A 130,826-nucleotide genomic window follows, 5' to 3' on the forward strand; every position below is an offset into this window, starting at 1 on the left:
TGTGCACCTATTACATGTTTTATCTGAAAAAAAGATCAAAGGTGAGATTAGATCCACATTTATTTTAGACTGATGGTCAACTGTCATTTCTACATTTTAAACTAATATGTTGCCATTCTAGATTTTAAAGGAGCCAAGATCTGTGTTGTTGTCTTTTGGGGGGGTAAATTGTATCATGTCATTTTTTGAAGTGGGAGGAAAAGTAAAGAATTTATTGCAGTGAACCACAATCCGGACATTAGAGGACATTGGTAGATACCAATAGTAGTTAACACTGCTGCAAGCCTCTTTTTCATGAGTGATGCAGTTCTTGCAAGAGTGGCGAAATCTTCAACAGCATAAATTCGGTGTGAAACCAGAGGGTAACAGGCAGGTGATCTTACAGTAAACTTGTTGCAAACCACCTTCAATTGGGGAAATTCTGTGTAAGCCCTGTTCAGCAAACATTTCATGTTCTATGGATGGAGATGGATCTTTGTATTGGATGATGCTGAGGTAACTGAGCAGTAGTAGAGGGCATTATCTGCCTGCCACCAGAGAACACTCTCATGAGGGCAGCTCTGATATGTTAATATGTTGTTGGACACAAGTGCCTATATCCTCTCACTAATCTGGCTGGACCTGATGGAAAACATTGGATGTCCGGATTGTGTTTCTTGATTGATTCAATATTAATAGATCCGTGTGTGATATTACTATACATCATAGGGCAGAGCAGATGCCTTTTTCATCCTGGCCCTGAGCCCAATATAGGATGGGCCTATAAATGTCACATACATCACTTGGCTGCTCAGAGGATAACTGAATTAGGAGTGTAATCCGAGCATGTGAGAGTATAGATATCCTGAGCTCCAACAATCTGTGCCAGCAGCAACATTTGGTCAAATAGCCTATGCTGTGGCCCATTGGTATTTCTCTAAAAGGTTATGACATGAGACTTCAGAAATTCTATCTCAAGAAGAAAATTGTGTGAGCAGGAAGCCACAATGTGAAAGCACAGAGAAATGTGTTTGAATTGACTAGGCCATCTCTCAAATCATAGGCCTACACTCCCTGTAGTTGAGGGTCAATTTAAAAAGGCAATACATTGCCATATATTTCTAATAGCAAATAATGGTGTAACAACTGCCAGAACAGACCTGTTTATAATTGACCATGTGTATGGTAACAAAATATGTGCATGTCAAGCAAAAGCTATAGATTGTGTAGGCTACAATGCAACAAATACATTAAATCTCTATTGTTGCACGTGAACCATCCAGTTAGATAGCTAAAACGTTGAAAGGACGATGGGGACAATGAAAGGATTTTGATGCTACCATCGGGTACATAAAGGCAAACTGCAAACATTGCACACGCAACAAGCCGAATATAATGTAAAAGCTGACGGGGAGAGTGCCACGTGAAGGTTTGAACAAATGAAAAGGTGCATTCAAGCATTCAACTCAATTGAAGTACTGGAGATAATCGCAAACGTAACATAACCATGTGACAGACCTACCATTGAGCCAGAGTAGCTTGGAGAGAAGAGAAGGGAAGGGGTGCGCGCAATATGGGAGGGTGATTCTCGAACATCTTCAGCTAACAGTTCTCATGATGATGGTCGGAAAAGTAGGGGCGATACGGTTGCGACCTTTTCGTTTTTTAAATTAGCGCTAGCTACGTCTAGCCTTTTCTACAAGAGGCAGTTCTGAAAAGGGGACGATAAGGTAAACTACCATAAACATTAAAACGAATCTGTTTTTTTTTTGTAGCCTGCTCTACGTTTTGGGAACGTCCTGTTTTTATACGACGTTGTGGTGAATGTTGTTTGGCTAGCTACGTTGTAACGTCTGCTAGCTAGTTAACGTTATCCAGTTTGTTTTAGACAACCGCTATCTTGCATTGTTTCCAATCCATTCATTGTCGTCTAGCTAGCCAGCTATCTAAAGTAGCTAATCTAGGTAGCTAGCTATGTTTTTGTAAATTACTCAATGGTGTATCGTTTGCAGTCGTCGTTCCTAACCCTTGGTTGTGGTGATTGCGATAGCTAGCTAACGTTAAATCTTTAAGGCATAGAAACCCCCAAAACCCAACGGCAATTTCCAGGTTAACAAGAGTGCCAATTTAACCTGTTACTGTTAGCTACAGTAACTAGTTATATGAAGTTAGCTATCCACCGTCTTATCTTTGCTGTGGGTTTTGGTGGATACAAACGTTTTTTTAATTGTCTTGACATCTCGGGAAATATAATTTGTCTAACTAGCTAGCTAAATTTACAATCTGCATTGATGTTTGTATTGCAACACGGGTATAATCTGTATAGCGAAATGGGATTATGGGACCAGCAATACCGTTATTTTCCCTGCGCGCTAGCAAGGCGAACCAGCCAACAAACCAGGCAGCTATCGAGTTACATATGGCTCTGACGTTAGACTGGCAGTTACGAACGATAGTAACGATAATCATCTGGTACTTTATCTAGGGTTGGGTGAATATATTCCCTCGTCACCATTTACATTGACATTACCCAGTAGCTACTCCCTGTACTAAAACTGTAATATGTAACTTTTTGGGCGACCCGAACAAATAGATTTGTCATTCTCATACAGTGTGACCATTTTACTCGCATATGCGCCTACATATTCTGATGTGCGACCTGGATTTGTAAAAACATTTTGGAGCACCAGTGGCCTAGAAAACTGTAGTATTCTAGCTTTAATACGCCAAATATTTTTCTCCTAAATTTTGATGCCTACATTCACATGTGCTCCTTGTAAAAAGGGTCAGTTTAGAGCCCTGTACGCAACAGTATAGATAATAGACTGAGTTGTAGCAGAAGTGTGTGTGTGTGTGTGCCAACTCGATGTAGGAGTTGTGCACAGCCACGCACTCATGGAGTAAATGTGTTGTTGCCTACCCTCACTGCTTTGGGGTGGCTAATAAAGAAGTCCAGGGTCCAGTTGCAGAGGGAGGTGTTCAGTCCCAGGGTCCTGAGCTTAGCGATGAGCTTGGAGGGGTCTATGGTACTCAAGTGCTGAGCTGTAGTCAATGAACAGCATTCTTATGTGACTCACCACCTGGATTCAGTTTTATGTAGCAACATTTGAATTTCAGTTTTTTATTTTTTATATTGGATAAAAGTAGAGACTCAGCTACAAAATGGTATATCATTCACTACATTTTAGGAAACAATGGGAAAGTAATTTGTTGTTGAAAGTTGATCAATTTACAAACTCACTTTTGAGAACTGTAATTTTCAATGTTTTGGTATTACTGTTGGAGAGCCCTTCTTTGTCTACACCCATTCAGCATTGTTCACACCCTCTTAAGCCTTGGCCCCACCAACCTCTTTAAGGGTTGATCCAACCGTTCTGCACTAACTTGCCAGCTACTTCCAGACATCTAAGAGAGAGAGCACAGCTCACTGAACATTACTCGCCCTATCGCTCTGTGGTTTCGCGTTCAGAGAGCACACTGGACACGGGCCAATAAGTAGGGTTGTTCCGAATGCTCTGACCCCACAACTACGGGGTCGGCAGGGTAGCCTAGTGGTTAGAGCGTTGGACTAGTAACCGGAAGGTTGCAAGTTCAAACCCCCGACCTGACAAGTTACAAATCTGTCGTTCTGCCCCTGAACAGGCAGTTAACCGACTGTTCCTAGGCCGTCATTGAAAATAAGAATTTGTTCTTAACTAACTTGCCTAGTTAAATAAAGGTTTAAAAAAATATAAAATATCGGCTAGCTACTTCCAGACACATAATGAGAGAACACCCCATTCTGACCATTTTACTTGGCTGGTTAGGCTTTTTTTCATGTTATCCAGAGCGTTGGTGACTAACTGCTGTTGGCAACAATTGAATTATGCTTTTTTGCCGACGTTTACTGACACCGGACATATTCAACGGGTGTTGAGCGTTAAAAAATGCATCTGTTATTCTGCGCTCTGGCACACTAAGACAAGTATTTTGTTAAGAAATGTAGCTAGATAGCTAGCTATGTAAACAATGACTCACAATGTGTGACGTAACGTGAGTTAGTGAGCCAGCCAGCTAACGTTAGCTAGCTAGCTAACAGTACACTAACTTGAAATGAAAATACTTTGTCAAAATTAGAGTGGTGTCTTTTGTTAAGACATTGAGCTAGCTAGCTAAACAATAGACCATAATCACAATTTATGACGTTACTACCCTGCATGAATCTGCAGGTAGCTTATCAGCCAGGTTCTATGGCTGTAACTAGTCAAGCTTTTTTGCCCTTACATGTCACTTTATACGCAAGATATCTGCTTAACATAGAATCACAGGGTTTGTCTCACTGTGACCACCGATAACTTCAGAACGAAGTTGACTACAAGTACAAAGTACAATTAATTCAAACAAGCAATGTATACAAATGTAATGGTTGATCAGTTGTCAGTATTGTGAAATATTTCTAATGTTAAGGTAAGATTTTGCAACTCAAATCTATAGCCATGAAATGCTTTGAAAGGCTGGTCATGGCTCACAACAGTAGCTAAGACATCGTTGGAGCATGTGTCGATACTGAGGGGATTGAAAGAAAGGCAGCTGCTCTCTGATCAGGTGTGTCCAAACGTGTGACTGGTACTGTACATGCGAGTTACCATACCCTGTCTCAGGGATGGCTAACTGGAAATTCCTTAGGTAAATCAGCTTTTAGATTTGTTGACCTTGGTGCCTCTAGGGCAATTCAGACGGCTGATTAATTAAGTACCCTTTTTTCTGAAAAATATTTTTTTATGATTTAGCTTTTTTAATATGTTTTGCTTTTTGTATTGTGTATATTTTTATTACAGGGCTCATCTGTAAAAGAGACCGTGGTCTCCGCATGACTCTCTGTCAAAAGTGTTTGTGTTGAGTAACCTTGATTAGAGAACGCTGATGTGCACACTGGCTGGAATGTTTTGACTTGACTGTTTCTGTGAGAAACAACCCAAAGCAGTGTCTGTCAGTTTACACCGTTTATTGAACATATGCTATGAGCAAGACCGAGAGACAGTTGTGTTATTCGTTTTTTTTTTTTTTTATGATTAGGTGCTGCTATCAATAGTCCTCTCCTATAGAATCTTCTAGTCATACCTATAGAATCATGATACAGTATGCCTTTTATTTTAACCCCTGGAGAATATCTGTTGCTCTTTACATTTTATGCTGCTCCGTCTCTGTTCTAGTGGTTGCTGTGAAGAGTTATTATAATCTTATTTCTACATACGTTCTACACTAGCCTCGCCCATAAGAGAATGCTGCCACCACAATACTTGAAAATACAGTTTATTTTTTTTATTTTTTACTTTGTATTGGATTTGACCCAAACCTGTAGTTTTTAATTTAGGCCAAAAAGTTAATTTCTTTGGTGTCTTGCAAGATTACTTAACGGCCTTGTTGCAAACAGAAGAGATGATTTGGAGGGGATTCTTTTAGCACAGGCTTCCTTCTTTTTCTCATACTGGCCATTAATGTGGAGTAAGTTTAATGTTCCTGATTCCAGATGTATTTTAAAGTATTGTGGTGGCAGCATCATGATATGGGTATGTTTGTCACCGGCAGGGACTGGAGTTTGTCATGATCAAAAGCCCAGGTAAAAAGTTAGAAGAAAATCATTAATGAGCTGAAGATGATGAGAGGAGTTGATCCTGATTTGATAACCCTCACAGATATCCTCCAATCACAATGATTTATCCAAGTACTGGGACTCTGTCACTTTTTTTCTCTCCACAGAACACCTTGGTATCCGATTGCTAAGCAACCATTTTTTGATTGTCCAGATGAAACCAGTCTGTCAAAAGTTGCTAGGTCACATCTAGATTTTCAAACTAAATACATACTGCAATTCCAACCACAAAACCTATTTGCTTAGATTTTAAGCATCAGAATACAACTAGCCTAGCAAACAGCTAAATGTTTTTTATTTTGTTATTCAAATTATGGGGCTCCACGGAGCCAATGAGCCAATGAGCAACTCATTGTCTCTGGCAAAACACCCCCACAACATGATGCTGCCACCCCTGTGCTTCACGGATGGGATGGTGTTCTCAAGCCTCCCCTGTTTTTCTCCAAACATAACAATGGTCATTATGGCCAAACAGTTTCATTTTTGTTTTATCAGACCAGAGGACATTTCTCCAAATATGATATTTGTCCCCATGTGCAGTTGCAAACCGTAGTCTGGCTTTTTTATGGTGGTTTTGGAGCAGTGGCTTCTTTTTTGCTGAGCAGCCTTTCAGGTTATGTCGATATAGGACTGGTTTTACTGTGGATATAGATACTTTTGTACCTGTTTCCTCCAGCATCTTCAAGGTCCTTTGCTGTTCTGGGATTGATTTGTACTTTTTGCACCAAAGTGCGTTCATCTCTAGGAGACAGAACGCATCTCCTTTCTGAGCGGTATGACGACTGCGTGGTCCCATGGTGTTTATACTTGCATACTATTGTTTGTACAGACGAATGTGGTACCTTCAGGCGTTTGGAAATTGCTCCCAAGGATGAACTAGACTAGTGGAGGTCTATAATTCTTTTCTGAGGTCTTGGCTGATTTCTTTTGATTTTCCCATGATATCAAGCAAAGAGGCACTGAGTTTGAAGGTAGGCCTTGAAATGCATCCACAGGTACACCTCCAATTGACTCAAATTATGTCAATTAGCCTATCGGAAGCTTTTAAAGCCTTGATATCATTTTCTTGGAATTTTCCAAGCTGTTTAAAGGCACAGTGAACTTAGTGCATGTAAACTTCTTACCCACTGGAATTGATACAGTGAATTATAAGTGAAACAATCTGTCTGTAAACAATTTTGGGAAAATGACTTGTGTCATGTACAAAGTAGATGTCCTAACCGATTTGCCAAAACTGTAGTTTGTTGACAAGAAATTTGTGGAGTGGTTGAAAAATGAGTTTTAATGACTCCAACCTAAGTGTGTAAACTTCCGACTTCAAATGTGTGTTTGTGTGACCATTTTGTGGTGCTGAAACGTAATGCTTCAACCGCAGCGCAATCAATAGGTGAACAGTGTCTTGTACTGAAAATATAGCTAAGTTATAGTTAATATAGCAACAGATGGGGAAAAAACCTATACCAGTCGAGTAATTAATTTCAACAATCTTCATTTTAATTTGACTTTACTAAACACGGGGGCTTAATTGGAGTCTATTTCTTCCGAGCCTAGGTCTATATAAAATAGCCTACTTCAGCCAGTTAAGTTGTGAGGCTCAACAGCATCTTTCACAATAAATTTAAAAAACATTTTTTAGGCCTATTTACAATTGCAACTCAACAAAAATGTAGCATCCTACATAAAACAATCATTAAAAGAAAAAAGCGATGTGTTGATCGGGATAGCCTGCTAAATAACGACAGAACAAACAGAAATTACTGTCAGCTTGAGACCTAAATATCCCTGGATAACCATTCACATTAATGTTAGTATTTACTAAATTTAGGCCACTAAGTGACTTACTCAATGGGAAAAGTTGTCGTGTGATATGGGTGTGATTTTGATGCGCAGGCAGTCCTCGATTGACTTATGTGAAAGCCGGTTCCTGTCGTGAGTCTATATTGGGTTCATAGAGGAAAATGGGTACTTGCAGGTGTAAGTCAAAGTTTCTTTATTGTGCTGTATTCCTCTGAGCATGCCACCCACAACGCACACAAGGATTCGGCACTCCTGAGCACATCCCGGATGTGCTGAAGTGCAAGTAGCTTTCCAGATAAAGTCCAAATGGAACAACTCAAGCTTCCTAGTGAAGGCCTCACGTTTTTTCACCATGTCCACGGCTGTTTTCCCTCTTCCATGTAACTGCAGATGTAACCCATTTTAAGTGACAGAATATGTCAGGCCAAAAAGCTGTTTGTGTAGCTTGCAGTTAATGCTTCAATGTTTCTGTGTCAGGCCTCTGTCTGGGGCAGGAAGGCCACTTTGAATCAAATCAAAGTTTATTTGTCACGTGCGCCGAATACAACAGGTGTAGTAGACCTTACGGTGAAATGCTTACTTACAGGCTCTAACCAATGGTACGGTGAAATGCTTACTTACAGGCTCTAACCAATGGTACGGTGAAATGCTTACTTACAGGCTCTAACCAATGGTACGGTGAAATGCTTACTTACAGGCTCTAACCAATGGTACGGGGAAATGCTTACTTACAGGCTCTAACCAATGGTACGGGGAAATGCTTACTTACAGGCTCTAACCAATGGTACGGTGAAATGCTTACTTACAGGCTCTAACCAATGGTATGGTGAAATGTTTACTTACAGGCTCTAACCAATGGTACGGTGAAATGCTTACTTACAGGCTCTAACCAATGGTACGGTGAAATGCTTACTTACAGGCTCTAACCAATGGTACGGGGAAATGCTTACTTACAGGCTCTAACCAATGGTACGGTGAAATGCTTACTTACAGGCTCTAACCAATGGTACGGTGAAATGCTTACTTACAGGCTCTAACCAATGGTACGGGGAAATGCTTACTTACAGGCTCTAACCAATGGTACGGGGAAATGCTTACTTACAGGCTCTAACCAATGGTACGAGGAAATGCTTACTTACAGGCTCTAACCAATGGTGCGGTAAAAAAAGGTGTGTGTGTGTCGGAAAGTAAAGAAACAAAGTAAAGAAATAAAACAACAGTAAAAAGACATTTGAAAAAGAGTAGCAAGGCTATATACAGACACCTGTTAGTCAGGCTTATTGAGGTAGTATGTACATGTAGGTATCGTTAAAGTGACTATGCATATATATATATGTATGTGTGTGTGTGTGTGTGTGTGTGTGTGTATATATGTGTGTATGTATGTGTGTATGTATGTATATGATGAACAGAGAGTAGCAGTAGCGTAAAAAGAGGGGTTGGCGGGTGGTGCGACACAATGCAGATAGTCCGGGTAACCATTCGGTTACCTGTTCAGGAGTCTTATGGCTTTGGGGTAAAAACTGTTGAGAAGCCTTTTTGTCCTAGACTTGGCACTCTGGTACCGCTTGCCATGCAGTAGTAGAGAACAGTCTATGGCTGGGGTCTTGGACAATTTTCAGGGCCTTCCTCTGACACCGCCTGGTGTAGAGGTCCTGGATGGCAGGCAGCTTTGCCCCAGTGTTGTACTGGGCCGTACGCACTACCTTCTGAAGTGCCTTGCGGTCGGAGTCTGAGCAATTGCCGTACCAGGCAGTGATGCAACCGGTCAGGATGCTCTCGATGTTGCAGCTGTAGAACCTTTTGAGGATCTCAGGACACATGCCAAATTGTAAGTTCCATGCTTAGAGTCAAAAAGACTTTGTAAACAGCAACATTTTCATTGAAAATAAGACACACTGGCTTGGTATTGGGAAAAGATGGTTAGATTGACACATATCTCTGTACGTTGTTCCTTGGAACTGCGATTTTCACTATCCACCTTTTTTCTTTTGATACTTTTTGAGAGCGACATTTTCTCTCGCTATCAAGCAAATTATTCTGATCAAATGTTGACGTAAAAAAAAGGTGTAGGCTACGTAGACATGTTTTCCCCAACCAATCAACCCACAGAGGAATAGACTAAATAATATTTGAATATGAGCGTAAATCAGATCGAAATTATGTTATTGTCACTGAAATGTATTATGTAGCCTACTAATCGAATGTGTTAAACACGTTCAATTTGTAGTTTCGGCCAATTAATTGTCCTAATATTATATACTAATTTATGTTCTGGCCCGTCGACTATTAGCTCAATAAAAATTTGTCCCAAGACCAAACCTAGTTGACAAACCCTGCATTAAGCAATCATTGTTTTTTCTCCAATAGGCCTGACATATCACCTCTTTCAAGAAACTTTCTGTTTTGATAATTATTTTGACTAAAACCTTTAGGCCTACCTATAGAAAAATGTAAGAACATTTACTTCCCCATGATCTAGCCCTGTTTATTATTAAGATTTAAAAGACCATAATTAATGCTTTGTGGAGCTTTTTATTCTAATATATTATCACACCTGTGTGTGTGTGTGTGTGTGTGTGTGTGTGTGTGTGTGTGTGTGTGTGTGTGTGTGTTGTGTGCACTTCCAGTAATACTGTGTATGGTACATAAGCAGTATGACGTATAAAAATCTGGATACCACCTAACCCTGCCATAGTCTTCTGAAAAATAAAACTAGGCTTCGGTTTTCAGCAGGACATTTACTCGCATGCCAAAGACACACCAGAATGACTTTCCAAGAGGTGGTAAGTTTCCAAGGGGGGTTGTGTAGACTTTCACTAGCGACCTGTATATTTAGCTCTAAATGACGTGCACATGTTTTATGCTTAATTTCTAGCCTAGGCAAGACCTCAGTCTTTCCTTTACAGACTTGTTCACAGTCCTCATTTCAGGACTAAAGTCTAGGCCAAGACTACAGACTGTGGGATGACCAGCTTCTTCATAGGTGTCAGTCAGTTGTGCGTGGCAGCAATCATATCTGATGGTTTTCTGGAGTTTGGGTGTGATTGTGTTGAGTAACCTTGATTAGAGAACGCTGATGTGCACACTGGCTGGAATGTTTTGACTCGACTGTTTCTGTGAGAATCAACCCAAAGCAGTGTCTGTCAGTTTACACCGTTTATTGAACATATGCTATGAGCAAGACCGAGAGACCAAGTTGTGTTATTGCTTGTTTTTTTTATGAAATGGCGTGCTATATGAGAAGCATAATCCTGCTATGAATAGTCCTCTCTGATAGAATCTTCTAGTCATACCTATAGAATCAGGATACAGTATGCCTTTTCTTTTAACCCCTGGAGAATATCTGTTGCTCTTTACATTTTATGCTGCACCGTCTCTGTTCTAGTGGTTGCTGTGAAGAGGTAATGTAATTCAGCTCTGTGCACAGTTGTCTCGCTCCACCGGGCTTTTAAAACCATCGTTAGCACATGCCCCCAGCTGTTCGGAAAGAGAAAAAAGACACTGAAATGGAATTTGATTTGAGTTTTACATGTCACATCCCACAAATCCAAGGCATAATGTGTCTCCACAGGGTCTGATAGTATTGCACGGTATATCGAAACTTAAGTACATAAAATAACTTTTCGGCATTAGAATTTGTTACGCTCAGTACTACTGTCAAGTGTGTCTCACGTGACTGAGAGGATCAAGACTATCAATCAGTGCAGCCCCTTTATAGAGTGAAGAGCAGAGTGCATGTGCCACCTATTCATTCATTGCTAGAGCTGTCTGGGCTGCATTGTTAGCGCCCCCAATCATGCTGCACATAAGTTAATCCACTTGAATAATGCAACACGGCATGTAGAAATGTTGAAACTGTTCATTACAGTTTGCAAAACTGTGTCCATACAGGCTAGAACACTTTACAAAATAAGTCCTAAAACAAGCTCAACTCAATGCATGCACTGTGAATAGACCTAGACTACATGTTGATTTACCCAGTTTACCAATCAAATAAATTATTACCTTTTATGAAATGTTTTGCAAAATATATTCAATTAAGTTGAAAGTAATATTTTGTTTTTAACCAAAGTCAAATTGATCGTATAATTGATTAATTAATGTGGCTGTCACTAAATAATAGACAAAGTCTGTTAAAAGTAATGGTATTGAGCTCAAAAGATTGCCAATGATTGAACAGGGCCTGGTTTCCCAAAAGCATCTTAAGGCTAATTTCGTTAGAACCGTTGAGCCCGGACTCCCGAGATTAATCGTTAGAACCGGTCCCAGAGCAATGAAAGATGTTCAATTTGGTTTAAATAATGCAAAAACATAGTGTTGGAGAAGAAAGTGAAAGTGCAATATGTGCCATGTAAAAAAGCTAACGTTTAAGTTCCTTGCTCAGAACATGAGAACATATGAAAGCTGGGGGTTCCTTTTAACATGAGACTTCAATATTCCAAGGTAAGAGCTTTTAGGTTGTAGTTATAAATACATTTGATTTGATGATTATAGCTGATATCTCAAAGTGCTGTACAGAAACCCAGCCTAAAACCCCAAACAGCAAGCAATGCAGGTGTTGAAGCATGTTGGCTAGGAAAAACTCCCTAGAAAGGCCAAAACCTAGGAAGAAACCTAGAGAGGACCCAGGCTATGAGCGGTGGCCAGTCCTCTTCTGGCTGTGCCGGGTGAAGATTATAACAGAACATGGCCAAGATGTTCAAATGTTCATAAATGACCAGCATGGTCAAATAATAGGTGAACAGGTCAGGATTCCATAGCCGCAGGCAGAACAGTTGAAACTGGAGCAGCAGCACGGCCAGGTGGACTGGGGACAGCAAGGAGTCATCATGCCAGGTAGTCCTGAGGCATGGTCCTAGGGCTCAGGTCCTCCGAGAGAGGGAAAGAAAGAGAATTAGAGAGAGCATACCTAAATTCACACAGGACACCGGATAAGACAGGATAAGTACTCCAGATATAACAAACTGACCCTAGCCCCCCGACACAACCTACTGCAGCATAAATACTGGAGGCTGAGACAGGAGGGGTCAGGAGACACTGTGGCCCCATCCGATGATACCCTCGGACAGGGCCAAACAGGAAGGATATAACCCCACCCACTTTGCCAAAGCACAGCCCCCACACCACTAGAGGGATATCTTCAGAGCTTCCTGAGACAAGGCCGAGTATAGCCCCTAAAGATCTCCGCCACGGCACAACCCAAGGGGGTGCGCCAACCCAGACAGGAAGATCACATCAGTGACTCAACCCACTCAAGTGACGCACCCCTCCTAGGGACGGCATGAAAGAGCACCAGTATGCCAGTGACTCAGCCCCTGTAATAGGGTTAGAGCCAGAGAATCCCAGTGGAAAGAGGGGAACCGGCCAGAAAGAGACAGCAAGGGCGGTTCGTTGCTCCAGTGCCTTTCCGTTCACCTTCACACTCCTGGGCCAGACTACACTCAATCATATGACCCACTGAAGAGATGAGTCTTCAGTAGAGACTTAAAGGTTGAGACCGAGTTTGCGTCTCTCACATGGGTAGGCAGACCATTCCATAAAAATGGAGCTCTATAGGAGAAAGCCCTGCCTCCAGCTGTTTGCTTAGAAATTCTAGGGACAATTAGGAGGCCTGCGTCTTGTGACCGTAGCGTACGTGTAGGTATGTACGGCAGGACCAAATCAGAGAGATAGGTAGGAGCAAGCCCATGTAATGCTTTGTAGGTTAGCAGTAAAACCTTGAAATCAGCCCTTGCCTTGACAGGAAGCCAGTGTAGGGAGGCTAGCACTAGAGTAATATGATCAAATTTTTGGGTTCTAGTCAGAATTCTAGGAGCCATATTTAGCACCAACTGAAGTTTATTTAGTGCTTTATCCGGGTAGCCGGAAAGTAGAACATTGCAATAGTCTAACCTAGAAGTAACGAGAGCATGGATACATTTTTCTGCATCATTTTTGGACAAAGTTTCTGATTTTTGCAATGTTAAGTAAATGGGGAAAAAAAGCTGTCCTTGAAATGGTCTTGATATGTTCGTCAAAAGAGAGATCAGGGTCCAGAGTAAGGCCGAGGTCCTTCACAGTTTTATTTGAGACGACTGTACAACCATTAAGATTAATTGTCAGATTCAGCAGAAGATCTCCTTTTCTTGGGACCTAGAACAAGCATCTCTGTTTTGTCCGAGTTTAAAAGTAGAAAGTTTACAGCCATCCACTTCCTTATGTCTGAAACACAGGCTTCTAGAGAGGGCAATTTTGGGGCTTCACCATGTTTCATTGAAATCTACAGCTGTGTGTCATCCGCATAGCAGTGAAAGTTAACATTATGTTTTCGAATGACATCCCCTAGAGGTAAAATATATAGTGAAAACAATAGTGGTCCTAAAACGGAACCTTGAGGAACACTGAAATTTACAGTTGATTTGTCAGAGGACAAGCCATTCAGAGACAAACTGATATCTTTCCGACAGATAAGATCTTAACCAGGCCAGATCCTGTCCGTGTAGACCAATTTGGGTTTCCAATCTCTCCAAAAGAATGTGGTGATCGACGGTATCAAAAGCAGCACCAAGGTCTAGGAGCACGAGGACAGATGCAGAGCCTCGGTCTGATGCCATTAAAAGGTAATTCACCACCTTCACAAGTGCAGTCTCAGTGCTATGATGGGGTCTAAAACCAGACTGAAGCATTTTGTTGAAGACAGACTGAAGACATTGTTTGTCTTCAGGAACAGCCTTTTCTAAAATTTGAGAGGAATGGAAGATTCGGTATAGGCCGATTTTTTTTGTTTTTTATATTTTCTTCATCAAGGTTTGGCTTTTTCAAGAGAGGCTTTATTACTGCCACTTTTAGTGAGTTTGGTACACATCCAGTGGATAGAGCCGTTTATTATGTTCAACATAGGAGGGCCAAGCACAGGAAGCAGCTCTTTCAGTAGTTTAGTTGGAATAGGGTCCAGTATGCAGCTTGGAGGTTTAGAGGCCATGATTATTTTCATCATTGTGTCAAGAGTGAGAGTACTAAAACACTTGAGTGTCTCTCTTGATCCTAGGTCCGGGCAGAGTTGTACAGACTCAGGACAACTGAGCTTTGAAGGAATACGCAGATTTAAAGAGGAGTCCATAATTTGATTTCTAATAATCATGATCTTTTCCTCAAATAAGTTCATGAATTTATTACTGCTGAAGTGAAAGCCATCCTCACTTGCGGAATGCTGCTTTTTAGTTAGCTTTGCGACAGTATCAAAAATACATTTAGGATTGTTCTTATTTTCCTTAATTAAGTTGGAAAAATAGGATGATCGAGCAGCAGTAAGGGCTCTTCGAAACTGCATGGTACTGTCTTTCCAAGCTAGTCGGAAGACTTCCAGTTTGGTGTGGCGCCATTTCCGTTCCAATTTTCTGGAAGCTTGCTTCAGAGCTCGGGTATTTTCTGTATACCAGGGAGCTAGTTTCTTATGAGAAATGTTTTTAGGGGTGCAACTGCATCTAGGGTATTGCGCAAGGTTAAGTTGAGTTTCCTTAGTTAGGTGGTTAACAGATTTTTGTCCTCTGACGTCCTTGGGTAGGCAGAGGGAGTCTGGAAGGGCATTCGGGAATCTTTGTCTGTGAATTTATAGCACGACTTTTGATGCTCATTGGTTGGGGTCTGAGCAGATTATTTGTTGCAATTGCAAACGTAATAAAATGGTGGTTCGATAGTCCAGGATCATGAGGAAAAACATTAAGATCCACAACATTTATTCCATGGGACAAAACTAGGTCCAGCGTATGACTGTGACAGTGAGTGGGTCCAGAGACATGTTGGACAAAACCCAGTGAGTCGATGATGGCTCCGAAAGCCTTTTGGAGTGAGTCTATGGACTTTTCCATGTGAATATTAAAGTCACCAAAAATTAGAATATTATCTGCTATGACTACACGGTCCAATAGGAATTCAGGGAACTCAATGAGGAACGCTGTATATGGCCCAGGAGGCCTGTAAACAGTAGCTATAAAAGGTGATTGAGTAGGCTGCATAGATTTCATGACTAGAAGCTCAAAAGACAAAGTTCTTTTTTTTTTTTTTTTTTTGTAAATTGAAATTTGCTATCGTCAATGTTAGCAACACCTTGCGGGATGCATGGTGGATATGGTCACTAGTGTATCCAGGAGGTGAGGCCTCATTTAACACAGTAGATTCATCAGGCTTAAGCCATGTTTCAGTCAGGCCAATCACATCAATATTATGATCAGTGATTAGTTAATTGACTTTCACTGCCTTTGAAGTAAGGGGATTTAACATTAAGTAGCCCTATTTTGAGATGTGAGGTATCACAATCTCTTTCAATAATGACAGGAATGGAGGAGGTCTTTATCCTAGTGAGATTGCTTAGGCGAACACTGCCATGTTTAGTTTTGCCCAACCCAGGTCAAGGCACAGACACGGTCTCAATATAGTATTTATAGGACTATTTCTCTCTCTACCATTTGTATTTCATATACCTTTGACTATTGCATGTTCTTATAGGCACTTTAGTATTGCCAGCCTAATCTCGGGAGTTGATGGGCTTGAAGTCATAAACAGCGCTGTGCTTCAAGCATTTGCTAAGAGCTGCTCGCAAACGCAGTAAAGTGCTGTTTGAATGAATGCTTATGAGCCTGCTGCTGCCTACCACCGCTCAGTCAGACTGCTCTATCAAATCGTAGACTTAATTATAATAAACGCACAGATTCGAGCCTTTGGTCATTTAATATGGTCAAGTCTGGAAAACTATAATTTCGAAAGAAAATTACTTTTCTTTCAGTGAAATACGGAACCAACCCTAAGTCTAAATATTGCTGTTACATTGCACAACCTATGTTATGTCATAATTATGTTAAATTCTGGCAAATTAATTACGGTCTTTTTTAGGAAGAAACACAGTTCGCAGCGAGCCTGGCGCCCCAAACTGTTGCATATACCCTGACTCTGCTTGCACTGAATGGAAGAGAAGTAACATCATTTCCCTAGTTAATATTGCCTGCACCCAGTGTAACAGGTGGTCAGTTTGCCACGCAGTTTCCTCATGGATTGCAATGTAATCGGCGTCCAAAAAGGTATTTTACTGATTATGAAAACTTGAAATCGACCATGCCGATTTAATCGGTCGACCTCTAGTGGGTTGGGGAGGCCAGTTGGATCATATTACCTCAGTTATGGAGAGTTTTTGAAATATAACAACGTCTGTGGCTCAGCCTAGTTGGATGTTTGCTCAGCAGGAAACGTTTTGTTAACTAATTTCAACAATTGCAGTTAAGCAGCTGACAGGCAGTGTGTGCCACCTTCTGCAACACACTGGCTTCTCATCTTCTCCCTCCCTTCATGAGCACTGAGTAATGGAAAGCTGGAACTAATAACTTGGTTTGGTGAGCCACCTTATTGTGTAATCACCTCATTGGGTAATCTAGTCTTCGATCAGTTGTCATTTAAAGAGAGTAGATTGGGAAACGTTTAACAGCCTAAGCCATTTCTTATAGCCAGACAGCCTATTTGCACACATTACTGACTCTTCATTTCTCTTGTACTTTCACTTCTCTGCATCTCCTGTATCCTTGTAGGTGATGTGCTGCATGGTGCCATGTGAATGACAGAACCACAATGAAGTCGTCACACAAGCTGCTGTTCGTCCTGTGTCCCATGCTGGTCCTGGGCTTCATCTACTACTCCTCTGGGAAGCTACACCTACACGTATGGGGCCAGAAACCACGTGAGTTACACTAGACAGCCTACGCCTCTCTCATCCATCCATCCATTTGTCTATCGTACTGTCTGTTAGAGAGGAGACCGACCAGCAATCTATCTATATACTTTTCAGCCTGTTGATTTACTCCTGTCTTTCTGTGTTTGTCTCTGCTTGTCAGTCAAGATCTGTGTCACTGGCCTACAGACAATACCCCCATAATGTCAGTGGATTTATTTTTAATACAAAATGAAAAGCTGAAATGTCTTGAGTCAATAACTATTCAATGCCTTTGTTATGGCAAGCCTAAATAAGTTCAGGAGAAAAGCAAATGTTAACAAGTCACATTGGGGAAGGCTGAGGTTTCATAGTTGCTACCCATTGGTCAGAAACTGGTTGAATCAATGTTGTTTCCACGTCATTTCAACCAAAGTATTCAATGTGATGATGTTGAATCAATGTGGAAAACTGATTGGATGTTTTAAAGTCTTCAACCTCAGGGAATTTTGTCTCTTTCACCAATGACATGGTGACATTTCTTGTTGATTTCACATAGCATTCAACTCAGCCAAATGTAAATCAAAGCTAGACATCGAACTGATGTCTGTGCCCAGTGGGTAGTGTACTACAAGGACTGTGATTGGCTATGTTACTATGGCATATCAGCACACAAACTGTAAGGAAGATTTTCAAACAAAGAATTAAGGAAATTAAACAGAATAATGTTTTTCTTCCCTGTAACTGAAGATGAGTTCTTAGATTCTTATCTTTGCTGGAAATTAAGATGACGAAGTCTTACACTTCCTGTTCAGAGACCACAATGTTGCAATGTTTCTCATGATGTTCAATGATCAGTACACAAGGTGCCTTCTGAAAGTATTCACACCCCTTGACTTTTTCCATATTTTGTTGTTACAACCTGATATAATTAAGATTTTGTCACTGACCTAAACACAATACCACATCATGTGAGGGTGGAATTATATATTTTTTTACAAATTTATAAAAAATGAAAATCTGAAATGTCTTGAGTCAAGTATTCAACTCCTTTGGTATGGCACACCTAAATAAGTTCAGGGGACAAAATGTGCTTAACAAGTTTCATGGACTCAATCTTTGTGCAATATTATATAACATAATGTCTGAATGGCTACCTCATTTTTGTACCCCCCCCCACACATGATCTGTAATGTCCCTCAGTCGAGCAGTGAATTTCAAACAGATTCAACCACAAAGACCAGGGAGGTTTTCCAATGCCTCACAAAAAAGAGCACCTATTGGGAGATGGTTAAAAACAGACATTGAATATCTTATTGAGCGTGGTGAAGTTATTAATTACACTTTGGATGGTGTAGCAATACACCCAGTCACTACAAAGATACAGGTGTCCTTCAAAGTTCAGTTGCTGTAGAGGACTGAAACCGCTCAGGGATTTCACCATGAGGCCAATGGGGACTTTAAAAAAGAGTTTAATGACTGTGACAGGAGAAAACTACAACATTGTAGTTACTCTGCCATACTAACCTAATTGACAGAGGGAAAATAAGGCACTAAAGTAAAACTCCAAAACATTTAGCAGAAAAATTAACTTTATATCCAGAGTGCAAGGCGTTATGTTTGGGGCCAACGCAACAATGCTGAGTACCACCCTTCGTATTTTCAAGCCTAGTGGTGGTTGCATCATGTTATGGGTATGCGTGTCATCGGCAAGGACTAGGGAGTTTTTTTTTTTTAAGATAAAGAGAAACGGAACAAAGCTGAGCACAGGCGAAAACTTACTTAATTCTGCATTATACCAGAGACTAGGAGAGGAATTCACCTTTCAGCAGGACAATAACCAAATATACACTGGAGTGTCTTTCCAAGACCGCATCGAATGTTCCTGAATGGCCTAGTTACACTTTTGACTTCAATCAGCGTAAACATATATGGTAATAGTTGATAATGGTTATCTAGCAGTAGTCAACAACCAACTTGACAGAGCTTGAATGGTTCTAAAAATAATTATGTGAAAATATTGTACAATCCAAGCATGCAAGGCTTAGTCTTACCTAGAAAGACTCATAGCTGTAATCACTGCCAGAGGGGATTCTAACATTCACACTCAGGAGTGTGCATGAGATATTGCTGTATTTCATTTTCAATAAATGTGCATATTTTCACTTCATTTTTGAGGTATTGTGTGTGTAGATGGGTGAGTTTACATTTTGATCTACATTTCTGAAGGGTCTGCGTACATACAGTGGGGCAAAAAAGTATTTAGTCAGCCACCAATTGTGCAAGTTCTCCCACTTAAAAAGATGAGAGGCCTGTAATTGTCATCATAGGTACACTTCAATTATGACAGACAAAATTAGAAAATAAATCCAGAAAATCACATTGTAGGATTTTTTAATGAATTTATTTGCAAATTATGGTGGAAAATAAGTATTTGGTCACCTACAAACAAGCAAGATTTCTGGCTCTCACAGAACTGTAACTTCTTCTGTAAGAGGCTCCTCTGTCCTCCACTTGTTACCTGTATTAATGGCACCTGTTTGAACTTGTTATCTGTATAAAAGACACCTGTCCACAACCTCAAACAGTCACACTCCAAACTCCACTATGGCCAAGGCCAAAGAGCTGTCAAAGGACACCAGAAACAAAATTGTAGACCTGCACCAGGCTGGGAAGACTGAATCTGCAATAGGTAAGCAGCTTGGTTTGAATAAATCAACTGTGGGAGCAATTATTAGGAAATGGAAGACATACAAGACCACTGAAAATCTCCCTCGATCTGGGGCTCCACGCAAGATCTCACCCCGTGGGGTCAAAATAATCACAAGAACGGTGAGAAAAAATCCCAGAACCACACGGGGGGACCTAGTGAATGACCTGCAGAGAGCTGGGACCAAAGTAACAAAGCCTACCATCAGTAACACACTACGCCGCCAGGGACTCAAATCTTAAGCCAGTACATGTCCAGGCCCGTCTGAAGTTTGCTAGAGAGCATTTGGATGATCCAGAAGAAGATTGGGAGAATGCCATATGGTCAGATGAAACCAAAATATAACTTTTTTTGGTAAAAACTCAACTCGTCGTGTTTTGAGGACAAAGAATGCTGAGTTCCATCCAAAGACCACCATACCTACTGTGAAGCATGGGGGTGGAAACATCATGCTTTGGGGCTGTTTCTGCAAAGGGACCAGGATAACTTATCCTTGTAAAGGAAAGAATGAATGGGGCCATGTATCGTGTTATTTTGAGTGAAAACCTCCTTCCTTCAGCAAGGGCATTGAAGATGAAACGTGGCTGGGTCTTTCAGCATGACAATGATCCCAAACACACCGCCCGGGCAACGAAGGAGTGGCTTCGTAAGAAGCATTTCAAGGTCCTGGAGTGGCCTAGCCAGTCTCCAGATCTCAACGCCATAGAAAATCTCTGGAGGGAGTTGAAAGTCTGTGTTGCCCAGCAACAGCCCCAAAACATCACTGCTCTAGAGGAGATCTGCATGGAGGAATGGGCCAAAATACCAGCAACAGTGTGTGAACCTTGTGAAGACTTACAGAAAACGTTTGACCTCTGTCATTGCCAACAAAGGGTATATAACAAAGTATTGAGAAACTTTTGTTATTGACCAAATACTTATTTTCCACCATAATTTGCAAATAAATTCATAAAAAATCCTACAATTGATTTTCTCATTTTGTCCGTCTTAGTTGAATTGTACCTATGATGAAAATTACAGGCCTCTCTCATATTTTTAAGTGGGAGCCACAATTGGTGGCTGACTAAATACTTTTTTGCCCCACTGTATATAGATTCATGCTACACACACACACATCACAACTGCTGCTACCAGACTTATTATACTGCTCAATTTGTACACTGCCCCCATCCCCTCAATACACGTGTACATCTTGGACTATAAATTGTTCCTTCCTTCCTGTTCCTAAAATATTTATTCTATTCTGAGACATTTACTTTATGTTCATATTATTTTATTTCTTATTGTGTCATTGTCGAAGGAACCTGCAAGTAAGGTTTCATGGATGATGTATACCATGCGTATCACATGCATACTGCTAATAAAACTTGAATCTATATATGTGTATATTGCCATTCCCTAGGTAGCCGAAGCCAATTTCTCTCATCTATTTCCTGTAGTTGATGAGGACTAAAGTTCCAGCTGCAGGGTACCACTAAAGGCTGAAGGCTGTGAGAGCCCTGTGGTCAGCTCTGTACCCGCCTGGCATGTTTTGGGTGTCTGTTGGTTATGAATCAGGGATGGTAATGAAGAGGGCTACGTAATGGTGGAAAACCTGACTCTCCCAGGGCGTGGGTGGTTGGTTGATGTTTCACTGTTGAGTGGTCACTGAAATGTATCTTTGTAACCAGCAGAGGGGGCTAAAATATTTCCCATAAACATTCCCTGGAACTTTTAGAACTGGCTGCCAGTAGGAAACACTGTAGATGCACTTTTCACAGGAAGTGTTTGAATTGAAGTTGAAGTTTGTGCTTTAGACTGTGGTTGCCTCTGATGAGTAACTTGTAGCCTGAGACATTGAAGGAAGCTTGAGAAGCTAAGAGGGACATTTTGGAACACCGGAGGGCGTTGAAATCCCACAGTGAGACTGGCATCCGAGAGGGGAGGCCAAGCTTCTTCTGCAGTAATAACTTGAAAGAAGTTCATTACTTTATCAGAAGCTCCAGTTAAGGTGTCTTACTCCATTACATTCCCAGTAAGCATTGTAATTTGCATTACTCATGCCCCTTCAAAATAACCCATTTGAGTATTTTTCATTTGGATCGAAGTTTGTCTTTTTTTTTTATTATTCCAAAATTATTAATATGTCCTTTTGATTTATTCATAGATGATTCTGAAGTGACTGTTTCCAATCATATTTTTCAACACGAAGACCATAAACATTTAGTCCAGAAAAACCCTGGATTTGGGAGTTGTGGCTTTTTACACACTGCTGCCAGATGTTAAGGCTGGTCTGTTTGTCCAAGAGGACAGGGAGCATGTTGACGTCCCTTTTGTGTACTCTCCCCGACTTTATCTGTTATATCACTACAGAGGATCGAACCGAATAATCCCTGTTCTATACTTTTGAGGTATTCTACTCTGGGAGTCTTTTTAAATCACCGTTCAGCACATTGTGTTGTGTATGAGTTATGGTGAAAATATACCCTTTTTCTATCTACTCTTATGTAAATATTTATCCCTACAGTGAACATGCTGTTAACTTGCTGACCACCAGTGAATTGACTTCATGTTCTACAATGTAAAGCACTAAACTGGTGTGTCACTAATGATCAACAGAGCAGCTAGGCCACAGGGCTGAGTCATGTTGGAACCCTGATAGGCTATTTCTTAGCATGTGGACATGGTCGACCTGGCAACTTGAACTTCAAACAAGTAGATATTGATGTTTTTATTCCCACTGCAGCAACTCCAGAGGATGTTTTGACACTTCTGAAGTTTCTGTGGCAAGACCCCTTTGTGCATTGCCTTTACACTGTCAATATTTAGGGTCTCTGGTTTCCCCCTCTAATTTCAGGACTAGAGTAGTGAGGTTGGCCCATATAGTCTGGTTGTAGTGTCAAGAGACTGAACCCCTTCTCACAAATCTAAATGACCACTGACTATGGGAACTCATTCATCAAGATGGATTTGAGTGAGTGCTTCAGTCAGCCTGTCAGTTTGATATCAGAGCCTCTCGAGGCCTATACAGGGCCTTGCAAAAGTATTCAGAACCCATGGATTTCTTCCCATTTTGTCTTACAAAGTGGGATTCAAATTGACTTGTAATTAGTTACCTAGGTGGTGGGCTGAAGACTGAAAATGTGAAGTTGATGTATCCCCTTCATGGGAGGAGCTGATGATCATAATGTTTGTGTATATGACAGTAAAACATTCTTACTATGACTATATACATTTGTTGGCACCTTTCAATTCTTGCACTTTTTTCTCATAAAAAGGATCATTCTTGGCCGCCCAGGCAAATTTGCTGAACTTCTAAACTTTGGGCTCCCGAGTGGGGCAGCAGTCTAAGGCACTGCATCTCAGTGCTGGAGGCATCACTACAGACCCTGGGTCGATTCCAGGCTGTATCACAACCAGCCGTGATTAGGAGTCCCATAGGGCGGCACACAATTGGCCCAGCGTTGTTGGGGTTTGGCTGGGGTAAGCTGTCATTGTAAATAAGAATTTGTTCTTAACTGACTTGCCTATTTTTAAATAAAGGTGTAAAAAAATCATAATAATTGGAACCAATCAGCAGCGTGCAATACGAATTGTCTTGATCATATGAATAGGTAACTCTGTAGACTATTTTTTGAAAGCTAGCCAATGCTAGATTAGATTTACAATCCTTATCCTTTTAGATTTGTGGTCTTAAATTATTACTTGGTATAAACTGGTAGCTAAATGCTCCTTGACCTGGAATGACATCATCTCCTGCTATATAGCAACAGATCTACGTGTTGTCATTTACATTGCTAGCTACATTACTACGGTTCTTTTTGTGTTCTAAGTTGGTAGTCATTTTACAGCTTGCATTGATGGTATCATGTTTCTATAACTAAGTAGACTACACATTTTTAAAAAAGTCTTACCTGGTAGCAGTTTGTCGGACTGAGTTCTCTCTTTCGAGCTGTAATCACCAGCTGTCTACTACCTTAGATACAAATAATGTGATTGGCAGACATGATCAGCAGGGAGTGCCATGGATAGTACACAAGTTTAGCTTGGTTTACAGTTCAGTACTCTGCGACATTCGCCTGTCCCAGCTAGCAAACATAAGTATTGCAATTTTATTTAAAAAAAAAATGTTAAATTGTTGCAAGAATTGTCATTGCCAACAAACAGAAATGTGTTCAGAATAAATAAATCTACACCTGCTCCTCCATCGACAGAGATGGATCATCTTGATAACTAAAGCAGATGGCTTGCTACGGCCCACCACCTAACTGTAAGTAGTCCTCCACCACAGACAAAATAATGTAGTGACAGGAAACAGATTGAGGGTGTGATATGAAGTGAGAGAACATTTTCACATTAATTTTTGTATGATGTTGGTGTAGTTAGCATTGTAGAGGAGCTGTTGCTAGAGAGAAATGTAGAGGACCGCTCGACGTGTTCTTTTCCCAGGCCTCAGCGCTGCTGCCTGCTACCTTGCTGCTTGCTGCCTGCTACCTTGCTGCCTGCTACCCTCAGCACTGTCATGCAGGTGTGACCGAAAGTGGACACCCACTGTTTCTGTCTGCTGGTACATCACCTGAGGATGTCAACTATGAAAGGCCACACCTGTGCAGGGTTCTCTGGATCAATAAGGGGTTTAGGTGGTGGACAGGCTTGGGATTTTAGGGGGAAGGCCATTTGCCCTTCAATAGGTGTCCAACCTGCCAGGGCACCAAGGCCATCTGCTAGGTCACCAAGGCCTTTAACCAAAATAGTCAATTAAATTGATTTGAAAACTGAAAAAAATGTTGCCGGAGAGGAAGAAAACCGCTCAGGGATTTCACCATGAAGCCAATGGTGACATTTTAAAATGTTTACAGAGTTTAATTGCTGTGATAGACCGCTGCACCACTTGGGTACTAAGGTACTTCATCTGTAGTGACGCCTCTAGCACTGTGAGACCCTGGTTTGAATCCAGGCCGTATCACAATAAGCCGTGATTGGGAGTCCCATAGGGCTGCTCACAATTGGTCCGGGGTTGGCCAGGGTAGGAAATCATTGTAAATAAGAATTTGTTCTTAACTGACTTGCCTAGTTAAAGGTTAAATAAAAAAATTATATTGAGGATTGATCAACATTGTAGTTACTCCACAATACTAAACTAGTTGACGGAGTGAAAAGAAGGAAGTCTGTATAGAATACAAATATTCTGAAACCTGCATCTTGTTGACAATAAGGAACTATAGTAAAACTGCGTGTCTTAGACATGCTGCAAGGAGGCATGATGACTGCAGATGTGGCCAGGGCATTAAATTGCAATGTCCGTACTGTGAGACGCCTAAGACAGGATGGACAGCTGATCGTCCTCGCAGTTGCAGACCATGTGTAACAGCACCTGCACAGGAACGGTACATCCGAACATCACACCTGCGGGACAGGTACAGGATGGCAACAACAACTGGCCGAGTTACACCAGGAACACACAATCCCTCCATCAGTGTTCAGACTGTCCGCAATAGTCTGAGAGAGGCTGGACTGAGGGCTTGTAGGCCTGTTGTAAGGCAGGTCCTCACCAGACATCACCGGCAACGACGTCTCCTATCGGCACAAACCCACCGTCGCTGGACCAGACAGGCCTGGCAAAAAGTGCTCTTCACTGACGAGTCGCGGTTTTGTCTCACCAGGGGTGATGGTCGGATTCGCGTTTATCGTCGAAGGAATGAGCCTGTACTCTGGAGCGGGTTCGAGGTGGAGGGTCCTTCATGATCTGGGGCTGTGTGTCACAGCATCATCGGACTGAGCTTGTTGTCATTGCAGGCAATCTCAACGCTGTGCGTTACAGGGAAGACCTCCTCCCTCATGTGGTACCCTTCCTGCAGGCTCATCCTGACATGACCCTCCAGCTTGAAAATGCCACCAGCCATACTGCTCGTTCTGTGCGTGATTTCCTGCAAGACAGGAATGTCAGTGTTCTACCATGGCCAGCGACGAGCCCGGATCTCAATCCCATTGAGCACGTCTGGGACCTATTGGATCGGAGGGTGAGGGCTAGGGCCATTCCCCCCAGAAATGTCTGGGAACTTGCAGGTGCTTGGTGGAAGAGTGCGGCAACGTCTCACAGCAAGAACAGGCAAATCTGGTGCAGTTCATGAGGAGGAGATGCACTGCAATACTTAATGCAGCTGGTGGCCACACCAGATACTTACTTTTGACCCCCCCTCTTTGTTCAGGGACACATTATTCCATATCTGTTAGACATAAACTGAACAAGTTCCATAGACGTGGCTCAGTTGTTGATTCTTATGTTCATAGAAATATTTACACATGTTAAGTTTGCTGAAAAGAAACGCAGTTGACAGTGAGAGGACTTTTCTCTTTTTCTTTTTTGAGTTTATATATAGATGTGTGTTTTCACTTTGTCATTATGGGTTATTGTGTACACATGGGTGAGATTTTATTTTTTATTTTTTTTAAATCCATTTTGAATTAAGATTGTAACACAATAAAATGTGGAATAAGTCAAGGGGTATGAATACTTCCTGAAAGCACTGTATATAGTCCAAACGGCAGTCATGTTTGACAGATATGAATGATCCTACATTATATATATTAATGTCTAAAGGCTTGATTTTGTCATACGAGGCACTGTTCGCTCAGATAGGACAAAGTCCAGTGCCTGTTGCACACCACAACACCACACACCGCAATCTGAGCGGAGGCAGTCAACATTTTAAAACTTTTGAACCATAAACGTAATTTTTTTAACCTGGACTTTTTTTGGAGGTAATTTTATGAGGCATGTCTTACCGTGTTCCGACCATAGGAATGTTACATGTCTTACCGTGTTCCGACCATAGGAATGTTACATGTCTTACCGTGTTCCGACCATAGGAATGTTAAGGGGATTATTTCATAACCTCTTCCTCTTATGCCATTGAAACCAGTATTTATCTCATGTTCTCAACTTTCTTTCCAACGACACAATCCCTGTCATTAACATCCCATGCTAGTTGTATAATTTACGCTAATTTGCGCTTCTAGATCACACTGCCATGTGATCATTGTTGCTCTTATTATGTTAAGAAATTAGTTAATTTATTCACATTTTAAGCTTAAAGTTCTGATCTGTTGCTTCAGCCTCATTGCTTTTAAAAGTTATTTTTGAAAGTGGTTGCATTAACTTGATCTGTTGTCCCACAACTTACCCAAAGACCTTTGTTTTTTCTCACACAGAACGACAAGCTGACTAATAGAATGGGTTAACTTTTGTACTATGGGGATAGTAGATTGACAGGCTAGTTATTTTGCTGTTCAATACTGATCTTGTTGGCTGACGAAAAGTAAACGTGGACAGTTCTTCAATATGCGCCTCGGAACTTGATAAGGACGCGCACAGTCACGTCCCCGTCTGTCTCCACTAGTAGCCCCCGTCAGACCTGTGACGACTGACACACAGTCACGTCCCCGTCTGTCTCCACTAGTAGCCCCCGTCAGACCTGTGACGACTGACGCACAGTCGCGTCCCCGTCTGTCTCCACTAGTAGCCCCCGTCAGACCTGTGACGACTGACGCACAGTCGCGTCCCCGTCTGTCTCCACTAGTAGCCCCCGTCAGACCTGTGACGTGACGACTGACGCACAGTCGCGTCCCCGTCTGTCTCCACTAGTAGCCCCCGTCAGACCTGTGACGACTGACGCACAGTCGCGTCCCCGTCTGTCTCCACTAGTAGCCCCCGTCAGACCTGTGACGACTGACGCACAGTCGCGTCCCCGTCTGTCTCCACTAGTAGCCCCCGTCAGACCTGTGATGACTGACGCACAGTCGCGTCCCCGTCTGTCTCCACTAGTAGCCCCCGTCAGACCTGTGATGACTGACGCACAGTCACGTCCCCGTCTGTCTCCACAAGTAGCCCCCGTCAGACCTGTGATGACTGACGCACAGTCGCGTCCCCGTCTGTCTCCACTAGTAGCCCCCGTCAGACCTGTGATGACTGACGCACAGTCGCGTCCCCGTCTGTCTCCACTAGTAGCCCCCGTCAGACCTGTGATGACTGACGCACAGTCACGTCCCCGTCTGTCTCCACAAGTAGCCCCCGTCAGACCTGTGACGTGACGACTGACGCACAGTCGCGTCCCCGTCTGTCTCCACTAGTAGCCCCCGTCAGACCTGTGATGACTGACGCACAGTCACGTCCCCGTCTGTCTCCACTAGTAGCCCCCGTCAGACCTGTGATGACTGACGCACAGTCGCGTCCCCGTCTGTCTCCACTAGTAGCCCCCGTCAGACCTGTGATGACTGACGCACAGTCGCGTCCCCGTCTGTCTCCACTAATAGTCCCCGTCAGACCTGTGACGACTGACGCACAGTCGCGTCCCCGTCTGTCTCCACTAGTAGCCCCCGTCAGACCTGTGACGACTGACGCACAGTCGCGTCCCCGTCTGTCTCCACTAGTAGCCCCCGTCAGACCTGTGACGACTGACGCACAGTCGCGTCCCCGTCTGTCTCCACTAGTAGCCCCCGTCAGACCTGTGATGACTGACGCACAGTCGCGTCCCCGTCTGTCTCCACTAGTAGCCCCCGTCAGACCTGTGATGACTGACGCACAGTCACGTCCCCGTCTGTCTCCACTAGTAGCCCCCGTCAGACCTGTGATGACTGACGCACAGTCACGTCCCCGTCTGTCTCCACTAGTAGCCCCCGTCAGACCTGTGATGACTGACGCACAGTCGCGTCCCCGTCTGTCTCCACTAGTAGCCCCCGTCAGACCTGTGATGACTGACGCACAGTCGCGTCCCCGTCTGTCTCCACTAATAGTCCCCGTCAGACCTGTGACGACTGACGCACAGTCGCGTCCCCGTCTGTCTCCACTAGTAGCCCCCGTCAGACCTGTGACGACTGACGCACAGTCGCGTCCCCGTCTGTCTCCACTAGTAGCCCCCGTCAGACCTGTGACGACTGACGCACAGTCGCGTCCCCGTCTGTCTCCACTAGTAGCCCCCGTCAGACCTGTGATGACTGACGCACAGTCGCGTCCCCGTCTGTCTCCACTAGTAGCCCCCGTCAGACCTGTGATGACTGACGCACAGTCGCGTCCCCGTCTGTCTCCACTAGTAGCCCCCGTCAGACCTATGATGACTGACTATGAGAAGGACGTGGTTACGTAAAGTACATTGGCTAATAAGTTTTGAGATATCTGAGAGAGCCATGTGAGTGAGAGGTGCTACGGAGCAGGCAGCTGGGAGAAGGGAATTATAATTACTATATTCAGCCCAAGGGCACAATGGCCACTTTGGCCGCAAGACATGAGGGGATTCGACGGCCATGGCGAGGTAATGAGCGTGGTCGGTGCGGCTAAATTGTAGAGGCCCCCATCTTGGTGGTATAGACATTTTTGCGTTTTTAAGCTAATTTCCTGCAATTCTATGCATTTTGCCATGGCTAATGCCGTGTTCTTCTGCTCAAACATAGTAACAAAATCAAAACTGCTGAATTGTTTTTGGAATTTTCAATTCTTCCTGACTGTTTAGCTTTTATTTTGTAGTATTTATTTTTCTTCTCAAAGATGTTATTATTTAATATTGGTCCGTTATGTTTCTACTCCCTTTATCTGGTTTTAGTTGTTTTAAGTCGACACGAGAATTTTCCATTCTGAATTTTTATTTTATTTTTATACAATAATAATATACACTATATACACAAGTATGTAGACACCCCTTCAAAATAGTGGATTCGGCTATAAAATCGAGCACACAGCCGTGCATTCTCCACAGAGCTCCGTGAATTTCAACGTGGCACCGTCATAGGATGCCACCTTTCCAACAAGTCTGTTTGTTAAATGTCTGCCTTGCTAGAGCTGCCACAGTCAACTGTAAGTGCTGTTATTGTGAAGTGGAAATGTCTAGGAACAACAACTGCTTAGCCGTGAAGTGGTAAGCAACACAAGCTCACAGAATGGGACCGCCGAGTGCTGAAGTGTGTACCGCTTAAAACTAGTTTTGTCCTCAGTTGCCACACTCCCTACCGAATTCCAAACTGCTTTTGGACGCAACGTTAGCACATGAACTGTTCGTTGGGCGCTTCATGAAATGGGTTTCCATGGCCTCGCAGCCTCGCACAAGCTTAAGATTACAATTCGCAATGCCAAGCGTCGGCTGGAGTGGTGGAAAGCTCGCATCCATTGGACTCTGGGGGCAGTGGAAACGTGTTCTCAGGAGTAATGAATCACACTTCACCATCAGGCAGTCCAACAGACAAATCGGGGTTTGGCAGTTGCCAAGAGAACGCTACCTGACCGAATGCATAGTGCCAACTGTAAAGTTTGGTGGAGGGGAAATGATGGCCCTGGGCTGTTTTTTATGGTTCGGGCTAGGCCCCTTAGTCCCAGTGAAGGGAAATCTTACCGATACAGCATACAATGACATTCTAGACTATTCTGTGTTTCCAACCGTTTGGAGAAGTTCCTGTTTCAGCATGACAATGCCCCCGTTCACAAAGCAAGGTCCATACAGAAATGGTTTGTTGATCGGTGTGGAAGAACATGACTGGCCTGCACAGAGCCCTGACCTCAACCCCATCGAACACCTTTGGGATGAATTGGAATGCTGACTGCGAGCCAGGCCTAATCGCTCAACGTCAGTGCCTGACCTCACTTATGCACTTGTGGCTGGAAGTAAGTCCCCTCAGTAATGTTCCAACATCTAGTGGAAAGAGTGGAGGCTGTTATAGCAGCAAAGGGGGGACCAACTCCATATTAATGCCCATGATTTTGGAATAAATGTTCGACAAGCAGGTGTCCATATACTTTTGGTTATGTAGTGGATAGGTATATTTTTTTCACACAGTTTGGACTTATGTGGCCCGACAGGATTTCAAACTGCTATGTTTGGTGCATCACTCTCTTGTGGTAGACTGTCTACTGTGATGATGCCTTACCCATGACTTTGGTTTTAATTTGGGCAAGGCAGCAAGCACGCTAGGCTATACAATTAGATAACTTCCTAATTGAGTATTTAATGTGTTAACGCCGATAATTTTTAAGTTTGATAAAATGGCAGTTTTAGTGCAGTCTCCACCTAAATAAAAGGATAGTACCAAACAACCCAGTGTTTGCCGGCCTAGAACCCCTTTGCCCCCTGCTCTGCTTTCATGTTCACACAGACTGCAGTATGTCTTCCTTCTCATTGTTCAGCAGAGGCCTATTGGTTGGGTTTAATCATCAGCAGTTAGATAAAAGAACACGACAGCTGTCCTCTGCTTATTTTGATTGAGGAACATGTTGTTGCTTTTGAAGACCTGGGATGGTTCTGTTTGAACTTGAGCTTTCGTTATGCAAGAGTTCACTTTTTTTTAAATCTCTTTGAAATTAAAAAGACAAATATGTTAAGGAAATGTGGATCTGTTGCCAACTGGTAAAGATAACAAACAACATTTGTGAACGGAGCAGGGGGATTCACAGGTCAGGGTGGGTCTGCAGTGCCTTACCCGCCCGATGGGCAACAGTTGCATTTATGAGTCCAGCATTCTGTAATGGGCCAGTTCAACCTGCCTAAAAGTCTAATAGATTGTAGGAGTAGCCGCCTCTATCTTGAAAATACTTTGTTTGGCAAAGAAACAATACGGTCAATAAGATGCGTCTCTGTTAAAGAGTTTTCTATCTGACTGTCTGTTTGTGCTGGTTTGTCCTTGTCTGCTCTACCTGACTCCCGGGCCTATTCTTCCTGTCCAGCCCTCTCGGTCTCAGTTGCTGAGCGGACACTGTCTCATCTGACGTCCTCTCTAACCCTTCTGTTTGCAGAGATTGATTCGGAGTCCACTCTCATAGTCCCAACTAAAGGTCAAAGCACCACAGGTAGACTGAGGCGCTAGCCCCCTTTACATTGAGTGGTGGTGGGAAAGTGGTGCAACCTGGCTGCTTAGGGGCTCACTTTGGAATAACAACTTTCCACTACTTTCCACTAACAACAAAAGCCTTGCATTTGATCCTCTCCTCTTGTTTTCTGACCAGAATTTACTCATTCACTCATTTACTCATGTGGTCTTTGCTGGTACCTTTCAGAAACCACAACCACAAATACTAAAATAATCGTAAATGTGCATTTCGTAGATGATTACCAGCACAGTGGGTAGGCATCTTGATTTGGGGGATCCAGACTCTTGGTTTTTAATGGAACCTTGGGCTACTAACGTCACTAACCTCTTCCTCATTGGCCTCTGTGGTATTAGGGATTTGTGTCTTGTGCACATTTCCTGCCTTAACCTATCGGGCTGCGGACACTGGTTGCTGTGGTTAACCCCACCGGACCGGGCCTAACTGACCCTTTTTGTGTTTCAGAGTTGGAAGTGGACGTTGCTCTCACCGTGGGACAAATAGTAGGCTCAGGTACAAACCTTCCCCCTCGCTCTTTAATAATACAGCTCCATGTTCCTCCTGGAACACATCACACCCCACCGGCCAGGTTGGGGGGTTCCTCATCTAGAAGATGTTCATGCTTAATCCTACACTATTTTGTTTCTTGCAGAGAGAGCTTCTCTGCGGTCGACATCATCCCAATTACAAGTTATGTTTTCAAAGGTTAAAGGTGTAATTTATGATGACACTATCAGTAAATCGGATCTTTGACAGATGGCAAGTGCTACAGGGTGCAACTGTTTTTGAAATGTGTCCCATTGGCATGGTGAGAGAAATGAGTGTGACTGGCAAATGTGACTCTGTTTCTCGTCAACCTTTTGAACCAAGTCAACAACCACACACCCCCCAGTCAGACACCGGACGGCACTGGTGTCCGTGGGATTTCAGTTGGTTTGATAATCCCAATGTGAATGGAGCAAATAAAGCACAGCTGAATCATTCATGTCACTCCATTGAATGATGCAACAGCTCCCTCTGTTGTTGAGCATAGAACAGCAGCTCTATATCAGCCTTTTAAAAAGGAGCATCAAGTTAAAGGTTAAGCAGGGACAAAGAGTCTAAAGGGTGTCTGGTACTAGGTGGTTTCAGTGGCCGAGGTTTATGATACAGGCAGGGTCCTGCTGCTTCCTCTGCTCAGCTCCGGCTACGACGCGCTTCCTTCCACACACGATACACACTCATAGCTGCTGCATTAAAACCCATGGCCCATCTTTCAAGGCAGCCTCCTCCTCTTCTCTCCTCTAGCATCCCTCTGAAGGCACAGTGCAACCACAGGAGTGCTGAGAACTGTTTCCCTTTCTCCCCCTTTGCTTATTGTGTTATTTTGATGAGGGGTCATTTATGTAATTGCTGTCCTTACATGTTTACTCAGTCACAGATATGCAGTATTTACTGGCTTCATCAGAAGATGCTGTTCAGTTATGAGTGATGGTGACGGTCTGGATAATTGCAGGCTGTAGTAGCTAGTAGAGATTCACTAGTAACACGTGTTCACTGTGTTTCACAGATCAATGGAAATTGTTCAGTAGTAGTAGGTTCCAGAGACCTGGGGCATTGTGTTGACCTAACACTTTCATAGAATGATATATGAACTAAGTCAGCATGCCTCGTAGTCTATTGGAGTCATGCCGAAACACATCCAGGTCACAATGATGGATACGTGTGTACACCAACGGACTGAAGTGGAATTCAAATAACTGTCTTGTGGAGTTGATTTCCCTGTTGAAGGACACTAAGCTGTTAACCGTTTTCTCTTGTCCAAGCAGAAAAAAACAGGTAGATCTTTTTAAAGACGTTAGGCTTTCGCTTCTTTCCCCTTCGCTACTAAAAAAGCCTAAATACCGATGAGGCTGGAAACGGCACCTATGGACCAACCCCACACGGTCCTCCTCCATAGGTGAACCACAACTGCTGTTTTTAACTTATCATTTGGACTTGAGACACGGTGGAATGTTTTGGCTTTCCCTAACCCCCGCTTGTTTGACCGGCTGCGAAGATCTCTAACCTGCTTTCAACAGAGTGTTTTACTTTGGTTTCTTTTCTTTATGAAAATCCACAGGCTGTTTACTTGGCGAGAGACATACAACTATGGCTACGACGCTGATAGTTGACTATGAGATGAGGATGGATGATCACTCTGTCTTCGTCAATGGGATGAGTCTTGGTTCACAAGCCATTTTGAATCCTGTTTGTTCATTTCCGTTTTCTTACCCCATTTCTGTCTCTTTCTTTCTTTATAGTGTATGATAAGCAGGGCTTTCTGCTGAAGCTGGATGCAAAGTTGTAAGTAAAATTACATTTTGTAAAGTAAAATGTCATTTTAAACCCAAAGGGAAACATCTTTCATCTCCAATTGATAGTTGTAGCAGATGCTAAATATGCTAATTTAGCAGATGCATATGCTAGTTGTCTGATCTTAATGGGCTAAATTCAGTTTTAACAAATCAGAAACTGAACTGGAACTAGTTGCCTGAATATTAGTATTGTGGCCTATTAATCTCATTTGCATCGCTAGTTAATTCAAATAAACATAATTAATTTGAATTATTTTTGCCAACTTTACACCAAGCAATTATGCTGGGTCGAATTATTATAACCACTCATCAATCCCTATATGACTAATAAATGTTGATGTGTGTTTAGATAAATAGGTGTTGGTATGGCTTATATGCAAACTTGAGTAATTGTATTTTGTTGGCATGTGTTGATGCTCCCACTTTAAACTTAAATTCTCATCACCCCTCCACCATGAGTATTCAAATTTACAGAAGTGAATACATTGTAGACCGATTACAGCTGTGAGTCTTTCTGGGTAAGTTTCTAAGGGCTATCTGCACCTGGATTGTGCAAATATAAATATATATATATATATATATACATACATACAGTTTATTGAACTAGGCGAATCAGTTAAGAACAAATTCTTATTTACAATGACGGCCTAGTTCAGGGGCAGAACGACAGATTTTTACCTTGTCAGCTCGGGGATTCGATCTAGCAACCTTTCGGTTACCCTCCCAACGCTCTAACCACTAGGCTACCTGCCGCCCATTTATTATTTTCAAAATTCTTCAAGCCCTGTCAATCTGGTCGTTGATCATTGCCAGACCACAAATTCAGGTCTTGCCATAGATTTATGTAAACCGTAACTCGGCCACTCAGGAACATTTACTGTCTTTTTTTGGTAAGCAACTCCGGTATAGATTTAGCCTTGTGTTTTAGGTTATTGTCCTGCTGAAAGGTGAATTCATCTCCCAGTGTCTGGTGGAAAGCCGACTGAACCAGGTTTTTCTCTGGGATTTTGCCCGTGCTTAGCTCCATTCCGTTTTATTTTTATCCTGAAAAATTCCCCAGTCCATTACAATCATACCCATAACATGATGCAGCCACCACTATGCTTGAAATATGGAGAGTGGTACTCGGTAATGTGTTGTATTAGATTTGCCACAAACAACTTTTTGCCCAGAATAAAAAGTGTTCATTGCTTTGCCATTATTTTTGCTGTATTAATTGAATGCCTTGTTTCAAACAGGATGCATGTTTTGGATTTTTTAAAATTCTGTACAGACTTACTTATTTTCCCTCTCTGTCAATTAGGTTTGTATTGTGGAGTATCTACAATGTTGTTGATCCATCCTCTGTTTTCTCCTATCACAGCCATTAAACTCTAACTATTTTAAAGTCACCATTGACCTCATTGTGAAATCCCTTGAGCGGTTTCCTTCCTCTCTGGCAACTGACTTCGGAAGGAAGCCTGTATCTTTGTAGTGACTGGGTGTATTGATACAACATCCAAAGTGTAATTAATAACTTCACCATGCTCAAAGGAATATTCAATGTCAGCTTTTTATTTTTACCAATAGGTGGCATTGGAAAACCTCCTTGGTCTTTGTGGTTGAAAATGTGTTTGAAATTCACTGCTCGACTGACGGACCTTACAGATAATTGTATGTGTGGGGTACATGAGGTAGTCATTCAAAAATCATGTTAAACACTATTACACACAGTGACTCCATGCAACTTATTATGTGACTTAACGACATTTTTACTCCTGAACTTTATTTTGGCTTGCCATAACAAAAGGGTTGAATACTTATTGGCTCGAGACATTTCAGCTTTTCATTTTTAATTCATTTGTAAAAATTCTAAAAACATAATTCGACTTTGACATTATGGGTAATTGTGTGTAGGCCAGTGGTAAAGCATCAACATTGAATCTATTTTAAATTCAGGCTGTAACACAACAACATGGAAAAAGTAAAGGGATGTGAATCCTTTCTGAAGACACTCTCTATAGGCACAACTTCAGGAGAGGGTTTAAATGCTGGTTCTCATCATCTGGACCTGCTATTACAACTGCCTACAGCAGTGGTCACCAACTGATCACTTCCTCTGACCTAGCAAAGATGGCCCGTTAGCAAAGAGACTCCAGCCCAGTCCAATCCAGCTGTAGCCTGTCCATGGGCACGCACCCCCTTCACCCTGCCATGCCCCCATCTCATCAACACTCCCTATGTGTGACGGATAGGCCTCCCATAGTACAGCCCCCCCCTGTTTATTTGAACTAGTCCCGTGCCATATAGCAGTTAATTCATGAGCATGATAGTAATGAGGAGGAGGTCAAATGGGCTGCTGGATGGAGTGTTAGAACGTGACCTCTCTCGTCCTACATTACCTCTAAATAGGATAGGACAGGCATGGGATGGGCTGAAGGGAACATGTTGATTTTATTTTCTCCTCTCCACATCATCTCAAACTATTTTTAGTTATTTCTTCCTGGGAGATCTTTGTCTAAATTGGATTGTGTGGAAGTGCAGTGTTATCTGGTCATGTTGTTCTCAGTCTCATCTAATAACCTTTTGTCCTTCCCTCTTGGTGACATTTGCAGGTCAGCAGAATTGGCGTACAAGTATGGCAACCTCAGCGAAGGAGTGTGCAAGCCAGGCTACGCAGCTGCCAAGATGACTGCCATCTATCCAAAGTGAGAAACTCTCTCCAGGGTTTGATTAGAGTCCTTGGGTGCATGTTGAATCTTAAGAGGATTCCTCTCCTTGTCTCCATTCCTTTGTACTTTGCACTGCTGAAAAAAACTGGTCAGGTGAAGCCAAATGTTTTATATCAGTTTAGTGCCATTGAAGGAGAGGAGTTCAGGAGAGGCAGCAACTCTAAGCTATTGAGATGCACCCCTAGAGACGTTATGACATTACTCCAGCCAGCATGGCGTACGGGGATCAACTCAGGAATAAAAGCCCCCACATTCCCACACAATCTTTTTAGTCATTAATTTATATCCTCACTACACACACTATACCAGGATCAACTACATTCAGCCGTGGGCAGATTGTCAGGGGGCTGGAACATAATTACAAATCGTTTGTAGACTGCAAATTGACCGCAAGAATCCCAAATGGATATAATATTTGACTAAAATGTAATTTCAGGCCTTGCTTACATTTGTATACGATCACAGATATCTCTCTATTATGCGTGGGAATACTCGGGGACAAATAGAATCGGGCTGCCAGCTGAGGAACCTTGCACTATGCCATGTCCTCGTCAGCTTTCCGAACACAAAAGCATCTCTGTTGGGAGAGCGTAGCCCTGTCCTACCCCATTTGAAGTGGATGCCAGAGCCTTTTGTCTGAGGGGCAATGACTTCCTGTCCAGGAGGGCATGACTCATCAGATCTTCCTTCATGGAACACTCAACGGCCCTCCATGATGTCACTGGGCCTTTGATGCCATCCCAAAACCGTCTCCTCTCCAGCCATGGGTCATTGTCTCATGAGTGCTTAGCAGGTCTGGCTAGTAAAGGGGCATGTTGAACATAGCAGAACAATGGGCCAGGGCATTTTTCCTCAGCTGCCCCTAAATGTGGAAGATGGCGACTCCATCTTAACATAATGTACGATGATGCTGTGATGATGCATACATCGTTTTCAAAAAGACAGCTAGTAGTTGCACAAAATGCTTCAATTGGGTTAGACAGTTTTGAATAACGAAGAAGACCAGCAATGACAGGATATTTCTTGTATTTTGTGTTATTTGTATGGTTAACTATGACTCATACGGAAACCAAAAGGGGTCATCATGGTATGTTACACAAATAGTCTTAGGCCTTTTCTCTGGAGTCAGATAGTAATCCTAACTTTGGGCGAGCTACGTTGCGGCGCTGCTAAATTACAGCAGTCGTTAAAGAAGAAGCCCTACGGTTTTCAGGCCCGTCCAACTACGAGGCTGTGTGTTAACAATGTCTCCCAACGACTTCCTCTAATCAGCCACACGTGTCGGTTCAAAGTTCCCTACAAACAGCCCCCGCCGGGACAGCATTGATTATTACCACATTCACATCAGTAACACAATTCAGTTAGTACAATTAATGACTTATAGTGACAAAGTTGTGTGTCTGTTAGATGTCCTGTTAGAGTTTGAGTGCCATGTGTGAAAAAGCTAAATGTCTGGTTCGTTCATGCATGACATGTGCAACCACAGATTCTAAATAAGCAAATGGCTACCTCTTCTTGGCCACTTCCCTGTCAGGCCACTTACATAGATGAGTGGCATCCCCAGCTCTGTATGCCACATCTAAATCCATTTTTTGGTCTCACTCTCATGACCAAATAAGTTGATGATTCATTTAAAAACGTTACCTACTTTTTCTTCTTGGCAAACTGAATTTCACATTAATTATTTAATCTGTAGTAGAAACAAAGTATATACACTGACAGTTGTTAACTTGACCAGATAAACCCCACCCCCTCAACCTCCATCCTCCTTGTTTGTTCTCTTCCAAAAGGCCCTGCCCCACGGAATACAATATTTTCAACACCTCCCCTCACGCCAAACTGTTTGTATTGGAGCCCTAAATCAAGTGTTGGCGGTGAACTTGAGCGGAGCGGTTATCAAAATATGGCCCCCAGTGAGAGGAAATGAGCACAATGTGCCCTGGCCTCAAGTTTTGGGAGCCCTCTCTCTCTTTAAGACAAGCAGACCAGATCCCTGTCTGTCCATGGACGAGGAGACTCTTGACTGTCCCAGTTATTTATACCGCGGCTGGGCCCCTGTAGCCACATGTTGATGAATTGCGGTTTGTTTTGGCAAGGGTCTACTTCTCTGTCAGGTGATGTGAGGAGAGAGATCGAGAGAGATGGAGAGTCAGACATGACTGACTTTTTATTTTATTTTCTCCCTTCTGACACTGGTACAACTTGTGTCTCAAGTGCAATTAAGGAGTTTGGGGGAAGTGTAACATTTTGGGAAGTTGAAAAGCGGCTCTTCTTGTTAAACATGTTTGGTCATTGATTTCAGACACGCTTAGTAGGAAGTGAAGTCTGGTAATCTGATAGCGGACTCGGATTCCTTTGGTGTTAGCCTTCTTCCGCTTGACTTGTCACACTTAACTGGCGGCAGGTAGCCTAGCGGTTAAGATCATTGGGGCAGAGAACTAAATGTTGCGGGTTCAAATCCCCTAGCAGACTAAGTGAAAAATATGTCAATGTGCTCTTGAGCAAGGCACTTAACCCTAATTGCTCCTGTAAATTGCTCGGGATAAGAGTGTTTGCTAAATTACTAAACTGTAAACTGTGGGCAGCCATAACTAGAGGTTGGTTAAAATGGCCCATGGCTGTAAACACAGCCCCACTAGGGGTTAGTTAAGCCACTCTGAGTTCTTCCTTCAGATGTGGAGGACATGTTGTGGTTTGCGCCCTAGACCTGTGAGTTGTAGAGAATGTCTTGTTATTGTCAGTTTAAACTGAGAAGCTACCGGTGTTGTATAGACATATAATTAGGATCTCTTGTGGAGCGTTAAGTTTTCATGTGAGGCCAAATGAATTGTTCTTATTAGGAAGGTAAGTACTTAAAATGGGGTTATCATGTAATTAATATTGCATTTCATACAACATTTTCTGACTAGAATCTCCAAAATGTAAACAACATTTTACCAAACTCACTTAAAAAAAAAAAAATGGCTACTAATCATACAAATAATTTCTCCGCTAGAATAGTGTCTGACATGAACCATCCTAGGACCAGTAATGTCCTTGTTATCCCCCTCTGTTTAAATGCCAGTCTGCGAGCTTGTTGTGAAAACCTTCACTGCAAGCTGTAAAAGTGGAGCATTGGAGCTGCAGGCTTGTTAAACGGCAACCCCTGTGCTCTCCCCAGCGAGACAGCAGGTCATAAAAACAGACATCCATCGTCCGGCCACACTTCCAGAAGCAGCACGTACAGCCCAGGTCCGAGGGGCCTGACCAGGGGAGGTGGCTACTTCTGAGAGGGCTTTATCAAAGGGGGGTCGTCACAGCCAGGGGCCGGGGGTGGAAATGCTTAAATGTGCCGTGTACCCTTAACAGTCACAGCTTCTTTGAGTATGCCAAACGCAATTTTTATTTGAAGCCTCCGAGGGCAGGGGAAGTGGGTTTGTAATGTCATGGCACATTTTCCTGGAGTCTAAAAATGTTTTAAAATCTTCAAAGGATGATTTTTGTTGTTTGCTTTGTTTCTGTACATCAAACCCCAGTCTGTATACCTGTAACTAACTAGGTTGGTGTGGGAATACTTTTCTAGTGCGCCAACTGTTTCTGCACAGATTACCAATCAACACTGCCCTCTTGAGTAAAACGGCCCCTTCCTCGAAACAGCCAGGCCCCAAATCATCTGGGACAGAAAAACACTGACATCAATACATCGTCAGGACACGTATACCCAAACTATGCGTCAAGAATGATTTAGACCTTTTCCTGGGAAAAAAAACTTTGTCAATGAGGGTACATGCAGGAGGCTTGTTCTCTTTCTCCCCTGTGTTATGTCTTTTCCTCCCTTGAGCCAGCCCGTTTTGCTCTCTGTGTGTGCAGGATTGGTTTGGGGAACGGGGCGAAGCGGAAAAGTGGGATGACGTTGTTAGATTGATGAGTGGAACAAGCGTCTCCTCTTACGGTCCAGTGTCTTTAACTCCTGGCAGGACATTCACACCAGAGCCCTAGGGGTCACGGCAGAGATGAGTGGGGGCCACTTCCTTCTCGGGGAGAACGAGAGAAGAAACGCTTTTAGAAAAAAACTAGTGTCCTGCGAGACATTGTGGTGTACCCCCAGACACATGTTCTCTGCTTGATCCCTCACTCACTCACCCCTGCATGGGTGTTCAGGTTAACTCCGTTGCTCATTGACGAGTGTCAATCTAACTTGATTAACACGGCACGTTATCTGTGGTGGACCTCTCGCGGCACGTTATCTGTGGTGGACCTCTCGCGGCACGTTATCTGTGGTGGACCTCTCGCGGCACGTTATTTGCGGTGGACCTCTCGCGGCACGTTATCTGCGGTGGACCTCTCGCGGCACGTTATCTGCGGTGGACCTCTCGCGGCACGTTATCTGCGGTGGACCTCTCGCGGCACGTTATCTGCGGTGGACCTCTAGCGGCACGTTATCTGCGGTGGACCTCTCGCGGCACGTTATCTGGAATAGGACAAGGGTTTGGCTGGCTTTTGAACTATGCATCTGGAAATGAGAGGGTGCAACTAAGTCAACACAACACAAAAGTAGGCCTATTTTGTTTAACTTTAGTCCTCCTGGACCTGCACATGGTTGAACAGACAAATCCTGTAAAATATAATCTCTCCCGTTCTTCTCTCTGCTGTTCTCACAGGTTCATGAAGCCAGCTCCCATGTTTCTCGACCGGAACTTCAAGCGTCTGGCCAAAGTCAGCAGTTACTTACCTCCATTTGGATTCAAAACACAAGGTAAGACACATTGCGTGTCTAATGTGCACAAATTGGATTATGCCCCCTTGAGCAAGGCACTTAACCCTAATTTATCCTGTAAATCACTATGCCCCCATCCATGTATCTCATTGATGTCAATGGATGTGACATTAACTCGTCATGGTGGTTTTGGAACTGTGTATGGATGGTGGTTTGAGCTGGATAGGTAAGCTAAAGAGAAGAGGGTGCCAGGGCTCTACCATCCTTATCACCATGCGTCAGTTAGCACATCTTTACTCTTGGTGATAGAGCTGGCAGAACAGCCCTCCTGGCATACTTGGTCTAATTCTGCTCCTGTCATGCACTCTGATGTCTCTACACACTGCCTCTGACTGTGCCATTACCTGGGGTGGGGGGCAGGGTAGAGGGTGAGAATGGGATGCATTAATAGTACAGGACATTTCTTGCTACGGCAACATCTGGATAGCAAGACAGCACTTTTCAGTTTCTCTGAACTTCTACAAACTTCTATGGCATTTTCCAACTTCAACACCCATTCTAAATGTATGGCAAAATGCATTAAACTATAAAGCTACTTAACATAATAAGAATTTATCAGACGCTCTTATCCAGAGTGACTTACAGAGCAATTAGGGTTAAGTGCCTTGCTCAAGGGCACATTGACAGATGTTTCAGCTAGTTGGCTCGGGGATTCGAACCAACACCCTTCCGGTTTCTTGCCCGACACTCTTAACCGCTAGGCTACCTACCGTTCTTTCCTCGACTGTGAAGTAGTCATGTCTCAATATGGGGTTAGGTAGCTCACTGACAGCCAAAAGACTGACAAGAATCTATGCATTTCATGAATCAAACTTCAGCACATCTGAATTGGGAAGATGAGGTTAAAAGGCTGTGGCCTGAGTGCATCCTCTCGCATATTTTCCAATACTTATGAACGAAGTGAGCGTAAAGGTACACTGAGTGTTACCTACTCCACAAAGGATTCCAAATTAGAATCCCTACAAAATGTTAAACATTTTATTTTAGCTTTTGTTGCTGCCAAGCTGCCATGGAGGTTTACCTGAAACACAGTCTTGTTCGCTAGACTTTATGCAGGTGAAAGCCCCTCCATCATGCTATAAGCCAGCATGGGGAGCATTTTTTAAAGAGACCTTTTTTACTACCTAAAGCAAGGGGTTCCTAACCACCCCCCCCCCCCAGGGACCCCAATTTCAAGACCCCCACATTTCAGGTACCCCTATTTCATACCCTCCCCCAACGCCCAATTAATTATTCATTTGTTTAGCTTTTTTGTTTAGAGAAATGTCAGTTTTTAAGCTAATATTCCCTGCCATGTTACATTAACATGGCTCATGACATCTTTTGGATGGGGCTAGTTCATTCAGGATAATACGGTCAAATAAAACCTAGCCCTAATTCTTTTTAAATGTAACTTATGTTAAAATATTATTTAGATACATTTAAGTATCAATTTAGTTGCATAAAGGGAATAGCTCAATTATTGCTACAGTGTCACCCATTGTTTAAGATACCTTCCCATTCAAAGTCCATTTAAATTATTCTCCTTTTTGTACCCCTTGACTTTAGCTAGTCATGTCTAAGCCTCTGACTGTCATATAGACAAACCAAGGATATCCCCATGTGCATCGGAGCTAAGCTTTTGGATTGCCTAGACCAGGCTTTGCCAATCACTGGGCCGGGGACCGCTGGCCTAGACCAGGGTTTCCCAATCACCGGGCAGGGGACCGCTGGCCTAGACCAGGGTTTCCCAATCACCGGGCCGGGGACCGCTGGCATAGACCAGGGTTTCCCAATCACCGGGCCGGGGACCGCTGGCCTATACCAACTGACCAGACCACAATGCACCTAGAATAGATAGTTTGATAAAGTTGAGAGATTTCTGACCTGTATACAATTATGCTCTTTGCCAATCCCAAGTGATTCATAAGCATTGACGATGTATTAATGTTAGACTGACCAGTCTCCGGTGTTTCCCTTTACCTTTTGTCTACTCTGCTCTATAGCTGCATGCTGTAGCATAATTATCAGAGACCTCCAGTCCCTCTTCCATATTTCAGCTGAAGATTTTCATCGGCAGAACCGTGTACGTCAAGGCGATGGTTATTTGTCTGAGCTGCTGCCCAGACATACTTTGCTGAAGTGTTTATCCTAGTCGCTAATAACAATTAGCCGTTATGTCTCCCCCCTTGAAGAAAACTTCCCTTCTGCGATTTCGCACCCCCTCGAGTCGGGTGTGGTCTGGTCCTCTGTTTTTGCTACCCGAGGTGATGCTTGATGCCGGACATCGACACCTTGTCCAAACAATGGGCCGCTGCTCTTTTTCTGCTTTTTAATCATTAGAGGGATAAAGCTGTAAGCCTGCTGCATTACTCTTGCAAGAGACCCATGTAGATGCTTAAATGTGATTATACACTATATATACAAAAGTATGTGGATACCCTTTCAAATGAGTGGATTCGGCTATTTCAGCCACAACCGTTGCTGACGGGTGTATAAAATCGAGCACACAGCCATGCAATCTCATAGACAAACGTTGGCAGTAGAATGGCCTTACTGAAGAGCTCAGTTACTTTCAACTTGGTACCGTCATGTTGAAAGTAATGCCAGATTTGTCATAGGATGCCACCTTTCTAACAAGTCAGTTCGTCAAATTTCTGCCCCGCTAGAGCTGCCCCAGTCAAATGTAAGTGCTGTTATTGTGAAAGTGAAACGTCTAGGAGCAACAATGGCTCAGCCACCAAGTGGTAGGCCACGCAGCCTCGCAGACAGGACCACCGAGTGTTGAAGCGCACAGCATGTAAAAATAATCTCTTCTCGGTTGCAACACTCACTACTGAGGTCCAAACTGCCTCTGGAATCAATGTCAGCACAAGAGCTGTCCGTCTGGAACTTCATGAAATGGGTTTCCATGGCAGAGCAGTCGCACACAAGCCTATGATCACCATGCTCAATGCTAATCGTCGGCTGGAGTGGTGTACAGCTTGCCTCCATTGTTCTCTGGAGTGATGAATCATGCTTCACCATCTGGCAGTCCAACGGTTTGGCGGATGCCTGGAGAACGCTACCTGCCCCAATGCATAGTGCCAATTGTAAAGTTTGGTAGTGGAGGAATAATGGTCTGGGGATGTTTTTCATGGCTCAGGCTAGGCCAGTGAAGGGAAATCTTAATGCTACAGCATACAATGATATTCTAGACAATTCTGTGCTTCCAACTTTATGGCAACAGTTTGGGGACGGCCCTTTCCTGTTTCAGCATGGCAATGCCCCCGTGCACAAAGTGAGGTCCATACAGAAATAGTTTAAGATCAGTGTTGAAGAACTTGACTGGCCTGCACAGAACAATGACTTCATCCCCACCGAACACCTTTGGGATGAATTGGAACGCCGAATGAGACATGTGACGACCTCATTAATGCTCTTGTGGTTGAATCGAAGAAAGTCCCCGCAGCAATGTTCCAACATCGAGTGGAAAGCCTTCCCAGAAGAGTGGAGGCTGTTACATCATCAAGTGGGAGATCCACTCCATTTTAATGCCCATGATTTTGGAATGAGCTGTTTAACGAGCAGGTCTCCACATACTTTTGGTCATGAGTGATACTTTCAAATATTACTTTTTTGGACAAAAGATATACACTACCGGTATAAAGTTTTAAAACACCTACTCATTCAAGAGTTTTTATTTTTACTATTTTCTACATTGTAGAATAATAGTGAAGACATCAACACTACAAAATAACACACATGGAATCATGTAGTAACAAAGTGTTAAACAAAGATAGAAGCTGTTTTTCAGTCTCTCGGCCCCAGCTTTGATGCACCTGTACTGACCTCGCCTTCTGGATGATAGAGGGGTGAACAGGCAGTGGCTCGGGTGGTTGATGTCCTTGATGATCTTTTTGGCCTTCCTGTGACATCGGGTGTTGTAGGTGTCCTGGAGGGCGGGTAATTTGCCCCCGGTATTGCGTTGGGCAGACGACGCCACCCTCTGGAGAGCCTTGCGGTTGCACCAGGCGGTGATACAGCCGACAGGGTGCTTTCAATTGTGCATCCGTAAAGGGTTTTAGGTGATACTCACATTTCTTTAGCCTTCTGAGGTTGAAGAGGCTCTGTTGCACCTTCTTCATCACACTGTGGGTGGTTTGTCATTTCAGTTTGTCAGTGATGTGTACAAAACTTGAAGCTTTCCACCTTCTCCACTGCAGTCCTGTATATAGGGGGGTGCACCCTCTGCCGTTTCCTGAAGTCCACGATCATCTCCTTTTGTTTTGTTGATGTTGAGTTAGCGGTTGTTTTCCAGGCACCACACTCCCAGATCCCTCACCTCCTTCCTGTAAACTGTCTCGTCATCGTTGGTTATCAAGCCTACTACTGTTGTGTCGTGTGCAAACTTGATGATTGAGTTGGAGGCGGTCCTCATGAGAGCCAGGTTTATCATAGCTCATGAAGCTGGTTGAGACAATGCCAAGAGTGTGCAAAGCTGTCATCAAGTCAAAGAATGGCTACTTTGAAGAATCTCAAATATATAAAATGTATTTTGATTGGTTAAACACTTTTTTAGTTACTACATGATTCTATATGTTATTTTATAGTTTTGATGTCTTTACTATTATTCTACCATGTAGAAAATAGTAAAAAAATACGTTTGACCAGTAGTGCAGATCTCCCAATAATCTGGCCATGGTAGATATATGACTAATATGAGAAGCAAAGAGCCAAGAGGTGCTAGTGGGCTGTGGGGGCGAAGACCAATATGTCTTACAATGTAAGAGTTCTGATATATGTCTTTTACAACGTTAGTCACCTGGCCTGTGGCTTATCCTTATCTGTAATTGAATAAATGTGGGGGATGTTCTCTTCTCCAGACCTCCAACTCTCCCAAGGACCACCTAGCCAGCCTTCTGGGAGTTGAAGTTCTCGACAGTTGTTTATTGAAGAGGAGCTATTAATCCTTTTCATTATTATTTTTGTCTGTGAACTAGCAATAATAATTCATTGTAGTTGATATCTAAACTCTTTTTTTTCCCAGAAACAATCATAGACATTATTCTAACTGCCACAAAGAACTATGGGCTGGGTCAAGACGTTGACAGGTAATTACCACAGGAACGAAGTAAAACTCTCTCACACACAAACGCAAAGTGTTGAAGTCGGAAGTTTACACCTTAGCCGTACACCTTAGCCAAATACATTTAAACTCCGTTTTTCACAATTCCTGACATTTAATCCTAGTAAACATTCCCTGTCTTTGGTCAGTTAGGATCACAACTTTATTTTAAGAATGTCAGAATAATAGTAGAGTGATTTATTTCAGCTTTTATTTCTTTCATCACATTCCCAGTGGGTCAGAAGTTTACATACGCTCAATTTGGTAGCATTGCCTTTAAATTGTTTAACTTGGGTCAAACATTTCGGGTAGCCTTCCACAAGCTTCCCACAATAAGTTGGGTGAATTTTTGGCCCATTCCTCCTGACAGAGCTGGTTTAACTGAGTCAGGTTTGTCGGCCTCCTTGCTTGCACACGCATTTTCAGTTCTGCCCACAAATTTTCTATGGGATTGAGGTCAGGGTTTTGTGATGGCCACTCCAATACCTTGACTTTGTTGTCCTTAAGCCATTTTGCCACAACTTTGGACATATGCTGGGGGTCATTGTCCATGTGGAAGACCCATTTGCGACCAACCTTTAACTTCCTGACCATGTGCAGTTGCAAACCGTAGTCTGGCTTTTTTTATGGCGGTTTTGGAGCATAGGCTTCTTCCTTGCTGAGCAGCCTTTCAGGTTATGTCGATTATAGGACTCGTTTTACTGTGGATATAGATACTTTTGTACCCGTTTCCTCCGTAACATCTTCAGAAGGTCCTTTGCTGTTGTTCTGGGATTATTTGCACTTTTCGCACCGAAGTACGTTCATCTCTAGGAGACAGAACGCGTCTCCTTCCTGAGCGGTATGGCGGCTGCGTGGTCCCATGGTGTCTATACTTGCATACTATTGTTTGTAGTACAGACGAACGTGGTACCTTCAGGCATTTGGAAATTGCTCCCAAGGATGAACCAGATTTGTGGAGGTGTACATTTTTTTCCTGAGGTCTTTGCTGATTTATTTTGAATTTCCCATGATGTCAAGCAAAGAGGCACTGAGTTTGAAGGTAGGCCTTGAAATACATCCACAGGTACACCTCCAATTGACTCAAATGATGTCAATTAGCCTATCAGAAGCTTTTTAAGCCATGACATAATTTTCTGGAATGTTCCAAGCTGTTTAACGGCACAGTCAACTTGGTGTATGTAAACTTCTGACCCACTGAGATTGTGATATAGTGAATTATAAGTGAAACAATCTGCCTGTAAACAATTGTTTGAAAAATGACTTGTGTCATGCATAAAGTAGATGTCCCAACTGACTTGCCAAAACGATAGTTTGTTAACAAGATATTTGTGGAGTGGTTGAAAAATGAGTTTTAATGACTCCAACCTAAGTGTGTAAACTTCTGACTTCAACTGTACATACTAGCACTTACACACATTCTTTCTCTTTTCAAACATTCTAACTGGCCAGACATTCTTCTCTTCCAGTTTAATTTGTAAAAGATGCATTATCGTGGGCAATGGTGGTATCCTGGCTAATAAGTCTCTGGGCTCCCGAATCGATGATTACGACATTGTGGTGAGGTGAGTCTTTACTAATGTAAGGGCAACGCGATGCCAGTTCCAGGGGGGAAAAATAATGAAGTCCTTGTTGTTGAAATTCTTACACAGGGACACTTGAAGTCAATCTTAAATCAATCATTGTTTGTCAGCACCTCAAAGCACCACACGTCAATGTATTTAATTTAATCTTTTAACTAGGCAAGTCCGTTAAGAACAAATTCTTATTTACAATGACGGCCTACTGGGGAACAGTGGGCTAACTGCCTTGTTCAGGGCCAGAACAACAGATTTTTTACCTTGTCAGCTCAGCGATTCGATCCAGTAACCTTTTCGTTTACTGGCCCAATGTTCTAACCACTAGGCTACCTGCCGCCCCAATCAATCAGGAGCTCTGCTTGGGCAGTCCCAGCAGTTGTCTTATGCCATGATGATCTGGATGAGACTTCTGTACATAATATAAGTTATATTTGTGATTTAGCTTAATTAATCATTACCATTTTGTTTCATTCATGTGACCAACCAATACTGGTTCATAACATGTGACAGACCAAAACCTCATAAAGCTTCTTCTCTTTAAGCTAAGACCTTGAAACAGAGATCTTTCGTTCTCAAAACAAGTCCTGACAAATTGCAGATACTGATGAGTGAGGATTCGTTCAGTCAGTCACTTGCGTGAACACAGAAATTGGTTATTAGATCAGTGCATGAATAGAAGACAGAAATTAGTTATAAGAAAAGCACAAACGTTAAAATTCCAAAAACACTGAATTTGATGTGATTTACATCCTGCTTATTGTCGATTCCTCCTGAACTCTGAAGCTTGTTAATGTTGATTGACTTAGGTTAGGGCTTAGATTGATATGAGTTTAAACCTACTGTTTTATCAGTACACCATGAAGGGTACTGGGCATTTGTTGGCAAGCCCAGTATCAGAAAGAAACTAAATAGAAGCTAAATGACCATTTCATTGTTTTGATTGGCAAAAATTATAGTCATATTTGAGAGGGAGTGAAACTAAATTCTCAAGTCCCCAGTCTTGTTATGATGTCAACACACAATGTATAGAGCCCCACAGTGGAGCTGTCATAATACCCATAAAACCTGCGGTCAAACAGGGAATGGTTCCAATCGTTTTTCCACCATTCATTTTTCCCATAGGGAATTTTGGAAACATTTCAAATCAGGGTTGTGTTTTGTGTATGCTTACCCTGGCGTGATGTTTTGAAAACCTTGTAAATCTCTCGGACAAGGTAACTTTAATATATTTGGCTCTATTTACGCTCAGATTCTAAAATGCTAATTAGCATCAAAGTAGACAACATTCAAGACTATGCTCCCGCACGGCATCTTTGCTGATGGGTATTGTGTCAATTTAAAACTATCAAGAGACAGTTCACGGAATTGTCAATTTAAAGAAATTTAGCCGACTTATTCATTACTAAATTTAGCTATTAGATAGTTAATCCAGAGATTCTTACCTTTGCCTTGATTTGGCAGTCTCGTCCAGGTCATCATGGCATTTGTAGTTCTTGATGATAGCCACATTAGCAGCTAATTAGCATTTCATTTTTGGGGGATAAATACAGGCAAATATATTGATAAAAGTCATGTTGTCCTAGAGAGATTTACATGGTTCTCAAAACGTCACGCCAGGGTAAGCCTACATGAAACACCGCCATTATTTTAAGTGTTTCTAAAATCCCCTATGGGAAAAAGGAATGGTAGAAAAAACGATTTTTGTTTGATTGCTAGGTTTTATGGGTATTATGACTCATACTGTGGTACTCTATTCGCCCACATAGCGCTTCTTCTCCAACCGCAGGTTGAACGAGGCTCCGGTGACTGGTTTCGGCAAGGACGTGGGCACCAAGACCACCATGCGTATTACCTACCCCGAGGGGGCCATCCAGAAGCCTGAGCGATACGAGAAGGACTCGCTCTTCGTCTTCTCTGCCTTCAAACCGCTGGACTTCAAGTGGCTCAGACAGATGGTCTTCAGAGAGAAGCTGGTGAGGCATAAGTCAAGGCTGACTGTTGTTACCTTTGCTCATTGGGACCACTAAGAAATCCATCACACACAGTTAGTTGGTCATGTTACTATGAGCTTGTGTGCATTTCCACTGCTCTGAAAGATGATCATTATTTATTCTGCATATAGTCCAGCCCCACCTCCTTTCTAGGTCTTCCATTGCTTCATAACGTTGAGGCGACCACATACGCATGAATCCCACTGGATGTTTTGGCTAGTTTACGTGCTTTCTGTGGCACAGAGTGACTAGTTTCTTTTTTGTTAATGCCATTTTGGTCGTAAACAGACTGTCTTCTGTCGCAGTCACTTGCTCGTCCTGTGACATTTAATAGATGTGGTTGTGAATTCTCACAATGCTTTCCCATTTTATCATGAATATGGAAATCACTTTAAATTGTGGTTATATAGAAAAAAACTTTATGAATTTGTGTTTCTCTCTGCTTTTCATTCTGCCATGACATAATTTTTTTTGCCATTTTAAGGACCTTTTGACAAGCCACTGACTTCCATGCTTGAGTGACAGCCGGTGAATTGCCCTCTTAATCTATGGCTGGGTGACTGAATGGGTCTTTCCTTATCTCTGACAGGAAGGATGGCAGACATTTTAATGACTCTGAGAGAGGACACAATCTGTTATCACTGAAAGAGCTTGCACAAGCACTCTCGCTTGTCTGTAGTCACTCCACCGCAGTCAGGGTAGGGTATGCTCAATTCAAGGACATTCCCGATGGAGCAAAAACGGTGCCTGTCTTTAAACTTCAATCTTGGCTGGGTTGAGTTTCTCCATATAGTGGGCTTCCTGCTAATTTTCTACAGGGATTCTTCTTACAAATCTGGCAAGCCAGGGTCTTGGGAACCGACTTCCTATCCAGCACAGCTGTGTGACTTTCAGGGACCAGTGGCCAGCAGGAATTTTTACTGGGTGACATTTTTCAAAATACAAGCTTCTGGAGAGATGGAGGGAGTGAGAGAGGGGTTAGGAGGAGGGAGAGAAGAGGGGGTAAAATAAGGGTTAGAGTGAGGGGGGGTACTAGTAAGTGAGAAAGAGAGAAATAGTTGGCTGCTTGATAGCCCCTTAGCCCTTTGAATTGGGCAGATTTGTCTGGACTAATCAGCTGGTAAGTAGCGGGACAGTGGAAATGGCGGATGGAGATCATTGATCTGGCCTCTGGCTCCTGACAGATCAGCCTTTGATCTGCAGGGGAAGGAATAATTTTTCTCATGAAGTAAATTGCTGTTCAAAAGTACCAGCTCTTTTCCATGACAGCGTTTTAGCTGTGATGGTGCGCATGCACTGAACTCCTAGTCACACCAACTCACTATTTCACTGAATTCATAGTCACACCAGCTCACTATTTCGGGTTAACTTTTCCCCATGGAGCTCATTGTAATTAACTACGCAAATGTCTGAATTTTAGAAGCTGGACTTTTTTATTGAAACTGCGTAAATCACTGACAACCATAATAGGGCTCTGAGAACAACGTGAGGCATTATTTTATTTATTTAACTAAGCAAGTCAGTTAAGAACAGATTCTTATTTACAATGACAGCCTTCCAAAAGGCAAAAGGCCTCCTGCGGGGACAGGGGTTGCGATTTTAAAAATATAGGACAAAACACACACCACGATGAGAGACTTAAGACAACAGCATAGCATGGTAGCAACACCACATGGTAGCAGCACAACATGGTAGCAGCACAAAACATGGTACCCACATTATTGGGCACAGACAACGGCACAAAGGGAAAGAAGGTAGAGACAACAATATTACACTAGTTACCCAAGATAATTTGCTTTTAAGTGAATACTTTAAAGTATTTTTAGCGAAGGTATTGAAGCGTTTTAAATTGGTGCTGACTGCTGAGATGTTTTACTTGTAACTTTTACTTTTATTCTACTGACACACACAGACCGGGAACGCCGCAGTTGTACACCGTGTTGCCAGCGAGTCCACTTCAATACGTTCGTATGTAGTAAGTGTATCGAGGTTTGAAGTGTCTTTTTAAGTGTTTTGTCACTTGACTGCTGCTGATGAAAAATGATCCTAGATTCTCTGTTCGCTCCTAGAGATGGATTAGTATTTTACACACGCACGCGCGCGCATGCACACATTCCAGTTATTGCCGCAACCAGTTTCTCAGCTTGTTAACTTTGGATGTTTTTTCTTTGACGGGTAAATAAAAAGGAATGACATTTAGATGTTCAACCAGACATTCAACTAATATCAGGTATTTACGTTCAATTCACCTGAGTAGAGACAGTATTTTCCTATGGGGGATTTGGGGGAAATGAGTCATGAAGATGCTTAACATGATATATTCTCAGTAAACAACCAGTTACCATGGTAACAGTGTAGGCAGTCATATCTGTTGACTGGAAACTGTTTAACTGTATCGGCTTTGTAGTTATTTTGGAAAACCTCATCAGAAGACAAGTAAATCCTGTTGACTGACTATTAGCGTAGCTTCATTGCTACCGAAGTAACTGCATAATAAGTGGCCTAAACTATTGCTGTGGAAATACATACGTATGTATGTATGTATGCACGTATGTGTGTGTGTGTGTGTGTGTGTGTGTGTATGTATATATATATATATATATATATATATATATATATATATATATATATATATATATATATGTATATGTATATGTATATGTATATGTATATATATGTATGTATATATGTATATATATATATATGTATATATGTATATATATGTGTATATATATGTATATATATGTATATATATATATATATACACGTTATGTCTTCAGGGACTGCGGCTAGCAAGCTTCATTATGCTGTCATGTTTTTAACCCCTCGCATTTTCACCTCTAATACCAGAGCATGAGCAACTGTACAGAGCTTTAGAAATATCATGTTTTTGGACTCCTGATATACTGATCCCTACACACAGCGCCCTCCTGCCTTTATATTTAACTTTGAAGCGTTGCGCTGTGGGAGCTTTGATGTCCTTTGTGTGGCGTGGCCGCTGACAGGTGAAAGGAATGTGAGGCCCTTTCATGATGCCTATCTCTCACCAGCTTTGAAAGGGAAGGTTTCTCGTTGCTTCTTTAAGGTGGGTGGGAGGTAGTAATGCTAATTAAAGTGACTCCCCTGTCATGGCAGTCCCCTTCCCCTTTCTCATGGCGGAAGTGTTTGGATGAGTAACTGACTGAAACCTTGTTACTAAAAGACATCAGAGGTTGAAGAGTCGTAACCTTTATTGCCCAGAGGGATTTGGAAATGCCATAATAATTTGCAACGATGTTATTCAGTGAACTGTTATTTAGAGACGTCCCATGAGAAGTCAGGAAGTTTGACGTTGCAGTAAAACATTTAGTAAAGTGAATGAATTAAAATGAAAGGTGTTGAAAACACTACATAAAAAAAAGTGTTTGGACACTTGCTCGTTGAACATCTCACTCTGAAATCTTGGGCATTAAATGGAGTTGGCTCCCCTTTTGCGCAGTTTGCACTGTTCTGTGAAGGGAGTAGTACACAGCGTTGTACCAGTTCTTCAGTTTCTTGACAATTTCTTGCATGAAATAGCCTTCATTTCTCAGAACAAGAATAGACTGACGAGTTTCAGAAGAAAGGTACTTGTTTCTGGCCATTTTGAGCCTGTAATTGAACCCACAATTGCTGATGCTCCAGATACTCAACTAGTCTTAAGGCCAGTTTAATTGCTTCTTTGGAAGCGCTCCTGAGCCCGTTGGAAGCGCTCCTGAGCCCGTTGGAAGCGCTCCTGAGCCCGTTGGAAGCGCTCCTGAGCCCGTTGGGGCGGCAGGTATCCTAGTGGTTAGAGCGTTGGACTTGTAACTGAAAGGTTGCAAGATCGAATCCCCAAGCTGACAAGGTAAAAATCTGTTGTTCTGCCCCTGAACAAGGCAGTTATCCCACTTCCTAGGCCGTCATTGAAAATAAGAATTTGTACTTATCTGACTTGCCTAGTTAAATAAAGGTTGAAAAAAAAAAGCCCAACACCTATCGCTTACAGTACACCTACGGTGTAGCTGTGCCCTCCAGACCTTCAGAACACCCAAGGAGTAGGGCTACTGGGACGGGGTATGGGGGTTGTTTTTGGACAGGGAGGCAGCGTCCCTCTCCCTGCTTCTCTCTGGTTTGCTGTTACCCTGTCCAACTTGGACTGACTGTCTCGGCTGGCTGCTTGTGGCTGGGTGCAGGGTGAAGCGTGTTTGTTTTCATTTGCATAGGGGGGCCTTATGACTGCGTATGGTCTGCAGATGTGAACGCTCTCACTTGCTTGCCCTTCTCTCCCTTTCTTCCTTTTGCCTTTCCTCCTTCCCTCCCTCCCTCCCTTTCTTCCTTTTGCCTTCCCTCCCTCCCTTTCTTCCTTTTGCCTTCCCTCCCTCCCTTTCTTCTTTTTGCCTTCCCTCCCTCCCTTTCTTCCTTTTGCCTTCCCTCCCTCCCTTTCTTCCTTTTGCCTTTCCTCCTTCCCTCCCTCCCTTTCTTCCTTTTGCCTTCCCTCCCGCCCTTTCTTCCTTTTGCCTTTCCTCCCTCCCTTTCTTTCTTTTGCCTTTCCTCCTTCCCTCCCTCCCTTTCTTCCTTTTGCCTTCCCTCCCTCCCTTTCTTCCTTTTGCCTTTCCTCCTTCCCTCCCTCCCTTTCTTCCTTTTGCCTTCCCTCCCGCCCTTTCTTCCTTTTGACTTCCCTCCCTCCCTTTCTTCCTTTTGCCTTCCCTCCCTCCCTTTCTTCCTTTTGCCTTTCCTCCTTCCCTTCCTCCCTTTCTTCCTTTTGCCTTCCCTCCCTCCCTTTCTTCCTTTTGCCTTTCCTCCTTCCCTCCCTCCCTTTCTTCCTTTTGCCTTCCCTCCCGCCCTTTCTTCCTTTTGCCTTTCCTCCTTCCTTCCTTCCCTCTCTCATTCTATACGTCAAGCAATGAGTTAACTAGAATACGTACCGTATAAAAAACGGCTAATTTCACTTTAACGGCGTGTTCCTGCTATTTATGAACTAAAATGCAAACAGGACGCCATATAGGCTAGACATCTCCAGGGTGTTCTATTCTGGGGCCGCCTTCATCCCATTGAGAAGAAAAACATAACTTGAGTGGCTTATCGTCAATTGCACATCTATGGAGGGAATGCACTTTGTTATATTGTGTTTGTGTACGTCCACCCTGCGCGTAGCACCTGCGGCAACTATTAGGCCTTTTTAATTATATTTTTATGAGCCCCATCTCTTTTCGGTCTTATGTTCCCCAAAAAAATGTTACACTGGAAAAAACTCAGAGCTTCAACATGGTATATCACACGCTGCAATTGGAGGAACAATGGGAAAGTAATGCTGCTTGGAAAGTTGATAAACTTGTAATCCCACTTTTGAGAAATGTTTTAGTTCAGTTTTTGCACTTCTTTGTTCACACCCTCTTAAGCCTTAGCCCCGCCCATTCTCTTTAAGGATTCACATGTGAAGCCATGTGCTAAACAGAGTGAGGTAGTGTAGTAAACAACCAAAGATTAAGACTAAAAGTGGTGAAAGTAGTCTACAATAAGGAAAAACTCCAGGTAAAAATACACTTTACAAAATAATGTAAGATCAGTAAAAGTTGTGTAAATCATGTTGGTGGTGAATTAAATAATCAAAATGTTTATGCTTTACATACCAAGTGTTGTCATGGATTCCTTATAGAGACACCACACCGCTGCGTTTGTCACATGAGATGGCAGCAGCTTTCCACCAAACGTTTTGTCCCGGGTGGCGTCCTGGTAATACTATTGCGTTATCCTCTGCACAATTATTGATGAAGTTCACAACTTGTTGCAAGTCTTCATGCTTCAGGTGTAACCTATGCTTGGTCCGGCTCTCTTTTTGATGGGAGGCATTAGACTGTTCTCCTTGTATGACTGTGTTCTGCTATTGCTGAAAGACAAATTATAGATACATATATTTTAGCATTATTAGACTAGGCTTACCCAGACACACTTGTCTAAATTGATGGGTCATGTGAAGGAGCGGCTCTAACCACCCACAAGCCACATCTAGCTAAGTGGATGATTCTCTACTGTCTATACCTGTTCACATGTTCATGAAATACAATAGATGGCCGTAATCACCCCTAGACACCTGGCTAAATTGATGGGTTATATAATCATCAGGCTATAACTAGCAATGCAAACGGCTTTCTGAGATTTGATTAATATTACTAAACTCAGCAAAAAAAGAAACGTCCCTTTTTCAGGACGAAGATAATTAATCAAAGAAAATTCGTAAAAATCCAAATAACTTTACAGATCTTCATTGTAAATGGTTTAAACACTGTTTCCCATGCATGTTCAATGAACCATAAACAATTAATGAACATGCACCTGTGGAACATTCGTTAGAACACTTAACGGCTTACAGACGGTAGGCAATTAAGATCATAGTTATGAAAACTTTGGACACTAAAGAGGTCTTTCTACTGACTCTGAAAAACACCAAAAGTAAGATGCCCAGGGTCCTGCTCATCTGCGTGAACGTGTCTTAGGCATGCTGCAAGGAGGCATGAGGACTGCAGATGTGACCAGGGCAATAAATTGCAATGGGACGCCTAAGACAGCGCTACAGGGAGACAGTACGGACAGTTGATCGTCCTCGCAGTGGCATACAGTGCCTTGCGAAAGAATTCGGCCCCCTTGAACTTTGCGACCTTTTGCCACATTTCAGGCTTCAAACAGAAAGATATAAAACTGTATTTTTTTGTGAAGAATCAACAACAAGTGGGACACAATCATGAAGTGGAATGACATTTATTGGATATTTCAAACTTTTTTAACAAATCAAAAACTGAAAAATTGGGCGTGCAAAATTATTCAGCCCCCTTAAGTGAATACTTTGTAGTGCCACCTTTTGCTGCGATTACAGCTGTAAGTCGCTTGGGGTATGTCTCTATCAGTTTTGCACATCGAGAGACTGACATTTTTTCCCATTCCTCCTTGCAAAACAGCTCGAGCTCAGTGAGGTTGGATGGAGAGCATTTGTGAACAGCAGTTTTCAGTTCTTTCCACAGATTCTCGATTGGATTCAGGTCTGGACTTTGACTTGGCCATTCTAACACCTGGATATGTTTATTTTTTAACCATTCCATTGTAGATTTTGCTTTATGTTTTGGATCATTGTCTTGTTGGAAGACAAATCTCCGTCCCAGTCTCAGGTCTTTTGCAGACTCCATCAGGTTTTCTTCCAAAATGGTCCTGTATTTGGCTCCATCCATCTTCCCATCAATTTTAACCATCTTCCCTGTCCCTGCTGAAGAAAAGCAGGCCCAAACCATGATGCTGCCACCACCATGTTTGACAGTGGGGATGGTGTGTTCAGCTGTGTTGCATTTACGCCAAACATAACGTTTTGCATTGTTGCCAAAAAGTTCAATTTTGGTTTCATCTGACCAGAGCACCTTCTTCCACATGTTTGGTGTGTCTCCCAGGTGGCTTGTGGCAAACTTTAAACAACACTTTTTATGGATATCTTTAAGAAATGGCTTTCTTCTTGCCACTCTTCCATAAAGGCCAGATTTGTGCAATATACGACTGATTGTTGTCCTATGGACAGAGTCTCCCACCTCAGCTGTAGATCTCTGCAGTTCATCCAGAGTGATCATGGGCCTCTTGGCTGCATCTCTGATCAGTCTTCTCCTTGTATGAGCTGAAAGTTTAGAGGGACGGCCAGGTCTTGGTAGATTTGCAGTGGTCTGATACTCCTTCCATTTCAATATTATCGCTTGCACAGTGCTCCCTGGGATGTTTAAAGCTTGGGAAATCTTTTTGTATCCAAATCCGGCTTTAAACTTCTTCACAACAGTATCTCGGACCTGCCTGGTGTGTTCCTTGTTCTTCATGATGCTCTCTGCGCTTTTAACGGACCTCTGAGACTATCACAGTGCAGGTGCATTTATACGGAGACTTGATTACACACAGGTGGATTGTATTTATCATTAGTCATTTAGGTCAACATTGGATCATTCAGAGATCCTCACTGAACTTCTGGAGAGTTTGCTGCACTGAAAGTAAAGGGGCTGAATAATTTTGCACACCCAATTTTTCAGTTTTTAATTTGTTAAAAAAGTTTGAAATATCCAATAAATGTCGTTCCACTTGATGATTGTGTCCCACTTGTTGTTGATTCTTCACAAAAAAATACAGTTTTATATCTTTATGTTTGAAGCCTGAAATGTGGCAAAAGGTCGCAAAGTTCAAGGGGGCTGAATACTTTCGCAAGGCACTGTACCACGTGTAACAACACCTGCACAGGATTGGTACATCCGAAGGTACAGGTACAGGATGGCAACAACTGCCTGAGTTACACCAGGAATGCACAATCCCTCCATCAGTGCTCAGACTGTCTGCAATAGGCTGAGAGAGGCTGGACTGAGGGCTTGTAGGCCTGTTGTAAGACAGTTCTTCACCAGACATCACCGGCAACAACGTCGCCTATGGGCACAAACCCATTGTCGCAGGACCAGACAGGACTGGCAAAAAGTGCTCGTCACTGACGAGTCGTGGTTTTGTCTCACCAGGGGTGAATGGTCGGATTCGGGTTTATCGTCGAAGCAATGAGCATTACACCGAGGCCTGTACTCTTGAGCGGGATCGATTTGGAGGTGGAGGGTCCATCATGGTCTGGGGCGGTGTGTCACAGCATCATCGGACCGAGCTTGTCGTATTGCAGGCAATCTCAACGCTGTGCGTTACAGGGAAGACATCCTCCTCCCTCATGCGGTACCCTTCCTGCATTCTCATCCTGACATGACCCTCCAGCTTGACAATGCCACCAGCCATACTGCTCGTTCTGTGTGTGATTTCAGTGTTCAGCCATAGCCAGCGAAGAGCCCAAATCTAAAACCCATTGAGTATGTCTGGGACCTGTTGGATTGGAGGGTGAGGTCTAGGGCCATTCCCCCCAGAAATGTCCGGGAACTTGCAGGTGCCTTGGTGGAAGAGTGAGGTAACATTTCACAGCAAGAACTGGCAAATCTGGTGCAGCACATGAGGAGATGCACTGCAGTACTTAATGCAGCTGGTGGCCACACCAGATACTGACTGTTACCTTTGATTTTGACTCCCCCTTTGTTCAAGGACACATTATTCCATTTATCTTAGTCACATGTCTGTGGAACTTGTTCAGTTTGTCTTGTTGAATCTTGTTATGTTTATACAAATATTTACACGTTAAGTTTGCTGAAAAGAAACGCAGTTGACAGTTTTTTTTTTTATTTGTTTACAAAGATCATACACTTAGTTGGCAAGCCAGCCAGCTAAACATTAGCTAGGTAGTATGCTTTAACTTGCAATGATAAAATTACAAATGTATAATTTCTGAAAATGTAGCTTGACTCTTACAGGTATACATGGATGAATGCTTCACTGACATGGTTGCTTTTAGTTTGAAGATGTAATCTGACGACGGGTGTTTCATACAACAGCCTTCTGTTTTCTGTTTTCGATTGCCTCTGCATTTTCAATCAAACTTCAGAATGTTTTCATACTCCGCTTCCAGCGGGCATTCCACTGATTTCAAAACTCTCAACTTCTTCCGTGACAACACTGTCCCCATCACTGTCATCAGAAGACTCTACAATGTCGGGTTAAATTAAAATGTTTTTACTTAAGTCAGGGATTCCTTTTTCAGAGTCAGCATGGCATGATCGTCCTCCATCACAACTTTTTCCAACTAGTCTTTGTCAATACCACCTGTGAAATTTAGGGCAGCAATGTTGCTGAGAGCAGGAGCAACACTTTTGCAATTCTCTATGGCTATATCTTTCAAAAACTCATGGTAGCAAAGATTCTGAGCAGCTTATGTAATAGACAGAAGGTAGCGGGAAGGTTCCTGTCTTTTTCGTTTCTAAACCAACTAGGCTCGTAATTTAACATTTTTATTTGGATTTACAGATTACATAAATGTTTTATTAAGGGACATGACAGTTCACATGTTCAAGAATGCATTTTTTCAAATGAAATGCCTCTCGTGATGTCTGTCATATGCCCAGCTTTCTGTAACAGGTCACATGTTATCTGGGGGTGGGGGGTGTGGGCTGTAGAGGCTGGAAGGGTTATCGCTGCGATTTACAAATCAGTCAGGAACATGCAGACCTTTTTGAGGAAATCTTCCATCCCCTCCAGTGTTTAGATGCTTATGTTCCGCCACCACTTTTTCCAGTGAGCGATTTCAAAATCTTGTTTGGGCTTTGTGCCTTTTTAGTCTTTTCAACACACCTGTCCTCAAACACCACTTTCATCAAGACTGTTGGTTGCCATCATTTTTTTCCACTCCGATTGATCCCCTGTTCTCTGTACATCTTATTCTCCCGGGTGTGTCATTGTCTTGCTCTAATCCTGCCCTTGACTCTCTCGTGTAGGTTTATCTTTTTCCTAGACGGAGCCACTTACCAGAGCCTCTGTAGTGCGCTCAGCAGTTGATTTATGAGGCAGTCGATGTTTTTCAAGTATTAGACTATTCCTGCAAATACAAAGTATCCAGACATTCCTAGTTAGTCTCTAGAAAAAAACACACTACTTGACATTTTGATATTTGTTCGGTCTCCTCAACACAATTTTCTAAAATGGGAGCATTTCTGGGAATGTATCCCCTCAGGGTCACTAGTGTTTACCATCCATACACACATTCTGTCTTCCACAGACAAACCTGTTATTAATCATGGGGGAAAAGTGTTTACCTTACCAAGACTTGCACCTGTTTTATGATTGTTGTTGGTAGTTAGAGTAGATATGAAGGGACTTTCTATTCATTTTTTTACTCAGATTTGTTAAACTAAGCAGTTTTTTTTTTTTTTTTTGTGCATTGAGACTGTTGAAGAGGGAAGATTTTAGAGACTGAGTCATTGAGTAGGAGGCCAAGAAATTAAAGCTCAGACGCACTGGTAGGATTGTCAAACGTTTGCCTGCTGACAGTACTTAGCACCTCTGACTGCCGACACTGTTCAATCTCTTTTGTGTTCACACAGCAAAGACCTTAGAAGTAGTCAGCCAATCAACTTGTTAAAATACTCCAAGCCAGAAGGTGTCACTAGTGTTGTTTGGCAATGCATATCTGTGCGTATTGCTTATGGCCTAGATTTCAAGCTATCTGTGCTAATGTTGCTATTTTGTAGAAACCCTTGTTGATACAGTACTAGCCAGATGGTAACAGCTACAATGCCATCAGAAAATACCCCTTGACTTATTCCAGATTTTGTTGTTACAGCCAGAATTCAAGATTGATTAAATATTCCCATCTACACACAATACGTCTTGTGTATGTCTGTGTCAGCTTTGCACATCTTCCTTTCAGATTTTCTCAAGCTCTGTTAAATTAGATGCTGTTCACTGCCACTCCCCAATCTTAAAAACATTTTTTTTAATGTTTATTTTATATTTAACCTTTATTTAACTAGGCAAGTCAGTTATGAACAAATTCTTATTTCCAATGACGGCCTACCGGGGAACAGTTTTTAACTTCTTATGGCTTGGGGGCAGTATTTCGACGTCTGGATGAGAAGCGTGCCCAAAGTAAACTGCTTGTTTCTTCAGGCCCAGAAGCTAGGATATGCATATAATTGCTAAATTACGATAGAAAACACTAACATTTCTAAAACTGTTAAAATATTGTCTGAGTGTAACAGAACTGATATGGCAGGTGAAAACCTGAGGAAAATTCATCCAGGAAGTGAGATTTTTTGATCTGGGTATTTTCAATTGAATGCCTATAGAGTATCTAATGGGTTAGGACCCAGATTGCCATTCCTATGGCTTCCGCTAGATGTCAACAGTCTTTAGACATTTGTTTCAGGCTTGTTTTCTGAAAAATGAAGAATGAGACCTTTGTCAGTGGACTGAGGAAGAATGCAGAGCTGGTTTGTGCGCATGACCGATATTCGCACCGTTTTTTTTCCTTTCTATTGAATACGCTATTGTCCGGTTGAAATATTATTAATTATTTAGACAATTGACAACCTGAGGATTAATTCTAAACATTGTTTGATATCTTTCGACGAACTTTACCGGTACTATTAGGATGTATTCGTCTGCACGTTTTGACCTGCTTGGAGCCAGTGTATTACTGAACACAATGCTTGAACAAAACAGAGTTTTTGGGATATAAAGAGGGACTTTATCGAACAAAAGGAACATTTATTGTGTAGCTGGGACTTGTGACTGCAACCATATGAAGATCTTCAGAGGTAAGTTATTCATTTTATCGCTATTTCTGTCTTTTGTAATTCCTTTACTTGGTTGTAAAATGTTTTATGCCAATTCAGTGTTGCTTTAGCTGTATGCTTGGGGTCATTGTCCTGTTGGAATGTAAATCTTTCCCCCCAGTCTAAGGTCGCTTGCACTCTGGTTCTCATCAAGGATTTGCCTGTATTTGGCACCATTCATTGTTTCCTCTATCCTTACCAGTCTCCCAGTCCCTGCTGCTAAATAGCATCCCCATAGCAGGACGCTGCCACCACCATTCTTCACGGTAGAGAGGGTGTTAGACAGGTGATGAGCTGTGCCTGGTTTTCTCCAGACATAGCACTTTGCATTCAGGCCAAATAGTAGAATGTTTCTCATCAGACCACACAATCTTTTGCCTCATTATTTCAGTCTTTCATGTGCCTTTTTACAAATTCTAGGCATGCTGTCATGTGCCTTTTTCACAGGAGTGGTTTCCATCTGGCCACTTTCCCATAAAGCCCAGATTGGTGAAGTGCTGTAGAGACTGTCCTTCTGGCTGGTTCTCCCATCTCATCCAAGGAACTCTGTAGTTCTGTCAGAATGGTCATTGGGTTCTTGGTCACCTCCCTGACCAAGGTTCTTCTTGCCTGGTTACTCATTTTGCATAGAGCTGGCCGTCCGACCAGAGTCTGGGTAGTTCCATATTCTTTTCAATTTCCCAAACGATGGAGACCACTGTGGTGTTGGAAACTTTCAACACTCTAGAAATAGTATTTTATTCATTTATTTTACCCCTTCCCCAGATATACCTCATCACGATTCTCTCTCGGAGATCTACGGACAGTTCCTTGGACTTCATGGTACAGTTTCTGCTCTGACATGCACGGTCAACTGTGGGACCTTACACTGAGTATACAAAACAAATCTTCTATTTCCATGACGGACTGACCAGGTGAAAGCTATGATCCCTTATTGATGTCACTTGTTAAATCAGTGTAGATGAAGAGGAGATGGGTTAAAGAAGGATTTTTAAACCTTGAGACAAGGATTGTGTATGTGTGCCATTCAGGCGGTGAATGGACAAGACAAAATATTTACAGTGCCTTGCGAAAGTATTCGGCCCCCTTGAACTTTGCAACCTTTTGCCACATTTCAGGCTTCAAACATAAAGATATAAAACTGTATTTTTTTGTGAAGAATCAACAAGTGGGACACAATCATGAAGTGGAATGACATTTATTGGATATTTCAAACTTTTTTAACAAATCAAAAACTGAAAAATTGGGCGTGCAAAATTATTCAGCCCCTTTACTTTCAGTGCAGCAAACTCTCTCCAGAAGTTCAGTGAGGATCTCTGAATGATCCAATGTTGACCTAAATGACTAATGATGAAAAATACAATCCACCTGTGTGTAATCAAGTCTCCGTATAAATGCACCTGCACTGTGATAGTCTCAGAGGTCCGTTAAAAGCGCAGAGAGCATCATGAAGAACAAGGAACACACCAGGCAGGTCCGAGATACTGTTGTGAAGAAGTTTAAAGCCGGATTTGGATACAAAAAGATTTCCCAAGCTTTAAACATCCCAAGGAGCACTGTGCAATCGATAATATTGAAATGGAAGGAGTATCAGACCACTGCAAATCTACCAAGACCTGGCCGTCCCTCTAAACTTTCAGCTCATACAAGGAGAAGACTGATCAGAGATGCAGCCAAGAGGCCCATGATCACTCTGGATGATCTACAGCTGAGGTGGGAGACTCTGTCCATAGGACAACAATCAGTCGTATATTGCACAAATCTGGCCTTTATGGAAGAGTGGCAAGAAGAAAGTCATTTCTTAAAGATATCCATAAAAAGTGTTGTTTAAAGTTTGCCACAAGCCACCTGGGAGACACACCAAACATGTGGAAGAAGGTGCTCTGGTCAGATGAAACCAAAATTGAACTTTTTGGCAACAATGCAAAACGTTATGTTTGGCGTAAAAGCAACACAGCTCATCACCCTGAACACACCATCCCCACTGTCAAACATGGTGGTGGCAGCATCATGGTTTGGGCCTGCTTTTCTTCAGCAGGGACAGGGAAGATGGTTAAAATTGATGGGAAGATGGATGGAGCCAAATACAGGACCATTCTGGAAGAAAACCTGATGGAGTCTGCAAAAGACCTGAGACTGGGACGGAGATTTGTCTTCCAACAAGACAATGATCCAAAACATAAAGCAAAATCTACAATGGAATGGCCAAGTCAAATTCCAGACCTGAATCCAATCGAGAATCTGTGTAAAGAACTGAAAACTGCTGTTCACAAATGCTCTCCATCCAACCTCACTGAGCTCGAGCTGTTTTGCAAGGAGGAATGGGAAAAAATGTCAGTCTCTCGATGTGCAAAACTGATAGAGACATACCCCAAGCGACTTACAGCTGTAATCGCAGCAAAAGGTGGCACTACAAAGTATTAACTTAAGGGGGCTGAATAATTTTGCACGCCCAATTTTTCAGTTTTTGATTTGTTAAAAAAGTTTGAAATAGCCAATAAATGTCGTTCCACTTCATGATTGTGTCCCACTTGTTGTTGATTCTTCACAAAAAAATACAGTTTTATATCTTTATGTTTGAAGGCTGAAATGTGGCGAAAGGTCGCAAAGTTCAAGGGGGCCGAATACTTTCGCAAGGCACTGTAAATGCCTCTTGAACGGGTTATGGTAGTAGCTGCAAGGAGCCCACGTTTGTGTCAAGAACTGCAATGCTGCTGGGTTTTCCACGCTGTATCAAGAATGGTCCACCACCCAAAGGACATCCAGCCAACTTGACAACTGTGGGGAACCTGGAAAGGGGGTGCAACTCCATATTAGAAAGGTGTTCCTAATGTTTGGTATATTCAGTGTACACACTAAACACACACATGCATAATTGACGCCACACACGGTCACACTTCACATAGGCTCCTGCTACTCTGTTTATCTATCCTGATTGCTTAGTCACTTTCACCCATACCTACATTTGACATTTGAGTCATTTAGCAGAAGCTCTTATGCAGAGCGACTTACAGAAGCAGATAGGGTTTAGTGCCTTGCCCAAGGGCACATCGACTTAATAATAATAATAATAATATTTATTTATTTATTTATTTCTTTTTTCCACCAAGTCCGCTCAGGGATTCGAACCAGCGACTTTTCAGTTACTAGCCCAACGTTCTTAACCTCTATGCTACCTGCCGCAATGTACATATTACCTCATACCCCTGCACATTGACTCGGTACCGACAATTTTATTGACAATTACATGAAGTTGATGCAAAGAGTCCATATTTGCAGTGTTGACCCTTATTTTTCAAGACCTCTGCAATCCGCACTGGCATGCTGTCAATTAACTTCTGGGCCACATCCTGACTGATGACTGACATTGTTCGTCACCAAACTGTTCCTAGATGGTTGGAAGAAGTTGCTCTCGGAGGATGTGTTGGTACCATTCTTTATTCATGGCTGTGTTCTTAGGCAAAATTGTGAGTGAGCCCATTCACTTGGCTGAGAAGCAACCCCACACATGAATGGTCTCAGGATACTTTACTGTTGGCATGACACAGGACTGATGGTAGCACTTACCTGGTCTTCTCCGGACAAGCTTTTTTCCGGATGCCCCAAACAATCGGAAAGTGGATTCATCAGAGAAAATGACTTTACCCCAGTCCTCAGCAGTCCAATCCATGTACCTTTTGCAGAATATCAGTCTGACCCTGATGTTTTTCCTGAAGAGAAGTGGCTTCTTTGCTGCCCTTCTTGACACCAGGCCATCCTCAAAGTCCTTTTTGTGCAAAGCAATGATGACGGCACGTGTTTCCTTGCAGGTAACCATGGTTGACAGAGGAAGAACAATGATTCCAAGCACCACCCTCCTTTTGAAGCTTCTAGTCTGTTATTCGAACTCAATCAACATGACAGAGTGATCTCCAGCCTTGTCCTCGTCAACACTCACACCTGTGTTAACAAGAGAATCGCTGACATGATGTCAGCTGGTCCTTTTGTGGCAGGGCTGAAATGCAGTGGAATTTTTGAGGGGGATTCAGTTCATTTGCATGGCAAAAAGAGACTTTGCAATTAATTGCATTTCATCTGATCACTCTTCATAACATTCTGGAGTATATGCAAATTGCCATCATACAAACAGGCAGCAGACTTTGTGAAAATGAATGTGTCATTCTCAACTTTTGGCCACGACTGTAGAGTCTCGTTATTTTATTGCTACTATTTCCTTTTTATTTTTGCAAATTTTTGGGGGGTTCTTTTTAGCTCTGCGTTGTTGGGAAAGTGCTCGTAAGTAAGCCTTTCACAGGAAATTCTACACTAGTTATATTCAGAGCATGTAACATACAATTTGATTAGATTTGAAAACGCAAAACCCTGTATGGGATTATTGCTGGAAAGGACAGAAGCTCATTTATTGTACTGTCAGAAGATGGCAGAGTGTGTAGAACAGAGACAAAAGGGAAAAACACATCTGAACCGCACCCACAAAGAATTTCAGGATAACGACGAGGTGAGGCTGCTATTATTTTATTTTTGGAATTCAGTCAGGATTAGTCTCCTGGTATCATATGAACACATAAGACATGGACATTTTTTGAATTTAAGGAGATGTGTGCTAAAATTGCTAACTTTTCTCCACTCAATGACATAATGTGTGAAATTGCAGAGATTGTGCTTTTAAACTGCACATTTCTCTCCGTCAACAAGTGGTGTCGCATGGGCTGTGAGATGAGGGTTTGTTACTACGCCAATCATTTAAAAAAACATTTTTTTATCTTTATTTAACTAGGCAAGTCAGTTAAAAAAAAATATATATTTACAATGACTGCCTAGGAACAGTGGGTTGACTGCTTTGTTCAGGACCAGAACAACAGATTCTTAGCTTGTCTGCTCGGGGATTTGATCTAGCAACCTTTGGGTTACTGGCCCAACACTAACCACTAGGCTACCTGCCGCCCCAATGACTGACTATATATCCATCCGGACCTTTGCCACCTAGGAAATTTGTGCGTCTCGACCATCTAAAATAGTACTTGGGTACCACTGCTGTAAACCTACAACTCATACACTACATGGCCAAAAGTATCTGGACACCCCTTCAAATTAGTTGCTTTGGCTATTTCAACCACACCTGTTACTGACAGGTGTGTAAAATCTGGCACACACCCATGCAATCTCCATAGACAAACATTGGCAGTAGAATGGCCTGTACTGAAGGACTCTGACTTTCAATGTGGCACCGTCATAGGATGCCACCTTTCCAACAAGTCAGTTCGTGCACCAGTCAACTGTAATTGCTGTTATTGTGAAGTGGAATCGTCTAAGAGCAACCAACAATGGCTCATCTGCAAAGTGTTAGGCCACACAAGCTCACAGAACGAGACCGCCGAGTGGTTAAGCGTGTAGCGTTTTAAAAATCGTCTGTCCTCGGTTGCAACACTCCCTACCACGTTCCAAACTGCCTCTGGAAGCAACTTCAGCACAATATCTGTTCGTCTGGAGCTTCATGAAAGGGGTTTCCAAGGCCAAGCAGCCGCACACAAGCCTAAGATCACCATGCGCATGTGTCGGCTGGAGTGGTGTAAAGCTCGCCGCCATTGAGTTCTGGAGCAATGAAAACTCCTTCTCTGGAGGGATGAATCATCATCTGGCATTCCGAAGGACAAATCTGGGTTTAGCGCATGCCAGGAGAACGCGAGCTGCCCGACTGCATAGTGCCAACTGTAAAGTTTGGTGGAGGAGGAATAATGGTCTGGGGCTGTTTTTCATGTTTTGGGCTAGACCCCTTAGTTCCAGTGAAGGCAAATCTTAATGCTACAGCATACAGTGACATTCTAGACAATTCTGTGCTTCCAACTTTGTGGAAACAGTTTGGAGAAGGATGTTTCCTGTTTCAGCATGACAATGCCCCTGTGCACAAAGTGAGGTCCTTACAGAAATGGTTTGTTGATCGGTGTGGAAGAACTTGACTGGCCTGCACAGAGCCCTGACCTCAACCCTATCGAACACTTTTGGGATGAATGGAACGCCATCTGCAAGCCAAGCTTAATCGCCCAACATCAGTGCCTGACCTCACTAATGCTCTTGTGGTTGAATGGAAGCATGTCTCCGCAGCAATGTTCCAACATCTAGTGGAAAGACTTCCCAGAAGAGTGGAGGCTGTTATAGCTGCAAAGGGGGGACCAACTCCATATTAATGCCCATGATTTTGGAATGAATGTTCGACGAGCAGGTGTAGATCATTGTAGTGTAAATCGTTCCTAGCCTCCTATGCCTCCCTACATTCTGTCCCTAACACTTAAAACAAAAAACTGAAACTAAATAAAAAAATGTTTTAACTGAAACTGAATAGAAACTAGTGAATCAAGTCTGAAAACGAACTGAAACTGAATATCAAATAAAAATCTGAAAACAAATAGAAAATCACAACTATAATAACCTTGGACCCAAAAGTTTGGTCTGCTTTTTGCCATGGAAATAGTTTTGCAATTACAAACACCACAATGTGGAAGAGGAATTGATGAGCCTTTGTTAGGCATTGAAAAATGGTCACCTGGTAAACCAAGGTCAACACTGGTGGAACTGAGGTAGTTTGGCCAGATCTGAGGCCCTTGTCTGGATGAGAAATCTTAAACGTACTCCCATTCTCTCTCCCTGCTATGCAAACAATTACCTTTCCAATTAAGGGCTGTTTTAACAGGTGCCAGCGTCAGGGCACAGCCTCGTGCACACACTTCAATCTAATAATCTAGACTAATTTAACCAAAAACCTGCCGTGAGAGAAGGGAAACAGCCATTTCCTCACTGCCATCGCCCAACAAGCCATACACACTCCTGCTCACCCCAGTGTGTGCGTCCGCGTGTATGTGCACACACATTCATCTGTGTGTAAGTATGGTTGACTCAGGTTTAGTATGGCGTGTGAGCGAGTAGGACAGGATCAATCTGCAGCTTCCTGTTTTATCTTTTCAAACAGACCATCAGTTGAGTTTCTCCTAACTGACTGGTCCAAGGGTCACAGCGCAGGGGAAATCACTTCCTGTCCCCCAGGGGCCTGTTCAGAGACTGTTCTCTGGCTTCTGAGTGATAGAACTTAATTCCATAATTCAAATCTAAGCTGATGTTTATAGGCCTAGTAGCTTCATTGGAAATTATCTGTGTGCATTGAAAAGCAGTGCTGTTACCTGCTAATTAGCTGTCCTCTTGGATGTATCTTTCTGAACTTTCTCTTATTACTCATTTGTCTGACTCCTACGTCATACGTGACACTCTTGGCTGTACGGTGTATTTGAGTCGGCTCCGTCCCTGCTCTCCACAATAAAAAGCATTACTTACAGCTTCTGCAGCGCTTCCTGCTAAACAGATCCCCAAACACAAGCAGTATGTTGACAGGAGAGATTAGGTTTTCTTGCCACGGCTTGCCGAGGAGGCGGAGGCCCCTGGTTGAAAACACGCTGCTCAAAGCCACCCAACTGCCTCTCTCATTGCCCCCCCCCCCCTCCTCCCAATATCAAAGGCGGCAGGGCAGGACTATTTGAACAGGTGATTCCCATTTACATCTGCTGACCCCTTTGGCTGTGTGCCAGGTAGTCAGTCAGTCAAGCAAGCAGCCAGGCAAGTGTCAGCCAGTGTTTGTGTCAGAAAGCTACTGTAATTTGTGTGCCTGATGAGGGATGTCGACATACAGAGGACTAGGGCTAGCCGTAGCTACTTGGCTAACGTTTTAAAATATTTTTGTGGATTTGGAAGGTGTGTGTGTGTATATATATATATATATATATATAATTTTTTTTTTTTTAAATGTACTAATCAGATTTGAATGTTCATTTTCTGGCTTTAGATGTGCCTTGAGTGAAGTATGTTTTGGCATTCTAGAGCATATGAAGTCAGACAATGAGCCGTCAGCCTTACGAGGATTAACACGCTTGAATGACTTACAAACAAACTCCGTGGAGATCGTAAGAATGTAGCCCTCGTTGTCCTCCGGGACACTCCTCAGTAGCTCAGTCATATGCTTGAAGTGTGAGAAAACGGTGTTTACTGTAGCTTGTCCAGTAGGGCAGCATTGGTGTCCGCTACGTGGCTGGCTTTCTTTTTGTAATCCATGATACTTAGCCGTGCCACATACGCCTCGTGTCCAACCCGCTGAAGTGTTCCTCCACTTTGTCCCTAAAGGGATGTCTCGCCACCTTGATCAATGTGCGTAGGTTGTATTTGTGCTGTGTAACCATACTATTGTCCCTGCTCATCTTGCCCTGTTTATAAGCAGCATGTCTCCTTCAGTTTCCCGACAAGGCTGCCATCAATCCAAATTTTTTTGATTTGGGAGAGAAAAAATTGAAAGATGCCATTGGTATCACATCCTATGTCTTTTTTTTTCATGAATCCAGTAACTGAGTTGGAGTATTCATTGATGTTCTCACCAGAAAGCACTCCCAGGAATCCCAGTTCCACAATAGATGTTTGTTTTGTTCGATAAAATCCATAATTTATGTCCAAATACCTCCTTTTTGTTTGCGCGTTTAGCCCAGTAATCCAAATGCACAGTGCGCTAGCAATTTAGTTCAGACGAAACATGTCAAACGATATATAGAATCAATCTTTATTGAAGATTTATGTTAAAAACATTCTAATGTTTCAACTGGACAATTCCTTAGTCTTTAGAAATGAAAAGGAACGCAGCTAGCTCTCACGGTTCCCAAAGAAGTTAAGGTCCCCCACGATAATGAAATCTGCCAATGAAGTCCAATGAAGATCTTTGATTAGCATTTTTGGTGTCAGTTTGGGTCTCGATGTACACATCTGTGGGAATAATCCCTGAGCCCCCCCCTACGGTAGGTAAAAAGGGTGACATTTAATGACCGAGATTGGCCTTCCTCCATGTTACCCCCAAGGCTCAGAGCCATTCTCCCAATCAATGTAGGGAGACAGTTTGGAGGTGGGCCTCTCTGGGTGACGTGACCTGTGGTTCTATGTCAATGTTATTGAAGATAATCTCTTTGTTTAAATCTCTGTCTACCTCATACTTAGAAGTACTCCTTTTTTACCCCCAAAATGATAAATTGAATGAAAATTGTTACTTTCAATGCCTCCTGAAACTCACAATCTCCTCTTCTCCCTCTCTCTTAGCGTGGTACAGAGGGCTTCTGGAAGTCAGTGGCCCGTTACGTCCCGAAGAAGCCCACAGAGATGCGCATCCTCAACCCCTACTTCATCCAGGAGGCTGCCTTCCAGTTCATCGGCCTGCCACTCAACAACGGCCTCATGGGGAAAGGGGTGAGTGACACTCAGACAGAAACCCGCTCTAGTTGGATAGAAATATAAATGTATCTAACATTGGAATGTTCTGAGATGAACCATCAGAATGTTGGCAGAACCCATCTACGGTGCTATGTAGACGTTTGAGGAAAGTATGATGTCCGTCACCTGGTTTATGGTGGATAAACTCAGTTTGCAGTCTACATGCAAACACATATGCAGACATGCATTCATGCAAGCAGTACCTGGGGAGGCAGTTAGCCTGGCGGTTAGGAGCGTTGGGCCAGTAACCGAAAGGTTGCTGGATCGAATCCCTGAGCTGACGAGGTAAAAATCTGTCGTTCTGCCCCTGAGCAAGGCAGTTAACCCACTGTTCCCCGGGCGCCGAAGGCGAGGATGTTGATTAAGGGAGCCCCCCGCACCTCTCTGATTCAGAGGGGGTTGGGTTAAATGCGGAAGACACATTCAGTTGAATGCATTCAGTTGTACAACTGACTAGGTATCCCCCTTTCCCTACAAGAGTGCATAGACTCTTACTCACACCCATGTATATTAAGTTCAATAATACACACACAGGCACACCCTGACAATCCTTCTTTCAAACATTAACACACTCTCACACACATGCTACAAAACGGTACACAACCCATATGCAGCCCGGGAGTTGATGACCGACTGCACGGTCATAACCAAAGTGTGTTTGACACACTTCAGGCCCCAAACTTAAACCTTGCTGCCAATAGAACCCCTGTTCCTATGACAACCGCTGCAAGGCAGCACCTTGCCATGCCATCACAGGAAATTAAATCGTTATAACAACTCTGCAAACATTTCTCTAGATCAAGGGTCCGGAACCCAAGTGACAAGACATTTCTTCAAATGATTACAAAAACCTTGTGCTCTAGTAGCTGCATTGAATGAACCTCATGATTCAGAGAGCGAGACAGAGACATTGGGCACCTGACCGCATTTCAAACTAAAGGAAACAGAATTGTGTTGAATAGTTTGTCATGGAGCCACAAAGGGGTAACTAAAGAGCCACATAAGGCTCCAGAGCCACACGTTGCAGACCCCTGCTCTCGATGAAAACAAGAGATTTTTGGAGGTAAAATTAAGCTTTGGGCGTATTACCTCATTAACCCCCTCAAAACCAAAATGAGGAGTTATCAGATGAGACTTTAGATTCTGGACTGCCACAGGCTCTGCTGCTTTTCTTCTCTCCTTGGCACGTAACTAATCAATCAAACGCATTGATTGGCTTCATGAGGCCACTTACCTGATTTACCAGGACTATGGCTGTTTGATCAAAGGGAATAGGTTAGATAAAGACCAGCAGATGCTGTCACCCCTCCTGGACTGGAACTATGCAGCAGACTAGCTTGAGAGGCTGATGAAGTTCTACATAGGAGTGCAGGGGGTAGGGAACATGCTTCAACAGGCATTAGAAGGATGGGAAGGGGTACAAGGAGTGTGTACAGCCTTCTACCCTGAAGGGGTGACCACCAGGACACCCCTGGCCGAACTTTGGTGTACAGGAGAAACATGTGTGGAACATGTGAGTTGCCCTGGTGTTGGGGGGACTTGTCTCATATATATATATATATATAATACTGATCAAGATGGGATACAGCCTGACACATCCTTCCCCTAAAATGCCCGCCTTTCCCCTGATTAGTGCGGTGTGTTTGTATGATATGTGTGTTTGCAGGTTCACGCAGCAGGGGGGGGGGGGGCTTAAGCTACACCTACCCTTAGGGCTTGAAAATCAAGGTAATGGTTTAGAGCCCCCCCATCTCCTCCCCATTAGGCCCTAGGGTTTGAGGAAGTGGAGGTCTGCCCTCTCAAACCGCTGTGTCATTGTGCGGGTGCGTCTGTTTAAGCAAGTTGTTAATCACTCTCAGCTCAGGACGAGTTAACAACTCCGGCCCAGGACGAAGCCATGAACACGAGGAAAGGTGGGGTGGTGCAATAACGGTCACAGACTAGGGCCAAGATAGTGGCAGTAAAGAAACATGACGTTAATATAGACATTTTCAATGCTTGCTTTTACTACATACTACTGTTAGAGGAAAGGGTGTTGGCTTGTTTACACTCTCAACTCCCCTAATAATAATGCTGTGTTACTATAATGCACCCCAACATAAGATACAATATACAGGTAAACGCCAAAATAAAGGAAACACCAACATAGTGTCTGAATAGGGCGTTGGGCCATCACGAGCCTGAAAACCTTCAAAGTGCCTTGGCATAGATTCTACAAGTGTCTGGAACTCTATCGACGGCGTGTGACACTTTTCTTCCTTGAGAAATTCCATAATTTGGTGTTTTGTTGGAAAATACTGTCTCAGGCGCCCCTCCAGAATTTTCAATTTTCCCGTGTTCAAATTGGGTTGAGGTTTGGTGAATGAAAGGCGCTGCATGGTCAATCCCGACGTCTGCATTGGCCGTACAGCATTTGGCCTCTACATGCCTCCGGAGGCACAGGACTTGTTACAGGACTTGTAACAAAGCAGTGATAGACAAGGACAGTCACACAAATAATGGTAGCAAAAATCATGGGCAACTGAGTGTTTTTATACGTGACCCTTAGCATGATGGGATGTAAATTGCTTAATTAACTCAAGAACCACACCTGTGTGGAAGCACCTGTTTTTAATATACTTTGTATCCCTCATTTCCTTAAGACTTTTCTTTATTTTGGCAGCTGTCTGTACGACACACTATAAAGAAGTGACATGGCCTTTTTGTGCTTTTCCCTCTTCAGAACATTCCAACCCTGGGTACGGTCGCCATAACGATGGCCCTGCATAACTGTGACGAGGTGGCGGTGGCCGGCTTCGGCTACGACATGAACACGCCCCACGCGCCCTTGCACTACTACGAGACGGTCAAGATGTCCGCCATCAAAGAGGTGCCTGTTTTTGTTGCATTCAAATCCACTGGAAATGGGTCTTGGAGTGGTGTTTCCTCTCCTTGTCTACACGTGTCAAAGAACTAGAAAGGTGAAAATGCATTCTCAGTAGACAAACCCACCATATTGTTTTCAGGAAAGTGTAGATTAGAGAGACTATATTGGCTCCCCCCTGTGCCTTTTTTGATTGGCTCTCTCATCCCCCTCCTCCCTTCCAACTAGGACCAAATAAATGACCCCAAGATGGAGCCTTTTAATCCTCCACTCCTGACTGCCTCTGTGTTCTATTATGCCAGATGTCACAGAGGGCAGCTGACGTATGAACTCAGAATGATAACCTTTGTCTGAACTCCCAATAAACTGTTTTCATGTAATCAATGGAAACCTCATCTAGTAGGTCTATCGCCATTGGAACACTGAAAGACTTCCGCTCCCTCATGTCATGTCCTTCCACTGGTGGTAATATGCTGAGGTCACCTCAGGGGGTGTGAGATGCAGTAGTATCCTTACTCACTGTCGGACTTGAACCAGTCCCCTCATAAAACAGGGCTACTCGGCTTATGCTCAGGATGGATCCAGGTGCTTCAACTTTCTGTATGTCGGTGTGAAGGGACCGAATAGGAGTGACTGTAGAATGCCACACTGTTCAGTATGTCTGTACACACCATTCGTATGTGTTCTGTAGATGCCAGCATGTCAAAGAGAGGAGGTTGTTATCCTCGTCATCCTCTCTCTGACCTAGCTCGTCATCCCAGACTGCGAGGCCTGAAGACACACACACACACACACACACACACCCTGGTGTTACTGCTCACATGGCACTCCCGGCCCTGCTCCCTGTAGTAAAGCAGTGAAACCCTAGCCATGGATCCGTGTGGTTCTGTGTATGAGTGTGATCCGTCACAGAGTCATGGCCAGGCCAATCCAGACAGGCCAGTGGCTCTCAGGAGAGGCTCGGCCCCACAGCCAGGACCCAGGCAGGGCTCTGGGGCCCGGGTTCAGCCCAACCCAGCCAGGTCCTCCCACTCTCAGGCCCTAGAGCCTCCCACAGGAATACCGGACTCTAGTTACACACTGCTGACTAGACTGCGGGCCCGGAGCACAGTGGGGAAGGAAACTGACCCAATGTGGCTCCACACTCACACAAACAGACACACACACTCGATACAAACACACTTTTATCACTTTTATTTATTTATTTTAATTGGGGGGTGGATCAGCTTTAATATTGTGGATAGATTGATGTTTCCATCAATGTAATTGTCTGCATCATTTCCAATCCCCCATATATTTTTGGGAGATATGATATATGTCTCGCTCCATTCATTCATTCATTCATTCATTCATACACACACACTTTTTTTTTTAGAATATACACCTTTATTATTCCCCACAAACCCTACCACCCTTCCCCCAATTGGAGTAAACTAATAAACAATAACACTTAGGCTTCTACCTTCAGTTTATACATATTATACACATTTTACAGACATTCTATTTTACAATAGATATATTTTGTTTGTTTTTAGTCCTTCCTCTTTTTCTGATGTCCATCCAGTTTGATTTATATTTGTAACTGTGCTATTTCACAATAGTTGCTTAACCTATATACATTTTACAGACCCTGTATGTTTTACATTGGTTATCTTGTTGTTATTAGTCCCACCCTTCAGCTCCATTCAACTCATCGATCTCTTAACAACATCCATTCCCAACTATTTTGTCATTTTTTGGCACAGCTGTCAATTTTTTGGTCCTTAAATGAAACTGGTATATATTTTTATTTATCCCCATTTTCTTTAACCATTTCTGTTCTTTAATGCAGGACAGACAGACAAGTTCCTTACCTTTTCCGCCTTCCACTTGCCTCTTCCGTTTTTGTGGAAATGCTGCAATTAGTTGGTTGTAAATTTGGGTAGAGCAGACATTTCCATATGACTAAATTACATATCTCCACCAGTCCTATTTATGATATAATTTACAAAAATTATACTTTTATTTGTATTTTTATCAATTAGTATATTTGACTTTAACCACAATATTTGTTGTATTATTTGTTTTGTGTTTTCAGGTGGATTAAACTGAAATTGCAACCAACTTTCTATGGCTTGTTTAAAAAATAATTATATTTTGGAGATTTTGTTTTCAAATAACTGAAAGTGAGTAATCTGAATTACGGGAAAAAGGCCATTCTTGAACATGGGGTGAGACATTCTTACTAATTTACTGGAGAACCATTTCGGATTTAAGTATAACATTTGTGTGACTGATGCCTTTAGTGGGAGGTCTATTGCTTTAATATTTAATCATTTCTACCCACTGAATTCATATTCATTTTATAAATAGGCCCTTTTAATTTTGTCTGGCTTGCCATTCCAAATAAAATGTAATATTTTTTTCTCATATCATTTAAAAAGCAGGTTGCTAGGTGTTGGCAAAACCATAAGTAAATAGGTAAACTGTGATAGACTAAAGAGTTAATCAGGGTGATTTTTCCACAAATACAGGTATTTTCCTTTTCATGGTAGCAAGATCGTATCTATTTTTGCCAACGTTCTATTAAAATGTATTGGAGTGAGAATTTCTTTCTTTGGGGATTTGCATACCGATTATGTCCACATCACCGTCAGACCGTTTTATTGGTCAACTACACAGTAATGCAAAAGTAGCATTTTTTTTGTGATCCAATATGTAATATAGTACAGTTATCCAGAGAGGTTAGAACAAGTATCTAGATCCTATATGAGGCCTTGGAGGGATTCTATTTGTGGTTTTAAATGAAAACATGAATCAGAGTAAAAACACCTTTGTTTTTAAGCCCTGGATTTCTAGTCCCTAATATGTTGGATCTCATTTTAACAGCTAACATTTCCATGGCAATAATAAATGGATATGCCGATAGTGGACAACCTTGTTTTACTCCTCTTGACAGTTTATGAGATGTAGACATTATTTACTATTTTACACCTAGGGTTACTATACATAACTTTAACCCATTTTATAAGACATTCTCAAAAGTTGAAATATTCCAGGCATCTTTTGTATAAACTCCATTCTTTCTTTTATTAAAAACATTTCTTTCATAGGTTGTTGAGACCCGGTTCTTGTCTTTGACCCTGACCCCCACTGATCTTTGACAATCTTCTTGTTTCTCATCTTGTTCCCCTTCATCTCCCCAGTCCTGGACACACAACATATCCAAGGAGAAGGAGTTCCTCCGCAAGCTGGTGAAGGCCAACGTCATCACGGACCTGACCAACGGCATTTGAGTCTAACTGTCCCAGAGCTTTGCCTTTTTCCAAAAGAACCACAGAACAGAGGATTCTGGGAATTAACCGGGATGGGTGGTGGGGGGGGGACCCAGACCCAGACCCTGGTGGTCTGTATACTGCCTACGTTTTTATGAAGAGAAGATTTAAACGGACGACTCAGTGGAGAGACGCACATACTTGCCTTCTGACCCAGAGGCTCCTGTGTCAGGAGAGACATAGGCCTGGATCGGACATCTTCAGGACAGTCAACGGACGATCCGACAACCACGTTTACCGTTTCAATAGCCCTGAAAATCACGTGAACGAACAAGTGATATGGAAGAGGATGATGATGATGGATGGCAGAGGATGGAAGGCCTGACGGACGGCTGTAGAGGCGGACAATCTGCAGAAGAGAGGGACAGATGGTTACAGCAGTGCCAAACGTACGTACCTCGTTCACAAGCGGGGAGCAGAGGCCTTCTCCCTGTACTGCCTGAATGTATTCACAAAACAATGTAAATATCAAAGATCATTACCATGCTGCAGCAACCCCCCATCCGGGCATTGGCGAGCCTCCCTCCATCCGGGTGTCAGCATACAGTACATATCCCACCTCAGACCCACACAAGGCCTTTTTTTAAACCTTTGTCTCCCCCTTATTGCTTCCATATCAGCAGGACTTTTTTTAAACCTTTGTCTCCCCCCTTATCGCTTCCATATCAGCAGGCCTTTTTGAGGCTGCCCTGCATTTTGAGATTATCATTACAGATGTTAATATCCAGCAAGACAAGAGGCCTGGATTATTTAATTTAGGTTTAATTTATTTATAAATAGGCTGAGAGTTGGTGCAATTGTTCTAGTTCGCCACGATGTGCTTCCTCAATGACTCACTGAGGTGTCATTAGTTGTTGAGTGGATATCCCTCAAACCTGAGACCCTAGTATTTCCAGTATGCCTTTAATATAAGCCCAAGTCCAAGTCAGTATTATCATTTATGTCCAATATTTCAGTCAGATTTTTGTGTTGTGAAATGTTTATTTTTTATGTTTTCCTTTGTGTGCTCTAATGACCATGACAAAGTATCACAAGATGAAGCCCCAACAGATCAGTATTACAGAGAGAGAGAGAACCAATGGTCTGGGAATAGTGTTCCTGTTCACACTCAAGTGTTCAGAATCATTTGCCACTTGTCAAGTATTTCAATAAAAACCCAATGGGTCCAATATTTCAGTCAGATTGTCGTATTACAATATTAAACCATATTTCAGTTATATCCTGTTTGGTTTGTGATATTAAACCCAAATTGGTATTACAATGTGAAAGCTTATTGGTCCACTGTTTCTCAGTGAAAGGCCCATTTGGTTAGTAGTTACAGTTCCAGCATTAACGGATCATTAACGGTATTTAAGTGTTGCTCCGGTGGCTCAGTATTACAAGATGAGACACCACGCTATGGTTACAGCCTCACCCGCTGCTTCCCTCATCAACTACACTTCAACTGAATGTCATAATCAGCTTTTTTAGTTCTTTCTACCTTTTTTTTTGGATGACATTTTGACTGTTGCTTCATTTTTGTATATAATTTTTTTTTTTTACTGTTTTCATGAAGGTGCATACTTACTGTACACCTGTATCCACTTATCTTCCTGTCCATTAGTAAGGTATTAGGGTTGTGTTCATTTGGCGAGAAATAGAAGAAAACATACTAAAATGTTGAGACTGACTGGACTTCAAATTCCAAATGCTAATTTGTGTTCTATTGCGAAAGGTTTTAAATAGTTTTCCTTTGTGTACTGTAATGAACACTAACCAGTTTCAGAGAGGCGTCACTGCTCTCTCTTGCTGGGCTCCCTCAACAAATCTTTTCTCACTTCTGTTCACGATGGGAAAATAAAACAATATGGAGGAATCTTAATCTAGCCTACCATATTGGTGTACCTATCCAGGCCCTTCAAATTATTTAGGGGAAAGTAGGCTGCTTACACAGGCAGCCCAGTTCTGATATTTGTTCCACTAATTTGTCTTGTGAAAAAATTTGATTGGTCAAACGACCAGTTAGTGAAAAAAGATCACAATTGGGCTGCCTGTGTAAATTTGCCTTTGTTATCTAGGTTGGAGGGAAGGGATGGATCTTTCAGAAATGGAACCCTGCATTGGACGTTCACTGCTAGGGTACTAAGAACAGCTCACCTATGCACTGCCACCTGGCGAGGCCCTCTCAGGCTGCGTTTACAGGGTTGGAGTCAATTCCTTATCAAATATAGACAGGTTAAGTAGTCAGTCATTTTCAATTAGGATTTTCATGAATACATTTTGAATTATGTGCACCCTGGAATGGGCAGGAATTGAAACATAATTGACCCCAGCCTGGTCTGTAGGCTGAATGTCATTATTAGAACTGGAGACGACAATGACATCATACAGGAAACCATATCATCCAACGAGAGGTCAAAATCAGTCATCACCTTGCCCTAACAATCAATCACTGGCAAGGTCGTTACAGATCAAATCACAAGTGTTACTGTTTTCTTTTTCTATATTATATGAAATGGAGACTGTCATATTTGCAACTTGTTAATAAATACGTTGACCCTCTTGTCGTTTTGTAAGGTGGCTGATGGTGTGTGTATTTCTGTGTTTTTATGTGATCACACAAAGCACTGTCAACGGGTGGTCTCTGGTATGCAGGCAACCCTCTGCACCAAATGTAAGGCCTTTATGGGGTTACAAGGCCCTGGTGTTCTTTCCTGTTGTGCAGCCCTCGTACCATAGCTCTGTCCATTATTCTGTTGGCGTTTAGACTCCACAGGAAACGTAGTGTCTGTTATTCTGTTTAAGAGCTTATAGACTCCACAGGAAACATAGTGTTAAGATGAAGAGGATGGGTCTAAGTGTGGAGAAGGATTTCCTCTCATTCCCTCCCACCTGCTGAGAGAGGGGAAATAATGGTTCAATCCCCTATCCACTCTACTTCCTTTCTAGCACTCTTGCTGTCTCTCACTCTCATTCTCTCTCTTCTTCACCTGCCAAACCCATATGAGCATCTAGTTTCATTGTAGTGGCCCTGAGGGACCCATCCAAACCAGGAGACACACTGTTGCAGTGATACTTTAATACCCACACACGTACATTAGCATATATATATATGCAAACAGAGGGGGGGGGGGGGGAGAAAGCACTGCTGCACAGCTGCTGGTGCTGTAAGTGAATAGGAAGTGGGGGAAACTGGAGCTCTTTAAAGGGCATTTGGTGCTGTTCCATGCTGCTGTTAAAAGAGTGCCAGTAACACCCGGCCTGTCACGCTGCTGGTCACCAAAACTCTGCACTGATGGCTCTGACTCCACAGACCTCACTGTCCTGCCGGCGATACGTAACAATGCTCCGGCTCTCAGCGGCGCCTGCACCCCTTCAGCAGACTCCCCTTTTATTCCTGGCGACAGGTTCTGCACTGATTGCTCTGACTCCACAAACCTCACTGTCCTGCCGGCGATACGTAACAATGCTCCGGCTCTCAGCGGCGCCTGCACCCCTTCAGAAAACTCCCCTTTTATTCCTGGCGACAGGTTCTGCACTGATGGCTCTGACTCCACAAACCTCACTGTCCTGCCGGCGATACGTAACAATGCTCCGGCTCTCAGCGGCGCCTGCACCCCTTCAGCAGACTCCCCTTTTATTCCTGGCGACAGGTTCTGCACTCCGCCTCCTCTCCATGGGCTTGGAATGGGAAGGCTGTGACCCCTAGGCCCGAAACCTAAACTCCTGGTAAAAGTCAAGGAGTGCTGGAAGGGAAAGAACACGCGCGTGCACAGATGGGAGAACAACATCTGTCTTTCACTCACTTTACTTTAGAGTCAACTGAGATGACGGAGAGCAGTCTCTCTGTCCTCTCTTTTTGTGTCTCTGACCCTCGCTGTCTCTTTGTACCCATCCCTCTCTTCGATCCATATGTAATCAGTGTCAAGGTTAGGACTTTTTAGGGAATATTGGATCGACCGTGTGACTAACGATCTTCAGAAAGCTTTTTCCCCCCAATACTGTCTGTAATTGGCACCCCACTGACATTCACACATACTTTAGGGCTAAATATAACCGTATTCTCAATTATACCGTATTCTCCTCGTCAATATTTTATGTAATACTTTACAAAGAGTTGGTTCTTTAAAATTCCCCAATGGCCCTCTGTGATTAAAATGGCCACAACAGGAACCATTCAGAAAAAGACAGAGAAACATCTGGAATAGTAGCAGCCTAGTATCGTCTGTCAACACTGGAACATTCACTAATTACCATTGCAGTGGTTGACTCGCTACCAAGGCTTATGCCTTAAAAACAACTTTATTTTTATTTCCCCCAAAATACTATTATGACAAAGTGGCAGGGTTGGTTCGTTAGCTTTTCCAACCTTAAAGAATCCCCAATAGTGCTCATGATCATAGTGGGATTACAGCCTCGCAAACAAAGCCATACAGTATGTAGGCTGTATTTTATTGTCTGTTTGCATAAACACTACCATACGTCTTGAGACTGCACACTTGAAATACCATTCATGAAATGAAAACACCCAGAGTAATTTCATAAACTGAGGACTGAAATGACGTAAATTGGGACTGTTCTGAGTGACTTCGATGGAGGTTCCCACTTGTAAAGAGAAAACAAACTTGCACAGGACAGTTGGACAAGACCCAAGGAGGAAAGGCACCTTGGGATACACGAGGGTGGGGCAGTGATTGGACCTGTGCATTAGATGAAACTGGAGAAACCAAAAGGGAACCGAATTCTCTTAACTGTCCCTCACATCTGGAGTGTGCACCACACTCCTTCTAACCCCCTCCATCCTTATCATCCCCCCCCATCCTGTCTGGAAACATGACGGGGACACGGTCAGGTCCAACGGCCCAGACGTCCATCCAGTAACCATGGAAACTGCTCTGGACAACCCCCTGCTGAGCAGTACAGGAACTTGAGAACTCAGCGTCAGCAAGGAAGCATTTCTGTAATAATGAAGTATGATAGTTATCTATTCCTTATATCCAACCATGTCCAAAAGACAAATCCTTTAATAGTCCTCGAGAAGAATCTTTTGAAAATGTAAGCCCATCCCTGTGTTGCCTGAGCTTTGCCAGCTTCCCAACCAATTTCTTTACACATGCCGGCTCAATAAATAAGCAGCAGACAAATTGGGTAGATTGTGTTCAAAGAGGATCACAAAGGAGGAGAACTCCTGTGCGCTGGAGTGAGAAGCCCTCTTAAATTCAGCTTTTCATCTCAAAGGCTTTTTCTCTTTTAAGTGACTCTGCAACATTTATTGCAAAGTGTGATGAATAAATTAGTTTCAGAGTATAAGTAGTCTATGGAATGGGAATGAGCATATCCTGCAGTGGTCATCAACTATACTGAATAAAAATATAACTTCAACATGTAAAGTGTTTGTCCCATGTGTCATGAGCTGAAACTAAAGATACCAGAAATGTTCCAGATGCACAAAAAGCTTATTTCTCTCAAATGTTGTGCACACATTTGTTTACATCCCTGTTAATGACCATTTCTCCTTTGCCAAGATAATCCATCCACCTCACAGGTGTGGCATATCAAGAAGCTGATTAAACAGCATGATCATCCCTGTCACAAACTCGGATACCTCCTGCGCCTCAACCTGTTTTTTTTGGCCTGTTTTATTTTTATTTTGTTCGTAAGTGTTTTTGTCAACACCTGCTACCAGCTAGTTGGCTAGCTAGGTTGTAATGGAGCCCGCTTCGCCTGGAGTTTTGTACCGGACAATATTGATCATCCAGAGTTCCAATGCGGCAACTGTTTGTTTGCAGAGGATTACAGGAATGAGGTGGCTATCCTTATCAAGCAAATTTAAATTCTGCGCAAACTTGTGGAAAACGCAAATTGGAACTCTCTCATTCTCAACTCCTGTGGCTGGACGCCGCTCGGGCTTGATGGATGTATCACCGCCTTGTCATCTGTTCCTATCCAAATGGCCTGTGCTACCTGGAACTTGCCGACCAAGGATGTCGTCTCTATCTGCTTCTCCTCCCCCATCCTGTAGTGAAGTAGACGGAGAACAGCAAGAGGATTGTTCAAATCATCGCTGGTCCAATGTCACAAGTCATGGAAACCGATGGCAGCGGCCTGCTGCTAAGCGGAGTGGAGTGTCTGCTAGAGGTTTGGAGCAGATTGACACAAGGAATAGCTTTGCCGCACTGGTGCCTGATCTACCTGCGCCTTCTTCATTGGGACTGCCTGTGTCTGCGACGGCTGTGCTGACTCCAGCAGCGGCCTCGTCGTCGAGTTCGGGTCCTTTCCCTCTCTCTGGATCTGACGGAGCACTGCCTGCTGTGGGAGGTCTGGACCTATCCAGCCACCCTAGTCATAGACTTTTCTCTTTGCTACCGCACCGCAAGTGGTACCGGAGCGCCAAATCTAGGTCTAAAGGCTTCTTAACGGCTTCTACCCCCAAGCCATAAGACTCCTGAACAGCTAATCAAAGGGATACCCAGACCCCTCTTTTATGCTGCTGATGTTCTCTGTTTATTATCTATGCATAGTCACTTTTACTCTACCTACATGTACATATTACCACAATTACCTCGACAAACCGGTGCCACCGCACATTGACTCTGTACCGGTACCCCTGTATATATCCTCACTATTGTGATTTTACTGCTGATGTTTAATTATTTGTTACTTTAAAACGTTTTACTTTGGCGCATGTGACAAATAACATTTGATTTGATTTGGAGATGGATTTTAAAGAACTGACTGGGTCTCTGCTTGACACCAACAAACACCCCATAATATCTGTCCCTGTGCCCTTCCTAAATAGTGGCATTGAGCGTTTCAGCAGACTAAGACTTTTAGCCCTCCCGCTATTGCAAATCTGAGGGTAACATTTGTTGACCATTTTGACACCTTCTGGAAACAAAGATCATTTTAAATGGAGATGGGATCCACCCAAATCATTTGGGTTCCTGGATCCTTTCACAGCATTATAAGGCTGCATTGAGACAATAGTTTATCAATGACCCAAGCTTAGCTCAGTTAATCCCTACCATTGTGTTGCTAAGCTGTCAAAATGTTACAGCAAATGTACATTATCCCAGGGGCGTTGGAAGACACAATGTAAGTAATCTAATGTATGTCCCTCTCACTGCCCTGAATGCCTCGGCTTATCCTACAGCTATTGTATGCAGTAATCATGTGCCTATGAACTAGAGTTATACTATTAGCACTGAGGCGGTGTGCACTAGTAGGAAACCCACTGTGTGCAGCTCACCCTGCACTAACATAAATAACATGAGCATGTCTACTTCTGCTAAGCTTCCCAGTAAAGCAATGAAAACAATCAAGCATCCCAGAACATTTCTACAAATAGCCCATGTTAACAACATTAAGAAACAAGGTTCATAAAATAATTGTATCAATGACATTCATATTCTGACCATCTCTGAAACTCACTTAGATAATACCTTCGATGATACAGTGGCAACAATGGTTAAAACATCAACAGAAAAGACAGAAATGCCAAAAGTGGAGGTGTAGCCATTTATATTCAGAACCACAAACTTAACTTCAACAGTATTTAGTTTAAGTAATAGTTAATCTGCTTCACCTAAAGCCAATTTTGGTGGGAAGCTGCTATAGACCACCAAGTGCTAACAGTCAGTATCTGGATAACATGTGTGAAATGCTTGATAAAGTATGTGATATCAACAGAGAGGTATATTTTCTGGGTGATTTAAATATTGACTGGCTTTCATCAAGCTGCCCACTCAAGAAAAAGCTTCAAACTAGTTAACTAGTAACTGCAACCTGGTTCAGGTTATCATTCACCTACCAGTTTAGTTACAAACAGCACAGGAATGAAATCATCAACATGTATTGATCACATCTTTACTAATACTGCAGAAATGTGCTTTAAAGCAGTATCCAAATCCATTGGATGTAGTGATCACAATACAGTAGCCATATCTAGGAAAACCAAAGATCCAAAGGCTGGGCCTAGTATAGTGTATAAGAGGTCATACAATGTGTTTTGTAGTGATTCCTATGTTGTTGATGTAAAGAATGGTATGTAATGAGGAGCAACCAGACACTTCACTTGACGCAGTTATGAAATTGCTTATTCCAGTTACTAATAAGCACGCGCCCATTAAGAAAATGACTGTTAAAACCATTAAATCCATGTTGATTAGCCTCCCGAGTGCGACCGGGAGGCCCATGGGGCGGCGCAAAATTGGCCCAGCGTCATCCGGGTTAGGGGAGAGGGTTTGGCCGGCAGTGATGTCCTTGTCCCATTGTGCACTAGCTACTCCTATGGCGGGCCGGGCGCAGTGCACGCTGACACGGTCGCCAGTTGTATGGTGTTTCCTCCCACACATTGGTGCAGCTGGAATGAAACAAACATAAACGACATAAAGAATGATAGTAAAAAGCTTTAGATCACCTTAAATTACATTTCGGGCAAAAAGGCAAACTTAACTCCATCATTCATTGAGTAAGGTGGCTCATTCATCACAAAACCCACTGATATTGCCAATTACTTTAATGATTTTTTCATTGACAAGATTAGCAAATTTAGGCATCATATGCCAGCAACAAATGTTGACACTACAGTACACAGAAGTATAACTGATCAAATTATGAAACGCAAGCATTGTAATTTTGAATTCTGTAAAGTGAGGGTGGAAGAGGTGAAAAAATTATTGTTGTCTATAAACAATGACAAGCCACCGGGGTCTGACATCTTGGATGGAAAATGACTGAAGATAATAGCGGACAATATTGCCACTCCTGTTTGCCATATTTTCAATCTAAGCCTACTAGAAAGTGTGTTCCCTCAGGCCTGGAGGGAAGCAAAAGTCATTCCGCTGCCCAAGAATAGTAAAGCCCCCTTTATTGGCTCAAATAGCTGACCAATCATCCTGTTATCAACCCTTAGTAAACTTTTGGAAAAAAGTTGACCAGATACAATGCTATTTTACTGTAAACAAATTGACAAATTGACAACAGATTTTCAGCACGCTTATAGGGAACGACATTCAAATAGCATGGCACTTACACAAATGACTGATGATTGGCTGAGAGAAATTAATAATAAAATGTTTTTGGGAGCTGTTTTGTTGGACTTCAGTACGGCTTTTGACATTATCGACTTGTAGTCTGCTGATGGAAAAACGTATGTGTTATGGCTTTACACCGCCTGCTATATTTTGGATAAAGAGTTACCTGTCTAACAGAACACAGAGGGTGTTCTTTAATGGAAGCCTCCAGCAATATCCAAGTAGAATCAGGAATTCCCCATGGCAGCGGTTGTCATTTTTAACACCTTTTTCTCCCCAATTTTGTGATTATGATCTTGTCTCAGCACTACAACTCCCCAACACCCTTGGGGGAGGCGAAGCTCGAGTCATGCGTCCTCCGAAACAGGACCCACCAAGCCACGCCTCTTAACACCCGCTCGCGTAATCCAGAGGCCACCTGCACCAATGTGTCGGAGGAAACACCATTCAACTGACGAGCGAAGTCAGACAATAGGGCCCGGCCAATAGGCCCTGACAATAGGGCCCGGCCAATAGGCCCTGACAATAGGGCCCTGACAATAGGGCCCGGCCAATAGGCCCTGACAATAGGGCCCGGCCAATAGGCCCTGACAATAGGGCCCTGACAATAGGGCCCGGCCAATAGGCCCTGACAATAGGGCCCGGCCAATAGGCCCTGACAATAGGGCCCTGACAATAGGGCCCGGCCAATAGGCCCTGACAATAGGCCCTGACAATAGGGCCCGGCTAATAGGCCCCAATAGGGCCCGGCCCATAGGCCCTGACAATAGGGCCTGGCCCATAGGCCCTGACAATAGGGCCCGGCCAATAGGCCCTGACAATAGGGCCCGGCCAATAGTCCCCAATAGGGCCCGGCCCATAGGCCCTGACAATAGGGCCCGGCCAATAGGCCCTGACAATAGGGCCCGGCCCATAGGCCCTGACAATAGGGCCCGGCCCATAGGCCCTGACAATAGGGCCCGGCCAATAGGCCCTGACAATAGGGCCCGGGCCAATAGTCCCCAATAGGGCCCGGCCCATAGGCCCTGACAATAGGCCCTGACAATAGGGCCCGACCAATAGGCCCTGACAATAGGGCCCGGCCCATAGTCCCTGACAATAGGGCCCGGCCAATAGGCCCTGACAATAGGCCCTGACAATAGGGCCCGGCCAATAGGCCCTGACAATAGGGCCCGGCCCATAGGCCCTGACAATAGGGCCCGGCCAATAGGCCCTGACAACAGGCCCTGACAATAGGGCCCGGCCAATAGGCCCCAATAGGGCCCGGCCCATAGGCCCTGACAATAGGCCCTGACAATAGGACCCGGCCAATAGGCCCTGACAACAGGCCCTGACAATAGGGCCCGGCCAATAGGCCCCAATAGGGCCCGGCCCATAGGCCCTGACAATAGGGCCCGGCCAATAGGCCCTGACAACAGGCCCTGACAATAGGGCCCGGCCAATAGGCCCCAATAGGGCCCGGCCCATAGGCCCTGACAATAGGGCCCGGCCAATAGGCCCTGACAATAGGCCCTGACAATAGGGCCCGGCCAATAGGCCCTGACAATAGGGCCCGGCCAATAGGCCCTGACAATAGGGCCCGGCCCATAGGCCCTGACAATAGGGCCCGGCCAATAGGCCCTGACAATAGGGCCCGGCCAATAGTCCCCAATAGGGCCCGGCCCATAGGCCCTGACAATAGGCCCTGACAATAGGGCCCGGCCAATAGGCCCTGACAATAGGGCCCGGCCCATAGGCCCTGACAATAGGGCCCGGCCAATAGGCCCTGACAATAGGGCCCTGTCAATAGGCCCTGACAATAGGGCCCGGCCCACCACAAAGAGTTGCTAGAGCACGATGTGCCAAGTAAAGCCCCCCGTCCAAACCCTCCCCTAACAACGCTGGGCCAATTGTGCGCCGCCCTATGGGACTCCCGGTCACGGCCAGTAATGACACAGCCTTGGATCACACTGGGGCTGTAGAGACGCCGCAACACTGTGATGCAGTGCCTTAGACCACTACGCCACTCAGGAAGCTCCCTTTACTTTTTAAAAATCTTTACTAAGGACATGTCTCTGACCTTGAGTAAAGCCAGTGTGTCTATGTATGCGGATGACTCAACACTATACAGGTCAGCTACTAGAGCGAGTGAAATCACTGCAACACTTAACAAAGAACTGCAGTTACTTTCAGAATTGGTGGCAAGGAATGAGTTAGTCCTAAATATTTCTAAAACTAAAATAATTGTATTTGGTACAAATCATTCACTAAATCCTAAACCTCAACTAAATACTGTAATAAATAAGGTGGAATTTTAGCAAGTTGAGGTGACTAAACTGCTTGGAGTAACCCTGGATTATAAACTGTCATGGTCAAAACATGTTGATACAACAGTAGCTAAGATGGGGAGAAGTCTGTCCATAATTAAGCGCTGCTCTGCCTTTTTAACAACACTATCAACAAGGCAGGTCCTACAGGTTTTAGTTTTGTCGCTCCTGGACTACTGTTCAGTCATGTGGCTCAGAACAGGGCAGCACGGCGGGCCCTTAAATGAACACGGAGAGCTGACATTAATAATACGCATGTAAATCTCTCATGGCTCAAAGTGGACGAGAGATTGACTTTTGTAAAACATTGACATGCTGAATTCACCAAGGTGTCTGTTTAAACTACTAGCACACAGCTCAGACACCCGATCATACACCACAAGGACATGCCACCAGAGGTCTCTTCACAGTCCCAAAGTCCAGAATAGACTATTGGAGGTGCACAGTACTCATTAGAGCCATGGCTACATGGAACTCTATTCCACATCACATCGCGAGGACTGTGAAGAGACACACGTACACATGATAAGACATGCACTCTACACACACTTACACATGATAAGACATGCACTCTACACACACTTACACATGATAAGACATGCACTCTACACACACTTACACATGATAAAACATGCACTCTACACACACGTACACATGATAAGACATGCACTCTACACACACGTACACATGATAAGACATGCACTCTACACACACGTACACATGATAAGACATGCACTCTACACACACGTACACATGATAAGACATGCACTCTCACTCTGGATGTTGTATTGTAAATATGTGATAGTGGAGTAGTGGCCTGAGGGAACACACTAAATGTATTGGGTAAAGTGTTATGAAATAAAATGTAATGTAATATTTTCAATTGTTTATACAGTGCATTCGGAAAGTTTTCAGACCTCTTGGCCTTTTCCACATTTTGTTATTTTACAGACTTATTCTAAAATGGATTTAAAAAATAAATCCTCATACATCTACACACAATACCCCATAATGACAAAGTCAAAACAGGCTTTAAGAAATTTGTGAAAATATCTTAAAAATAAAAATGGATACCTTATTTGCACAAGCATCCAGACCCTTTGCTATGTCGCTCAAAATTGAGCTCAGGTGCATCCTGTTTCCATTGATCATCCTTGATATTTCTACAACTTGATTGGAGTTCATCTGTGCTAAATTAAATTAATTAGACAGGTGTGTACCTTTCCAAACCATGTCGATATAAGGTCCCACAGTTAACAGTGCATGTCAGAGCAAAAACCTAGCCATGAGGTCGAAGGAATTGTCTGTAGACCTCAGAGACAGGATTGTGTCGAGGCAGAGATCTGGGAAAGGGTACCAACAAATTTCCGCAGCATTGAAGGTACCCAAGAACACAGTGACCTCCATCATTCTTAAATGGAATAGTTTTTAACCACCAAGACTCTTCCTAGAGCTGGTCTCCCGGCCAAACTGAGTAATTGCGGAAGAAGGGCTTTGGTCAGGGAGGTGACCAAGAACCCGCTCCAGAGTTCCTCTATCGAGATGGGAGAAGCTTCTAGAAGGACAACCTTCTCTGCAGCACTCCACCAATCAGACCTTTATGGTATAGTGGCCAGACGGAAGCCACTCCTCAGTAAAAGGCTCATGACAGCCCATTTGGAATTTGCCAAAAGGCAGCTAAAGGACTCTCAGACCATGAGAAACAAGATTCTCTGGTCTGATGAAACCGAGAATGAACTCTTTGGCCTGAATGCCAAGCGTCACGTCTGGAGGAAACCTGGCACCATCTCTACGGTGAAGCATGGTGGTGGCAGCATCATGCTGGGGGATGTTTTTCAGCGGCATGGACTGGGAGACTAGTCAGGATCGAGTGAAAGTTTAATGGAGCAAAGTACAGAAAGATCCTTGATGAAAATCTGTTCCAGAGCACTCAGGACCTCAGACTGGGGTGAAGGTGTGCCAAGCTTGCAGCGAGGCTATAATCGCTGCCAAAGGTGCTTCAACAAAGTACTGAGTAAAGGGTCTGAATACATGTAAATGTGATATTAGTTATTTATTTATTTTTTATATATTAGCTTTTTTTTTAAACAAGCTGTTTTTGCTTTGTCATTATGGGGTATTGTGTATAGATTGATGAGGGAAAAAAACTATTTTATCCATTTTAGAAAAAGTCAAGGGGTCTGAATTCTTGGAACCAATGGGGATATGTAATAAATAAAAATACACAGGTCTACTTTGTGCTGGGGACAATAAAAGGCCACTCTGAAATGTGCAGTTTTGTCACAACACAATGCTACAGATGTCTCAAGTTTTGAGGGAGCGTGCAATTGGCATGTTGATTGCAGGAATGTCAACCAGAGCTGTTGTCAAATACTTTTATGTTAATTTCTCTACCATAAACCACATCCAGAGTTGTTTTAGAGCATTTGGCAGTATGTCCAACTGGCCTCACAACCCCAGACCACGTGTATGGCATCGTGTGGGCCAGCAGTTTTCTGAAGACAATGTTGTGAACAGAGTGCCCCAGGGTGATGGTGGGGTTATGGTATGGGCAGACATAAACTACTGACAACGAACACAATTGCATTTTATTGATGGCATTTTGAATGCTCAGGACGACCACAACGAAATCCTGAGGCCGTTTGTCGTGACATTCATCCGCCACCTTTAACTCTTGTTTCAGCATGATAATATAGAGTCCCATGTTGCAAGGATCTGTACCCAATTCCTGGAAGCTAAAAATGTCCCAGTTCTTCCATGGCCTGCATACTCACTAGACATGACACCCATTGAGCATGTTTAGGATGCTCTGTATCAACGTGTAGGACACCGTGTTCCAGTACACGCCAATATCCAGCAACTTCGCACAGCCATTGAAGAGGAGTGGGACAACATTCCACAGGCCACAATCAACAGCCTGATCATCTCTATGTGAAGGAGATGTGTCACACTGCATTAGGCAAATGGTGGTCACACCAGATACTGACTGGTTTTCTGATCCACGCCCATACCTTTTTTAAGGTATCTGTGACCTGTCGTGAAATCAATAGATTAGGGCATAATTCATTTATTTAAATTGACTGATTTCCTTCTATAAACTGTAACTCAGTAAAATATTTGAAATGGTTGCATGTTGTGTTTATATTTTTGTTCAGTGTAGATTCAGCCGTGGGCCGATTTGTTTCTTGAGTGGATGGTGGGTGCCAGAACAAAATTACAAATCATTTGTAGACTGCAAATTGACCGCAAGAATCCCCAAAATATATCATATTTGACTAAAACATAATAATTATAAAACTTGCTTACATTTGAATACGATCACGTGTCTCTCTATTATGTGTGTGAATACTTGAACAGATTTCCCCAATTAAAATCAATAGGAGCTGATTTCCTTAGTCTTTTATGTCTAATCTTTTTTTTGCTCATGAAACTTGGGTAAATAAAATGGGCCGGGCCGTCAGTTTGGGAACCTTGTTATACTGTATGTGAAGTATCAGATTTAGTGTTGTACAACGTACGGGTTTGGAATGTCTGTCATTGCAGGTTGAGTCAGGATGTCATATTCATGAGAGATAAGGATTAATGAGTGTTTATATAACAGTTTAGCAGTCATGTAACTTTGTCATTTATCCAAAACCTTAGTTAACTACATTTCTCTGACTCGGCTACTCTTGGGAGAACTGGAGGACGCAGGGCTCAGAGTTACAGGGAGAGGTTCCACGTGTTGACATTACTGTTCTGTGGGGATGAGAGTAGCGAGGTGACATTTGCCCAAAGTTTGGTTCAGTGACAGCGTTCTGCTTGTTGGCGCAGCTTAATTTGTGTGTGCGTGCATGTGTTTGAGTGTGTGTGCGTTTTGCATGCCTGAGTGTGTTGTCCTTGTGCTCATGGGGCTTAGCAATGGGTGTACACACAAATGCCGTACAAGTTCATTACCATCTGTCAATGTGATGGCTTGGCATGCTGTCACAGAGGTGCTCATGTCATAAAGTTATGCATATCAAAGCACATTCTTCTTATCAAGTGACAATGCCGAAGCACTGATGTCATGGCTGTAAAGTAAAGTAGCCTGTGAGAGAACATATACAATTCATTCTGAAAGTATTCAGACCCCTTGACTTTTTTCACATCTTGTTACGTTACATCCTTATTATTGAAAAAAATATCCAATACCCCATAATGACAAAGCAAAAACAGTTCTTTTGAAATGTTTGCAAATTTATAAAAATATAAAACTGAAATAGTACATTTACATAAGTATTCAGACTTTTATGTAGGCCGTGGTGGAAAAAGTACCCCATTTTCATACTGTAGTAACATAACTTAGTAGAAAATGACTCAAGTAAAATTGAAAATCACCCAGTAAAATACTACTTGAGTAAATGTTTAAAAGTATTTGGATTTGAATATACTTAAAGGAAAAGTATAAATAATTTCAAATTGATCATATTAAGTGTCACGCCCTGACCTTAGTTATCTATGTTTTATGTATTATTTTGGTCAGGTCAGGGTGTGGCGAGGGTGGGTATGTGTGTTTTTGTCCTGTCTAGGGTTTTTGTATATCTATGTTTTTTTGTATGTCTAGGTAATGTAGGTCTATTGTGGCCTGAATTGGTTCCCAATCAGAGGCAGCTGTTTATCGTTGTCTTTGATTGGGGATCATATTTAGGTAGCCATATTGCTTGGGTATTTTGTGGGTTATTGTCTGTGTAGTTGCATGTCAGCACTCGGTCTATATAGATTCACGTCGTTTGTTTAGTGTTCTTTCTTTATTAAAAGAAGAATGTATTCATATCACGCTGCGCCTTGGTCTCCTCCATACAACAAACGTGACATTAAGCAAACCAGACGGTACAATTTTCATGTTTTAATTGTATTCTTGGCTGGCCAGGGGCAAGCTCCAACACTCAGACATCATTTACAAACTAAGAATGGGTGTTTAGTGAGTCTGACAGATCAGAGGCAGTAGGGATGACCAGGGATGTTCTTTTGATAAATGCCTGAATGTGTTCATTTGAACATTTTCTAGCCCAGCTGAGCATTCAAAATATAAAGTGTACATTTGGGTGTCGGAAATTAAAGTAAAAAGTACATTATTTTCTTTAGGAATGTAGTGAAGTAGTAAAAAATATAAGTGATAAAGTACAGATTCCCAAACAACTTAAGTACTTATACTTTCAAGTATAAGTTCTTTACACCACTGTATGTAGGCAGCATCTATATGCCAGAGGCATGTTCTCAGAAGACCCTGTCAATCTCCTTTTCAAAGAGCTTTGAAACTGTCATTCATTAGTTTCCTTGTTGTCATGGTTAAATACAACTCTTCTGCATTGATGCAGCTTTAATACATATGCTTTCACAATCCCTTCTCTGACTGTGTGAGAGAGTCATCCTGTAAAATGTAGTAAACATGTATTGTGTAATCCTCCCATCTGTCTCACCTTGCCCAGGTGTCCCCTTGCCTTAGGGTCCCTCTCTGGCATAGGCACAGTACATACAGTCCACAGGTTCCACTATGTTGTTGAACCTGCCATGCTCAGCTGTGTGTGTATAGTTACCTGGGTTCTATTAATAGGGATCGCGGGCGGGGATCCTCCCTTGCGTTTGTCTCTGCCTTCTGTGTGGTAGAGAGGAGAGCTGGGTGAGCGAGGCGCTGTTTGCCCAGGCTTTTGTGTTCCGCGGGCCCCAGTGTTTGCCCTGGAGGGAGTGCTGGAGCTGGCCTGATAGAGGGGGTGGGGTCGTTTGGGGAGGGGATGTGTGTGCCGTACAGTGCAGCAGCTGAATCTGAAGTATGTCAGGCAGGCCCTTTCTGAAGGAATCCCCCTTCCTCCACCCTCTGCCCTCCCTCCATCTCTCTCGCCACACTCTGCCCTCCCTCCATCTCTCTCTCCACAATCTGCCCTCCCTCTATCTCTCTCTCCACAATCTGCCCTCCCTCCATCTCTCTCTCCACACTCTGCCCTCCCTCCATCTCTCTCTCCACCCTCTGCCCTCCATAAATCCCTCTCTCTCTGCACCCTCTGCCCCCCCTCCATATCTCTCTCCACCCTCTGCCGTCCATCAATCCCTCTCTCTCTGCCCTCCCTCCCTCTCTCTCTCCACCCTCTGCCCTCCACCAATCCCTATCTCTCTGCCCTCCCTCCATCTCTCTCTCTGCACCCTCTGCCCTCCCTCCATCTCTCTCTCCACCCTCTGCCCTCCATCAATCCCTCTCTCTCTGCACCCTCTGCCCCCCCTCCATATCTCTCTCCACCCTCTGCCGTCCATCAATCCCTCTCTCTGCCCTCCATCAATCCCTCTCTGTGGATTACAGTAGACTTGGTGACAGTCTATAAGGGAGGCCTTGCCATGGCTATGCAAACATTGAGAGGAGGGTGGCAAATACACGTGTGTGTACAGTATCCTTTGTTAGTTCATGAAGAATGTAAGAATGCAGTACAATCACTCAAGTTTATGGGACAGAGCATAAACAACTTGGGAGTCAGTCCATGCCCACTGGGCACACACTGGTTGAATCAATGTTGTTTCCAACCAATGTGGAATAGGCATTGAATTGACATCTGTGGCGGAGTACATTTCCTTAAAGTATATGTAGGCCTCCTGTTTATATTTTTGCTAGGAACCTTGTTGTTGTCAATACCAACGCACAGACACGTATCCATATCCAAACCCTTTCAGATATGACAATTCCAATGCGCCCTCCCCATTAACAAAAATATATTTGAACTATGCAGAGGGGCAGGAAAAATCACAGCACTCTCAAGAGCGTCAGTGCGCTCCCGTCTCACAATGATTTTGACAGGCAGAGCAGCGTGGTGAACATATCGCCTCCTGTGCTTGTGTATTGTATAGGATCTCTAGTGTGCGCCCAAATACACAAAAGAGCTTCAAAGTCGCTGAATATTGGATACCTTTTAGTGACGGATACCCACTCAACAAAGATCGATGCGATAGCCTACATTGAGGATTTGGTAACAGTTGCACTGCCACCGCGTAATGGCATGACGCATGGAGATGTTGAAAATACTTTATCCTCAGTTGCGGTGAAGTAGATTTTGACGTGGAGGTCACATCAATAGTTTTTTTTTAACCTGTACTATATCTGTGAAAAACAACAGGTACCAAAGACAAAAAAAACTGTTCTGAATGCAGGAACGCCATCGAGTTCCAAGTTCTGGGCGAGGGACACTGTCTGAATGTGAGACGCAACGTTTCCATACCAAGGACATAGCCGGGCTGCGGTTCTATATCCAAAACATAACTTGTAACTTGGAACATTTTTTTTTGAACATTTTATTGTGGAATAATCCTGGAAAAGCCTTAAGGTTATGCGCGTTCCTGGCGCTTTGTTTACTCGTATTTGTGTCAATGTTAGGAGGTAAGACTGAGCAAGTCCGAGTATGGGGGAAGAAACTACACATATAACCTAAATCAAATCTAATAACATTTTATTGGTCACATACACATATTTAGCAGATGTTGTTGCGGGTGTAGCGAAATGCTTGTCTTATAAACCTCATTTTGCCTTGGGCCTACTTGTTCAGCGGTGGGAAATAAATGTCACTAACAATGCATGAAACTTAAGACGTTGAGTCACCTGTAACTCATCATACATGACCCAAAGTCTCTCTGCTCCATTATGTTTTTATGCCCCCCCCTTCTCTCTCTCTCACACACACACACACAGACACACACGCACAGACACACACAGACACACACACACACACACACACACACACACACACACACACACACACACACACACACACACACACACACACACACACACACACACACAGAAAATAAAGTGTGTTCATGCAATTGTTTGTTTGAACTGATAAAGCATTGTTTGACATGTCCACAGATGTGCTCATCATGAAATAATCAACGGAATTATCCCACAAGATTGCAGCATAAATATTTTGGTAATGTGCGTATTTATGTGTACAATTCAACTTTTGATGCAACTAGAATGATATTTATTCTGTTCCTATGCAGGGTGTAATTAGAATTATATTTATTCTGTTCCTAAGCAGGGTGTAATTAGAATGATATTTATTCTGTTCCTATGCAGGGTGAAACTGAAAGGATTTGGTGGAGAGCAGAACAGAAAGGCTTGGCCGCATAGAGGGAGGCGCCTTTAGTGCTCTCCTGAAACCAAAGCCTTTGAAGATTTTTTTTCTTAAACTTCAAGCAAAGAGGACATAACCTGAAAAGTTGGACGCATGAGAATGATGTACCTTTAAAGAACATCGTTGTGTGAATTTTCACCGCCAAGCCATGCTCCACAGCCGACGAGGGGCTTGCTGGGGAAAAGTGTCTGACCTCACTGGCGCGCACGCAGATTGGACTAAAACGCATTGGATTGCAGGTAAAGTAACGCACAATTTGTTATTGAATTCTACAAATAATAATATTTGTTTGAGTAGGAAATAATGCATTACGACTACATTAGGCATATCATTCATTTAAAATTGTGACATAGGTTAAATGTAAAGTACATTTAATTACATTCCTATTCGTTTACTTGTGCGTAATTGTACACGGTTGCCATGAAAGCTACAGTCCTCGCCTGTCATTCGTTATTTCCCTTGTCTTAGTGTTTGCTTTGACAACAATTCAATAGCTGGTTTGATGTCAAAGGCATTCTTTTCACATCAGCTGTTTTTGTCATGCATAACTCTTTGCTCACAGCTGCCACCTATATTGGCCTGACTTTATGAGTCACCAGATTTTCTATGCAGACCTATTGGTATTTTTATCATAAAATGTTTATCTATTATACTGATTGTGTATCTGTAAACCTATTGAACACTAACTATCTTTATATTAATCATTCAGCCCTTTCATCTTTGTGTTTCAAATGGGCTCTGAAAAGCTCATTCTGTGTGTACATTGACAATGGCCCTGCCCAATGTAGGCTAGATTGACTACAATATATGTTCTCCTTGACCTTTGTTCTTGTGCCAATTCCCTAGTAGGGCCAGATAATCTCTTACTTTGAGGAAATAGTGGCAGTCAGGAAGTATTAGTGAGTGACCCTCCCCAGCGGTGGGCTGCAATTTGAATATCAAATCGTCATTCACACACACCTGCTAATGTTCAATGTGTGTCCCCCTCAGAGCGTGCATACTACCTCACACACAGGAGTATGCATTTTCCCTGATTTCCATTGCCTCCCAGGTGCTAGAGAACTGTGAGAATTATTGGCCTTGGCTGGTCTCTCTCGGGTAGTCTCTCACCTCCTCATGGTTACCTGCATGGTGTTCAGCTGTTTGTACCTGTCTGATTGGCAAACCTCTTTCAATATGACCATGCCCTCTTATTGGTAATCAATAAGCAAACACATACATGCGAAACGCTTCATTGCCTTTTCTTTTGATGCTGTGTCATGTTGATGTTCTGGTGCTCTCGGGACTGTCAAAACCCTGTTCCCTACATGTTTCTCTTCATGCTATCTAACTACTGGTCTCTAACTACTGGTCTCTGTCTACTGGCCTCTATTTACAGGTCTCTAACTACTGGTCTCTAACTACTGGTCTCTAACTACAGGTCTCTAACTACTGGTCTCTAACTACTGGTCTCTAACTACTGGTCTCTAACTACTGGTCTCTAACTACAGGTCTCTAACTACAGGTCTCTAACTACAGGTCTCTAACTACAGGTCTCTAACTACAGGTCTCTAACTACTGGTCTCTAACTACTGGTCTCTAACTACAGGTCTCTAACTGCAGGTCTCTGACTGCAGGTCTCTAACTACTGGTCTCTAACTACTGGTCTCTAACTACAGGTCTCTAACTACTGGTCTCTAACTACAGGTCTCTAACTACTGGTCTCTAACTACTGGTCTCTAACTACAGGTCTCTAACTGCAGGTCTCTGACTGCAGGTCTCTAACTACTGGTCTCTAACTACTGGTCTCTAACTACTGGTCTCTAACTACTGGTCTTCTGTCAGTTGACCTCATACTCACCTCTAATGGGAAGGCTGCGTGCTGATGCAGTGGCGGCTTCGGTCTCAGCATTCGGCCAGCAGCACTGTGTAGATTGGGAGGTCAGGGAACTGGGCTATGTTGATTTAAGACTGTCCATTTACTTTGGAATCTCACTCCCGGGTAGTGGTGTGTGTGTGTGTGTTTGAATAGTAAACAAACAAACATTTGACCAACTGGGAACATTTTGTTGGTCCCCACAAGGTCAAATGCTTTTTCTAGGGGGTTTAGGGTTAAGGTTAGAATTATTGTTAGGGTTAGAATTAGGTTTAGGGTTAGAAGCTAGGGTTAAGGTTAAATTTTGGGTTAGGGTTAGGGTATGGGTTAGCGTTAGGGAAAATTGGATTTTGAATGGGACTGAGCCTCCACTGGTTCCACTTCCTCGGGTCAAAGGTCATGGAGGTCTGCACCTCGGTTAGTAGTGGTCAGATCAACTGGACACTCCTTTTCCCTTTGACTGCGACCTCCTTCTGGCCTGCATGGTCTTTTTAAACACGCTTGGAGTTTCTGGGTATGAAAAGCTGCTGTTTGGTTTGGAGTTGTATATCTCTACACTCTGATGCTTCTTCTTCGCTCCTCTTTCATTGCTCATTGCATCTTAATATCTACCTGTATGCCTCTGACAGGAAGTTAGTTCCAGCGCAATGTAAAAATGGATCAACATGTTATATATTTTGTTATTAACTCGCTAGTCACTAAGCTCAAGTGTTATTCAAGTTCTAGTCCCTCCCCCTAGTGGTAAGCAAATATTAGATCATTTAAAAATTGGTATCAACTGCAGGTTTTACATATGACTTTCTGTAAGATCTAGAAATCCAGTGTAATAGATTTATATGTAGAAGTCTACGCAGGGGAGGTGTGTCTGGCTTGCCTTGTCTGTGAGAGTGTGACTGACGTTACTGGATAATGTCACCCTGATTGAGCCTTTAAGATGAGATGGAGGAGAATAAGTCATGAGAAATAGATTATACAACCCGGAGTGCCACAGGGCAACCTCAACCTCAATCTGGAATTGTTTAGAGAACTCACTGAGCCACAATACGTATTTTGGGGTGAAGTGAAGGGGGCATGCTCTGACTAAAATACATTTCAATTTGTACTTAAAAAAAAACAACTGCTCACTCTTCCATTTGTGTCTTACTTTCTTGCAGTTGACACAAACTGCTAAGTATACTAGAATTGTACATGTATTATTGCTCTTAATGTCTATTGCTGATTTAACAGACTTACATTTAGAACAAAGCGATAGTTACCACAGCTGTATTCTTCTGAAATTGCTGGGTCAGCTCCATTCATCATGGTGTCCCGGTCTGCTTTGAACTGACGGGCCAGCAGGTCATTACGAGAGGGGCTCAAGACAAGTGGGCGACGCGGAAACGCTTTGCAGGGCATTTGTTCATCCAGATACACTAATGGTCAGCTTTCCCTGGGCCTGGACCCACACTGAACTGAATTTAAATCAATTAGTGAGGGAGGGCAGGGAAGGTTTGTTGGGGGTAGGTTTTTTTTTTTTTTTTTTTTTTTTTTTTTTTTTACCTTTATTTAACCAGGCAAGTCAGTTAAGAACACATTCTTATTTTCAATGACGGCCTGGGAACAGTGGGTTAACTGCCTGTTCAGGGGCAGAACGACAGATTTGTACCTTGTCAGCTCGGGGGTTTGAACTCGCAACCTTCCAGTTACTAGTCCAACGCTCTAACCACTAGGCTACGCTGCCGCCCCGTTTGGGGGGGGGGGGGGGGGGGGGGGGGGGGGGTTGTGTGCTGTTTCTGCTTTATGAGTTTTTTTTATAGATATCTCTATATAATGTATCCAACATTTTCCTCCTCTCTCTCTCTCTCTCTCTCTCTCTCTCTCTATATATATATATATATATATACACAGTTGTAGTCAGAAGTTTACACACACCTTAGCCAAATACATTTAAACTCAGTCTTTCACAATTCCTGTCATTCAATCCTAGTAAAAATTCCCTAGCTGTTTAAAGGCACAGTCAACTTAGTGTATGTAAACTTCTGACCCACTAGAATTGTGATATAGTGAATTATAAGTGAAATAATCTGTAAACAATTGTTGGAAAAATTACTTGTGAAAGTAAATGTCCTAACCGACTTGCCAAAACTATAGTTTGTTAACAAGACATTTTTGAAGTGGTTGAAAAACAAGTTTTAATGACTCCAACCTAAGTGTATATAAACTTCCGACTTCAACTGTATATCTCTCTCTCTCACTCTCCCCCTCTATCACTCTCTCACTCTCTCACTCTCTCTCACTCTTTTTCTCTCTCTCCCACTCTCCCTCTCTCATTCTCCCTCTCTATCCCTTTCTCCCTCTCCCTCTCTCCCTTTCTCATTCTCCCACTCCCATTATCCCTCTTTCTCTCCCTCTCACTCTCCCACTCTCCCTCTCTCATTCTCCCTCTCTATCCCTTTCTCCCTCTCTCGCTCTCTCCCTTTCTCATTCTCCCACTCCCATTATCCCTCTCTCTCTCCCTCTCACTCTCTTCCATCACTCTCTCTCTCTCTCCAACTCTTCCTCTCTCTCTCTCTCTCACTCTCCCTATCTCTCCCTTTCTCCCTCTCTCTCTCCCTCTCACTCTCTTCCATTACTCTCTCTCTCTCTCTCTCACTCTCCCTATCTCTCCCTTTCTCCCTCTGTCTCTCCCTTTTTAATTAAATTTTTTTTTAACCTTTATTTAACCAGGTAGGCCAGTTGAGAACAAGTTCTCATTTACAACTGCGACCTGGACTTGATAAAGCAAAGCAGTGCGACAAAAACAACAACACAGAGTTACACATAAACAAACGTACAGTCAATAACATAGTAGAAAAATATATATACAATGTGTGCAAATGTAGAAGAGTAGTGAGGAAAGGCAATAAATAGGCCATAGAGGCGAAATAATTACAATTTAGCAATTAAACACTGGAGTGATGGATGTGCAGATGATGACGTGCAAGTGGAGATACTGGGGTGCAAAAGAGCAAGAAGATAAATAACAATATGGGGATGAGGCAGTTGGGTGTGCTATTTACAGATTGGCTGTGTACAGGTACAGTGACCGGTAAGCTGCTCTGACAGCTGATGCTTAAAGTTAGAGAGGGAGATATAAGACTCCAGCTTCAGCAATTTTTGCAATTCGTTCCAGTCATTGGCAGCAGAGAACTGAAAGGAAAGGTGGACAAAGTAAGTGTTGGCTTTGGGGATGACCAGTGAAATATACCTGCTGGAGTGCGTGCTATGGGTGGGTGTTGATATGGTGACCAGTGAGCTGAGATAAGGCGGGGCTTTACCTAGCAAAGACTTGTAGATGACCTGGAGCCAGTGGGTTTGGCGACGAATATGTAGCGAGGGCCGAGAGCATACAAGTCGCAATGGTTGGTAGTATATGGGGCTTTGGTGACCAAATGGATGCCACTATGATAGACTACATCCTGTTTGTTGAGTAGAGTGTTGGGGGCTATTTTTGTAAATGACATCGCCGAAGTCAAGAATCGGTAGGATAGTCAGTTTTACAAGGGTATGTTTGGCAGCATGAGTGAAGGAGGCCTTGTTGCGAAATAGGAAGCTGATTCTAGATTTAATTTTGGACTGGAGATGCTTAATGTGAGTCTGGAAGGAGAGTTTACAGTCTAACCAGACACCTAGGTATTTGTAGTTGTCAACATATTCTAAGTGAGAACCGTCCAGAGTAGTGATGCTAGTCGGGCGGGCGGGTGCGGGCAACAATCGGTTGAAGAGCATGCCTTTAGTTTTACTTGCATTTAAAAGCAGTTGGAGGCCACGGAAGGAGTGTTGTATGGCATTGAAGCTTGTTTGGAGGTTTGTTAACACAGTGTCCAAAGAAGGGCCAGAAGTATACAGAATGGTGTCGTCTGCGTTGAGGTGGATCAGAGAATCACCAGCAGAAAGAGCAACAACATTCATATATACAGAGAAAAGAGTCGGCCTGAGAATTGAACCCTGGGGCACCCCCATAGAGACTGCCAGAGGTCCGGACAACAGGCCCTCTGATTTGTCACACTGAACTCTGTCAGAGAAGTAGTTGGTGAACCAGGCGAGGCAGTCATTTGAGAAACCAAGGCTGTGGAGTCTGCCGATAAGAATGCTGTGATTGACAGAGTCAAAAGCCTTGGCCAGGTCGATGAAGAGGGCTGCACAGTACTGTCTTTTATCGATGGCGGTTATTATATTGTTTAGGACCTTGAGCGTGGCTGAGGTGCACCCATGACCAGCTCTGAAACCAGATTGCATAGCGGAGTAGGTACGGTGGGATTCTAAATGGTCGATGATCTGTTTGTTATCTTGGCTTTCCAAGATTTTAGAACAGAAGGGCAGGATGGATATAGGTCTATAACAGTTTGGGTCTAGAGTGTCTCCACCTTTTGAAGAGGGGGATGACGGCGGAAGCTTTCCAATCTTCGGGAATCTCAGATGATACGAAAGGGAGGCTAGAAAATAGGAGTTTCAACAATTTCGGCGGATAATTTTAGAAAGAGAGGGTCCAGATTGCCGAGCCCAGCTGATTTTTAGGGATCCAGATTTTGCAACTCTTTCAGAACATCAGCTGTCTGGATTTGGGTGAAGGAGAAGCGTGGGGGGGGGGGACTTGGGCAAGTTGCAGCGGGGGATGCAGAGCTGTTGGCTGGGGTAGGGGTAGCCAGGGGGAAAGCATGGCCAGCAGTAGAAAAATACTTATTGACATTTTTGATTATCGTAGATTTATCGGTGGTGACAGTGCTTCCTTGCCTTAGCGCAGTGTGCAGCTGGGAGGAGGTGCTCTTATTCTCCATGGACGTTACAGTGTTACAGACGTTACAGGATGCACATTTCTGTTTGAAAAAACTAGCCTTCGCTTTCCTAACTGACAGAGTATATTGGTTCCTGACTTCCCCGAAAAGTTGCATATCACGGGGGCTATACGATGCTAATGCAGAATGCCACAGGATGTTTTTGTGCTGGTCAAGGGCAGTCAGGTCTGGCGTGAACCAGGGCCTATATCTGTTCTTAGTTCTACATTTTTTGAGTGGGGCATGCTTATTTAAGATGGTGAGGAAAGCACTTTTAAAGTGCCACCAGGCATCCCCTACTGACGGAATGAGGTCAATATCCTTCCAGGATACCCGGGCCACATCGATTAGAAAGGCCTGCTCGCTGAAGTGTTTTAGGGAGCGTTTGACAGTGATGAGGGGTGGTCGTTTGACCGCGGACCCATTACGGACACAGGCAATGAGGCAGTGATCGCTGAGATCCTGGTTGAAGACAGCAGAGGTGTATTTAGAGGGCAAGTTGGTCAGGATGATATCTAAGAGGGTGCCCATGGTTACAGATTTATGGTTGTACCTGGTAAATTCCTTGATAATTTGTGTGAGATTGAGGGCATCTAGTTTAGATTCTAGGACAACCAGGGGGTTAAGCATATCCCAGTTTAGGTCAGAAACAATAACAAATGCTCCTGGGGTGACCAGTGGTGCTGTTTCACCTTATGCTTCTCTCAGCTTTAAGGGTTGAAGTTCAGTTGTACTACTCTCTCTCCCATCCAGAGCCACTATGTCCAAAACATTGATAGTGGACCCTCTCTACCTTAGTCTTCAGTCCTCATGGTAGTCTTAACAATGACACTGCGCTGGTATAGCCTGATCTCAGATCTGTTTGTGCTGTCTTGCCAATGCCTAGCATGAAAATTAATGTGTCAATAACCCAAAACCATATCTTGCTCACCAGAGACTAACTTTCATAGAACTCTTCAATGCAAGAAAACTCACTGACATTGTCTATCCGGGTACTCTAGCTAGCATCTCCTCCAGGGATCTCCAGCCCAGGAAAGTGTTGTACACACCTTCTGATTGGCTGCTTTTGGGTTATCTGAGCCGCAAACATTGGCAGGTATCTGTTTCTCATTTTAGGCAGAGTTCTGTGGGTTTTTGACAGGCGACAGCTGAGCTAAAGAGTGGAAACTGGCACTAACAAGCAATTACCTCCTCCTCTCTCCAGCCTGGAAGGCATTAGGGGATTATGCAGCATAATCAGATCCTCTGGTTTTGTCGCTGCTGACTACAGTTTAGTCTAGCGTCAGTTAGAAGGACATATCTGGCACATTGTGGTCAGAGTGGTATTTGGTATTTTATTAGGATCCCCATTAGCTGTTGCAAAAGCAGCAGCTACTCTTCCTGGGGTCCACAGAAAACACGAAACACAAAAGAGAATGACATAATACAGAACATCAATAGACAAGAACAGCTCAAATAACTACTTTTTTTAAAGGCACACATAGCCTACATATCAATGAATACACACAAACTATCTAGGTCAAATAGGGGAGAGGCGTTGGGCCACGATGTGTTGCTTTATCTGTTTTTTGAAACCAGGTTTTCTGTTTATTTGAGCAATATGAGATGGAAGGAAGTTCCATGCAATTAGGGCTCGATACAATACTGTACGCTTTCTTGAGTTTGTTCTGGATTTGAGGACTGTGAAAAGACCCCTGGTGGCATGTCTGGTGGGCTAAGTGTGTGTGTCAGAGCTGTGTATAAGTTGACTATGCAAACAATTTGGGATTTTCAACACATTGTTTCTTATAAAAAGAAGAAGTGATGCAGTCAGTCTCTCCTCAACTCTTAACCAAGAGAGACTGGCATGTATAGTATTTATATCAGCCCTCTGATTACAAGTAAGAGCAAAGCGTGCCGCTCTGTTCTGGGCCAGCTGCAGCTTAACTAGGTCTTTCCTTGCAGCACTGGACCACACGGCTGGACAATAATCAAGATAAGATAAAACTAGAGCCTGTAGAACTTGCTTTTTGGAGTGTAGTGTCAAAAAAAGCAGAGCATCTCTTTATTACAGACAGTCCTCTCCCCATCTTTACAACCATTGAATCTATATGTTTTGACCATGATAGTTTACAATCTAAAGTAACGCCAAGTAATTTAGTCTTCTCAACTTGTTCAACAGCCACACCATTCATTACCAGATTTAGCTGAGGTCTAGAACTTAAGGAATGATTTGTACCAAATACAAATGTTCTTAGTTTTAGAGATGTTCAGGACCTCTAACTCTTTGTTAAGGGTTTCAGTGACTTCATTAGCTGTGGTTGCTGATGCATATATGGTTGAATCATCAGCATACATGGACACACATGCTCTGTTTAATACCAGTGGCAGGTCATTGGTACAAATAGAAAAGAGTAGATGGCCTAGAGAGCTGACCTGCGGGACACCACACTTTACATGCTTGACAATAGAGAAGCTTCCATTAATGAAAACTCTTTGAGTTCTATTAGATACCGTAGATAGCTCTGAATCCACAATATGGCAGAGGTTGAAAAGCCATAACACATACGTTTTTCAACAACAGCTTATGGTCAATAATATCAAAGGCTGCACTGAAATCTAACAGTAAAGCTCTCACAATCTTCTTATTATCAACTTCTTTCAGCCAATCATCAATCAGTTGTGTCAGTGCAGTACATGTTGAGTGTCCTTCTCTATAAGCATGCTGAAAGTCTGTTGTTAATTTGTTTACAGAGAAATAGCATTGTATTTAGTCAAACACAATTTTTTCCAACAGTTTGCTAAGAGCTGGCAGCAAGCTTATAGGTCTGCTGTTAGAACCAGTAAAGGACGCTTTACCACTCTTGGGTAGCAGAATTACTTTGGCTTCCCTCCAGGCCTGAGGACAAAGACTTTCCTCTAGACTCAGATTAAAGATATGACAGATAGGAGTGGCTAGAGAGTCAGCTACCATCCTCAGTAGCTTTCCATCTAAATTGTCAATGCCAGGTTTGTCATTATTGATCGATAACAATAATTTTTCCACCTCTCCCACACTAACTTTACAAAATTCAAACTTGCAATACTTTCCTTTGCATGAATACAATTGCTCACTGTTCGTTGTTGGCATTTCCTGTCTAAGTTTGCCCACTTTGCCAATGAAATGATCAATAAAATAATTGGCAACATCAAATTGTTCATGATGAATAAGCCATCTGATTGGATGAAAGATGGAGTTGAATTTGTCTTTCTGCCCATAATCTATTTTAAAGTCCTCCAAAGTTTTTTTTCATCATTCTTTATCACATTCCATCACATAATTTCTCAATTTGCTGTAAGTAAGCCAGTCAGATGTGCAGCCAGACTTAATTGCCACTCCCTTTGCCCCATCTCTTTCAACCATACAGTTTTTCAATTCCTCATCAATCCATGGATCCTTAACAGTTCTGTTTCTTAACAGGTGCATGTTTATCAATAATTGGAAGAAGCAATTTCATAAATTCATCAAGTGCAGCGTCTGGATGCTCCTCAATAATCACACCAGACCAACAAATATTTTCAACATCATCCACATAAGAGTCACAGCAAAATATTTTGTATGATCTCTTATACATTTTTAGGCCCAGTTTATGTAACTTTGGCTTTCCTGGATATAGCCACTATATTGTGTTCACTGCATCCAATGGGTACAGATACAGCTTTAGAACAAAGTTCTACAGTATTAGTAAAAATGTGATCGATACATGTGGATGATCTTCTTCCTGTAGTGTTTGTAAACACCCTGATAGGTTGATTAATAACCTGAACCAGATGACAGGCACTGGTTAAGGTAAGAAGCTTGACGAAAACCAGTCAATATTCAGGTCCCCAAGAAAGTAGAACTCTCTGTTTATATCACATACACTATCAAACATTTCACACGTATTATTGAGATACTGACTGTTAGCCTATAGCAAAACCCCAAAAGAAAAGGCTTTAGATGTTCCAAGTGAACCTGCAACCACAACACTTCAATAACATTTGACATAAGATCTTCTCTAAGCATTACAGGGATATGGTTCTGAATATATACAGCAACACCTCCCTCATAAGCATTTCTGTCTCTTCTATAGATGCTATATCCTTGTATTGCTACTGATGTATCATCAAATGTATTATCTAAGTGAGTCTCAGAAATGGCTAATATATGAGTGTTATCTGATAACAAGTTATTGATTTCATTAACCTTATTTCTAAGGCTACAAATATTAATATGGGCTATTTTCAACCCTATCCTGGGTAGCTTATCAGAGATAGACATAATACTGAAAAGAGCAAACAAAGCACATTCTGCAGTCCATTAATCAATTGGTGTGTGTGTGTGCTGCAAATTTGAAGCAATGAACCCATAGGCTTGGCTCTCTCATCCCTTCCAGGCTTCTGGTGGACAATGAGCCTGTCATAGCGGATGTAAGCAATGTCCCCACTCGCTCTGGCAGCTTTCATGACTGGGATCAGTTCTTTCCTCTTTTGGCGCACAGCTTCAGGATTGTCCTCATTGAGGAAGATATAAGTTCCTCTCCAGTACTTGGCTCTTTCCAGAACAGCTACATTGTCCTTGAACCTCAGAAACTTGACCACTATTGGCCTGGGCCTGTCACCTGGGCCTGTCACCTGGGTCTGTCACCTGGGCCGGTGGTGGGTTTTCCAGTCCTGTGGGCGTGCTCCACCTCAATCTTCCTGTGGTCCTTTTTCAATGTCTTAGAGATCAATTCCTTCACTTTGTCCTCAGACTCTGTCCAGGTCTCATGTGGAGATTCTGCAATTCCATCCACAACCATGTTGTTCTGCCTTGATTGTCCCTCGAGATTTATCCGTCATTGTTATCATGGATTCACACACAGAACTGATGTCCTCTCTCAATGACAGATTGCTGTCATTTTGCCGTTCTCCTGTTTCAACTCATCGAGCTGACCCTGGGAGAAATGCAAACTATTCTTCAGGTCCTGGACCTCTCTGGTCAGCTCGTCCATTCTTTTATTAGTTGACTCCACAAGTATTTGGCAAAACACTTGAAGCTAATGTCTTGTTGTTGAAACATTTGCTTGTACTGTAGGTTTCTTTTTGTTAGTTTAAAGGATCCTACACGTGTGATAGAGAGACACCACTGTCCTCAACAGAATCTCCCGCTGGCTTTGGCCTTTGTCATGGTAGCTAGCAACGTAGGTCATGCTGTTACTCCTCGCAGTTCCAGACAGGGCAGGTCACAGCGAAGATTGAAAACAACAAACAGCAGGGATCTAGACAGACACAAACCCGGGACGCTCCGCAGTCCCAACCATAATGGCTAACCGCGTTGTGGGCTGCGCTCAAGGCTACCCTGCTAGCTTGATATGCAGCTAGCTAGCAGCTAGGCTAGCTTCGACGCCAGATAGCTCCTCAGACCCGTCCTTGGTCGGCAGGATCACTGGAAAGAGACAAGCAGTCCCAGCAACTGATGCCAAATGCGTCGCGGGATCCAAACTAAGAAGCTAGCTACCAAGAACTTTCCAATACACTTTCAAACAACAAACTTTCCAAACAATCAAAACCGCAGCTTCCTCGTTCCGCGTTCAACAAGAAGTGATGTGAGGGAGGGTATGAATCGAACCCACCACTTTAAGGGATGAATCAAACCCAAACCCACCACTTTAACACATAAGAACACACAGTACGGGACTGTGGAGATTATGGGTGTGTGTGTTTGCTACCAGCATAGTACAGAATCTGAAAAGCAACAAGTTGTCAACCGCCAGGTGTACAAATGGTCTGTTCTGACTGGATGGACTGGACATATTAGAACAGGTTTGCACAGGAACCAGAATGAATAAGGAACATGCATGCCGTGTATATCATCATAGGTGTTAAAAAAATGTTTTTTTTACATATTGAAGCTGTAATGATGCAACAATAAGAATCCACAGAGACATACGTGTCATAATGCCAGTATCAAACGGTCGGCCATTTTTCTATATGCCTAAGATAAAAGATAAAAGTGTGTCTGGTAATGATCAGGGGAAGACACGATAGTGGCTAGTAATTGAATCTCCTCTTTCTCCCCTTTTATTGTGATGGTGATTTAGTGAGGTCTGTCCCCCCTGCTGTAGGGCTCTGTCTGTGACAGGTAATGCTGGAGGATAGAACACCTCTAATGGGCTTCCTTATAGAAGATTGTTCTGTTCTGGAGAGACTGGATCTGGGCTGTTAAAGGCGAAGTTCAGGATTTTACAACTCGATGTTAGATGGTTCCTCACCTTAAAAGTAGTCTATTGACCTGGAGAAACTGTAATCCATGGTCTGGTTTTCTTCAGCCACTTCAAACTTCAGTTAACTTTAACCACCGCTAACTAAAATTCAAAAGTAGTTATGGATATGGCTAGCTATACCCAACTCAGTGATGATAATGTGAAACATGTTTATGTTCAAGCAATATCATTTGTCCATATATTAGTCTTGGGTGGAACACACTCTAGCCAAGAGCAAATATCAACTTAGTTTATTTACTATGAATGTGTAATTATTTATTGTTTAATACGGTTTACAATATTTGTATAGAAACATTTCAGTCATTTAGCAGATGCTCTTATCCAGAGCGACTTACAGAAGCAATTAAGGTTAAGTGCCTTGCTCAAGGGCACATCGACAGATTTAGTTCACCTTGTCGGCTTGGGGTTTCGAACCAGCGACCTTTCGGTTAGTGACCCAAAGCTCTTAACCGCTAGGCTACCTGCCACCCTCATCAATAAGGATAGCTTACATTTTTCTTCCCATCTCATTGCAAACCTAACCTTACTCAGAGCAAATTTACAATTCAATGTGTACGTATGTACAGTGCCAGTCAAAGATTTGGACACACCTACTCATTCAAGGGTTTTTCTTAATTTGACTATTTTCTATATTGACATCAAAACTATGAAATAGCACATATGGAAGGAACCATGTAGTAACCAAAAAAGTGTTAAACAAATCAAAATATATTTTAGATTTTAGATTCTTCAAAGTAGCCAACCTTTGCCTTGATTACAGCTTTGCACACTCTTAGCATTCTCTCAAACAGCTTCACTTGGAATGCATTTCCAACAGTCTTGAAGGAGTTCCCACATATGTTGAGCACTCGTTGGCTGTTTTTTCTTCACTCTGCAGTCCAACTCATCCCAGTCCATCTCAATTGGGTTAAGGTTGGGGGATTGTGGAGGTCAGGTCATCTGATGCAGCACTCCATCACACTTCTTTGGTTACTACATGATTCCATATGTGTTATTTTATAGTGATGATGTCTTCACTAATATTCTACAATATAGAAAATAGTCAAACTAAGAAAAACCCTTGAATGAGTAGGTGTATCCAAATTTTTGACTGGTACTGTAATTCGTGGGTGTATTCAATAAGGGGAGGAAACTGTACCAACAACACAAATATAAGGTGACAAGCAATCAAATCTCCTTGTTTCAGTTCTGCGAATGAAGAGGCTGCTGACCAAACCAAAGCCTTTAATCAGACCAGTGAGGCCAATCACACACAGACATACACACACACTTCTCACACACACACACACACACCATGAACACAGGCTCTGAAGTTCTGGAGGTCTTCAGGACTCGGCTAGCCCACCTCCACCTTCTACCCCCTGAGGGGCTGGAGGCGTTGGGCTATAAACAGCTCCAGAGCGATGGGGTGAAATGAGCCGGGCAGACAGGCCCACATACACCCAGCATACAAGGCTAAAGGAGGCTAAACGCTCCCAGCTGTGGCATTAAGGACTCAAAACAAGGCCTCTCAAGGGACCAAGAGGGGATCTGTTGAAAAAGCCCCTTTAGCCTCTCTCTCTCTCAATGGTCAGCTTTTAAATCAGGTTAGGGGAGATGGAGTTGGATTGCAGTCTCTCCGCATACACACAAACACACACACAAACACACACAAACACACACACACATTTCCCTCTGCTTTTCAGGTTCCATTTTGTAAGAGACAGACGTCTGCATTCTCCCTGGCCCTGATTTGACTTACTGTTTCTCAGTAACTATATTGATATAGTCAAGCCTCTGAAGCAGGTTGGAGATGCACACACAGACCCTATCGTAACGTTTGTACTGTCATCTTGTCAGTACTCCCTCGTCCTGGGTAAAGATAGCATTGTGATGATCGTCTAGGATGCTTCCCACATGGCACCCTATTCCATTGATGGAGCACTTAGTTTGACCAGAGCCCTATTTTTAACAAAGGTCCTTGTGGTTCTTGGCCAAAAGTAGTGCACTATGAAGGGAATAGGGTGCCACTGGAGACGTACCCTGAGGGTTGTATTTAGAAACATTGCCGCAGAGTTTACATACCTCGCTTCTATCTGATGGATGATAGACTACTGTTGATGCATCTTATATAGATAGGCCTATGCTTGTTTTCACTGAATCATGTAATGTTATGTGTCGCTGTTTTTGGTCTCTCTGGGCTGAATTTTGTTTCGCCATACCATCTGTTGATGATGTCGAAATCAATCTTAAATGGGCTTTGAGATTCCCAGAGGAGATTGAATAAAGATTTTCTCGAGAACACGAGTTGTTTCGAGTCAATCCCTCCACATGTGAACGTTTCCTATGGTGTTACTTAAATGGCACATCAGCTGGGGTATATATGGAGAGCTGAGAGGACAGAGAGAACCAGTAGGATGGAAGATGAATGTAGTGTAGGATGCTGGATCCATGAATCTAAAGTGACACCTCAGCCTTTTGGAGAGAGACGGAAAGGTGATGTAACTGGTTTCTGTTTCTGAGCTGTATTTATGTAATAGTCTGCTGTTCTAGCAAAAGGTGCTTGACTGTCTTAACAAATTAAGTGGAACAAACACCCTTTCTTTTTTTTTAGCATAATCTGTTCAGTGACTGTGAATCTGCACTATTAGTGCTATTTACTTGTCTGTTTTCCTTTACTGTTCACCTCAAAGTTGGTGCCGAAAACCTGGGGTCAAACCAGGGACCTTCAGCTGATGTGCTGAACGCCAGTCAAATTTGTGTTTGAGCCTTTGAAGGTTCTTTACAGTAACAGTCCTTAGGTGAGATGTGCGGAGCTATCATTGACATACAGCTAACCCGGTCACACCGCATATATAAACATCTACATTTAATCCATGCTCAAACCCCTTATCACGACCTCCTCATCTCTGTGGTTTCCTCTAAGATCTCTGTGAAGCATCACCGCTGTATGTGATCCCCGTGTTCCCCTTCACCAGAACCAGCTCTACCTCCTTCTAAAGAAGTATCTGACTGCAGGTAGCCTTTATCTGGACAGGAGCCGTTCTGTGTCTGTATGTACCGACAAGATGACACTAGCAGCCCGCATCATGTTGTTCGTTTATGTTATTCTTGTAAGAGTGTGATCTTAAGGTCGGGACAATTGACAGAGCGAGGCCTTGTTCTGCTTTCTCTCCAGGTGGGCCAAGATGGAGGACGAGGAGGAGAGACAGACCAGGGGTGACCACCAGACCATCAGCAGGTGCACCTTACCACCTGAGGAATGTGAAGGTGAGTTACTTATTAGCTTTACCGTCAACATAATAACCACCAGATTCATCATGATTTACTTCATCATCCATAATCATCATATTTATCATCCTCCTTATTTATAGTTGTCATATTGTTGGCTGCATTGGTCCTCTGCTCCGTGTACCAATTCTCATGGACTGTCCTCTCCTGTAGGTGCTGCTGTATGTGGTTGTCTCTCTGCTGCCCCTGGTGGAGGGGGCCTGTATGGGCGCTGGTTTGGAGGCAGACTCTGTCCAGGCTGTGGGACTGGTGGGAGGGATGGGGGAAAGGCAGCTCCCAGACACTCTACCTGAGGTGGATGAGGAACAAGAGGAGAAGAGTGACCCGTACTCCCCCTGGCATGGCCTCTATGGTAAGAGTGGAACTAGATCTACATGTTCAACAGGACCTTCAATGTAAGCCTTGCACTTGTTAATCAGGCATGATGTTCTCCATGAAAAGAGAAGAGTAAACGAAGGGTGTGCAACACGATTCTAGAGTATAAGCCACTGATCTTAACTTTCTCTCTCTCTATCAAATTCATATTGCTTTATTGGCATGAAGTACAATTTGTAGATATTGCCAAAGCAATTGTACAGCATTTCAGAAAATACAATTCAGTAGTAGTAATAATAATAGTACATATAATAATGTATGCAAGTACAACACTACTGCTATTGTATTGTCTAATTTTCAGGTCAATAAATTGATTTTAAATAAAACAACAAAATCTCTCTCCCTCTCTCTCTCAGACCTCTCTGTGATGGACGAAGTGGACGACCACCCTAGTGGCCGGTGGGGGAGACGTTCCCCTCGCAACTCCGACGCCGAACCAAAAGGCTCGGCCAAGAAAAAGAAGAGGAGGAAGAAGAAAGAGAGGGATAGAAAGGGCAAAGGGAAGGGCCGGCAGCCCCAGCAGAGCAGCCCAGACTGCAGGGTGGAGAAACGAGAGATGCGGGTGCGGGATTTGGGCCTGGGCTTCGACTCGGACGAGATCGTCCTATTCAAGTTTTGCGTGGGCTCCTGCCAGTCGTCAAGGACCAACTACGACCTGGCTCTAAGGGCCCTGATGGAGGACGGGTCCCTGCCGCGGAGGACCTCCCGGCGAGTCAGCGCCCACCCCTGCTGCCGGCCCGACAGCTACGAGCCCGTGTCCTTCATGGACGCCCACACCGCGTGGCAGACCATCCAGTCGCTGTCGGCGGCCAGCTGCATGTGTATGGGCTGAGGGAGCCAGCCTGGAGGAGGGAGAATAGGAGGGGGTGGCGACTGGCTGTCACTCACCCCTGCCTGAGAATATACAGATGGTGGCTCGCCGTTGAGGCTGGGTCTAGGGAGAGCCTCTGGGTTCTGGAAGGGCAGAAGTGGTCGCTCCGAAACATATGCAGCGGGGCTGGTCCCCAGTACAAAGCAGAATGGAGATTCTGTAGTGTCTATGATGGTGGAGCGAGGCCACGCCTCTTCCCGTTGTCAATCTCCTGTTGAGGATAAGTGGATTTGTTGGCAATGGGAAACTGTCACGAGTGAATGGCAAGACGGTGACCACACAATGGTGGGATTTGAATATTCACAGCAGTTGGGATATGTATAGGACTGACCTGGGGTACTGCTGAAAATATTGACTAAAAGAGGACCACATCTCATTGCATTTGACCACAGGTCGACAAGCTCAAAACACTTTTGACAATGTCAACATACAGTATGTTAATTCCTTCAAAACAGAGATCTTCCATACCATAATTGCATTTTTCAGTGTTGACTTGAACTCTACCAAATGGATGCCATGCATCTCTTTGAATTACTGTATTATAACCAACATATTTATCACAAATAAGTTATTTATTTATTATTGTTTCATATGAGATGGACTGTAGATTTATATTTATTGTCATGATCACATATCCTGTGGGTTGTGTTGCTGGGTCCTTTGTCATTGAATTGTGTGGGATGTTGTTTTGAAACATCAAAAATATCAGAAGAAGTGGCAAGAACCTCAACCAGGGTTGGGGGTGTAACGGATTACATGTAGCGGATTACATTTAGCGGATTAAATTTTTTATAAACTGTAATCCGTTACGTTAACAGCAAAAATATTGTTATCAGATTACAGATACTTTTGAAAAAACTAAATGATTACCTCTAGGATTACTTTTACCCCATTCACGCCCTTGTACTATATTTAGTACAATATCAAAATGCACCACTGAACTAATTCTGTTTGGTGTAAATGCATGAAATGTGGTGTCAACATAATTACTGCAAGTGTCTAGACAGGACACAAATAATGACAATCAAAATTGGGATTTTGAGAAAATCTGAAAAAGTAATTAGTATGACTATGTATTTTGAAATACATTTCAGAATGAAATAGTTGAAAAGCATATATTGTTGTTATGTGACCTGTTCAAAGCCCAAATATATGATTCAACTCATTGTTGTTCGTAAACTACAGACGTTTCTGTATCGTACAATAGTTCCTCTTTGGTCAAGTCATGTGAATGTTCAATGTTCATGATCAGATCTTTATTTAATTTAACTTTTATTTAACTAAGCAAGTCAGTTAAGAACACGTTTTTATTTGCAATGACGGCCTACCCCAGCCAAACCCTAACCGGGATGGGCCAATTGTGCGCCGCCCTATGGGACTCCCAATCCTAACCGGTTGTGATACAGCCTGGAATCGAACCAGGGTCTGTAGTGACACCTCTAGCACTGAGATGCAGTGCCTTAGACTGCTGCACTGCTCGGGAGCCCCATCTTAATAATGTTTGGTATATAGATTTTCTGGACCAATATATACATCTAAAAACAATATCTAAAGACATCCCAGTGGTGGAAAAAGTACCCAATTGTCCTACCTGAGTAAAAGTAAAGATACCTTCATAGAAAATGACTCAAGTAAAAGTCGCCCAGTAACATCCTATTTGAGTATAAGTCTAAAAGTATTTGGTTTTAAATATACTTAAGTATCAAAAGTAAATGGAATTGCTCAAAGATACTTAAGCATCAAAAGTAAGAGTATAAATAATTTCAAATTCCTTATATTAAGCAAACCAGACAGCACCATTTTATTGTTTTTTAAAATATATAGATAGCCAGGGGCACGCTCCAACACAAACATCATTTACAAACAAAGTATGTGTTTAGTGAGCCCGCCAGATCAAAGGCAGTCGGGATGACCAGGGACATTCTCTTGATGTGTGTCAATTAGACCATTTTCCTCTCCTGCTAAGCATTAAAATGTAACAAGTACTTTTGGGTGTCAGGGAAAATGTGTGGAGTAAAACGTACATTATTTTCTTTAGGAATGTAGTGGAGTAAAAGTAAAAGCTATCAAAACTATAAATAGTGAAGTAATGTACAGATACCACCCAAAACTATTTGAGTAGTACTTTCAAGTATTTTTACTTAAGTACTTTACACCACTGAGAAATCCACAACACTCACACACAGTAGATTATACAGTGTAAGCAAACCCATGTAGATTGTGGCATGCTACAGCATTCTTCCTCTTTCTCTTCATTGCTCACAAGCACACGTGTACACACACCTATGACAGACATTGATGGCTGTGGACTGTGTTTACAAAGTATTTATGAAACCTTTCTGTTTTCACAATTATGTTCAAATCAGCATTGAAAAAAGCCGAAAATACACGTGTTTCTGCTTGAGTCTGAGATCACTATGTTGACACACCAAATGTGTTTGATGGGTCGTGGTAAAAGAGCAGGCATAGGCTTTTGTTGCCTACAGTGCAAGCAAGCTACGTCTTCCAATTGTGCTACTGCTGTCGCCATCCAAAGATGATCCCATTTAAATAAGCACAAGGAAGACAGCAGTGGTGTAGCCCACAGGCCATACCGAAATCACTTATTATTGTTATCTACATAGTGCATTGATATGAATCACACTGGTGCTCTCTCATTTCGCTATTTGCCTTACGGATTGTGGTTGTTGTGGATGTCTGTTCACACGTGTATGTGTGTATTTTAACCCAATAATGGTGGAATTGAAGAAGTCTAAATTTACTATCAATCATTGTTTTTGCGACCAGTTACCAGTTGACAGCCAGTGAAAAATGCGCTCTTGCAACAGCTGCATATATAATGCTGATCCCAGCCAATGGAATACAAGTTTAAATGAGTTCCTCCATTCTAATCTCCTCCATGGTATTGTGCTCCATACTGTCAAAACTAGTTGAATTGAAGGAGACCACAAGTGGGGATTTTATTGCACAATATAATTCGTGTTGATAAAAAAAACATGTCCATAGGTCAAATGAACACATGCTCACACTAGCGCACTTTTAGTAGACGTAATTAAATTAAACAGCTGCAAATGATCGAAATATCAAAGTGCCACCAACAAAAACGTAAATAATAGGCCTATAAATGCAGCATATGCATTCATTTTTCGGTAGTGCTCAAAGCATGCGATTCCATGAGAGCAGCATTTATTTTTAAACTCGAAGCAACGAGCCCAATCAGTTCTCCATGACAACACAATCATAATCAACAGGTCTTTCGTTTTTGGGTTATGCTCAGGTAAAACGATTTGGCTCATCTACATTTTCATATATCCAAGTCCTATTCTTGAAGATGAATGGGGTATTAAGATAATTGGAATGACTGAAAATCGGACAGACTTTGGTTTTAAAAGTAAAGATTTAGCGAAATCGTATTATTATCTGTATTACAGTAGAAAGCGATGTGTTAGAAGAAGCCTACATAACCAACCCATAAAGTCAAATATAACATTCATATATGATGGGCTATTTAAACTCTAACATTGATTTATCCTGCAATAGATGTCATTCAATTGGTAATATTCATTTGTTGTCCTCTTCTAGTGCTACTTAAGGGGAAAGTAAACTAAAAGTAACTGAAAGTAATCAGATTACTTTACTGAGTTGGGGTAATCCAAAAGTTACCTTACAAATGAAAGTGTTTGGACAGGTAACTACTAACTGTAACAGACTACATTTAGTAAGTAACCTAGACAACCCTGACCTCAACATAGAGTATGTCTCATTTCACACAAAGGAAGTTAATAGTCCAGAGGTGGAACACTTACCAGGTTACAAGCTTAGTTGAGTTATTTGTCATTGTTGTTTCAGTATTTCAGAGCAATATTACAGTCAATATTATTAATGTTATTATTATTATAATCATTATTGAAATGGTTTCCTGTATTTTTGTACAATGGCATTACTCTGTGTAGGAATAAAGTATTTCTAAATATACAACGGATTTCTTATTCTTTCTAAGGTTGACCCCATAACCCTTGCTTCACCTCTGCTGGGTTGGGAGTCCTATATCTCACCATCATAGGGGTGCATTTAAATCCTTCATCTGCATTGACCTGAAACAGGAAAGAAAACACAAGAAAGTGGGATTTTGCTTTCGCATGTCCACTTCTTTCAGATCAATGCAGAAATAGAGGCGAGAGTTGCAAATTAAGACTGTTGTAAATGTACCCATGGAGACAGTCCTTTTCAGCTCGAGTTGTTTTACAGGTACTCATCCTTGTGTTATAGTGCTCCCTACAGGTTGGATATATAAATACAGGAACATGGAGCGAAAGGTGTTCAGTTCACACTATTCATCTCAAGAGGGCATCACACTCCTTCACACTATTAATCTCAAGAGGGCATCACACTCCTTCACACTTGTCATCAATGGTCTCAGAGTGTGTGACCATTATTAGGTTGACGATCTCTCAACACAAGTGTTCATTGATATTGTTCTCAGGAAAATAATAGGCAATAAACAACACCAAAAACATGTATGGAGCCACGCTTCATTTAATAAATTAGACCACAACTTGATGACAAGTCACTTGATGTCACCATGACTCTGAACTGTTGTCGGAAACGATCTTGTTTAACCTTGATCAGCTTTAAATGTGTGTTTTCCGTAACTTGCTTGTTATGTCATTCAAACACTAGTCATGAAGTGCATTTAGTTAAACATATTTCAGGAAACAACGTGTGCTGTTTAGCTGATTTAATTCCCCATTAATACAAAAATACACAACACTAATGATGTATATTTTTCAAAAGAGCTCACAATACATTTTCCAATAGCTTTAAAACACATTTAAATAGGAAAGTGAATCATCACTCACAGTTATGTTATCAAAAATATGAAACAGTACAAAACTAAGTTCGACATGTTGGTACATTCAGTTACTATTCCCTGCATGCAACACTGGAATGGCACAGAAAGAAGCATCATTTCCAATATGTGATTAAGCCAGTGCATTATTGTCTGTCTGCATTAAGTTGTGCGCATCATTTAACAGAAAACAATACATATATCAAAGACTGATATCTGAATATATTGAGAAGATCAAATAAAATGGACCACTGTGTAAAAATGTCATTCTTAAATTCATTGAATTCAAAAAGCATAAAGATAATGCTGTGTTGAAGGCAAGTAGGTGTATATGGTCCCCTTAGAGTATGATCATAGTACAATCACATTACAGATTCATAAAGTGCATCTTAAAATGTCCAAATGGGTCCATTTAGTAAAATCTCCTGTGTGCAGAAGCCCAGCCTTTGTAATCTGGCCTGTAGGCTGCATCAAGGTACATGACCTGTGTCTGCCTGGCTGTCTGTGTTCAGCATCTCAGACATTTGCTGTAAAAGTCTATATGAAAACATTTATGTTTGTTGGGAAACAGTTGATCAAAGGCACTTCTCCGATTGACAGGAGCTTAGTGTGCTGAAGGTACAGGTGACTATGTCCACTTTACTGACGTGGCTATGAAGACCTGCTGGTGAGCACATCTCCGGAAGCGCCTCGCTGCTTCCGAGCTGTGACGCGATCATGGCCGGTTTGGACACCACCGCTATCTCCGCCTCGAAACCGATCACGGTAGTCTGGTCTACACTAAACGGATGGAAGTTCGCCTGCGCCGTGTCAAGGTCCCAGGCTTGTCGCATGGTAAAGTCTGTAAACGATTTATTTTTGGTGGTAACCTGGTTCTCCGAATCGTTTCTGTAGTTGGTCGTGCGTAATGACGCATAACTGGTCTCGTTGCTGTGTTCAAACGACGGGAGTGAATGATGACTGCTAGTGCCAACCCAGCCTAAATTACGCCCGCGGCCCGCCTTGACTTGTCCAACTGTCTTCTTTACCCTCTCACAGCCCTTGACCAACAGGTTCTTCCTACAGAGGATGTATACCCAGGGGTCCAGAATGGGGTTGAACGAGGCGAAGCGAATGGCCATCAGATCACTGCGGTAATCTGGATTCACTCCGGCACAGATGTTGGAAGGACCATACAGCTGGTTTACAAAGATGCGCACCTGTCAGATTGATATATAAAAGTTGTATATGTGGAAAAAGCAAACCAATTGTCAGCAATATACTATTAATTTGTGTCTGTGTTGGATAGTTTAGGCCATATTTGAAACTCATGCCCATAACATAATGCATGTACAATAACTTAAATTACATTTCCAATATTATCATTTCACTTACCACCAAAGGAATGGAGCACACCAGGAAAACGATGGTCATAAATATCAGCAGCCAGAACATTTGGATCTCAGCCGCGGACGGGCAGGTGACGGAGGGCAGGAACACGCGCCGTGAGCCTACTTGCGCGGACACCTTCGCTCTCACTATCCGCGTCTTCTGGCTCATCCCCACAAGTGACCGACACACTGCGAAGTTGCACACAACTGTCACCGCAATCAACACCAACATGAACCCGCCATACAGAAACGAGTACGAGGCAGCGAGGGGGTCCGTCGCCCTCCAGTCCAAAAAACACCAAGTGCCCGGGAAGTGGCGCACATGCTTCCCGAAACCAAAGCTGGGCATGATGCACAGCACAATGTTAGCTAGGTAGATGCCCATGAGCGCCAAACGCGCCGTCGTCCGGTCAATGTATTGGGAGTAAAGATACGCGTGGTTTATGGCCAGGTATCGTTCCACTGCCATAGCGCACAGAATGGACATTCCAGCCGAGCCGAAAAAGAGCATAGAGAACGAGAAAAAGTCACACAGTAGCTCTCCACCGGGCCACCTCTGGGCTATGTAGGTGGCGATAACCACCGGGCTGGTGAAACAGGTGCCCAACAGGTCCGTGATAGCCATTCCAACAACCAGCGTATAGAAAGTGGTCTCCTTCTGCTCTTTCTTTGAGATGCATAACACAACAATGGCAATGAGGTTCCCCATGACTCCAAAAGCGAACATAGTGGCTGAAGTGACCAGCGATTTTGATTCCAGTCGCAGTGGCGGGAAAGTGCTTTGGTTGTGGGAGACACAGAGCGGTTGAACTAGTTCTGAAATGTTCGAGCCATCGCCATAGACGGAATTATTCATAATTCCTAACTGAAACAAAACAAAATAGCTTCAAGTTCTTAGAAACGTTCCCTTCCGAAAATTTCCAGAAGTGTCTCTTCACAAGTTATGAACACATCAAAAGCAATATATATATATATATATATATATAAAACGTAGCCTACGACACCACAGAACACATGTTTCTGAGCTTTGATTTTCTTCTACCAGCAGTTTCCAACATTTCCCACAACAGTGTGCTTTGGTTTGTGTTGTTTCTACAACTGCACCTGCCGCTGCTGGTATTTAAGCTACAGGCTGCTCGCTCGCGCACAGCTACTGATGTCAATAATGTGACGTCAGGTGCACGAGGTATCGCCTACTACGATATTTCTAGTTTCAATATTGGACCCTGCACGACTTCAGCACAGAAATAGACCAATTATGACAAACGTCTATCCTTGGAAAGTAAGTGCGTGACATTTTTTTACAATAAACGTTCAACCGTTTGTTTTCATACATGCACTTATTCAACAGTAGACATGTAGTCGGTCTACTCAGTGCACAGCCCAGCAACAGAGCCCGGTGTTCTGAACCACATCTATGCTTTTATTAATGTTACAGTCGGGAGTAGCTACTTTATGTCAGGTATGTAAGGTCCCCTAGCACGTCAGGACCATGGACAGCAACTAACCAGTCAAGACTATGCAGCTTCACTATTGATTTGAGGAAACATAGCCTATTTGTTGGATAGACTGACACTCAAAACTGTCACTCAATGTTGCTCGAGGAAATATTTACTGGATGTTGAAAGGTGCCACCATGGATTCCCAATCAATCAATGAGAACACTGACATTGGGCTACCAAGGGTAAGAGTTACATAAACTGGCTTTTGGTATGTATGTATGTTGGTATGTAAATGCAATAGAGAACGCTTGAAAGCGATCCATTTGCAGGCAGGAATTTCTTCTTCTTGAGAACATATTGCGAATGATTACAGGACTTGAACTTGTAAGATGCTGGGAACCTTTAAGTACAGATAGTCTCTCGGGGGTGGCGTTGTTGTTGTGATTCAAGAAAGGTTGGCACTGAAGAAGCACTACCATTACTTATTTTCTATTTTTGTGGCACAAAACATTTCCGGCAGTCAAAGGCCACAGCCTAGATTCAACCTAAGATACCTGTCACCTCCGACACAGCACAGTTGATGGTTATCGTGGGTTAATGCTGAAATGATTGAATCTTAGCTTCCTTGGTACAATGGGACCAATGGAATAATGAATGCCACGATCTATGCCTACCCAACACACCACTCACACTAAATCAACCTGAAACTGAAAAGCCCCAATGCAGTAATGTTTCTTATTAACTCTTCTGATAAAAGCACCACCCTTTTCCCACCTCTTCAGGTTTTTGGTGGGTCAGTTCCTGGTGTTTAATTGGCAATTAATTGGCAATCCACTTCAATATGAGCAGTACAACAAGACTAGAGACTCTGTTTGTTTTACTTTAACAACAAATTACCTAGTTAGCTAATAAAAGTTTACAATAGTTTTCCTATTCATATCTGGATCCTGGGACGCAGTTAGTGTTAATGCTGGGACCGCTGATATATGTCCAGGGATCCTAGCTCAAACAAGGTGGTAATACATTGGCAAAGCAGCTAGCCTAGCTGCTAGCTATCAGCTAGGCAACCTGGGCTACTATTGCTGGATACCAAGCACTCTAAGTAGTTAGCCCTTGTGGCTAGGACCGTACTTCAATTTGTCTCGTTTTTAGGACCACCGATGCTGGATGTGAATGTATTGAAGACCACACAGGATACACTTTCCATAAACTGTTCCTCTATGCGGAATGAAATCACCACAGTCAGGGAGGGCCTCCAGAACATGTCTGGGAAGGCAGAATGAAATCACCACAGTCAGGGAGGGCCCCCAGAACATGTCTGGGAAGGCAGAATGAAATCACCACAGTCAGGGAGGGCCCCCAGAACATGTCTGGGAAGGCAGAATGAAATCACCACAGTCAGGGAGGGCCCCCAGAACATGTCTGGGAAGGCTGATTACCTGGATGGACAATCAAGGATAAATAATCTTGTAATAGATGGTATCCAGGAGAGCCAAAGTGAGACATGGGCTGAATCAGAGGACAAAGTTTGAAAGCTGTTCTCTGAGGAGCTACAACTGGATCAACAGGTAGAGCTGGAAAGTGCTCACCGGTCTGGGAAACCAGGGGTCACTAGTGGCGCCAATGGTGGTGCCAATGGAACCAGACCCAGGCCAATTGTAGTGACATTTCTCAGGTTCAAGGATAAGCTTTCAGTCCTTGAAAAAGCCAAACGCCTTAAAGGGTCCTTCGTCTTCATCAATGAGGATTTGTCAGGATTTGTCAATCTCTCATATTTTTAATAAGTGCTTGATGTATGGGGTATGCCCAGAAGTCTGGAAAGAGTCAAAGGTTATTCCATTACCTAAAGATACAATAATCTGCATTCTTCTCTACTCTATCTTTACTAATGATTTACCTTCAATAATGAACAAAGCAAGAGTGGTCATGTATTCAGATGACTCTACAATATATAGCACAGCATCAGAATGTAATGAGCTGTGAACTAAGAATGGTGTCTGAGTGGGTTGATATGAACAAATTGATGTTGAACATTTCTAAAACTAAATGTTTGGTTCAAAATATATGCTTGCTGATGACCCCCAATTTAATTTGTCGATGAATAGAACGCATGTAGAGCAAGTGAAAAAAATGAAACTACTAGGAGTCATGTTGGACGCAGCTTTATCATGGTCAGACCACATAAATAATATTGTTATTAAGATGGGTAAGGGAATTGCTGTCACAAGAAAATGTTCAGAGTATGTAACATCTAGCACACTGAAACAGGTGATTCAATCCCTGGTCCTATCACACTTAGAGTACTGTCCAGTTATATGGTCAATCCCTGGTCCTATCACACTTAGAGTACTGTCTGGTTATATGGTATTATCCAAATGCATCAGAATCTCTCATGGCTTCACGTTAAAAACAAATTCCTATCTAGTCTTCTGATTTTCTTTGGGAATGTTATATTTTTTAAAAACACAGTATTTTTCAGTCCAGCCAGTACATACTAGCAACACGCATAACCACCAAACTAGACAGGCAAATTCAGGGCAGCTTAAACAACCCAAGCCAAGGACAAAACACTTTACATCTACAGTTTTATATAGAGCCATAGCTGAATGGAACTCTTTAACAATCCATATTTCTCAGGCAAAAGTAAATCCACCTTCAAGAAAGAAATAAAAGAACATCTACTGCGATAGATCATATGACTGGACAGGAAATGGAAAGCATCAACTGAATGTTAAATGTGTTTCCTGTCAGGTATTTTAATTATCTGTATTGTCTACTTGTTGAATGTTTGTGAAGTCTTGATTGTGGTTGTTTGTAATGTCTTGTTAATTGGTGTTGGACCCCAGGAAGATTAGCTAGCGTTACGGCGTGAGCTAATGGGGAGCCTAATAAAAATGACAAAATGACACATTGAGTCAAGCTAACAGAGCTGACCAGCCAATGACCTCCTATGGTTGAGTGTAGACTAGCCTAGGGGTGCGAAGGTGAACAGCAAGGCACTGGAGTGAAGAACCACCTGTCTGGCTGGCTCCCGTCTCTCCACTGGGATTTTCCGCCTCTGACCCTATTACGGGGGCTGAGTCACTGGCTTGCTTGCGTTCTCCCGTGCCGTCTCTAGGAGGGGAGCATCACAAGCTTTTTTCGCTATACTCAACTTGAATGGGTTGAATCACTAACCTGATCTTCCTGTTGGGTTTTGCTTCCCCTCATGCGGTAGAGGAAATCTTCATGGGCTATATTCAACCTGGTCTCAGGGTAGAAAGTTAGTGGTCAAGTGGATATCCCTTTCGTGGCGTGGAAGCTTTGTTTTGGCAAAGTGGGTGGGGTTATATCCTACCTGGTTGGCCCTGTCCAGGGTTACTTTGGACAAGGCCAAAGTGTCCCCTGACCCCCGTCTCAGTCTCCAGTATCTATGCTGCAATAGTCTTTGTGCCGGGGGGCTAGGGTCAGTCTGGCCTATCTGGTGTAATCTTCCTGTATTATTTGGTGTTCTGTGTGATCTTAGGTATACTCCCTCTAATTCACCCATCTCTCTCTCCCCCCTTCCGGAGGACCGGAGCCCTAGGACCATGCCTCAGGACTACCTGGCCTGATGACTTCTGGCTGTCCGCGTCCCGTCCACCTGGTCGTGCTGATGATCCAGTTTCTTCCTACGGCTATGGAACCCTGACCCGTTCACCGGACGTGCTACCTGTCCCAGACCTGTCGTTTCAACCCTTTCTCTCCCTCTCCAACCAAGGTGTATGAAGTAGAAAACTGAAGTAGAGATATTGAGCAACTCTTGGAGGACAATGGAAGTAAATAAAAAAAGCCTATTTATTGTTAAAAGTGAAACTTTATTTTGGCCTTTTTCAGGCCTTCTAGTAATCTTCCCACAGGGTAATACTCTGTACCTGACTATGTAACGGAATTCCTCTTCTTCAGAAGAGGAGTAGCAAGGATCAGACCAATGTGCAGCGTGGTACGTGTCCATAATGATATATTTAATAAATCAACAGACCACTGAACAAAATAACAAAAGTACAAACAAACAACCGTAACAGTCCCATATGGTGAAAACACTGACACAGGATACAACCACCCACAAAACACAATAGAAAACAGGCTACCTAAATATGGCTCCCAATCAGAGACAACGACTGACCCCTGCCTCTGATTGAGAACCATACTAGGCCAAACACATAGAAATACAACAGAACAAAACATAGAAAAACAACATAGAATGCCCACCCCAACTCACGCCCTGACCAACTAAAATAAAGACATACAAAAGGAACTAAGGTCAGAACGTGACAGACTAGGAGAAGGCACGGGAACATTAATAAAACAAGATAGCTTATCCTGTTCTGGTTGATTGTGTTTCTTGGGAAAGTCTGGGGAGAAACTCTGTCTAGAAGTCCATTAGGCTGGGATTCTGAACAAGCACTTTGTGACAACTGCTGATGTAAAAAGGGCTTTAGAAATACATTTGATTGGAGACATTTTCATGTTTTAGCATTTGTTTTTTTATGTTTTATCCCGGGCTGAAGAAACAGGTGCAATGTTTGCAGCTGGAGGAAGTATGTAGTAAATCTGTGCCAAAACTAAGTTTGGAGGCCATTCTTTCACTCCTCTGATGGAGCTTGTCAGAAAAAAACAAAGCTTGTTTGACGTTTCATAAATGATTATCTCTCCGTTCTCTCTAATCTGACATTCTCCCTGACAATTAATGAAGAAGAGAATACTTACTCCCTATTCTTGAAAAGTTCAGACTGAACATTATTCCTTCTGTGTATCTGTCTAGCTGCCACTGCCTTTTGAGTCAACATGACTGTGCAAACTGCACAAAATGACCTAAGTGTGTTTTGATTGTCTTAAAGTGAGGATGAACTATACCTTTAATTGTCTGATGAAAGTTTAATGAAACTACTTGCTTCATTTCACTGTTAATGTCACGTCCTGACCTTAGTTCCTTTTTTATGTCTCTATTTTAGTTTGGTCAGGGCGTGAGTTGGGGTGGGCATTCTATGTTTTGGTTCTGTGTGTTATATTTCTTGGTGTTTGGCCTGGTATGGGTCCCAATCAGAGGCAGCTGTCAATTGTTGTCTCTGATTGAGAACCATACTTAGGCAGCCTGCTTTCCCACTATGGGTTGTGGGTAGTTGTTTTCCGTTTCAGTGTTTGCACCAGACGGGACTGTTTCTGTTTTCATTTATTCTCTTGTTTTTTTGTATTTAGTGTTCAGTTAATTAAAGGAAATATGAACACGTGCCACGCTGTGCTTTGGTCTACTCCTTCTTCCTCAGACGAACATCGTTATAGTTAAAGTGTAACCAAGCCAGGATTATCTGTTCAAATTGCAGGACAAATGCTGATAGTACATGGATATGATCATGAAAATAGTATGAATCATGAATATAGTATGAATCATGAATATAGTATGAATCATGAATATAGTAAAAATAAAAATTTGCATGCAGTTTTGCAAAAATGAACCAGACCGTTATTTATTTATTTTTACAACATCTTGTATAGTACTTTCAATCATGATCACGTTTTAGAGCCGCAAACAGTGAAAGGCCATTGACTTTCTTTACAAATACAGATGTATCTCACCAGTGGTAAATTTTTTTATTCTGGTATACACTGAGTGCTTTCTTTCATTCTATTTGTATCTTTGCAAAAAATAGAACATGTGTCAAAATTCACATGGGAATGGATGACCCAGGGTTGAGATTGCTGTATAGAGATTGATAGCAGATAGCAACTGGATGGCCTTCCATGTGAGTTTATTAATCTGCCAAGGAGGCTCACTGTGACTCTGAGACTCCACACAGTCAAGTATACCACAGCCAATATGAGCCCCACAAACCAGGGCTGGATAATCTAATCTGGAATAATGAAAAAATTTATCATATCCAATGGTAGAGGCTATAACAGTAGCCTACAATATGGCCGTGGCTCTCTGTCTCTGTCTGTGTAAGTGGATTCCTCTCTTCCTAGTGTGACGAGCTATCGGACAGATCCCCCTGGGTGTGTGTGTGGTTTTACGCACTGTCTGTACTCCTCTTAGTAATAACCCTGAGCCCTCCTTCGGACGTCAGCTCCCTCCGCCCACACACTCATACACGCACACGCCCGCCCGCCCGCGCGCACACACACACACACACACACACACACACACACACACACACACACACACACACACACACACACACACACACACACACACACACACACACACACACACACACACACACACACACACACACACACACACACACACACACACACACACACACACACACACACACACACACACACACACACACACACACACACACACACACACACACACACACACACGTATGGTATGTGTATATTACACAGAACATTCCTTGGGGATCCGTATCTAAATCAGAACAATTTAGCCTACCTCTCTCTCTCTCCACACAACTCTTTGAGCCGTAATGAAAAGTGGATAGGTTTGCTTAGGAAGTCAATATCCAGCCTAGATGTAGAGTAGGGATATCAGGGTACACATTCATTAGGTTAAATAGAGGGACATGTGTTTTGAGTTGAAGATCCCCTGCTAGTACGGTATGTGTTAAGGCATGCCACCTTTAAGTGGGCTATAGCCAATACCAGGGGTGTCAAACCCATTTTACCCAGGGGTCCTCATTCGGTCTTCAATGAAGTACTCACTGTCAAGTTTTCATTCGGTGGTCATTAGCGAGCTGGACACAGTCAATAAAATGCATGAATGTAGGTCCAGTATAATTTCTAACCCAGTTTAGATTTGGTTTTAGTCATTTTAAAGTATATTGTTTCCCCTATCCTCCCCAAAAAATTAAAACAACAAAAAAACTCAAACCACCTGCTGCCCGTATATTTGACACCCCTGGCCTATACCCTCCAACCATTTCATTCACTAGGGATTGTGGAGCCTCTGCTATCTCACCCCTATTCATAAGGCATGTTGTGTAGTATGTTGTCTGGTTGGTAACTGTTATGGTGATGAGCTGTGTCTCTTTTCATGTACTATTCATAAGGCATGTTGTGTAGTATGTTGTCTGGTTGGTAACTGTTATGGTAATGAGCTGTGTCTCTTTTTATGTACTATTCATAAGGCATGTTGTGTAGTATGTTGTCTGGTTGGTAACTGTTATGGTGATGAGCTGTGTCTCTTTTCATGTACTATTCATAAGGCATGTTGTGTAGTATGTTGTCTGGTTGGTAACTGTTATGGTAATGAGCTGTGTCTTTTGTCATGTTCTTGTCGTACTGCATTCAAAAGCTGCAATTAAAAACAAATGAGGTCCAAGCTCAACAAAGAAATGTGACAATTCACAGATGGTGTTACATCTGCCCCTGCCTCGCCCACTACTTCTCATCCGGTGTCAGCCCTGCCACTTCCACGTTGCCAGATCGTAGCCTCTGTTCAGTCAGTCAGCATTGCTAGCCGTTTGTTCCTGCATAGATCTTATTATCCTGTGGTGCCTGTTTTCCCTAGCCTGACGCTGCTTTTCTCACTGCTACAGTTCTTTCCGCTCTGACTCTGGTCCCTGTCGCCAGTCCCTGGTCTTGTCAGTCCCTGGTCTCGTCAGTCCTGCTCCCCTGCCCTGGATCCCCACTCCACTTCTTCCTTGGATTCCGCTCCGGACCTGCTAATCCTGCCCCTGCTCCACTTGCCCCAGACTCAGCCTCAGTTCCTGGTTCCTTGCTACCCGCCCAAGCTCCCCCTGGCCCGCACCCCATCTCACCCCCGTTTTTCAATAAATACCTTGTTTACCTTATCCCAGTCTCCTCGTCTGAGTCTGCACATGGGTTCAGCACCTCAGGCCAAAAGGTATTGCTCTTTGCGGGACCTGCCATTGCAAGTGGCATCGCAGAGACTTTCCCCCTGATTCATTGGTCCATTTGAGATTGACCATGTCATTAACCCCTCTGCTGTGTGCCTGAAACTCCCAGACTCTCTCAGGATCCATTTTACCTTCCATGTATCCATGATTTAAACCTGTCTGCTCCAGTCCTGTCTCCTCCTGCAGCAGCTCCTCCACCTCCTCGGCTCATCGATGACCATCTGCCTATACAGTCCGGCAGCTTCTGAACGTGCGCCGTCAGGGTCGTGACTGGCAGTACCTGGTGGACTGGGAAGGATACGGGCCTGAGGAACACTGTTGGGTTCCCCGCCGTCACGTTCTGGACCCCTCACTGTTACGTAATTTCCGTACCTCACACCCAGATAAGCTATGCCCGGTTGGGTGCCGGGGGAGGGTGTACTGTTACATCTGCCCCTGCCACGCCCTATACTTCTCATCTGGTGTCTTCCTAACCTGCCCTCTCTCTCTGTCTTGTCTGTGTGCTGGAGACCTGCGCTGGAACCCCGCTCTACTGCTTCCTTGGATTCTGCTCCGGACCTGTTTACCCTGCTTCTCTTGCTGCAGTCTGTTCCTGGTACCCTGCTACCCGCCCGAGCTCCCCCTGGCCTGCACCCCACCCCCCCACCCCCGCTTTTCAATAAATACCTTGGTTACCTTATCCCTGTCTCCTCATCTGAG

General features: G+C 43.0%; 3 protein-coding genes across 27 annotated transcripts; 2 read left to right on the top strand and 1 right to left on the bottom strand.

Moving 5' to 3' along the window:
* Window positions 1-1,400: 1,400 nt before the first annotated feature.
* On the top strand, window positions 1,401-80,301 carry LOC110508931 (CMP-N-acetylneuraminate-beta-1,4-galactoside alpha-2,3-sialyltransferase). 25 transcript variants are annotated; one of them, XM_090225056.1, is made up of 15 exons: window positions 1,506-1,709; window positions 13,858-14,010; window positions 16,280-16,464; window positions 16,661-16,773; window positions 16,966-17,114; window positions 32,084-32,131; window positions 33,901-33,943; window positions 36,549-36,641; window positions 41,306-41,400; window positions 46,430-46,493; window positions 47,977-48,072; window positions 49,874-50,060; window positions 71,399-71,545; window positions 74,292-74,438; window positions 77,618-80,301. In XM_090225056.1, the coding sequence occupies exons 5-15, from the start codon at window positions 17,006-17,008 to the stop codon at window positions 77,705-77,707; spliced, it is 1,119 nt and encodes a 372-aa protein (XP_090081182.1). In that variant the 5' UTR covers window positions 1,506-1,709; window positions 13,858-14,010; window positions 16,280-16,464; window positions 16,661-16,773; window positions 16,966-17,005; the 3' UTR covers window positions 77,708-80,301. The 25 variants fall into 25 exon arrangements, 23 of the variants coding, with proteins under 23 accessions (XP_021445524.2, XP_021445526.2, XP_021445523.2 ...); XM_090225052.1 differs by lacking the exon at window positions 16,280-16,464 and adding an exon at window positions 31,547-31,600; XM_090225053.1 differs by lacking the exon at window positions 13,858-14,010 and adding an exon at window positions 31,547-31,600 and having other exon boundaries at window positions 1,511-1,709.
* Window positions 80,302-97,173: 16,872 nt separating this feature from the next.
* LOC110508934 (uncharacterized) lies at window positions 97,174-118,557 on the top strand. Its single transcript, XM_021589857.3, has 4 exons — window positions 97,174-97,437; window positions 113,267-113,358; window positions 113,533-113,731; window positions 114,111-118,557. Exons 1-4 carry the CDS (start codon window positions 97,347-97,349, stop codon window positions 114,584-114,586), a joined length of 858 nt encoding a protein of 285 aa, XP_021445532.1. The 5' UTR covers window positions 97,174-97,346; the 3' UTR covers window positions 114,587-118,557.
* Window positions 118,558-119,146: 589 nt separating this feature from the next.
* On the bottom strand, window positions 119,147-121,710 carry ptger4c (prostaglandin E receptor 4 (subtype EP4) c). Its single transcript, XM_021589856.3, has 2 exons — window positions 120,849-121,710; window positions 119,147-120,673 (listed from the first exon to the last, which is right to left on the bottom strand). The coding sequence occupies exons 1-2, from the start codon at window positions 121,698-121,700 to the stop codon at window positions 120,050-120,052; spliced, it is 1,476 nt and encodes a 491-aa protein (XP_021445531.1). The 5' UTR covers window positions 121,701-121,710; the 3' UTR covers window positions 119,147-120,049.
* Between the last annotated feature and the right edge of the window lie 9,116 nt (window positions 121,711-130,826).

This window comes from Oncorhynchus mykiss, chromosome 28 (genome assembly GCF_057628025.1).
Source record: "Oncorhynchus mykiss isolate SJ-2025 chromosome 28, ASM5762802v1, whole genome shotgun sequence".
Classification (NCBI taxonomy): domain Eukaryota; kingdom Metazoa; phylum Chordata; class Actinopteri; order Salmoniformes; family Salmonidae; genus Oncorhynchus; species Oncorhynchus mykiss.

What these genes read in the sequence shown, in the direction of transcription:
- ptger4c (XM_021589856.3), bottom strand. Translation starts at nt 121,700, where the DNA reads ATGAATAATTCCGTCTATGGCGATGGCTCGAACATTTCAGAACTAGTT. An exon ending in TGTGCTCCATTCCTTTGGTG is followed by an intron (nt 120,674 to 120,848) that starts GTAAGTGAAATG and finishes TCAATCTGACAG; the next exon opens with GTGCGCATCTTTGTAAACCA.
- LOC110508934 (XM_021589857.3), top strand. Translation starts at nt 97,347, where the DNA reads ATGCTCCACAGCCGACGAGGGGCTTGCTGGGGAAAAGTGTCTGACCTC. An exon ending in ACCACCTGAGGAATGTGAAG is followed by an intron (nt 113,359 to 113,532) that starts GTGAGTTACTTA and finishes CCTCTCCTGTAG; the next exon opens with GTGCTGCTGTATGTGGTTGT. An exon ending in CCCCTGGCATGGCCTCTATG is followed by an intron (nt 113,732 to 114,110) that starts GTAAGAGTGGAA and finishes TCTCTCTCTCAG; the next exon opens with ACCTCTCTGTGATGGACGAA.
- LOC110508931 (XM_021589849.3), top strand. Translation starts at nt 17,006, where the DNA reads ATGAAGTCGTCACACAAGCTGCTGTTCGTCCTGTGTCCCATGCTGGTC. An exon ending in GATTACGACATTGTGGTGAG is followed by an intron (nt 48,073 to 49,873) that starts GTGAGTCTTTAC and finishes CTCCAACCGCAG; the next exon opens with GTTGAACGAGGCTCCGGTGA. An exon ending in AGATGTCCGCCATCAAAGAG is followed by an intron (nt 74,439 to 77,617) that starts GTGCCTGTTTTT and finishes TCATCTCCCCAG; the next exon opens with TCCTGGACACACAACATATC.